At 40.6% G+C, this 138,650-nt stretch overlaps 2 protein-coding genes and 1 long non-coding RNA gene across 6 annotated transcripts; 1 reads left to right on the top strand and 2 right to left on the bottom strand.

Annotated features, from left to right (window-relative positions):
- Nucleotides 1-20,611: 20,611 nt before the first annotated feature.
- fam210b (family with sequence similarity 210 member B) lies at nucleotides 20,612-31,006 on the bottom strand. The gene is given in 4 exon segments (XM_080890715.1): nucleotides 20,612-21,431; nucleotides 24,283-24,476; nucleotides 30,671-30,814; nucleotides 30,816-31,006. Coding segments are annotated over 4 exon segments (609 nt in total). The 5' UTR covers nucleotides 30,870-31,006; the 3' UTR covers nucleotides 20,612-21,214.
- Nucleotides 31,007-39,493: 8,487 nt separating this feature from the next.
- On the bottom strand, nucleotides 39,494-137,206 carry ppp1r16b (protein phosphatase 1, regulatory subunit 16B). Of its 2 annotated transcripts, none has more exons than XM_080890668.1 (11): nucleotides 137,062-137,206; nucleotides 103,465-103,879; nucleotides 77,217-77,287; nucleotides 64,303-64,448; nucleotides 60,565-60,668; nucleotides 52,562-52,686; nucleotides 44,526-44,651; nucleotides 44,344-44,419; nucleotides 44,058-44,187; nucleotides 43,615-43,756; nucleotides 39,494-43,009 (listed from the first exon to the last, which is right to left on the bottom strand). In XM_080890668.1, exons 2-11 carry the CDS (start codon nucleotides 103,730-103,732, stop codon nucleotides 42,536-42,538), a joined length of 1,662 nt encoding a protein of 553 aa, XP_080746794.1. In that variant the 5' UTR covers nucleotides 103,733-103,879; nucleotides 137,062-137,206; the 3' UTR covers nucleotides 39,494-42,535. The 2 variants fall into 2 exon arrangements, with proteins under 2 accessions (XP_080746794.1, XP_080746793.1); XM_080890667.1 differs by having other exon boundaries at nucleotides 39,496-43,009; nucleotides 43,609-43,756.
- LOC308402080 lies at nucleotides 42,837-44,440 on the top strand. Of its 3 annotated transcripts, none has more exons than XR_013972688.1 (3): nucleotides 42,837-42,959; nucleotides 44,147-44,202; nucleotides 44,302-44,440. It is a non-coding gene; the product is annotated as an uncharacterized lncRNA (long non-coding RNA). The 3 variants fall into 3 exon arrangements; XR_013972689.1 differs by having other exon boundaries at nucleotides 42,842-42,963; XR_013972690.1 differs by having other exon boundaries at nucleotides 42,909-43,044.
- Nucleotides 137,207-138,650: the final 1,444 nt, after the last annotated feature.

Here is a 138,650-nt window from a genome sequence, read left to right as displayed (position 1 = left end):
GGTCAGGGTAACTGAGACCTCAAAGCCATCCTGATTTTCTTTCTTATTTATATTATGTTTGAGACAAACATCCACTTGGACCCAAGGCTGGCCTGATGATAATTTGGTGGTTAAAGGTCAAGAACACTGTAACACACTATTCAAAAACATTTTTCTGTTCATTATTCATTAACTCAAGAACAGAATGAGAGTTGGAACCTGGTTGGAGGAAGAATACAGATGTTGTTATTATAGTTTTAATTCGTCCTGAAATTCTGTATCAGTGCATCTAAAAGAAACAAGGATAACAGATCCTTCCATCCAAATCAAATCACTTTTTATTGTCACATCACATGTGCAGGCACACTGGCACAGCACATGCGAGTGAAATTCTTGTGTGCGAGCCCCACAAGCAACAGAGATGTGCAAACACAACAACACAAACGAGCAAAATACAAGAATGGCCAACCTGAAACTAATAAATATATGTACAATATATAATAGTGTATGCATTTCTGGATGTGTATACTAAATATTTTCCTACGTGTGTGTGTGTGTGTGTGTGTGTGTGTGTGTGTGTACACATTTTTACAAATTAAATAGTAAAAAAATAAAATAATAATAATAATAATAATAATAATAATAAAATATATAAAATATACAGAGTTGAATATGTGCAAAACAGTGGCATTTATATACAGTGTGGAGTGCATAATGTTGAAGTTCCAGTAGTGAAGCTGAGGTGTCTATGACGTGTTCAGCAGTCTGATGGCCTGATGGAAAAAGCTGTCTCTCAGTCTGCTGGTACGGGACCGGATGCTGCAGAACCTCCTTCCTGATGGAAGCAGTCTGAACAGTTTATGGCTGGGGTGACTGGAGTCCTTGATGATCCTCCCCGCTTTCCTCAGGCACCGCTTCCTGTAGATGTCTTGGAGGGAGGGAAGCTCACCTCCAATTATCCGTTCAGAGCACCGCACTACTCGCTGGAGAGCTTTGCAGTTGTAGGCGGTGCTGTTGCCATACCAGGTGTCACGGCTCGGCTTGGACGCTGCATAATTTGCCCCCATTTCCTGAACTTTTAACATGTTTACTGCATCAAAGTTGTGAAATATCTGGGATTGATTTATGCTCTTGTGCTTTCGTCCTGGAGTCTTGTGAGTCACCCTAAGTTGTTTTACCTGATGCTTGTCAGTGGAAAAGAATGCTATTTCTGTATACCACATGACAAAGGTAATGGGTGCAATTTTTCACCCAGCAAGGATAGAGAGATTGATGAAGGTTGATGGGGAAGGAAAGGTGTTGAACAAAAAGAGGTTGGGGGGGGAAATGAGATGCATTAAGACGAAAGAGGTGAGAGAAAAAGTCAATACATACTCCCCCTCCCTTATCAGTCTCTTCCATTGTTCCCCCTAACAGATTGCAAGCCGAGTGTTTATAATAAGAGGCAGACTGCAATATCCAAATGTTTCTCACTGGTGATATGTAGCTAAGAGAAAGGCTGGCTTTTAATGAGATTTTCTTTGTAAGAATGGATACAGTGGGATGGGTCTGACTCCAGTTTTGACCCTGCACAATGCTGGATGTGAATCTTGTGTCTGTATTTCTAGAAAAATGGCAAAAAGAAAAATTTATTTTTGTAGAGAAAAATACTGGCACATATCCATAAAGTTCTTCATAACATCTGCTGTCTATTTGTTGCAAAAATAAAAGGTTAAAGTCCCAGTCATAGAGGACTAGAGGTATGGGTAATCATGTGGCAACCAATCATCATGAGGGAAAAATATGTATTTCTTGACCAGTTGGCAAATGGTTGCTGAAAGACGATGGAAGCTCCTGTGTATTTTCCATGGAAGAGTCCAACTTTTCTGCAGCAACTGAGCTGTAGGGACTGTGAAAAGTGCAACACAAACTGGAAATGGAGAATTTTACCTTCAAAGCGAAAGTTGGAACTTTTTCTTTGAAAGCAAACGTTTTTTTGTTTGTTTGTTTTTTAAATGAGAAATCTCCAAGCGACCATAGCAAGGCGAACACAGTACGCTCTTTGCAACCTGGCAATGGACTGTGATCTCCAAGAATCTCATCCCTATCAGTCAGGGAATGTGCTTTTTTTTTTTTTTTCCTCATGATTGGCGGTTGCCAGATTGGTGCTGATTGTTCTTGCTCATGTGACTGAGGCCCGAGATGCAAATCTACAGGCTACCCACCCACTACACTCAAATCACAAGGTGCCACTCCTCCATGTGTGGTGAGATAGATGTTAGACTGTCTTTTGTGCAGTATGTGCAGTAGATATAGATATACACTGTCTGGCTGGCCACGACATTAAAAACACTGACAGGTTAAGTGAAAAACATGAATCATTTCCACAAACCGCCAAACTTCGGCATAGCTGCACACTGACAGTAACTGCAGATAATCCCCCAGCGAGATAATGCCTTGCACCGTATCGCACAATCAGCTTAGGTATGGTTGGAGGAACCCAAGCAAAAAGTCCAAGACACTGACCCAGCCTACAAACTCCCATGGCCTAAAGGATTAACCAAAAACACCACACTAAGCTTCTTTGGAGTAAAGGGGTCCTACTCAACATTAACCAGATGGTTATAATGTTGTCGTCGAGCCGTGTATGTATGTGAATCATGTATATTAAAACAAGTATATATGTGCAATCAGTCTGGTTAGATATGAACCTGGAGCAAAAATGAAGCCATGCATCTGTTCAAATTTGAAGTGGAACATCTACAATGTCAAAAACAAATAAAAAAGAAAGTTTGTCATGTAATAAATTGTCCCATCATTTTACACATGATTTAATACATTTGGAAACTCACTACTTTTCTCAGTGCTTTGCTCTCTCCACCTCTTCCTCTCACAAACAAACACACTTGGAGAAATACACACCATACTGCAGTAAGGTCATGTAACTTGACGCATGCTCGAAATCCACCTGGTGACCTGGCACACACTCAGAACCCCTATAAATTTTCAACATGTTTTCCTTTCATTTCTGAGTGTAGAGGGCAGTCATGAGTCACAAGTGTGACACGTTCAGGGAACGCGCGAGCCTTTTCCAAACTATAAGCCTGAACATGTACAAATAAGTGGCGACCCGTACATGTGATCCCTGCAGGATAGTGTCCGAATAATAGATGGCTGTGTTAGTGATTCCTTTCCTGTGATTGTAGCACATTATTGAACAGAGATTGACTGTGACACTGTTTATTTAAAAATTTGACCCATTTCTAGTACTGCAATGCCGCTATTGAATTTTACACATAGGAAAGTGAGGCAGACGCTCTTCTCTAATGCATATAATTTACATTGAATGTACTCTGTGATAATAATCTTAGCTTTCTAGTTTCATTTTGCAACTCTTTTCCCCTTAAAGCTCTCTCATGAATAATTGTAATTAACAGTGACTTTTTCCTGCTGTAATTTCTAAGGGTAAATATTCCTGACACTTTAGATTTTCAGCATGGTGCAGTGTCACATAGTTGTGTGAAACCCAAAAGAGAATTTCTGTTCTTTTCCACACTACAACAACACAAAGACATGGTGCACCGTAAGATGCTTTATGTTCCGGTGTCATATCTGGGGAAATTAAATTGGATATCAACCAAGAATGTTTGGCTGTCAGAATCATGCACCTAATCCTGTGTGCTTAGATAAAACATAATATGCACATCAAATATTACTTCTTATGGGGGCTAAGGATTACAGTTTCTTTGTCGGGGGGGAGGGGGGGTGTCTTTCAGAAAAACCTGTAAAATCTATATTTGTTGGCTTTGAGGATCTACTACGCTGAAAAAGTAGCTTGGTTATGTCAAACACAGGCAACTGAATATATTTTCTAAAAACACAAAACTGTTTTTGATTAACATTATTTTTGTTTGCTTTTTCTGTTTTATTCAGGTTCAGTAAGAAGTCACTGACATTCAGATCCTGACAGGTGCATCTGCAGCTCTGCATACTGCACACCAATGGATGTGTAAAGCTCCCCGTGGCAGATTAACATGTTGGAGTACTGTGAGTTTCTGCAGTGGGATTATCAAGAAAACAAAGGTAAACATAAAGAACAGAGCCAAACAGCTAAGACTTCCAACAGAGGTGGAGGGTGTGGTGATGGCGGCTTGAGTTCAACCTGGACGCATGTCTGCATTTTGTAGTTTTTCTTACTCTTCTTTGGTGCAGTGTTTAGGACTGTGTTTGGACTCTGCTGCTCTATAATTGTCTGGTACTCCTGTTTCTTTCCACTATCCAAATCCATCATTTCTCTTCTGCTTATCCAATTTGGGATCGGGGGTTGGGGGGCTGGAGCCTAGCTATGTTGTTAAGTTAGTTATTCAGTAATTCAAAATTAATCATATGTATAAATTTTAGAGTGAATTTGAGGGTTAATTAGTCTCTCTGTTTTAGTGCTGCAATGAACTACGGTGTTTCTAACTCCATGATAGTTTGAACAGGTGGCGGTCAGCAGTCATTTGGCATCCCGGGGAAAAATGTGCATTCTGCAACTGGTTTCAGAGTGGTTGTGGGAGGTTACAGGCAGCTGCTAGTATGACACTGGTCACAAAGAGGCATACAATGCTGCTCCAAAAAACTAGGTTACTGGGTTACCACAGTCACCTTTATTTGCATGTCGTCCATGCAAACTGTTTGGTGCAACACCTTTTTTTTTTTCACCTTGCCATTATCAAAACCTCTTTACAACCAGTCAGAGAAAACACAGTTTTCCCAAATGACCTGTGGTTGCCAGGCAATCGTTGACCAGTCTATAGGTCTTTGTGACTGAGGCTTAACCCAGTTCATATCACTGCTGTTTGTCTCAGGTTGGGATATTATACTTTTGGGATAGTATGTATCAGTAATTAAAATTTTGTTATGGACTTACTGGTCAGCAGTTAATAAAACGATTACAGTACAGGAATGTCAAAACATTCAGGACACAACAGGATTCTGTTAATTGACTTTGCATCTGAAATACGAGCAAATTTTGGATTAATTGAGGGGAAGTTAATCAGCAGCTCAGAGTTTTGACTGTTGGACAAATGACAGTCTGTTCTGGGGTGCTGGTTTAGTGCAGTGGGTGAGGCGGTGGCTGTGTGCTGTATGGCAAGAATGCACCGGTCCAGGCTCGAGCACCGACCCAGAGAGAGTGGATCTTCGACTTTCTCAACTCTCGAAATGCTTTCTTGTCCATCTACACTTATTGTCCAATAAAGCCAGAAGCAAAAAAAAATTCTTTTTTTTTTTTTGCATCTAAAAAAAAAATCATAATCTTTTGGGATAAACACCAGCATTGATAAGAAACCAGTGAGGCTTCAGTTCCAGTCACTTTAACATGTGACCTATCTCCACATGTTGACTGAAATCCAACTTATGACTTTTATGGAAGCTGTAACTATAACAGCATGATCTTTGCTTCTTTTTAACCATACAGAGAGATGAACTTATTTTTCTTTTTAGTCTTGGCCAAGAATTGCAAAGCAGAAGATAAGTGGGGAGTACGACATCTGCAGGGAATTATCCATCTGCGAGTGATCTCATTTCAATTTCTAACAGTCAGTGCACATGTAAGAAAGTCATAGTTAGACTGGGGCCATCGTTATTTGTGATTTCTCCGAGCAGAAGGTGGAAGAGAGAGTTCTTCTTAAAGCAGAAGGCATTTCGGCTAATAGCCATGTGTGAATGTAAGCATGAAAAACAACACAATCTGTTTCCAAGTTTTTCAGGAGGCATAAAATATACAAGCCACTGCCACTGACAAATTGTTTCAGTACACTGTATAGCACAGCAGGCATGTGCATGCACACACGTACACACATCTTGGAACTTAAGAGGCACATCCACAGAAATTACGGGAATTTGTGTTGCCATGGTATGGTGGAGAGCTCGTTTTTAATATTAAGCGGCAGGAATTTTAAACCCTCAACCATAAGCAGCACCCCTCTCCTCCTCCCCCCATCCTTACCACTGAGGTTTGGATGGTGGTCACGACTTTGTGTGCCCAAACTGAGTCCCTCGAGTTCTGCAATTGCTTTGATGCATTTTTCAAAAGGGCTGTGACATGAATGCCAAAAACACATAGCTTCCCATTCCTCCACACAGCACACAGTATCCTCACTGTTTCTCCTCTGTCACGTTTTCTTTGCTGTACCAAAATCCTTGTAATAATAATAGTTCTGCAGAGACCCCATACTGTACTATACTCTACCTCCCCACAGCCAGCTGACAGAATATTGGCAATGGTGAAGTCCTGTTTGGTACACTTTGGAATAACTTCCCCCCCCCCCCCCCCTCCCTTTTTCTTTGCTTTCTTACTCTTGATTTTAGATGTTTATCCAAATCCATCCAAAAAATGCATTTGAAATACCTGCATACTGTTCATTTTATTAACATTAATGTGTCTGATACTTCTAAGCAGTAGAATTTATTTAATATTGCCTTGATCATTAACTTATTATTTGCAGTTAATTAATTAGGAGACGAAACTGCTGCATAAAGCATATCTGAATTAATTATCTTTATGTAGCTTACAAATCCTGCTCTTAAAGCAATTTTTTTTTAAAAAATAAAAAAGACTAATTATTCTACCTGCACAGGACTGACCTGGCTCCAGACCTCTGAATGTCGGCTCATATCTCAGATTATAAAAGCTCTGGTGTGTGCACACCTCGTGATGCTGATTTTCTGCTCACTCAAAAAACAGATCAAGTGTTTAAGAATTTAAAAATATAACAAATAAATAAATCGCACATTTCTAATAGGGGGGGTTGCGTGTTATTTCTATTTAGATGACATAATAACATTTACAGCTTGTGTAAGAACAATCGACAGCCTTCTGGACCTTCTAAAAGAAAAGGGGGAGTTCACTGCCCCTTCCACACAATGCTACTGAGGCATGTCAAACAAAACAGCAACACAGCTTTCAGAGCTTTGGCAAAGGTGGGGCATCCACCCCAGGGGTCTTACCTTTTTTCTTTTAAACCACCTTTATCACTCTGCCACAGTGATAGGGCAGATAGGCAGGGTGTCAGAGAGTGTCACTGGGTTTCCCCCCTAACTATGTCTTCTGTGGAGGTCAGCAGCATTCACTCCCCACTTTATAGCGTGTGGGCAGGAAGGACTGCTCCTTATGAGTCACCTGACAGTTTGCCAAAATCACTTCAAGGCTAACTGAAAGCTGAACTCCACCTTTACCTGAGTCTTTGCTTCAATTACTGCCAGTACCTGGTAAGATTACTTCCTTAGCCTAATGGCTTCCTTCACATCTTGTGTCCATCATTTGGGTCTTGGGTTGCTGCCACAACAGGCACCTTATGGAAGCAGATTGGTGCCAGCAGAACAAGCGCGGGTAGATGAGGTACTTGTTTGTGCCCCAAACTACAGACACAGAGCAAGGGTGATACAAATATACCCATCTATTCCTTTTACTTAGGGTATCTACAATGTGGGATACACTCCAGCCTCTTTCCAGGAGAGTGGTTGAGCTGTATGTTAAGGTGAATCGGACTATATCTATGTATGCACTTGCTCTTCAGGCTCCTTCCCCAACAAAAAAGGTGACATTCAAAGCCTAAAGAACCAGTTTCGTCTGCCAGGATTGATCCAACAAAAGCCCTGAAATCAGACAGGTAACACAGCTCTTTGGTCTCTTCTTTACTGGAGTCTTCTGAATCCCACTTTGTCTAGCCCCTCACCAGGAAACACTTTGCAATGGGAGACCCTACCGGGGCTAATGCCCTGGACAACATAGCTGCTGGGATCACTCAGGCGTACAAACCCCTCCACCACAATAATGTGGCGATGAACGAAAGGAAGGAAAAAGTGTCAGATGTGTCCTCACTTCCCTTGTTCCATTTACACTTCCAAAGAGAAGATGTTTGTAACATTTATTTTGATAAATTTTGCTTTAGCTTGCAGTTTCATCAACAGCATGTGTTTAACTCTTATTTTGAGGGTGTTAAGGCAAAAACACCTGAATCAGAGGTGAACAAGGAGGAAAAAGCAAAAGAAATGATATGTGACTTTACTGCCAAATATTCTCAAAATGTTGAAAATATGCAGTACCAACAAATGCAGCAGTTTCTCTATTTCATGTGATTGATAAGACTTTAGTTTTTTTTCTTTTTTCCTCTACTGCAGATTCAACATAAAGCACTTTTAGTGTGTCTAGTTTTTGTCAGAGGGGAAAACTCTCCACTAGCATTATGGATTGACTGAAGCGTCATAAATTCTGCCAAATAGCCTAATATCATAATATTAGAGGCAACGTCATATATGAATATGAGAGGAATAATAGCTTTCCCTCCTTCTGTCTGCAGGTCTTGATGAAAACCTAATTTTATTGCCACAATCATAATGGAATTATCTCCAGGTGTGATGAGGGCATTTAATGAAATCATTACAAAGGATTACTTGCTCTTTTTCATGGGGCTTATTAAAAGTGCCTTTGTGATAGGAGGCTGGGTGAGAGAGAGGCTGGATTTTTTTTTTTCCTTCTCCACTCTGACTGATTGCATGTTTGTCAGTCTGGCAGTCACACCATTTGTGGCTGGCATAAAAGCCTGCAGGGAGCCACAAGATCTGATTGGGAATCTTGGGGAAAAGCAAAAGCGGGAAAAAAAAGGAAAAAGGGGGGGAAAATACATCGGCTTCTGCAGGGTTGTATTGATGTGTTTGAACCATAGGGCTCTCATTTTCATGCCCTCAAAGCACACATAAAAATGGTTTTTCAATAAACGCTACACTTTGATGCATAGTTTATCTGTTGAGGCTATAATAAAGGAGTTTCTTTCTCTCTCTTCCTCTCTGTCCTTGTATTTATGTGAATCCTCCTTTCTTTTCTCCCTTTCTGACTGTCCTACTTCCTCTTCCTTTCTCCCACTCTCTGTCTACCCAGTCATGTGACTTCACTTCTGAAGTATTGAACTGTATTTAACCTACCTAGTAAATCCTTTTCCTACATCCCCTGAAGGGAGACGTACACTATGGATGTTAAGTTTAATGAGCAGCACAGGAAAATCACAGTAGTATTGCCATCCATAATTCTCTTTGATTGAAGCTTGAATTGTAAAATCAATGTCTTCTTGTCCCGTGTTTACTTGTAGTTAATATTTCTTTGTATGACAAAGCAACTTTGTTTCTTTCCTCATCAACAACCGGTCACCCGGAGATCTGCCATACATCAGTGTTTGATGGAAAGCACACCTCAGATTATTTTTCTTTGTTGTTGTTATCAGCATTGCTTTTATGTCCATTCTTCTAAAGTGGCATCTAACGGTATTTTCTTTATATTGGTTCATCTTCTCTTCTTTGCTTAGGATAAATGCATGCAGGATAAATTAAAATGCAATTTTGAGTTACTTGTACTTGAGTGTATGAGAAATGTCCATGCCACTTAATATTTGCACCTCACACGTTTATCAAACACCAACCCTCTGATTAGCAGATGACCTGCTCTACCTCATGAGTTACAACCACCCCAAAAAGCGTAGTTGAGGTTAATTGAAAAAACAATTATTTTCAATACCATTAAAAATATACAACCCCTCGCCTTAGATCAAAGTACAGGAGCCAACAGAATTTGTCGTGCACAGCACTGCCACCAGAGGTCAGTCGTGGGATTGCCAAGCAGAGAAGCGTATAGAGCTATGGCTTGCAATCAAAGGTTCAAATCCCAATAACGATATGTATTATAATATAGATAAATCAAATGAATTAATAGTTTATATAATAGCCAAATGGAATGGACACTTTCTTATATGTTATTAGTTTTCTTCTTTTAATTTGGAACTTCTGGGGGAAAATTAGAAATGTAAAAATAAAAAATAGTAATTATAAATCATTAAACATTTTTAATGATTACAGGCCCAACACAAAACATTGCTACAAGGGGGAAAATAATTGACCCCCTGTAAATTTGTAAGTTTGTTCATTTCTTTGTAAGTGAGCAATGTCTCGTTTTTATGGTAGTTTCATTGTAATGTAGAGAGACAGAATATCAAACAAAAAACACATTACATAAAAGTTATACATTGATTTGCATGTTATTGATTGGTGAAGTTGTCCTGTTGACGCCTTTAAATTCCACAGTGAAATGCCAACTGTCCATGGGTCCACAAGTAGTAACAGCATATTTCAAAAGGCTGATTCTGTTCTGACTGCATGTTTTTTTTTTTCTTGGACATTAATTTCACGATCATTAAAAGAAAACTCACAGCTCATTGTTAGTCAGTGGTGCCATTTTCAGTCATTATAAAAGTATCCTGTTTATAAGGTTGGGGAAACCTGCAGTCAGCTAAGACTGAAGAAGTCACCTGACCTGAGCTGATGAGGGACGAAACATTTCTCCCAATCCCACATCCAGATGAACAGAATCGACATTCTGGGATTAATTTACCTGGAATATTGAGCATGCGTCAAGTATAGTAACATAGTGACAACATTTAAAAAATATAATATTTTATTCCTAATCAGCACTTTTACTTAATGTTTACAGGTGTGTGTGTGTGTGTGTGTGTGTGTGTGTGTGTGTGTGTGTGTGTGTGTGTGTGTGTGTGTGTGTGTGTGTGTGTGTGTCATATTCCGAAGTAAACAGTCATGACTGATGGATGTCATTGTAATTTGGTGCTTGTGCCGGGGTGTGGTCTGCGGCGTGGCTGCGGGGTAGGCGGATGCACCCAAGCGGCATCTGCACCTGAGTGGCATCCCCAATCACGCCTCACCAGCTTAAAACCAGTGAACTGGGTCATCGGGTCTTCGTGGTGGTGGTGCATGGGTGGCTGTGAGCTGGAAAGCTGCAGTCGTGAGTATTGTTGTGAACAGCAACCTTGATAAAGTAAAGTGTTAACGAGTCCTGAAAAGCGCTTAGATGTGGTCGGACCTAGTGTGCATCGTTTACAGTGCGTTTAATGATTTATATTTGAACTGTTATTTTTCCAGAGTTGAATGATTATACAGCATACATATTAAAGCCACACAAGGTTGTGGATATTTGACCGCTCTTCCTCGCAGAATTGATAAAGGTTATTTAAATTGCTTGGTTTCCTGGCAGACACCCAACCTTTAACCACTGTTCAAAAATTTTAAATAGAGTTGAGGTTTGCTGGGCTTTGTGAAAGTCTGGGTCTTCTTCCAGACGTTGGCAAAGAGGTAACACATCTGAAAACTTACACTAAAACTAAACTTACTTACAATAAAGATCCTGTTTAGAAATGGCTCTAAAAGACCTTCCCAACTTGTTCTGGGTATTGGATAAACCAGTATCATCAAACAAACCCATGTTATGCCGGTAAAGAAAAACTACCAGCTAGTCACTCAGGATCTCTGAGATGACCTTGTGAAGTTAAAATTAATTTAAACCATGTGTAGAATATTCACCTATTAAAAGTTTGAATATATTCAGCCTTCATGTACACTTTAGAGCCTGTGTGGATTAAGGAAGGTCCAAAATAAATTCAAACTTGTGCACCTAGATTTTTTGCACCCATAATGCAAAAATGTCTAAGTGTCAAGAACTGGACTTAGATATATTATCAGGAAATTCAGAGAGAGCCACAAAGACCAAGCCTGGCAGAGATAGGTACTGAAAAGAAAGCAATCAACGCAGCACAGGAATGGACTGTGAGGTTGCAGACCAAGAAAAACTCCACTTCTGCAGAAGAGACACCTTCAGGTCAGACTGAAGTATGCTAAGGGCAACCTAGAAAAAGATTATGCATTCTGGAACCTTTTTGATCACATGAGACAAAACTAGGGCTGTTTGGCCACAAAAATGCTGTGGCCAAAGAGGGAGAAGCCTATAAGGGAGAGAGGAGGGAGAAGCCTACAACCCAAAAAAATCAGTGTCCCCAAAATGAAACATGGTGGTGGGAGATGCTTCAGTGCATCTGGAACAGGGACACTCGTCAAGGGGGAAGGAATCATGATAAAAGGAGGATATGTAAATGTTCTGGCAGAATTCCTCAAGTAGTCAGCAGCAAAACTGTGTCTGGTCTTTGTCTTCCGACATGACAGTGACCCAAAACATACTTTGCTCTTAGTGAAGAACTACATCCACAAGACCAAAGTGAACATTATTGACTGGACTCCACAAAGCCTTGACTCCAACCTCCTTGAAAGTCTGTGAGGTTAACTGGAAACCAAGGTCCATGCTTGAGCGCTTGAGAGAGTCACCAAAGAAGAATGGGCTGGAACTTGTCAGGATGTTATTGTAGTAGTAGTAGTAATACTACTAATAATTATACATTTTATTTATAGGTGCCTTCCAAGACCCTCGAGGTCACCTTACATTGGTACAACAAAATAAAATCCTAAGGTAGATTATAAAATTTAAAAAACCCGCAAAAGCTAATGATTAGCTATGAGCTAATAAGGGAAAAATTAGACTAAGACCAAGTCATAATGAAGGGTATGGAGCTAAAAGGTTATATAATTGACTATTAGCATCAGCAGGCCTAATAACTTATAATTATTTCCTTATGTATATAATACAGAATATGAATATATCTCTTAAATAAACTGTCCCTTTCATCCGACAGAAAAATATATTTAACTACTCACAGCCCCAAGAAGATTTTCAATTTTAAGTGACTTGAGGGTAACTCGGCGGGCTGCTGAGTGTGTGCAACCACTTCAGCAAACGCCAAGGGTGAACGATGGGCACGTTCACAGCTGTTGTCAAGCTAAGATGAATGACTCCGCCTTACTACTCAGGAATAATACTTAAAACAGAAAATGAAACCAAGTCGTGAATAAATGAATTAAACATTTGTGTTTTGCCTGGTCCAGTTAGTTGAAGGAAGAAGGGAAGAAGAACAGTGAGCAGTAGTGCTGTAGTGGCAAGAAATCAAGCACTCAGCAGCTCCACAATACCCCATTAGTCTTCATTTTCAGCAGGACATGCAACAGGGCCCTTACGTCTTAAAGAACAAACTAAAATTTATTTGGCTGACCAGTTTGGGCTAATTGAAAGAAATTGTCTGTCTGCTTGCTTTCCATTAGGATTGTAGTGGGTGGTGGGTTGGGGCGGGGTGATGATTTGGGGGCCTGAGCTTGTTGCCCTCTGCTCGTCACCCCGGCCTGGTTTCCTGTTAATGGTTTGATCCATGAGCGCCCTCCACTGAGCAGACAGTCTGAGCTGTGGGAATCATTTAAGGAGGAATCATTTAGGGAGGATTTATGAGATGCATTCATTATGAAGTGTGTACAGGCAAACACACTTCGATCCGTAATGGCGGCTCAGTAATGGTTTACGACACTGTGCCTGCACTCGCTGAAGTTTTGCTTCGCTCCTCTCCCAGAGTGCAAACAAAAGTGATCATGACTGATTATCTCTGCTCTGTGAGTCTGAAATATTATTTTTGGTGATGCACAATTCTTCTCTCTTGATATCTGAAGGTCACATGTTTAGTTTCTATCATTTTTCAATGTGTTTTTGAGCAAAACATAAGCGTGTCTGATGATGCGGCTAGTTTGAATAATATTTGAATTAATCTCTTTAATAAAGGTGTTTACTGTCGCTCTGACAAGAGGACACCAGGATGACAGATGGAAGACAGAGTACATTACAGTCTATAATTTATCCTAAAACGTTCATCTTATTTTTATACTGTGGGATTATTCTGCTAAATTACGATTAACATTTTAATCTCCATCTCTCCTGCTTATTCCAATAGAGCGACACTCACCACATTTTGAAGCGCTGTAGTAGAACTGGACCTAATATAAACGCAGTTTTTTGCGAGAGTTTTTAAATCTAATAAATAATCTTATTAAACTAATCAATGCAATAATTTCTGCAGTTTTGCAATCCCGTAGCTAAATAGGAATATAATGAACTAGTATTAAGCACTATGCAGACTTTTAATTTATATTTTTTTATTTCACCCCAAATTTGCAAAAAACAAAAAGTCCATCCATCTTCTTCCGCTTATCCTGGACCGGGTCACAGGGGCAGCAGCCTAAGCAGAGAAGCCCAGGCCCCAGTCACCTCCTCCAGTTTATCAAGGTATTCCCAGACCAGCCGAGAGATATAATCTCCCGTGTGTCCTGGTCTGCCCTGGGGCCTCCTTCTGGTGAGACATGCCTGGAACACATCAACTAGAAGGCATCCAGGAGGCATCCTTGTCAGTAGCCTGAACCACCTCAACTGGCTCCTTTCGATGTGGAGGACCAGTGGCTCTGCTCTGAGCCCCTCCCGGATGCCCAAACTCCTAATCCTATCACTAAGGGAGAAGCCAGCCAACCTTCAGAGGAAGCTTATTTCCGCGACTTGTATTCGCAGTCTCGTTCTTTCAGTCACTACCCAAAGCTGTGGCCATAGGTGAGGGTAAAGACGTAGATTGACCGGTAAATTGAGAGCTTTGCTTTTACACTCAGCTCTCTCTTCACCACGACAGACGACTACAGCATCCGCATCACTGCAGCTGCAGCACCAATCCATCTGACGATCTTCTGCTCCCCTCTACACTCACCTCAAGATGCTTGAACTCCTCCACTTGGGGCATGAACTCGTCCCTGACCCAGAGGCCACCACCTGATGAAGCCAACAGAACCACATCATCTCTGAGACTACCGAAGTGGAAGGCTTCCGCAACTTGGCTATGCCTAGAAATTCTGTCCATAAATATGAACAGAACATTAACAAAGGGCAGCATTGGCAGAGTCCAGCAACCACCAGGAATAAGTCTGTGTTTTGCTGGCTATGTGGATCAAGTTCTTGTAATAAGGATCGAATGGTCTGTAGCAACGGGCCAGACACCCCAATACTCTCAAAAGCACCTCCCACAGAATAGTCAGAGGGACACAGTTGAGTGCCATTTTTCAAAGTCCAAAAAACACTTGTAGACTGGTTGGGCAAACTTCCATGCACCCTCAAGTATCTCAGCGAGGGTAAAGAGCTGGTCCAGTGTTCCGTGACGGGGACAAAAACCACATTGTTCCTCCTGAAGCCAAGATTCAAATAATGGACACACTCTCTTTTCCAGCACCCTGGCGTGGACTTTCCCAGGGAGGCTGAGGAGTGTGATCACCCTGATGTTGGAGCACACTCCTCCGGTCCCCACCACCCCGGTCTCCCAATCCAGAGGTATCGCATCTGATCTCCACGCCTGTCAGCACAAAAAGTCATCTATAAGAAAACAAAATATGTGATCACTGCAAAGACTTATTGCAGAAGGAGATGAGGAGGAAATATCTTACTCGTTTTATGTTCACATACAGCAACCTAAGGGACATGAAGTGAAATAATAAAAAGACACACAGCACATGCATTCATCCAAATGATATGCACTGAGACCTGCTGTGATTTGTTGGTTGGAAATGGTGACACTAACAAAAACACAGGACGCTGAGCTGGAAAATATTAAGAGTCTCCAGAATAGACGGGATTATAATCAGAGGAGCAGCTCAGGTTGAGCAGTTTGGAGACAAAGTTAGAGAGGGGAGGCCGAGACGGTTTGGACATGTGCAGAGGAGGGAGAGCGGATACACTGGATGCTGAAGATGGTGCTGCGAGGCAAGAAAAGAAAAGAGGAAGACCACAGAGTGAAGGAGGACATGCAGAGGGTTGGTGTGACAGAAGAGGATGTATAAGGATAGGGTGAGATGGAGGAAGAAGATCTGCTGGATTTACCCCTAAAGGGAAAAGAAGACTTACTCTACTGGATATAATTACTTTATATTTTCCAACAATTAGCACAAGTTGGAGCTTTTTTGGTGTGTTATTTACTGAAATGTACTTACTTTATGTCCCACTGACCTGAATTCATCAAGAGAAAGTCTTTAGTGAAAGTCTACAAAGACATAATTGTCCACTTCTCTGTTATCTTAGATTATCATAAGATTTTTGATGAAAAGGACATTAGCAGATGTAAAAGTTTATTCTGCCATCGAAGTTTTTCCCTGCAAAATAGGCGCATGCATTTTACTCCTTAGACTTCCACTACTCACAATATGTTTAATGTTATTTAATAAGGGGTTAAAATGGCAACAATTGTTGCCGATGGGATTAAATGGGTTTTAAGTCATAAGCTTCTGAGGCAACAAATCTTTTCAGAAAAAAATGAATGCATGGTAAATCTAAAGTATATTAAGTATTTAAAGTGTGGATAATACATGTTACATAGGGATATCTCTGGTATCACTATGGACTGGGACACACATGAAGTTGCATGCATTGAGATAATAGGACTCTTTTATTCAGATAAACGCAGCAGTGGACGGTGATCATCAATCGTACACTCCCACTAATCTCAGATGCACCCAAAGTCATCTTGTTCTGTCATTTTGTTCATTCGGTCTGTTGTGAATCCGCCACACACTTGCTGCAGCCCACGTTTTTATGGAAAAGGGAGCTGTGGTGTTAATTGGACCCGAGAAAGGATGAAGACTCATGGTGTCATTACGTGTCTCTGTAAACGGCATCTAGTACTCTGAAGTGTGCCATTAACACAGCTCAGACTGGCTGACCCTGCTGCCTGTTAGCACACTGCCTGTCACTTGTCTAAGTTACAGTTACCGACAGTCAAAAGCATAATCCACAGCTGCCAAAAATACTTTAACAACTTATGCCTGCTGCCCGCCTCCTCTCCCTCCTCCTCTCTGTCACAGGTTAGATAAACTGCCTCTCAGTCTCCATCCCCCTCTCTCTGCGCGTTCGATTATAATTGCTCGCATTTAGCAGCTGAGCTTCTGAATCCGGAGGAGCAACGAGAACGAGGGGGAGGCGGAGCGCACACACCAAATACATGTGCACATCTCTGGTGGAAACTGACTGGCACCGGTGTTTAAAATAATAAGATGCAGCTGTTGATAGTAGCAACTGTCTCCAGGTTTACTTCCCTGTGGCCTCTGTGGCAGCAGAGGAGCGGTGATGAAGGCAGACAGCTGACAGGTGCTCCAGGATGGTGCTGCCATCAGGTGCATCTGCTAAACTTAACTCCGAGACAGGAGAGGAGAGACGGAGAGAGGGGAGGGGGGAAAAAGAGGGCAAATGAAAAAGGGGAGCGTGAGGAGTGGGGAAGAAAGAGAGGAGTGGCCAAAAAAAGAAGGTTAAAGGAGGGAGAAGAAGAGCAGTGAGTAGGCGAGGAGAAAAGAATAAGTGTGTTTGTGTATGCAGTGTGTGTGTTTGTATGATTGCATGCTCCTTGAAACCTCATGCCAGCCCTCTCTGTAAAGAAATTCATAGGATGCCTTTGAACCTGTGAATCTGACAGAGCAGGTACCTCTCCGTCTAGACGCCAACACTGTGAAGGGGTAACGAGTACACTGAACAGGTCAGGAGTTGGGGAGACAGTGGAGGGAAGGTAATAAGGAGAGATAATGAGCAAGTGAAGAAAATGATGGAGAGGAAACTGTGAAATAAAAATAAGAATTAAATAAAAGATGCAAAAGGGAAGAAAAGTCAGCTTGTCAGAAAGTGAGTTTAAGAGCGTGCGTGTGTGTGCATTCATGAGACAGAGAATATGCACTTTGCCATATGTTTATATATAACTGCATGCATCAGCACTTTGCAGCTACTACACAAATGCAGGCACGCCTTCCAACTGTTGTCGAAGAGCAGCTCGGGTACACAAACGTAATGGATTCACTCTTTGTGCTGCTGTGACAGTGGCACTGACGGTGAATCTGACTTTAATAAAAGGTGCAGCGGGCACAAGTCAGGAGCCGAGGCAGGGATACGAACCCCCTTGAACCTCCCCTGCAGAGGGAGGGGGGCCCTTCATCAAAGCCGAGGCCAAGCACAGATGAAGTGTTCGCTCGTATCACGACTCAGTTCTGGGCCGAGCAAAAGGTGACACAGAGCGTAACCAAGGACCTAATCTTCAAGCTCCTCTTTCTCTCATACATGTCTTGTGTCCACACACACACACACATATATACAAATGCACAGGAGTGAGGAAGAAGAGGAAGCTGACAGAGCCCAGTGCCTCACAGGTAGCCAGACAGAGTGGCTGGAAGCGCTGTCACCAATTTGTTCCTAGCCATAGGGGACATGCAGGGGATGGAGAGGCGATGGCAGCTCCCTGTCCTCATCATGGCTAATGAGGCCTCGACTTCTCCTTCTTCCTCTGTGTGTATCTGTGTGTGTGAAATCAGTTTGTAGAAGTTTGTGTCAGAGTGCTGCCAAAGCTCCTATTCCTGAAAAACCGAGGTTGATATCTGGCACAGACCACTGTGCACTCTTAGTTCTCCTCATACAACTCTCCTGGCTGAATTATTTACCGGGCCAAGAAACACACACACACACGGAAAAGATGAGGTCTTGTTCAAGGCAGCTACCATTCAATACATTGCTGCTCTTCAGGGACACCGCACCAGCTGAGGCTTGCTTGCTGTGCTGGCTGACCCATCAAACCTTCAAGGAAGGCGAGTGGAGGGAGATGGGTCCAGACCCGCTGTGATAAAACAGAGCCGGGAATAACGAGTTCTTATCAGGAGAAAAATTGGTCAGTGTGTGATTGACCTAACCCCTTAAGAAACACGTAGCACACCGTAAAGACTGCTGCATTCAAAGATGTTGCAGTTATGAAACCATTTTTGACCTTTTTCTCACTGACTTTAGACACCAATGTGCAGCATTTTGTGGCATCTCATCTGCGATCAGCATGAGAGCGACGCTGCTTCATGGTGATATAGTGCTGGGAACTATGTTAAAGACTTTAAGAGTGCAAACTGAGAACAGTCGGGTGTAGCACTGTATTTGTAGTTCAGGAGCTCCCCAGTGTGGCTGAAACAAGAAGTGCAAAAATTGCAACATTTTCTCTTTCTCTTAGCTTTAAAAACAAATGCAGTTAAATAAGAGTTGACAGGTAAATATGAAAATGCTACTTTATATTTTCTGCACTCATCTATTTTCTGCAGCATACCTTATAATTTGTTTTAAATGTTTCCTTTTAGAAACTTTATCATTATGAAATACTTTGCTTCTACTGGAACCTTCAATAATCTCTATAAAGTCTCTAAATCTTTAAAAATAAACAGACTTTTTTTGCAGGTAATTTTCTGGTTTCTGTTTGAAGTCCTGCAGTAGTCCAGTCGTGTTTGAGCAAGTTCGTGCTGAATGGCAGATAAACAAGAGAGCGAAAGAGGGATTACATTCAAGAATGTAGTCTCAAAACAATCATTAGCAATACAACAAATATGTAATGACGCTCCTCTTCATTCATTAGATGATCAGGCTTCACACACTCATGCAAAGAGGTTTGTCATGTTTCAATGACTGAAGTTTTCTGTAGGCGTTTCCCTGTAAGTAGCTTTGTAGCTGGTTCTGCAGGAGGTCTGCTCTAGGAACACAAGTATAGATTAGTATGGAAAGTTTGGTTTGGCCAACAGAATACAATACTTTTAGCTTTTACCTGGGGAAATGTTTAGAAACATTAAAAGTGCAAGATTGTGTTTCTTACCTGTGTGTTGTCTCCCTGAGGCTGTTAGGCCAACAGAGCCCCCGGGCATGCTGACCATCTTTTAAAGGTTCCGAGTGTAAATGAGGATGTTTTGGAATAAGAACATCGTTTTATGTTAGATTGTTGACCATGTGAGGAGATATTTATTTAAAAGTCCTTGCTTTTTCTGTAGTATTTGTTTAATGTTAAAGCTTATTAGCCAAGCTGTGTGCTAACTTTACTAGTTTAGTTTAGTATTTAATATTTAACCATACAATGGTATGGCAAAGAGGGCCTGCCTCTTTTTCTCCTTCCATAGAGCACCGCTGAATTTTGAAGATTCTGACCTTGGTGTGTTGCCTAAGTACTCTTGAGACACTTGGTAGCAGTGTAGAAAAGCTGCAGCTGGAACTATGTCTCACCTGTGGACGTCATTGTTTTGGGGTTTTTTTGTGCTCTTCAATGTTGGTGAGTAATGGATCATCTGCACTTCATCTCTCTAACCATGAATTACTGCGTCAGTGTGGTGTGGCATGGAAGCGATCGGTGCTGAGGGGTTTTTGAAGCCCAAGTTTCTTCACAGGACCCTTCAGCTTCAGAGTGAGTTTTCCTTTGTTTGGGTTTACTACTCCCAAGAGTCTCTGTGGGGTTCAGGTCAGGTGAGTGGGCAGACACAACAATAGATGATCAGCAAACTATTTTGAAGACCATCAAGATCCCAGAATTCAAGGTGTTTTAAGTCCAGTGTCTTCATCTGTGATAATCTGGGCTTCCACGTCTTCTGATGGTGATTTCCAAATTACAAAACAGCTCTAATAAAATTAGTTATTAATCAAAAGTGTTCATAATTACAAAGGGATTAGATTTGAACATCAGCAAAGCCAGTGAGACACGCGAGACTCATCCGAGGGTAAAGGTGGTGTACAAGGAGCGGTCTCTGTTCATTTGGCAGATTGAGCTTAAACTTTGTTATTATTGTTATTACTTTTTACAATCGGTACTCTGGTTTTTGCATTGCACAGGAAGAAAACAACTTTCAGTGCTGGAAATTTCACATTAGGGCTCTAAATAAGAAAGCAACTGTAAATTAGAGGTTATATAATCAAACTGCACTCAGTAGCACTACAGTTCTTTCTGCTCATTGTTCTGTTTAAATATGAACAGAGCTGCCAAAGGATATGGTAAGATGATATGTGTGAAGGTGATGTGGTATTGTTCAACAGCAACACAAAACAACCCAAATATAAAAGAGAAATTCTCTTTAATTAAATACTCAAATCAGGAAACACAAATGATGCAATGAGCTTCACTTGTATTAGTGACGTTGCAGTTACTGCTTCTGTTCTTGTATTTGGGGGGAAACTGTAAGAAAGGAAAAAAAAGGAACAAAGCCTCCAGAAAGACTGAAGGGATCGGAAATGGATGCCAAGAGAGAGAGAAGGCAAACGGCAAAAAGGAGGACTAAAAAGTAAGGTGAGAAGGAAGGTAAAGATGAGCAGAGAGGGTTGCAAGCAAAACACCAGAACATGGCCGAGTCAGCTGCTGGAGAACGGTGCAGAAGAGATTAGCTTAATCTGACAGTTTAATTAAAAATAACACAATCCCTGTTCACTCTTCTGATTTCAAATAAATATTTGATACATTTAAGTCCTTATGTTTGATGAGCCAAAGACTTCAAACCACAGTAAAGCATTTGATCACTTCAATCTGTTATAGCGATAAATGACGAGGGAACCTGAATTCACAAATGTGAAGGTGTTTCAGTTTGAAGCCAGATGAATAAAGATTTACAGGCATTAGGCCATTAAAGAGGTTTGTTACTCAATGAGGCAGCAGAGGAGGGGCCATCAGGGTGCAGGTGTGGGAGGTTTGAAGAGTCCAGTCTTTCTGAAGTAGCGCACAATTAGAGGCACAGACACCAGAGTGATGCTGATGCGAACAGGAGCGAAGAGCTTGTGAATGGCGTAGGCCAGGACGAATGTGCTGGTTCCAGCGGCCATCTTGGACTGAACGAACGTCTCGCTGAAGCCCAGTTTGCACAATATGGCAGTCATGTCGATCCCACTGGGAACACAAATAACAGGAAATCTGTAAGTTGGGACCAGAAGGTGTTTGTGTGTATATACACAGTTAGGTCCACAGTACTCTTTATGTGTGCCTCTGCAAAACACTACAAATGGATTTTAAATCAGTCCCGTCTCCCTCCCTTCCCTCCCACCGTGTCGCAGCAGATGGCTGCCTCTCCCTGAGTCTGCTTCTGCCAGAGGTTTCTTCTTGTTAAAAGGGAGTTTTTCCCTTCCCACTGTCACCAAGAGCTTGCTTGTAGTTGTTGGGTTTTTTGCTGTTTCTCTGTGTTTTTGTTTTGTTTCTGTCTTTACCTTACAATATAAAGCGCCTTGATGCGACAGGTGCTGTTATTTGGCGCTATATAAATAAAATTGAAAATGATTGAACCAATTAGACTTTAAGCTTTAATATTGTGATTTTTACCAAATTATTGCATTAACTGTTTAAGTATTAAGCCATTTATTTATACAGTCCCACATTTTGGGGGTTCAAAAACTACTTTAACCTTGACTAACCTTTAATTCCAAAATCATCCACTTTAGTTGTCTTTTATGGTTGCAGGACTTCCAGCGTTGCTGGCCGTTGCATTGTTTCTATTTAAGAATGCACATGATTGCTGATTTGATCAATCTAACATTTTGGCTCTGTCTGAGAGGTTTACTTAGATTTTGATTATGTGAGTAGCTACCAAATGCAATTTAACAGTATTTAAATTAATAGCCTATATATTAGTTGATAGCTATCGAATAGTACACCATGGACAATGGAGGAACAAGCTCTCTATGAAAGCTGGCTATGAAACTGCTCGTCAGCAAACTGTCCGATTACTTTTGACCATTTCAAAATAAGAAGCAGTCCTACAATTAAAGCTGAGGGTTTGTACTTCAATCACACATCTTGATTGTTTGATTTGTGCACAGAGGCAAAGATACAGAGAAATGTGTCTTTGTCCAAATGCATCCAAAAACGTTTTAATCACATGAGTGAAAATAGTCCACCACACACACACACACACACACACACACACACACACACACACACACACACACCAATATATTGGGCCATGCAGCACATTTGCATTATCATCATAATCCTTTAAATAAAGAATGACGTGATGACCATGTTTGCTATATATACATTTTTCTTATGTTTTTTATGGTATGTTTACGTGTTACTGTAAGGTGACCTTGAGGGTCTGAAATAAATGAAATGTTGTATTATTATTATTATTATTATTATTATTATTATTATTATGTGATTGATTTTTCAATGTAAAAATGAATTAAAATATAATTAAATACATATATTAAAAATATTTTTAGGATTTTCTTCTGCAGCATTAATAGTGAATTAGCATAGACCAGAAATAATATGATGTAACATCTTTTTAAAACTGGTTTCCTCATTGCCTGTTGCATAAAGTTGTAATTCATCTTGATCTCCACTAGGGGGGACTGTTTACAATAGAGAATTTATTGTTTTTGTTTTTTTAACTTCACGTCTTCTTAACTTGAAGCTATTAGCACATGACTTCTGATCTGCCTTTAAAAGGCTACAGGCACCACTGCCTTCATGAGAAAAGTTTTGATATAGTTTTGCAATTTTGACCCGACCTACTTTGGGAAGCAAATATGCAAAGAATGTACCAACATGAGTCAGTCATTACAGCACACAGTCACACACAGTTTGAGTCAGCTATATAAAGCGATCTGTCTGCACTCTGGCTGCTGTGTGCTCAGCACACAGCCCTGTATTAGCACACCACATGCCTGAGCGCTGTGGCTGCACAGTGATAATGCACAACAGTTGCAGAGTCATTTTTCAGTTCAAGGGTCATTATCAGCTACAGAAGGAAATCTCCAAGCTCTCAGATTATATCTGTCAGGCCTCTCTGGTATTCGTGCCTCTGGCCAGACAGAAAATTGTTGAGCTGATAAAGTAGGGGTGTGTTGTGCTGTTTGACTTTTAACCGTCTATGACTGTCAACAGACAGAACGCAAGGACTTTATATTTTGCAAGTCACACAACAACAAATCCTTGAAAGATGAGTAAATTAAACTTGAGCATGAATTTGTCTGCATCCAGCGCCAATGTAATAAGGCTGACTGTCTATACTTTGCTATTGTCTCGTGAATTGGTCCCATTTACTGCCAATGTTCCTCATTGCAAAAGCACATAAAAAAAAAAAAAAAAAACTGTTTTCGCTTCAGTTAATGATTTCCTACATTGTCCCAAATGGCTGCGAGAGGATTTCAGAAAATGTGGTATTCAGCTGTGGATCAATGAGGACTGTTGTTTCACAGTCAATAGAAAGCAGAAAATCCTCTAGTATAAAGACTTCTCCATAAATCTGATTAGTGTTTGGTGCATCTACAAAGACTATTCTTTGAGGACCCATTACTGTCGAGCAATGAAACACGATGTTCATTTTTTTTGCACGACATCAGATTTTAGTGTCGCTACTACATGACATTGTTACATTTTTGTGATTAATTGTTGGGAATTGTTTTTTGGAGAAATGTCAAAACTGTCTCTGCCTTTTCTTTAGAATAGTAAATATCTTTTAGACTCTAAAAGGTGGCTGTAATGGGATACTTTCACCATAGATTGAAACATAGTAGCTTTAGTAGCTCCCTTTGCTTAGGCATCAGTAAGAAGGGAAAAACAGATCACTTTAAAAGTGTTGAGGTATTCTTTGTAGATTTTCTCTAAGGTGTAAAACTGTTTTAAGTATATGAGGTGACTTAAACTTCCACTTGTAAGTCAATTTTATCAGTCTTTAACCTCATCTCTGTAAATCTTAAATGTAAACGCCAATGCCTCGTGCAGTGACCGGACATTTTGTTACCTGGATACTAGCATGTAGAACATTCCCAGAGACATGAGAGAGATCCCGATGTGAAAGGAAACTCCCACTGCTCCATATTCCTTGAAGACTTTCTTAAGCTGCTGGGTTTTGTTGGGTTTCCCTCCCTCTGGCTCTCTGTCCTCCAGGCTCTTCTCCGATGACGTAGTAGAAGCCTCCTTTAAAGTCTGAACATCCTGTACAAAAACATGAGACGCACAACATGAAACAGGAGGATGGACTCTGATACCGTCTGTGTTGCTATAGGAAGCAACAACAAAGACGGTGGCTGCAAGGCAAAAAAGAGAAGACGCTTGCCATGAATTAAAATGAAGTTATTTCATTTTCCATTCAAATACAACTGCAGATCACTTTGATATGAGTATTATGACATCAAGCACAACAAAGCCAAAGAGCACAATCACTGGCAACACATGGAACTGTGGAATTGACTAGTGCTGTGGATCTATACACAGTATCTGCAGATAACTGAACTGCTTTACTAAACAGGTGTGTAAAAGTTTGGAAGCCGAATTCATAAAAACAAAAAGAAGAAAGAAGAACACAATACAACTACACAACATCACCTCCATCTTTCCACCATTGCTGTTGTGCTGTCAGCACGTTAGCTGGTTAGCTACTGGGAGCTGTGGTTGTAGTGCCTGGTTTTAACATGCTGGTCTTATTGCAACGTTCAAAGCATCTAGGTGAAAGGTTACTGTAAATACATCAAAATAACTTTCCTTAGTGAGCCTGAACTCTGCACAAACAGTCGTATCTTGGAAATGATGTTGACATGCCATATTTGTTTTGTTAGGACAGATATAGAAACGAAAGTACTATTATAATGTGGAGCAAGCTGGTCAAACAAAGACGATTTTTATGACCCTCCTATTCAAGGAGCAGCCGAGTCAGCTGATTAAACACAGGCTGCTGCGTCTGCGTTGTTTAAGTGAATCACATTATCACTCTCCCTCTCACACACTTAATGTCAGTCACTTTGTGCTACACAAAGAGCCTCTCACACACGTCGGGTTGCGTTTGTGAGCCCAGACACGCACCACTCCAAGATGAACAAGCACCAGACACAGTCCAGCTGCCCGACACGTAACAGGGAGCAGGCAGGTCACTCAGTGTGTGTGAAGCAGATTAGTAAACTGCAACACACAATAACGACATTCAGGCCACAGCGGACGGCAGACTGCAGCAGAGCAGCGACGGCGGACACTTGAGAACGCCTGCATTTGGAAACAGTATGTAAATAAACAACCCTCCATCTGGCCTTATGGCTAAGGCCGTAATGGTTTTATATCAGTAAGAGCTTCAACAGATGGTCAAAAAGAAACAATTTTCTTGTTGTGAAATAAGTTTTCAACCTTTATTTTGAATCAATGTTTAAGTACATCATTTGAATCTATAGGAAAAAAAAAAAGCTTTCTTTTAAAAAAAATATATATTAAAATAAATAAAGTCTGCGAGTAGTTTTCAGCTTTTAGTAAATGGATTGTGTGAATGTGTTTACTGAACACGAATGAACTCACTTACACACCTTAGAAATGGTTCAGTTTACTGAAATCTTAAGCCATCAAAGCACAAAAGCCCAGAATTTGCACAACACTGTCACCAGTGCTACCACCGAGGCCCGGCTGTTTGCAAGCATCTCTGGGCTGTTGCTGCAGCTTTGCATATCCATGAGAGCAGTGTTCTTGGTGGATATCTGATGGAGCAGAAATCCAGAGAATGCCTTAAACCGTATTTGTGCCATTCTTGTGGCAGCTCCCCAACCTGCAGTCGTTTCAGCAGGACTATGCCCGAGCCCACACTGCAAGAGTGGCCCGGGGCTTTCTAGATCAGGGGGTCTTTGATGAATAAATCAATAAATCTTTTTTTTTTTTGGTACCGGTTCTGGTTTTATTTTGTTGTATTTATCCGCGACAAAAGGCTGGTCCGTGCAAATATTGTCTGACAAACTGGTCCATAGCAAAAAAAGGTTGGGGACCGCTGGCTTAGAGTACTAATCGGGTGGAACCAGATAATCTTCCACGGCACACCTATGTGCCGCGGCACAGTGGTTGGAAAACACTGTTCTAGAGGAAGCCATACCTTGTATTAAACATCTTATATATGCGTATATTGCAGTATTGGTTTGTTTCATTTACAGCCGTCGTCATATCGAAACATCAGGACTCAAAACTGAAACCTGCATGAAATTAGAAATCAACGATCAAGTTGTTCATTTAATCAGAAACATAAAAAAAATCCTGAGCATGGCACGCTTTTTCCACTTTCGACTATTTGTTCAGACATGTAATGATACAGGTGTGTTTACACGGAGAATCTGTGTCAACCTACTTTTCTCTCCACACAGAAAACTCATGAGGCTTTTATAACACATTGATAGAACGGATTTGAGTAAAACTAAAATAATAAAAATAAGTGTCTTGTTTGCTGTAACAGTTACAAATAATTCCATGTAAAAGCATCTTGGTCTTTAGAACTACTTACTGCGTTACTATGAGCCCTGTACATTATTATACTGTAAGTTCAAGTAGTATACTAAAATTATCAATCATCTGAGTGACAGCACTGCTCCACAAAACAAAGACAAGAGTTGCATGAAGGCTGGGACTCCTTGTTGGAATAATAAAGAACAGCTGACTTTCACAGCTTTAGCGTTTTTAAAAAGGCACACCCCGAAGCCAAAAGCTGTCTAAGAAACTATTGTGAGTGTTGCACACCCTGTTATCATAATGCATACATTATTAAACATTTCTTCTAATTTAAAGTATTTTCTCCCTATTTATACTGGACTAAATGGGAGACTAAATGGAGCAGCTTAGTATTAGATGACTTGGGGCTATTGTGACCAGTGGTTACTCAAATATCTTCTCTGCTGAAGAGGAAACTTGATCTTCCTCTGGAGGAACACACACACACAACAGGAAATACCTCCCGGGTGCATTCAGCTATTTTTTCACCATGTTCAAAAAAGACTGCTTATTGTGCCACTAAGCTTGACGTGTTTATGTAGCTAGCTGTCCAGCTAGCAGCTAAGCAATAATCTAAAGTAAATCCTGCAGGGATGTGGATGTGTGTGCTTTTATATGGAGTTTGAATGGTCTTTGAGACATCTGCAAATGTGACATGTTTGGTTGTTTTTAAAAATTAGGACCGTTAGAGGCAACGGAAGGCCATTCATTGCTATGTGTGACATTTAGCCTTTACATACAGTAACTTCCATTCATGTCCCTTTCTGCTTTTTAGGCTGCATTGAGACTACGCTTGCAGACTCTCTTTGTGGGTTTTAGTCAGCCACTTAATCAAGAAAGCAGTAACAATGGTGAAGAAGGGAAGATGGGGGGGGAAAAACAGGCTTATCTTTTCTCTTGGCTACAATTTGTCTTGCTAAATTTTGGCCCAAGCTCCTGGATGAAGCCACACGCTTGGCAATACATTCACCGGGCTGCCAACAATGGACAATGGCAGAGTCCGGGGTGGGTGAGGGAGCAGGCCTTTGCTTTTCAGAGGCAAGAAAGGCCAAGCTAAAAGTAAAGGAAGGCAACGCTGTGGGAGGGTCATGTGAGCGAGCAGCTAAAGGGAGTTGTGCCAGGGAGGGTGTATAGGAGGGGAACAGTGGGACTGCTGTGTCTGATAACAGCTTTTCAGAGGCATGAAAACACATGTGACATGCAAGCAAGGACAAAGAGACACTCACATGCAATGCACAGGGCTGTCAGATTCTCACAGCACGATTATTGTGGCCATAAAAACTGACGAATACTACACTGCCACAATTTCTATGGAAATGTTTTAATACATACTGAAAATGCATCTTTAGCTTTTAATGCATCTCGTCTCACATTAGCAAGTGCGTCTGTGACCATAACTCTGCAAAACTTTGACTGTTTTGACCCAGCCAATCAATATATCACATCGGTTCCTTTAGGTAATTGATAGGCTATTTTATTACAACACTCTAAAGGGGTTCCGTCCCTGCTTTGTGACTCATTTTGGTGCTTACGAAGTAAATGAAGGAGGGTTAAAGAGAAAGGAAGCCACCTAAATCGCAGTCAAGGAGAGAAAACTCAAAGACAAAGTGGAAAAGCAAATCAGTGAGCTGGCTTTATACACTGTATTGCCAAAAATATTCACACCCATCCAAATCATTGAATCCAGGTGTTCCAATCAATTCCTTAGCCCCAGGTGTAGAAGACTCATGAAGCACCTACTCATACAAATGTTTGTAGAAGCAGTCTGCATAAAGATCTCACGATCTGGTGATGTTGTGCCATGGTACCGTGATAGCATACCACCTGTGCAAGTCCAGTTGTGAGAGTTCCTTACTATTAAATATTCCACAGTCAACTGTTAGTGGTATTATAACGGAGTGGAAATGATGGGGAATGTTGGGAACATTAGCAACTCGGCTGCAACGTGGTAAAAATCACAGAGCAGGGTCAGCAGGTGCTAAGGTGCACAGTGCACAGCGATCGCCAACTTTCTTCAGAGTCGATCGCTCCAGACTTCATTTGGCCTTCAGATTAGCTCAAGAACAGAGTGTAGAGAGCTACATGGTCGACCAGCTGCATCCAAGCCTTACATCACCAAGCATGGTGCAAAGCATTGGATAAAGCAGTGTAAAACACACCATCACCATGTTTTCTGGAGGTGACGAAACACACCTCTCCGTCTGGCAATCCAATGGACGAGTCTGGGTTTCATGGTTGCCAGGAGACCAGTACTTGTCTGAGTGCATTGTGCCAAGTGTAAAGTTTGGTGGAGGGGGGATAACATACTAACCTTGTTTCATCTTTTGGATGTGACACTTTAAAACACCACTAAAACCATACACACCATACAGCAGGAGAGAAACAGTAAAACAGGAACACTCTCTCTCATTAGAGACTGAAGTAGAACCCAGAAAGTGCCTGCTAGGTGTCCTTGAAACAAAGTTACACTCAAGCAGGTTCCTGTAGGTGTGTGTTTCATTTAGGGAACTACAGTTTATACAGCCGTTTACATGTCTTAGGGAGCGTTGCTTTAAATGTGAAATGACTTGACTCCACAGAGAGCTACATGAAAAATGATCATCGATGCAGGGTTCCCAAAGCCCTGTAGTCCATTCCTATTAGTCTGCTATCAGTTTTCCACCCATGAAAGCCTGTTTACTGTTGAGTTGCATTGTGGGTAATATAGGCATCAGATTTTGAAAAACATCAGGCTCTGAGAGCCTATTTCTGAGTTAAAGGGAAAACAGTATTAAACGCTGCATCAAATCTAATCACTTTCTCTCAACCTGAATCCAATTCTTCTGCTTCACAAAATAAAACAGTGTGGTGATTTACTTGTATTAGCTTCTTGCTAATAAAAGGTTCATATTTTATCGAGTTTTATGAGAATGTAAGTGCATACCAATCAGAAGATGACGTGTAAGTGAACAAAGATCTACACCATATGTCAAGTGGACACGACATCCTTTAAGGATTTTATTCTCTTTGTGTCCAGATCAAACTGAATGCCATTCCCATCCCATGTAAGGGTAACGTTGCAACCTGGTTATTTCCCTTATACATTTGTCAGCCTCAACTAACTGTTTAAGTTTTTAAACTAAAAAGTCAAAGAGAAGAAAAAGCATCATTTAAATCTGTCCAAAAACAAATTCTCATATATGAGAACCTTAAACTGATAAATGATTCTTTATCAGGACAGATCCTTGCATGCGTTTGTTTGCTGCTCTTCTAATAAACTAGTGAGATGTTGAACAAGGTAAAAAGCAAGGCAGCATGTTCTTGAGATCTTGGCATGCCCACTGTAGCACTGTAGGTGTGTCCATGTGCTACTGAGTCACCTAAAAATGATGGTAATGTAATCCAGCGTGACCTGTTACACAGCGCACGGTAATAACCTGCCCTGTGCCCACACACCTTCAGCTCTTTTAGCATCACGGATGCTGACTCGCACAACCACCCACGTGCAAGGCGAAGTTTAAAAGTGCTCAGATGTTTGGTGAGAGTGACTCAGCGCCACTCACACACCGTGGGAGCACGCTCGCTGTTGACACTGCAAAGTGTGATCCAACATGCTCTGAAAATGACACATGTGCTGCTTCGAGTACAGGTTTGTCGAAGTCATGTCAATTATACATGCACCACCGTGGATTCACTGCAAAGGCAGGCGGCCCACATATCTGTGCGCGTCGTGTAGTGTTGTATAACAAGCAGGCTCGCTCACATGAGGGCTGTTATGCAAAAAGAAAAGCAGCTCGTCTGCTATTTTGCATAATTCATAAACATGTTTTGAATCTGTTGCTTGTGGGTGATAGAGGCCAGGACGGTGTGCTCGCCGGTTGATCTCTAAAACGTGCTGTGCTCGTGTTAAAGGTTGAAATTACCCCTTTGTCGTCGTCAGTCTGCTCCTCGTTCTTCTTAGTGGCAGCCTGTGTGGATGAAGATCTGGTCTGCATGGTCCTAGTGGAGCAGCGGCGACTGGAAACGTCCCAGTTACCCGTAAACAAAACATTACCCGCCGGGTCCCCCCTGCTGTTTGGGCGCCGGTGTGTGAAAACCAGCGGCTGCCTGAGGATTGTACATTCAGCGCTTTCACGGCGCACAGCTACAGCGGCCACCCAGTCCAAATGCGCCCAGTCCGTGCTGGTTACAAACGTAGACGATGTGTCCCAGTTCTGGATGAGTTCCGGGTGCTGTTTACCCAGGTGCACGGAGGGCAGATAGACACGCCTGACGGATGCGCAGGAAAACCGGTGTCGCTGAAACGAGTGGTCCGTGCGCAGCGTCAAAGTAACATCCTTCAGCTTGCTTGCTTTGGCTCGCAGCAGAGACGAACCCGGTGACTTGAAAGCCAGATCCAGAGCCGCTGCTGTGCGACACAAAAGCATTATCGACGGCACTCACAAGAGCTCAGTGTCTCCAAAAAACCAAAGCAGCAAAAAAAAACTAAATTTTTTTTTAAATAACCTCATAAAGCGACTCGGTTGTGCCGGGCAACTAATTACGGGCATAAGCAGCTGTAAACATGCTGCCCTGTGCCCTCCTGTATCCCTCCGGTCCTCTTGTTGACCGATTATCAGCAACAGCCAATGAGGGCTTACGCGCAACCGCAGATAGTAAAGCCTGAAGTGAAGGGAGGGGGTACTTAAAGGTATAACCGTGCTCATTCATGTAATTGAGTCGTACGACTTCAAAGGCTGACGTGCGTGTGTGTTTTAAATTCAGATTACTGAAACTGAAACTTTAAATTATTTATAGAATTTAGTTCGGTTTTTTGCGAGGCCTGAAACTGTTTTAAATACATTGGTGAAATTAAAAAAAAAAAAAAAAAAAAAAAATATATATATATATATATATATATATATATATATATATATATATATATATATATATATATATATATATATATTATAACGAAACATTTATTTCGTTCTCTGGGACAACGTAAACACACACTGTTAATAGGAATGGGACTTACATACTCCCATAAAAAAACACCGTTCTCGTATAAAATCAAGTGGAAATTGAAAGATATCAATAAAAAATGTTTCACATTTTAATGGAATCCATCCATTAAACCAAACATGCTCAGCTCCAGGTGATGTGAATGCAATTGTGTGTACATATGGAGACAACATTATTTCTGAAAATATATTTGAAACATTCAGAAATAAAATAACCAGGAAGAAAAAAAATTTAAAAAAAATTAAAAATTATAATCCAATGTAATCTCATATTAAAACCATAAAGTCTTCCTTTATAAGATTACACACTTTGACACTCAAGTGTTTCTTGGAAGTCCTTACTATAAAAGTGTTCACTAAACTGTGTACTAGACCTCTGTGCAGAAAACTATCATGTTTTATGTCCTAATAACAGCAGCTATAGTGGCAGAACAGTTGGATTACAATTCAACTGTAACCCTCTCAGTGTGCTCTGTCAGATAACCCACCTAGCACAAACTGCACTCGTTATTATTATCTGAGATCAGTGGTGTCATGTTAGAGACAGATAAGGCTGTAGCCAAAGGGCAGCAGAATGAAGAGAGGACAGGAAATGTAAATGTTAAAGCTACAGCAGGTAGAAATCCAGAAAACAAAGCCTGAATTTGAAAATGGACTGTCCTTCTCCACCTCTGCACATATACTGTATATAAAATAGTCCGTTAGTTACTTAGACCTTCATTCTTATGAATGCCAGCAGGGGGTGAATCCTCTAGTTGCAAAGAGAAGTTAGACTCTACAGACGGCTGAGAAAATTACCTGACTTCTCACTTGATTTACAACCTCAGTAAACATTTTCCTGATGAGTCTAGGCTCCCAACAGTTACTTCAAAGTCCTCTTTTAGTTTTTAAAGTATACATTAAGTACATTAAGATTGTGAACATTAATAACATTAACTGGTATCACCACCAAATGGACACTCGGTAATAGTCAGGTCCACCCCTCACTTATGACGTCTGCTCCAAAACCCAAGGTGGACATGACCAAAATTGCCAGCAGTGAGTGGGTTTCTTTCTTCCCATGAGAGTCACGTTCATCTCTCCTTGTCGTGTTTAATCCATTGCGCTGCAGCATCTCACATCTTTCCTGTTTGTATCAGTCTTCATTGTACACTGCTCACCTCATCTGCTCTGCAAAGACCGAGATCTCCTGTCACTGCTTAGTTCTAAGTTCTAATGACATGTATTAGTCTACTTTCCTCTTAAACCACTTGAATTATAATATGCTGAAAGGATTACATACTTACATTATAAAACACAGTTATAAAAAAATGTTGTTTTTGTAATTTTCTTCTTCTCTGCTTTAAAATTGCACGTAAATTTCAACAACAGTGCAAAAACAGACGTCAATATAAGTATATCCTGAAGAAGGAAGTGGTGAAAACGACCAGATCAGAAACTAAAGCCGCTTTAGTTTTAAAATGTAAATCATACTTCCTTAAATATTCCAGTGTTATCAGAGAATGCTGATGTATGCACTCAATATTTAGTCATGTGCTGAATACTCTATGGTAATGAGGGGAATGTATTCTGCTGACTTTTCTAAAAGAAGTAAACTGTGTCGTTACACCTTCACACAGTGAACGGCAGATATAGACACGTGAGAGAGTGTGGGAGGAAAGATAAAGAGGGTGGGATGCTGGCAGGAAATCCTGAAAAAAAATGACAATGAAGCTGTGACGGCTCTGACCTTTTCTGAGCACAGCCACAAACTCGACACGTGGGCTGAGTTTAAAATGGCAATTAATGAATGAATATTCTTTATTGTCATTGTCACAGGTACAATGAAATTGAAAGATGTCTCTGGTCAGTGCAACATCACAAAAGATAAATACTTAAAAACTATAATTAAATACTTAAAAACTATAATGATAGGATATAAAAGATAGAAATACATATAAAATACAGTATACTCATACCGTAGATACACCCAAGCAATCCAGGCCTAAGGCCCCATACAGACACTCAACATACGACCTAGTTGATATATCACTCAAACAATCAATCACTCAGTCAATTTGTTAGCGCATCCAACAAAACATGTCTGAAAGCATTCCAACATCAAGGGCACAAATGACAACAGGGGCAATGAAAGTCATCTGCTTTTAGTATTTAGTAATTAAGTTTAAAATTGAAGTCACGGTTGTGTTTTTGGTCCTATATCCTTTTAGCACCTACGAATAAATAAGACAGTGCTGAATGTTTGCCTCCCACAGACAGCGTTAACTCAAGTTTCCTCTAGTTAAATGGAAAAAAACTGCCCTGAACTTCTATTAATACATGAATTTATGTATTTTTACATCCACGGAGCTCAAGTTGACGTGAAAATTTTGCTTTGTAGTTTTAGGTCAGAAGACATTCAAGTTTAATGCATGAGCACATTTTAAATGGTCGTTCATTAAGCTCTAACTGGTCCTTACATACAGATTAGTTGGAAACTAAATATTTATACTAATTAAGTGCAAGGTGTAACTGTGTAGCTAATTAAAAACATTAGCTTTAAATGATGTGCATCACACATTAAACAGAACATGGTCTACACAACCTGAAACCTGATAAATGTTGTTTAAGCCTAAATTTAACAGAACCTTTGAACACTGGTATTTACCTACTATCTACTGTTTGTGGTACAAGTGGCGAATTTGAAATTCTTCATTCTAATTGGAAGAAGGAAGTGGAAGATTTATTTGGCTGAATACATTATCTTGGATAAAATGGCCTTAAATATCTCAAAAAACCTAAGAAGGATAACTTAGTTTTGGGGTAAACTGTTCATGGCGGATTAATCCAGAATATAAAGCATAAGGGTAATCCATATATAAGTATACATATATATATAATATGTATGTATGTGTACAGGTTTACTATTTGGAGTAACCTGAAAAGTGAAAGTTGCACCTGACTTTCACTTTTAAATAAATTTAGCTGCTTTTTAATTTGGTGGTTTTCCTACTCTGAAAGTCAGTGGTTTGTTCAACTTTCTAGGTTATTCATCTCGTTTAAGGTCACAATGTTACAAGTGTGACCTCGATTCCAATACAAAGCACGCTTTGAGCTGTACTTGCATGCTGCTTGCACAGGATAAACAACACTGAAGTATTTGTAGGATGTATATTTGTGTGGATGCCGAAAGATGAGCATCCGTTCTCAGACTGGGAGGCCCGGGTTCAAATCCTGCTTATGGCAACATTTCTTTCAAATAACAGTTAAACTTTTTAAACTCTTTTCAGCAGAAATTCTGCTCATTCACCTCTTTTCAGCGCAATGTTCTGCTTTCCATCTTTTCTGCAGAAATTCTGCTCATTCAACTCTTTTCAGCAAAATTTTCAGCCTTTTCACCTCTTATCAGCACAAATCTCAGCTGTTTTCAGAAAAAAAAACTCTTTTCAGCAGAAATTCTGCTGATTCACCCCTTTTCTGCAAAATTTTTAGCCTTTTCACCTCTTATCAGCACAATTCTCAGCAGCTTCTGCTCATTTCAGCAGAATTGTCAGTCTCTCCACCTCATCTTTGTGAGAATGAGTTTGGCTCAGTGAGATGAGTAGCTGCCTTGAGACCAGAAGGGCCAGGTTCAAATCCTGCTCAGGGCAGCATTTTTTTTTCAATTTTTTCAGCTTTTTTCAACAGACATCTTCAGCGTTAAGGCATCCACACTGCATTTTCGCAGGAAATGCAAATTTTTCTAGTTACTTTGATTGTTGCATATAGTCACTGTTTTGCTTTTTTAGTAGACCAGTGTTCTCTTTTCCAATGAGTAAAAAAAGAGCTGTGGTTTAGTCATAGCTTCTAGGTTGGTGTGGCTTCTGCTTTTATACTATCTGTATGTTACCAAATACTCTCTGCTATTTCATAATCACTTATCTGCAGATGGATCTGACTGCTTTCATGACCGAGCCAACTGAAGCCGCAGCAAACACGTACCTTTACTCATCATTACATAGAGTGCTTTCCACTGTTTCAAATTATTTTGACTTTGAGTCGTTTATTTAACTGCAGATGAACGTGTTGCATGTTTTTTAAATTCTGGGCAACAGGACTGAGACTGAATCCAACATCAAAGGTTGGACATATCCACCAACGCCTGTCCAGCACTGGGTCATTGGCTCTCTGTTGGCAGACACTTTCAGTTAAAGGAAGGAAATGTTGCTGCACGTCGAAAGACTTTGGAAACCAGTAAGTCAGGTTTATTGAAACAAAGCGTGAGGTTTTGGACACTGCAGCATTTCCTCAAGTTAATGTTTAAATTATATGATGCCTTCTCTGCTGTTGGTGTGTTTCGTGACATGGAATCAATATTGATAGGATTTTATTGGTAAAATGCCATTATTCATTCTGCTTGTTTGATTCTTTATTAAATCCGTTAATGACACCTCACGCCAAAATAAAGAGGCTTCAAAGGTTTTCAGCATAATCAGCATAAATAGATATCTGCATGCGAAACTGCAGTATCTGTAGGCAGGGGATAAAAATTTGGTACCTGAAACTTTCTGGTTTCCATTTGTAGTGTGTGCTTTATGAAGTAGTCAGATTAGCATGCATGCAAAGTCTGTGTAAAGAGCAAAACAGCGGTTGCATAAGCCAAAAGTCAATCTCAAACCCACTGTTTATTCTCTTTGTTGACTATGCAAGAAAAGGAAAGTTTTGAGCGACACAAAGTGATATTCAGGGATTTATTCATTCACGGACTTGGTGAATTTGTGTGTGTTGACATGAAGATTGAGCTAAATGCTAATTCAATAGCTGGGACCGCGTCCTCGTTTAGGTTTGATAGTGTTTCTAGTAGATAATGGCAGACGGCTGGAGCGTGAATTGAGGCTGCGGTTTGTGGAAGGCCTCAGACATGGCAGCTCCCAGACCGGGCAGATCCCCATCTACTAATGAGAAGTGAATGAATTGCAAAAGGGAGGGAAGGTGGGGCATGACAACGAGGACAAACAGCTTGTAGTTGGGCGGGGGGGTTATATATAGGAAAGAACTGGAAGGGGCATGTATCGAGGAGGGATCCCACTCTGAAATTTCAGGTAAATTATCCTAAATATTGGCATTAAAATTCTTTCACATTCAGTTTTATTCTTATAAGCCAAAGCACCAGAGAAATAATAAAAACTAATGCAGTACAGCTACAGTATAATTTGTGGTTTGTTGCTTTCATAATGTTTTAAGTGAATAAAGACAACCTGATGGTATTCAATAACTTCAGGGCCTAAGATGTAACTGTGTGCCAAGCTTGTTTAGTTTGGTGAACTCTGATCGCGGAGGAGGAATTTGCTGTCAAAACAAACAAACGGAGATTTCATTACAGTCAGATGCCCTCAGAGTAAAATGAAAGTGTAAGATTTCATGGCAGCTCATCCAAAGGTTCACATGTCAGCACATGCCAGCATCCTTGGTGTGCCAGAAGAAAAGTCATCTGGAGTCCTTGAATATCACTTGATCATTTCAAGGCAGTCCATTTCACATGTGGTCAAGCATCTAAGTAATCAATAAGGTCTTATGTAGAGCCCAGTTTCATCACTCAGAACCGCTTTATATGATCATTAAAGTGATACTTCAGTACTGAAATGCTGCATCATGCTTGAAAATGAGTTGCTGCCTTCGATTGGACTGTGTGTAAATATCTCGGCCTGTTATCTATCAACATTGCTGAGACAGAATGGCATCCCCTTATTGACTTAGACATTTTAAATTCAGGTCAGATAACCCACTGAAGCCCTGTTAGGTCCAATGGACCCTGGGAATAAGAAGAGGTTCTGACCCAGTAAGCCGTCTGTCCGTCCATCCATTCTTTTTGTGCAGCTCTTCTATCAGTCTTGGCTGGACGCTCAGTAGCTATGGCGTCCTCCCAGTGGAGGCCCATTTTAAAGCTGTCATCCACCCTTCCTTTGCATACTTTTTCTCCTTTTAGTGCAAAAACCTCTTCATTGATCCCATGGACTATTCAGCTCCTGCCACTGGTTCATTTTCTTGCTTTATGGACCACATTCCTGCTTGGTTCCCAGTGCTTTTTATCAGCATCCTCCATTTATGTGGCCAGCCGAGTGGTCAGTATGTGTCTGTATGCTCTTTCTGGAACCGATCCACTTTGCCCTCCACAGTGAAGAGGACTGAAGGACCTGGACCACAGCCAGCTGGCCTCCAGTTAGTACAGCCAGGGCACAATAGCAAAGCCAGGCAACACAGAGGAGGCCAATGTTGTCCAAATCATGCGTTTTCCAGCACCATTGTCCTCGCCTCTGTTTATATGCCTTAGACATAGTGACTGTGCCCAAATCAAAGAATGATTTCTGCAAACATTTGCTTAGCACACTTAAAGGACTGTAAGATGACTTAAATGTTTGCACTGATTGGCCTTCTCAGCGGCTCATGGAGTGAAAAACAAACTATTAGTACAAACACTACATAATTTGCCTAGTTTAGGAGCATGTATATATGTTAATGTAATAGTTTACACACTCACCAGCCACTTTATTAGTTACACTGTGCTAGTACCTGCTTGGGCCCTCTTCACACAGCTGCTGCAGATTTGTCGGCTGCACATTAATGATGCGACTCATGTTCCATCACATCTCAAAGTGCTCTACTGGATTGAGATCCGGTGACAGCATCGTGTTCAAGAAGCTAGTTTGAGATGATGAGAGCTTTGTGACATGCCGTTCCATCTTGCTGGATGCAGTCATCAGCAGATGATGGATGTGCTATGGTCATAAAGGGATGGACACGGTCAACAATAATATTCAGACTGTGGCATTTTAAATATGCTCATTCGATACTAGGGGGACCAGACGCATCACACCACCATCAGCAGCCTGAGCTGCTGATACAAGGCAGGATGGATCCATCTGAATTTAAATCACTGTTGCATTCCCCTCTGACCTTTGACATCAACACAGCATTTTCACCCAGAAACCTCTTGCTTACTGGATATTTTTTCTTTTTCATATCCTTCACTGAAAAGCCTAGAGATGGTTGCGTGGGAACATCCTAGTAGATCAGCAGTTTCTGAAATTAGTCAGATCAGCCTGTCTGGCAACAAAAACCAAGTCACTTTCATAGTGACTTGTGTACTTCCCCATTCTGATGCTTGGTTTAAACTTCAGAAGGTCATCTTGACCATGTCTACATGCCTAAAGTCATTACTGTATGAGTAGCTGATTACATATGTGCTATAATGGCAATGTGTACATAATAAAGTGGCCGGTTGGAGTACTCATAACAGGAAGAATCTAGGCTAGGTAACAACTGCTGTTCTAAATAAACTGGTGAACCTAAAGCCAGTGAATGAGAGGAAGTGCAAAAACAAAGGAAAGAAAATCTTTGAAGGAGGGAGCAGAACTCAGGCCAAGACCCTGACAGCTGTGAGATGAAGGACGGCACAGTCTCTGCTGGTCTCAGAACAGAAAGTCGCTGCAGATGTCAAAATACAGCAGACATCCAGAGCCAACTGTAGGAACCAGATTTTAAAGAAAATAATGGAGGTTTTGGTGTTTAGTGACCAGTTCAACTGTACATTATACATCTCTATATGAACTATTTATTATAGCTTTTTTGACATCTATCCAAAACCTATTTACCCATTTTCAATGGTTGTGATTACAGTGATTAAAAACAGAAAACGAAAAATGTTTCTTCTCATGTCCACAGCCTGCAGGAAATCTGAACTCAAACTGTAACAGTATAAGAGCTAAACAGATTCAGATTCACCATGTAAAGTTCTCAAAATATACATTTTATTCAAAATATGTTAATGTAACCATCAATATATTCCAGTAATTACAAAATCAGTAGTTTTGTCTTCATAATTTGATCCTTAAACACAAGCCTGGATCTGTGTATGTGATCACAAGTAACTTTTGAAACAGGCTACTGTCCCTTTCTGCGTCATACTGAGCAGTCGGTACTTTTCTTGAACAAATTCCTGTTCAGTTGGATTGAATTTAATTAATAAGGAAACAGGGTTGAACTTTTTTTTTTTAAATCAACTTGTTTGCAGCTACCAGAAGTAAGCTGCCTCATAACAAGATGACATCGCTGTACCTAAAATAAGGGAAATGGCAAACTGTTTGACTTCATTTCTACTTCCTCAAGTTGAGGTGAAAAACAAACTGACCATTGCAGAAAAATCATGCACAAAAGTTCAGTCTTTCAGCTTTAAATGCACCACAGACACTGGTGTCTTAACACTCAGCGATATCTGGGTATGCGCTCGACTCTGCAGACATTTTGGACTCCTGGGACTACTTGAGGGTCTACTTAATCGCACAGTCCCCCCCCCCCCCTTTTGTACAACCAAAAGTCTGCTAACACTATTCACCCATATGGTTAACTGTAGTTTCCTATATGTTCATCAACAGTAACAACACAGACATGTAAATGCAAAAACATGGGAACATAACAGGGGGAGTACTGATAAAAACATATTTACAAACCTGTCCGTACAAATACTCGAACGCTGTACAGTTGATGTGGTGAGGAAGAAGGGTGATGGCGTGGCATTACAGGTAATCACATTTTCAAAGAAGTCGGCCATCAGAAAGCTTCCCGCCAAACTAAATTATTTTCAACTCATGGAAGACTCTTTGGCACAAACACATTTAAAGGAGCTGTTACATTTAAGGAATAGTTTCGAATTCCCGGGTGTAGTCTGACTGGCTTCTGCAGGTTTGATGACAAGGTTGGTACTAAACTCCTTCTTAGTCTCCACAAATAGAAACTACTTGGCTTAACTTACCATGAAGACTCGAAACAAAGAGAAACATCTTGCTCTGAGAAGAAAACAAAGTCTCACTAATGTTTTTCACTTTTTTCCTGCCATGTCAAGGCAGGAAAAGGACGCCTGCAGTGTTAATGGCTTTATTGCATTTAGGTAAGCCTGCTCACGACACACTGTGGTTAGCGGTTCTGCATGTGCTTGTTTTAAACTAAGACAAGTGTCACTGTGAGCGCACCAGCTATCATCTAATGGTGTGGCAATGACCAGTTTTTGAAGACAGTGTAGCTAGTAAAGATCCAGACAACATATCAGAGTCTAGATTTCCTATTACGGAAGTCTGTCATTTACAATCTGACAATCCTGCAGAGATTTAAAAGTCTTCAAACAATAGCTCATTGTTTTGCCACTGCATTCCCGTTAGTGCATTCCTGCTTTGCTCTCAGACCCTTTGCTTGCTGTGGTGCAAACTGCTCAATATTTCTCAGACTACAACAATGTCTGATAGCAAAAATCAGAGTCTGGGTGTTAATATGCTGACTGCTGGCTCTAGCTCCTCTCATCAACTGTTTCTAAAATGATGAAATATTCATTTAATTCAGCAGACAAACCACTACATGTAGTACTGGGGGTTTTTTTCCTTGGGGGGGGGGCATGACACATTACCTGATATAACAGCCTGGGCTCGCTACATACCAAAGATTCTTCTGAAAACTCATTTTTCATTTACAGTAATCATTACATAACATACAGTTTCAGTTTAGAAGACAAATACAGTGACTCAGGGGAAGTAAAGCCACACAATGGCCACCAGGAAAAAAACAAAAACGAAACATAAACAAATAACACTGTTATTTGTAGTGACATATTCATGAATCCATCCAGTATGATGGCTGTTTTTTTTTTTTTTTTAATTACACGTACATAACGCAGACAGTAACCCTCATTTCATTTGAACCGTTCTTCCATGTCAGAAGGTGCTCAGCTGGGGAGATTCGCCTCCCCCCCACTAACTCACACACACTCTCCACACGCCATCCAAATAATAAATACACTCGACTTTAGAAACCATGTTTTTTCTTTGTTTTTGTTTTTTTTTTAACAATTTACATTTCATAAATAAAACATGTACAGTAATTTTCAACCATGTTTGCTTAAATTATCTATACGAGTGAGCACAAAGTGAATAATGCATAAAACAAAGCACGACCTGTCAGTTTAGGTTCCACGTGAGAGGACGGTGAGGTGACGCATAGTTGACGGAATATAGTGACCGTTTCAAACACTAGTGCAGTACTTTTACTCTTTCCGGTTATCTCTCACTGTAGAAGTACACTTCATGAGTATTTTAACACTGTTTTATGGCATTCCTTTCCCTTACTTTTCCAGGCAGCATGTCAACACGGAAAGAGATGTCACAGATCTCCTTTTGCCATGTTTTGCATTTTCTCATGTGTTGTACTACAACAACACGGTGTATTACAAGATATCAGCACCCTTCCAGGATGACTGTCCTGCTTGTTTGAACATGACAAGAATGTGCCACATGTGGTTTGATAACAAGATTAGTTTATCCTGGAAGAAATGCTGTTCTAATGAAATAATACCAATCTGTTTGTGGGGTAACAGACAAAGTTTCTTCCATGTGTGAAAGTAGAGGATTCAGTACCTTGCGATCTTCTCTCCTAATTCTAAATTTCTGTCAAAAAACACTCCCCATCCTCTTTGATTTTTAACAGGGAGAGCGGGACCACTTCTTGTCTTTACATTTGTTGTGTAAAGAGACTCCATGTATGAAAGGAATTTCCTCCACTTCTCAGCTGCACTTTAAAGGAGTTACGAGACTGGGAGGTGAAAGGAAATGTTTTCATACTTTAATCGGGCCGCCTGTCTTGAAGACATTTTTGAATCGGGAGTGGTGAAGGATGTTCAAAGACTTTCCTTCTTTCTTCTCCTCCCTTCTACACAGCCTTCCTTGCTTCCCTCCTCTCAGTGCAAACACTTCCTGTTCTGGTAACAGTCACATGACCGCGCACCAACTATGACACGCAGCAGCAGGTCCGCACCTTCGGCTGCTCCTCCTCCATAGGCTGCTTGAATTTGAGCAGGGGTGGGTCGCCGCTGGCTGGGGTATAATATACGGCGTTGCCATTGGAGGAGACCAGCGGCATGCGAGGATCCTCAGTGGTGGTTTTGGCATCAGTGAAGGAGTCTGTGGAGCCGTTACCAAGGTGACCGTTGAACAAGGGGTGGTTCAAGAGCTTGGCAGCAGCTCGCTGCTTTTTCAGCTCTGACAGAGTCTGAGGGCGCTCTTTTGGCCAGGCTTCCTCCTGGGACGGCTGGGTGGTGACAACCCCACCCTTACTGGACGTCGGTGTGCTGCCATTGGAGGGAGGCTGAGGTGGCATGGATGTTGTCGTGGAGATTAGGCCATTCTGCTTGCTGTTGCCTTCTTTGAGGATGGTGGGTAGGTTGGACTTGTCGGGCAGCTCCACAGCGACAACAGGCTTGACCTGCAAGACATCAATAAGGATTACTTTAATCCTCTGTAAGACTTTCTTTTAGCTCATTAAATACACAAAGGCCTGACTGTGCAGGGCAGATCAGCAAACTTTGATCTGCTGCCGAGGCTTACAAAGTTCAAATGAAATCAGATGTAAAGCCAATTTATTTGCTTCATTATAGAGAAAATCTCCCAACTGTTCAGAGTTATTTTGTGCCAGAGCAACATTTCTCTGAATGTCATCTGATAATCTGCAGATAATGTGTGTAAAAAGTTGAGGTTACAATAAGCAGCGGCGGCGGCAACAGAGTCTACTGATAATGGAAGACAGTATTTCAGTTTTTTTCTGTTGTGGGTTTCCTTTTGTGCAATTGCTCCTGGGTGCTGGAGGAAGTCCTCTGTCTGATTCATCCAAATGTGACATTTCAGCTTCTGAGTGGGAAGAATCATCTTTCTACCTGTGCTTAAAAATATCTCTCACACACATTATCATCTGACAGCGTGTGTGTGAGGGGGCGGTAAATTCCACCAAGCCACCCCCCACCCACCCAAAAAACCAAAGTTAGAACTGCATAGAGCTATTTATGTAATCCTTAAAAATAGTCTCACACTAACTACTTGGCTATTCTCCTGATCAGACTCCTTTTCTTTCTCGTCCTCGTCTTCCTTTTCTTTCCTCCACACGATGGCCTCGGTCTCGTACTCTTTACGACACAGGTTGTGTCTGTCCGACAAACTGGCTCGCCGCACCACTTTTCTGTGAACACAAGTGGAATTCCCAGTAAGAAAAAGCAGCTAGAAAAATAACAGCTTACCATATATGGTACTTTTACACATGAAAGTTAAAGAGCAGAAGAACTTATACACACGCTAAACTGACAGCTTCATTATGTCAGACATTATGTCATTATATCAGCGGAGGCTTCTATCCACCATTCTCCTATTAAATGTAAATACAGCTGTAAGTATACAGAACAGATGTTTTGTCTGTTTTCTAATTTCTCCAAATAACAAAGCCTGTAGTAGCCATGCTACCACCAACAGATGTCAGCACATACCCACGACTGCCTGCACTGGACGTTCGCCTGCACAGCGAGGTCTTGTGCTTGAGCTGTGACTTCATGATAATGTCGTGTTTGTGTTTCAGGTCCAGCAGGATGGCTCTGAACTCCTCGTCCTCACACAGATCTTAAAGCAACATGGGTAAAAGGGACACTGTTAGTAATGCTTAACATAAAAGTGAACACTTGGAAATGAGACCCTGCTGAGACGATACTTTTTTTCCCCTGAACTCATTACCAGGTGCACCGGACAAGTGAGTGCTACAGTATACTGTAAACATACCAATTGGAGTCTCCTCCAGGAAGGTCTTGGCATTGAGACTGGCTCCGTGAGACACCAGCAGCTCTGCCACATGCATCTAAAGCAGCAACAACAACAACAGTGGAAGCAATTTGTATTAATGGTTCCAGAAACCTTTGTGTGCGCCTGAGGCTCTTATCTCTTTCCTGTTGTGTTTTCCTTACCTGACCCCAGCACGCTGCAGCATGAAGAGGCTGCCATCCATCTGAATCTCTGAGGTCCACACGAGCCCCCCCCTCCAGCAGCAGCTCTGCAGCCTGCGCGTAGCCATTTGCTGCTGCGATGTGTAGCTGCAACAACAGAGAAGGAAATAGATTGTTTTCCCCCAGTGCTCAGGATTTACTGTTTGCATGCAAAAAAAATAATGTGAAATGCATACTAAAGTGGCAATGAACATGCCAAAGAACGTTATATAGTGGTAACTTACAATTGCTTACTATGTGAGACATTACACCTGCAAAAATCTACAAATAAAGTATTTTTTTGCTTCTAAGTTTAAAGATGTCAGTTTATTGCTGTGCATCTTCTAATATTATGTTAAATTAGATGTAGATTATTGTGGTCAATTCAAGGTCCTGATCAAATTAGGCTGAGCCTGCCTCCATGAAACAACCTAATCTGTTAATGTTAAGATATTAATTCTTGTCCTAGCCTCATAAAACTAGCCTGGAACATGTCATCACTCAGAGGGAATTTGTAATCTTGCCCGAGAGACCTATCCAACATACTGTAAAGAAAAAAAACGAACTGAAACTAATTTACCATTTTCAGACAACGAAACCTAAACCTGAAACTAAACTGAAAACAAACATGATTAAAGTAACCCACGCAAACACGGGAACAACATGCACACACCACACAGAAAGGCTCTAACCAGTTGGTGGAGTCAAACTCCACTGAGCCAACAGTGCTAACCCCTGCACCACCGTGCTCCCCAATAATAAAAACAATGTTTAATAATAAAGTAAACAGGTAGTTTCAAAAGTTCTAATCAATAAAAGTCTCAACAGACTGAAGGGCTCTGTCCCAGAAGTCTTTTCATCTTCCAAGGAACAACTAACAAATTCAGAGCCTGTCATCGAAGATTGTGAGCCTCAGTGTGATTACTGTGAAGCTGGGATAAATAATTTGAAGCCTGGCTATTTACTGGGACCCGTGTAAAAATTAATGTGAGCTCGCCAACTAGAATATTTTAATAGCAACATTTTGTTAAAAATAACTTTTAATCAAATGGACCAATATGGCAAGGCCATGATGATCCACTTGGTAAAATAAATCCGCTTGGCATCTTTCTTGGCCTTAAGACAACAATTCTGACGGCTAAAGATCCAAACGGGACACAAAAAAACCCCAAAAAACCCCCCAACTTTTTTATTGCTTAGAGGCATAAAACAGATGATTTATCTATAAAAGGGCTTTACAGCAACCTAAGCACGATAACACACAAGCATCAACAATTTCCTCCAGTTCAGCAAAGGAGACCATATATCGTAATTTAGAAATCTTCTTTAAATAAAAGGTAACAGGAACAAGAAATACATTTTACAGGTGAATCAAAGCCCAGACTATAATCAGACATCCCAAACTCTGAACCTAAAGAAGCAAAAGGTTCAGGAGGAGCTATAATTGTGTTCTCAGTTGATGTTTAGAAGAAGGTAATGGCTAGACGGCCATTAATCTGGGTTAAACAGTGGTCCAGGGTTGACAGCCTGTTCAGCTGGTGAGGTTTAAAATACATATGCAGCTTAATGTCAATGGCATAGAAATGTCAGAAAAGGATGAATGATGGCAGATGAAGAAACAACATAGATAGAAAAATAATAAGGGACCCAGAACTGAACCTTGTGGAACTCCACAGGTTAAGGAAGCGATGTTAGAGTTCATCCTAACAGAGACGGTCCTATTAGATACATAAGTAGAAAACCAATCTAACAAAGAGCCAGAGATCAGATGAGAAAAGAGAAATAATGAAAAAATGCAAAGTATAATTACTCTGACAGAATCATCAAGTTTTTACACCAAGTCTTTTTCAGCATTTTGCTTATAAGAAATAGCAACTAAATAATGACCTAATTCAGCTCCACTTTATACATTTAAAAGAGAAGCAGCAGAATATTTGAGTGTCTCAAAGGTTCTCAGAGTAGAATATGCTTTCAACAACCTCAAAATGTTGTTTTAGGAGGAAATAAAAGCAAAAATCTTTTTTTCATTTTTTCATTTTGCTTTTTTAAATCACCAAACTGAAAATTGTTAATTTCAGTTTTTATTGGAACCTCCTTTGAATATTTTCCTTTCCTGGCCTTCAAATTACTGAATGCCTGAAAAAGAAAAATATAATATGATGGCAGCACTTGGCCTTTCATTCTGCCAATTTCTAAAGCCCCACACAAACTGTGGCTGTGAGGTTGAACAATAACAAACTGGTATAAAATATGTTTATTGCAACAGGGAAGTTGGCAAGTGGTGTGACATTCATGAAAGTCTGGTTTGCAGCTTCACGTGTCACTTACAGGAACTGTACTTAATGCTGTTTGCCTCTTTTGGTGAGACCGCAGAAGTAGGTTATGTTTGGGATAACAGAAAGCACCATCTATTCACCAGTCTATCTTTTGGAAAATGCCATCAGCATTCCAGAAGACCGAATATCGAATCCCAGCGTTCCTTTATAGGCATCTAAAGGCCGTGAGACATGCAGAATTAGCTAAAGGAAACAAGCTAAAGTTGTCTAACATGCCATAAAAATACAACTAAGGAACACATGAGTTTAACAGAAAACATCACTGTAATTGTAAACCAATGTACCGGTGCATCCCATCAAAGAGTGGTTACATTGATCAAAACTAAAAGACAGCCTCCTCATTAAGGACAAACTTCCTCATCTAAGTCAGTGTCAGATGAGGCTGAGGACGACAAGTAATAATAGGACAAACCTGAGGCAAATGAAAAGATCATTAGCATTAGCCAAATGACAAATCTGACCTTTTGGCGGGACTGGACAAAAAGCCGCTGAAAACATCTAAACTTGATCTAATAACAGTCTGTCCGGCTTACTGAGACGTTTCACTCAAAACCAGAAATGTCAACCTCATGCTGACAGTACAGGTTAAGCCGGGGGACCATCAGAGTCTTTGCTGAGATTTTCGTTCCGAAACAAACCGGTGGACCGACACTGGGCAACACTGCCTGTGTCACCGTGCCAAAAGTTTCATAATGTCAGCATACTGTGAGCACTCCAGTTCCTCCCACAGTGCCACCAGCAGCATGTCCTGATTTACCCTTCCACTGGTCAAACGCATGCCGGGACAAGTACTCTCTTGTCTTCCGTTTTCACCCACAATCTAACGACATGCAGCTAAATGTGTGATTAAAGGACTGAAATAACCTCCATCGCCATATCTTAACTTAACAATGCGTTTCACTTGTTATTTCCAGTCTGAAATGCTTTGTGTACATGTGAAACTTCACTCGCCTCACTCATTCTCCTTCACAAGGCTAAAACTATAGTTTTCTTAAAAATAAACAAAACCTGAGATGACAGTAATTGAAAAGAGAGGACTGCAATAATAGACCCATAAGTTAGGAGGCAGGCGCCAACGTGGTGCACTTAAGAAACTGCTCATCTACTGGGATTTTCCCTCACAACTGTCACTGGGGTTTACAGAGAATGATCTGTAAAAGTGAAAAGTGAGTTCTCTGGGTGAAAATGACTCATCGATGTGAGAGGTCAGAGGAGAATGGCTAGACTCCTTCGAGGTGATGAAGGCAAGAATAACTCAATTAAGCACTCATTACAACCAAGGTATGCAGAAGATCACCTCTGAACACTCTGGTCCAAAACTGGACAAAAGCAAATTGGGAAAAACATCCACTGGTCTGATGAGTCTCAATTTCTGCTGTAACATTGCGATGTTAGGGCCAGAATTTAAGCAACATGAACGCACGGATCCATCCTGGCTTCTATTATATAGTAGAACAGCATTATAGTATATAGTTCAGGCTGGTGGTGGTGATGTAATGATATGGGGGATATATTTTTTGGAACACTCTAGGCCACCCATTACTACCAATTAAGCATCATTTATATGCAGCAGCCTGCCCAAGTATTGCTGCTGACCATATCCATCTCTTTATGACCACAGCATACCCATCTTCTGATGGCTTCCCCCAGCAGGATACAAAGCTCAAACCATCTCAAACTGGTTTCTTAAGCATAACAATGAGCTCACTGTCTTCAAATGGCCTGCACAGTCACCAGACATCAATCCATCCACAACCAAACCACAGAGAAACATTTCCAGCTAAATCTACACAAGGAAGAATTAAGGCACTTCTAAAGATATAAGGAGGTGTGTCCAGTGAGTGTATTTTTATATATAAACTTTGTGTTTATGTGTCCTTCGTCAGGTTTATGGCACAGAGAACAACATGTGACACTTGTTACTTTTCCTTACTTTGTTTACACTTTTTTTTAATAAACTTCCAACAAAAATGAAAAATATTTCTCTTGCTTTGTGACTTCTGTCTGAAGTCACAAAGCATACAAATCATTGTGCCTGCACATCAAAACAGGATCATAAAAATGCATTTCACTGGAAAACAAAAGATTAACCTTACATAACTTCCTGTCAGTTCAGGGTCTCTTCCTCTCATCTGTGCCAGGGATTTTAATAAGGCATGCTCTAGTTTGCTTCATCGTGCTCGAATGAAGATTAACAGGATGTAGAAAGCAAAGGGACAAGCAGCTCAATCACACAATCTGTAGTAAGCCTTTAAAGCTTAACGGGGTTATTTTGGGATACTACTATCCCCTAGCTACTTCCATCCAGTGATCCGTCACTGTGTTTCCCCCGTGTAGCTAAATCCCTAATACATAATAAAGACTTCATTAAGGCATCTGACATTATATGCTCTACTCAGTAAATTATGTGCTAATGATTTTTTTTGTACCTTGCTTGACTTTTATTGCATCACTGTACTAAAGTGCTAAACAAAACAAATTTAGGGACTTATTAGGTACACACAATCCTCGCGTACCTTTGCACTATGCAGCAAAGCATAAAGACATGAGGGCCTTTATTAGTTTTCATTCTCTTGTCTACTTAAATCGCTCTAATCACACTTATGCATCAAACTTATAAACTTTAGGGGTTGGCATAAAACGCACACAAAAGGCCAACAGGAGCACACACGCTACTGAAAACCAAATATCCAATCTGACCATGTTTTCTTTGATGAAATGCTGCTTTTATGTTTCTTGTCATCTCTTCCCGCTCCTCTTAAATGCAATTTTATCATCACTACAGGTTTACTGTAATCTAACATTTGTTTAAATAATGACTGCAGGTATCCTGAGCATTCATAACTGGAGCACTCAGACCATTTAAAATCATACAGCTGATTTGTCTTTAAAAAATTATAATGAGGCTCTAAATGCCTGATTAGCTTTGGAGGTTTTACGGCCTCGCGAGACAGTGTTGCAGAGCACATGATCTTTAAAAGGTGAATCTGTAATAAAGACGGTCCACTGAATATTTACACACCATTTGCTTTTTTCCCCCTCTTTGTTCAGACCTGTGACGCCTGATATTAACGCGAGAGGTTTGTCTCTCTGCAGCACATCTGGAACCTGGTGGGTAGGAGGGTTCATTTCATGTTTAGCTCTCTTATCTTATTTTATTTCTAACTGCTTCCTTTTCAAATGCTTTTTCTTCATTTCCTATCATACGTAATATTAAAGAAGATCAAAGTTTCCAGTAATGAGGTCAGTATATATCCAAATAATCCCTATGAGCCAGCAGCTCAGGCTTCACGCAGACTGCTTTAAATGAGCCAATTCAGACAGCTTTTTTCTACTGGCTGTGATGTTAATAAAAACGCATATCCCCAACATGGTCATCTCCGCCACACAGGTCTATGTGTGAGCCAAGAAGCCCTAAGGGTAACTATGGGGGGACAGCAAGCTGTGTTGAGCTTAAAGTCAAGAGTTTTCCAGTGTCATGATGGTGGCTCTGCTCTCTCTGTCTAATATTTTATACATACAAACTGTTGAGCCACACCTTACTAACGCATGAAAGAAGCACTGCTGAAATTTGGCTACTTTCAGTTTGTGATGCAGAAAATGTGTTTATGTTCTTGGTGCTAATCTGCTGCTGAGCCTCTTTTATAGCTGCTGGAATTACAGCTACAAGAAAAATGAAAAACAAAATCCATTAATTACATACTGAATACTCATTCAGTCAATAAAAATAATTTCATTGCTGACTAAACTAAAATGATTTCCATGTCTCCTTTATTATCCTTTATTATCCTTTATTTATATATTTTATTATTATTATTATTATTATTATTATTATTATTATTATTATTATTATTTTATTTTTTTACTATTTAATTTGTAAAAATGTGTACACACACACACACACACACACAGGAAAATATTTAGTATACACATCCAGAAATGCATACACTATTATATATTGTACATATATTTATTAGTTTCAGGTTGGCCATTCTTGTATTTTGCTCGTTTGTGTTGTTGTGTTTGCACATCTCTGTTGCTTGTGGGGCTCGCACACAAGAATTTCACTCGCATGTGCTGTGCCAGTGTGCCTGCACATGTGATGTGACAATAAAAAGTGATTTGATTTGATTTGATTATTATGCTAAGGGAGAATCTCAGACCTGAACACAATGAATAATTTTCAGTATTTAAACGTGTAAAAGGTTTCCCAGCTCTAATGTACAGTTCATTTTAGAAACAAACAGCAGTATCAACACCGGGCCGAGCATTAAAATACATTATGTATATAATTTTCTCTCGTCTTCTTTGCAGCAACACGGTTGCATTTTACTGATATATTTTTTATGTTCTTTATAGCTCTCCATCTTCTGTTCATCTGATAATATTTCTGATTAGAGTAGATAATGCTCACTTGAGCCATTTAGCTCGGAAGAGTGAAATGATGTGTAAACACCAACTTTTCCGTGAGCCTGCACGGATTCTGAAGAAGGAAGCAGCTTGGGTTAACAGAGAAAGTTGATCCCGACTGAGGGTTTGGGTTTTGTCAAGCCAGCTTGGCATGTTGAACTTGCTTTGCAGTCTATTCATCTGCTCATTTGCTATGCAGATCTTCTGTTTATATGAGAAACAGAAGAAAGGAGGGGAAGATGAGAGGGAAGCAAACATCTGAACAGAAGAAAGTTGCTTTAAAGTGTGCTACAACATCGTTTTTCTTTCCTCAGACAGTGGATAAACTGAGGCGCTGCACCAAGTCCCAGTGTAAGATGAATCAGATGAATTTTATAAATGTGTATCATCCAAAACTACTCTTGCAGAATCCAAGGGTAGAAATATGGAGCCACAAATGAGCACAATAGGACCACTTTAACAAGCTTACATGGAAAAAATGGCTTCAGCCCAGGAAATAATATTAAAATCATTTCCTCTTTATTGCACCAAGATTTGTTTGCTTAGATAACCCAACAAAAATAGCAAGAAAAGGCTTAAACCCCAATATTAGAAACCTCCGGGTGATTCACCAATGGAAGAAGCCTCCAGAGCGTACAGACAATTAAAGCAGTGATATGGCAACACACTAACTGCATGGCTGCAATGCATGCATATGTCCACCCTGCTAAACTTTCCTAATCTTTGAATGTAGCAATCTTAATATCTGCTTTCCCTTTTTTAATAATATAAAAACATTTTGTCTGAAGAGCAAAAGCAGTGGCTGTCGTCCAGATGATATCACAGTGAAGATTTTAACCTCTCAAGACAATTTCTACCCTCATCTATGGCAGACTACTCTAACAAAAGCTACCCGCAGTAACAAAACACTTGTAGCTAATTTAAAGCCACAGTCAATTATATCTCAGACAATGTATTGTGGAGCAGCTACAGAAAGGCAGCTGCATTAGCTGCCTATTAACACCACACACAGAGCTTAGCTTTGCCAAATTAGTGCACCATCACTGAGTAACCTGAGCACATAAATCTGCCACTTTACATCACATTTTACATTAATCTAAGTGTATTTATGCAGTACATGCAACCAATTTTATCATTTTAAGCGAGCGCATTCTGTTCCACATAAAAGGAATTAAATGTTTACAATATTAAAGCAGCAAGAACTTCAGTGATGCCGTTTTAAACTGAGTTTAGTTGAGATTTTTAGAAGAAAATCAAAGCAGATAAACTTACCAGAGTAGCTCCCTGAGAGTCCTGCTGGTTGACCTTTTCTCCTTGACTCAGCAGTTCCTGAATGTCTCCTATCATCTTCCTCTCCGTCGACGCTCGCGTCTCGTTGATCATCTCCTGGGTGATGCCTGTCAGTCAAACATGCAGGCAGAGCAGCCAGAGTTAATCGCAGGGGAGTTTGGTCCTGACACTTTTAATATATAACTGCAGCCTGAAATGGACAGTTTTTGATGTGAGGCGAAACCCACTTGGGTATGATACCTCTGAGACACGTACCTGAAAATAAATGTAAAAAGTTAGTAAAGCCTTCTTTAAACTGTAACGTCTTCTTTTTATCTAAGGAGGATGTTTTCTGCCAGCAACAGTTTCCACAGTAGGTTGGAAGCAAAGCAGAAATAACTGCTTTTTGTTATCTTAGTTTGATAATATTTTAAATAAATGGTATTTGTAATAAAAAAAAAAACTAATGCTAGTGTTGAAGGTGAATTTAATCTTCACATAAAATTTTTTAAAATGCATTTATTTACTGAAAATCAGTGCAGAGCTGCAAACATTTGGACTTGAGCATCTGAAAGTATAAAGTGACCATTTTCTGCAGGTAGCAGAGTAGTTTATTCTCATGCTGGCTGTCCTTCCATGTCCTGGCAAAGAGGTTTGTTTGCAAAGACGGTTTGGCCCAGGTGTTTCTGGATGTCACTTCCCCTCTAAATTCCTCGTTTAATCCATCTTCCTGCTGCCAGGCAGGGCTAAATACTGAGACTGCCACACTTCAGCAAAGAAGTTATCCTCCTTCGGCTCAGTAACATTCAGCGTTAATTGAAAGAGGTGTCAGTCAAGACTGTCTCTTGTATTCTTGCAGTGTAACTATCAAAATATGTGAATTAACCTCAGAAGAGATCTGGAGCACAGGGTCAAAATATCTACACAACCAAAGTAAACACCCTGCCCTAATTTAACAAAAAATAAAAATAAAAAAAAATGGGAAATTGAATTCTCATTCATCCTTAAAATGCTGTTTACAGAGGACACTCCCCTGGATCTGATCATTCTAACTTGAAATAAATTGTAGAAGCAGTCAGGTCACATTTGACTGCACATTTTCCTTTGTTAGGATTTCAGCCCCGTGACCTTTCTCAGTAATAAATTTGTCACATAAAGCTGAAGGCAATGGCAGTCAGTCATCCACAACTCCTACTGCAATGTCACTCTTTTGTTTTAGCAGGTGTCCACGCATGTGAAGGTTAACAGTCGTGATGAAGGGAGTTAAAAGGGTGAATTGAATTTGCAATCAGAGTCACCTGGAGGGGTTTTAAAGGCTCACGGATCAAGGAAATGACAGCCCCTTTAGTCGATTTAATCCATGCCTCCAGCAAATGTTTTCTTCTGTGTTTTCTGTTGTTTCTCTCAGATACTCGTGTCACAAATTCTACCTCTTTCATATTTTGATTTTGCTGCAGTGATGCGCCACAGCCTGAAAAAAAAACTCCCAGAAGGATTAGAGGATGTCAAATCTAGAAAATATTCCTCACCCTCAAACAAAGGATTGTTCCCCCTGTTTTTAGCCTTTTCAGGAAACGTACATAACTGGCAGTAAATGTGACTACATTAGTTTCAGGTGCTTCAAATACCCTGTTGAGTTATAAAGTTGTATTTAACTAAGTAAACAATATAAATGAGAACAGACAAGAACATCGGGCGCAGTGAAAAACCTAACCAAACAGTTCATAGCGGTTGGACAAAAGATCTGGTCAAATATTCACCCAGAACCATTGATCAGGTGTTCAATGTTTGTATGTGTGTGTGTGTGGATGTAGCAGGCTTGTATAAACATACAGTACATGAGGACATGATGTCATTCAAGTATACACAAGCAGTTATATTTTTGCACATAAGGCAACAGAATGTCCTTTCTGTCTTAGGGGCTACTTGTTTAAACAGCTCCTAACTGCAGTGTTAAGCAGAAAGGAGCCTGTCTTAAACTGAAATGTCTGCAATTCCTAGTAAAGGGTAACCATGCTACCATGGCAGATATCTGGTATGGCAATCCTATAGCAGTTTCCTGCAATAGTACAGTAATAAAGACAGTGACTGCTGTGATGGCTGCACAGCTGGCTAAAGCTGTCTACACTGCACTTAAGGCCACTTGTATCTGTTTTTACTTACATTATGAAAATGTACTTATTCTTAATCTTGTGAAGAATTAATTACTTGGAAATAGGTTTTTAGAAATAAGCCACATAATGATTTTTTTTTAGCTCCAGTCTTTTTTCTTATTCACTGCTCTTTGTGGATTTGGCCAAATGAATTCCACATGATATAAGCAGATGTTATGCATGCTACATGGCTGATTTCCAACCCCTAGAAACTATAAAACTAGTATAAAATGAATAATTCAGTGAGTAAGTCTAATCAGCATCATTATCATAAATATAAATTCCTGCTAGGTTTGACGTCACCCAGTAACAGTACCCTAGTACCCACTCCAACAGTCCATCACTATAAATTTTTATCCCAATACTGCATAATTCAATTCAATTCAGTTTTATTTATACAGCGCCAAATCACAACATCAGTCGCCTCAAGGTGCTCTATATTGTAAGGTAGACCCTACAATAATACATACAGAGAAAAACCCAACAGTCATATGAACCCCTATGAGCAAGCACTTTGGCGACAGTGGGAAGGAAAAACTCCCTTTTAACAGGAAGAAACCTCCAGCAGAACCAGGCTCAGGGAGGGGCGGGGCCATCTGCTGTGACTGGTTGGGGTGAGAGAAGAAAGACGGGATAAAAGACATGCAAACTAACCAGCTGACCTGCACTAACGGCTTGGTATTTCCACACACCTTTTAATAACACAAAATTAGTATATTTACAGTATTACACTAATACTTATATGTATAATTAGTATACTAGGTATAATCAGATATAGTCTAAGTATACTTAGACTATATCTGATTTAAAAACTAAAAGAAATGAGGACGTATTCACTAAGGCTACGTTCACACTGCAGGCGAAAGCGCATCAAATCCGATTTTTTTTTGACCCTATACGACCCATATCCGATCATGGTATGACAGTGTAAACGTTACAAATCCGATATTTTCAAATCCAATCTGGGTCACTTTCCTATGTGGTACTGAATCTGATACATATCCGATGTTTTAGAAAGCGACTGCTGTTTTAATGCGACGGTCATGTCGCATTAAATCCGTCTTTTACGTCACTGACACAAGACAGACGCCAATTATCAGCGCCGGAGAAGACATCGTGAACGCTTCCTGGCCATCCAGTATAGATGTCAGTGAAACTGTTGGGAAGACAACGTTGGAGAAACGTGAACATTTTCTTTGTACTGCATAATCTGCAGATTCTGACAGAAATCTGCAACTATCCTTTGAAGCACCGCTCCTCTCTAAAACAGCAATAAGGATCATTATTAGGTTATTCACATTATTATGTAAATAACAAAATAACTTAAAGCAAAAATTGGGAAAGGTGAAGTCCGAAGTCTTTATATTAAGGGCCATCAGTCAAACAATATTGTTTGCTCTGGGTCTAAACAGAGCGCGTTGTGTGTGACGTCTTCTTTTGCGCATGCGGCCGCTTTGAGCGTTCACACTAGAGTGCGTTTGCTGTCGCATTTTATTTGTAGTGTGAACGAGCAGACAAAAAAATCGGATTTGAGCATTAAGACCTGCAGTGTGAACGTAGCCTTATTCAGCAATGCTTCTTTTAAACATAACAGTCTTCCTCTCCTTTCTCTCTTTTAGTGCTGCAATTAAAGTGGGGTTTTTTTCTCTCCTTGGGAAGGAGCAACTTTACATTTAGCTCAGATATATTTTGTGAACAGTCTGTATGTTTGGTGTTACGTTTTGAGCTGTATGAAAAGTTGTATTTGAAGTGGTCTGGAACTTTTGTCTCTTAAGTACTGCAACTGCACCTTTACGTATGCACCATGAACGCATCACAGGGATGAGAAGGGAAAAGGGACGTCTGGAAGGTGTAAGCAGGCTATGGGATGTCATTATCTTCTTATTACTGAGCAGGTACCTCCAGGCCCTCACCGGAAGCAGTGCCAGGCTTCAGCACATTGAATAGTAGTATGCATTAACCTGCCAATCAGATTTCATTACTCAATAACTGAAGGTGTTGGAACACTTTTCCGGATCATTTGAATTTAACACCTGAACAGAAGAAACAGAGCAGGGGCTTGTCCAACGATAGTCTAGCTCTACTATTATGTGGTATTTTTGTGTTTGTTACAGGGGAAGTGAACTGATTTCAGCATCAAAACACAACATCCATGTTCATCAATATTCCACAAACTTAAGCCATTAAGATTTATTGTATTGTTTTACTGGAAGCATGTTCATTTTTGGCTCTTAGAATGAAACTACTGTGCAGCAGAGTGATTTCATCATGTGCCACCGTAGAAGAGAGAAAAGGTAAGAAGCTATAATTTTGCTGTCTACACAGTACAACCTGAGGAACTATGACTGCTGCTGCACTGGAATCGTGAGACTTTTTCCTTTCAAATAGCGATGCAGAACAGGCCAACGATATTCAAAATATGCACAAAGTGTTACCATCTTCCCTTCTTTATTGCATGTGTGGATTTGACTGGGCATTAAAAAAAGGCATTAAAGGTGTCATGCCCCACTCTATTTTACCCAGATACACAGATCCGCTCCTTATCTCTGCAGCTCATCACAGATGAACTGGGCTCTCCGGGGAAGGATCAAGGAAGCACCGAATCCGTCGATGCTGCATATCAAGTGCTGTGCGTGTGTGTGTGTGTGTGTGGGGAGAGAGGCTGACTGTGTGTTCCCATCCCTGCAGTGTCTCAGGGGAGAGAAGTCTTATCCAGCAGTACAGTGCTGAGAACATTACGGGAGCAATTAGCAGCACCACGCTCCTTTTAATCAGCTTAATAATCATTCTTCTCACCTACTGTACCGCTATCTGCTTTCTGCAGCTTGAGAGATCCTATTGTAAGCTGAGAACCTCATTTTCAAGTGTCTGTTTTCCCTCTGAGAGCCCCCGCTCTCTGTCTCTGTGCATTTTCAATAATGCCTCGCATCCACACAATGTGGCTTCATGTGTCCTGTTTGTACTGTTAAAAAGATCAAAATTATTAACTGCAAACTTGTTTACGAGTGCAATAACCAGGCTTCTCGAGCTTTCGTTAACCAGGGAAATATGACTGAGCACCCCTGATGCTCGCCTTCAGTACCCTGCATCTACAGTCTCCTGCTTACTCACACCAGCTCCACACATGCATTTGGCATTTAGCAGTGTGCTGAAGGGCACCTTAACCAACTTAGGAAAGTTTCACCTTTTCTTTACTTTTTTGTTTTTGATACCACTTGTGAAGCACACCAACCAACAGCCTCGTACTGGTAAACAAAGAGGTGTGAGCATATGAATAAGCAATGACTTTTGTGAGGCAGCACGCTGCCCTGAAACACGTCGAATGTGTCTGTATGAGACTCGAAAAGAAGGATTAGATATGATTCATGTACTACTGAGTTTTTTGTCTTTTTTAAAGATGTTTGTTGAATCGCTAAAGTGGAGGTGACGTTAACAGTGTTAACAAAATGTTAGAAAGATTAATATGTGTGTACGATCTGGGAGGCAAAGAATACACTTTAATACTTAGAAGGAAACTGTGCTGCACACTCACTCATTTTAATAAAGTAAGTATGAAGCTACAGCCTGCTAGACTGCTTCTGTACAGGAAAAACAGAAAGTTTGTTCTGTCCAAAGCAAACAGCATCTTCCATAAAAACAAAATCAATGCAGAAGCAGAAAAAAAAACAGCAGTTCAGTCAACAGTCGTGTCATGCTGGCCCCAAAAATCACAGTTCAGTCTTTTCATTGGCTGAGTTTGGTTTTAACACAACCATAGTTAGTTAAGACTAGCCACACATACCTAGGGTCTGACTAAGACTGCCCATGACAAGCAGATGCTACGTGAAATTGCTTGCAAATAGGTAGGCTGCACTAATTGCTCTGGTCACTAAGATATTGCCATGGTGGCCTGTAGTTTGCATGGAAGACAAGTGACAGTGAAACTGTGAAAAGCGCAACGCAATCTAACTGGGGACTGTTCACCTTCAAAGTAAAAGTAGGACTTTTTGAAATATGTTTTGGATGCAAAGGTAAAGCACCAGTTTTACTTTGGAGGCAAAAAGTCTCTGTTTTGGTTTGCATCACACTTGTTTGCAGACAAGTGAAACTCTTCTATGCAAACCTTGTAATAAGCAACAGGAGCTTTTTGGTATGACAACATGTATCCACCAAACTGACACAACCACTTGCCACATTTTTCCCAGCAAACCAGGGGTTGCCAGGGGATGCTGACTGGCCTTGAAAGTGTATAATACTGGCACACCAGCTTTGCTAACCAGACATAAGTGGTTAGGACTTAGTAACACTAACCAAGCTAGAAAGCCATAACTAGGGTTAGCCAAAAACCCAACTGTACCCAGTTTCCTGGTTAATAACTACTAATACAACTGGAGGTCTGTGTGACGTCTTTGTTTTAGTCTATGGCCCAAAGGCAACACCATTAAACTATGTTGTAATCAGAAAGCAATTAATTAAATTTTTTTGCAATCTTTTTAATTGCATTTTGCAAAATGATATTTGAAATGAGCCACAGTTTAGCAGCCAGTTCTACAATAGTACAGTGAAAACCGCCTGCTGCTCGTTTTTGTTGTTTTGTTCCCAGCCGTGAGAACACATGCCAGCTTGAGGATGTAACCATTTACCAGAAAACAACAACAAAACACTGAGAGCAGCTCGTGTTAAGAGGCTTGATTTTACTCCAGTGTAAATAAATTTGTCTGTTGCTTCGACAGCTTTTGTACGCGTCTTTCTTCACACCGCACAAACAGACAAAAATGCAAACAGCACGAGTTTCCCCCTCCTTCATCACTGATGTGCAGTTATGTCAGCGCTGATCTCTTTGAACTCTCTTTCACTCATGTCGCAGAGACAAACTGTGGCGTCTGCAGCTGTTTACAGTGACACAGCATGAATATACAGTATCCTAATCTGCACCCCGCTGGCACAGAGAGAGAGAACTGTGAATACTTTCAGCTCCTCACAGTGTCAATCATAAAACTGTGCCTGACACTACGTGTGATATCAGGTCACAACTCCGATGCCATCTTCTTCAGCAATCTGTTCTTATGACCGTTAAGACTGCCAAAAGCTGCAAGCCGCAAAGGTTAAAATAAGATTTGCATCTTCCTTCCTTCTCATCTCTAATTTTTGCTAGACCTGGGCTCTTAAACGACTGCTTTTTATAGCAGTCACACTTAAAAAAGTAACAAAAAGTAACAACACAGTCCAAGTGTTAAAGTACAAGGAAGCTGATTAAACTGTGCCTGCCTGCTTTAAAGTCCACACATAACCTGTCACAGCTTTATTCAGACTAAAACAGCAGATCTATACAGCAATACATGAACTTTGCTGTCCAGACAATGATTTTTAGACTGGATACAACTTTTAACTTTTCTAACATAAGCTTTAAAGTAAGGTAGCGGTAGGCTGTGTTTTCAATAAGTCTAAGAAGCTGAGGCTGAGTTAGCAAGCTAGCCTCTTCTGGTAAGTCTCCTGGTGTTTTGGCAAAATACACAGTTGTCGACTAGGAATGAACAGATGTAACCAGGGAAGGAAATGAACGGGTTGAACTAAGTGAATGTTGTTTTTCCTGGAAATATCTTGTTCACTGGGAGTCTAAAAAGAAAAAGGAAATGTTTTACAAAAAAACTCACATGTGCTGGTAAAGTTAAAGTTACATTTAATTGGAATAATCCCAACATAAACGTACTTTGTGTAACATCATTACTCCTGCGCATAACTATGTAATCTTCTCTCAATTATCAGTCTGACAGTCTGCAGACAGACTGAATCTGATTCTAAACTTACTAAAAGATTTTATCATCTGTCTAACCTTCCTGTCAGTAACTTCCCCTTTAAGCATTTATTCTCTACCTCTGTTGGCCATGGCCGTCTCAATGATGTCCAGCGTGGGATCATCTTCACACAGGTCGTAGGGCATGTTCCCATCGGAGTTGACTGCCAGCAGATCTGCGCCACTGTGGGAAATGAGCGGATGAATATTTCAACAAATCCAATCAGAGTTAATAAATGCTCCGAATGTACAATATGCAGGGCTAACGACTCAATGAGAAAAAGTGTTCAATATATTACATTTCATAGCACCATCTGTGATCCTCAAAAGTTTAAAAATAACCAAAACAACTTGAGTCATCAGGGTAACGCCGCCCTATTTTCATGTCCCGACCTACTGTAACACACAAAGATGCTGAAAACTAACAATCTATAACTCAAAGTCTTGGATGGGGATGACAAAACAAATGTGCATTGCACAGCACTAACTGAAGAAGCTAATTAACGTCTTTCAGCCCAGAACAAATGACACTGCCTCATTCAGCAGTTTTTAACTTCATCCATGTCACAGCACGGTCGCTTTGACGAGTCCTGCACGTCAACAGATGGCAGCAGTGTGTTTGTGTGTGTGTAAGTCTCTGCATACAGGCTGCAGTTCAACCCGTCATGTTAACAAGCAGAAACAATACCAATGTGTACACGTGCAGTATGTTAATTTGCCTGTTTTGTCTCTTTGTGTGTACATGTGTCGCTGTTATTGCTTCATTAGGATGCAATTAAAGCCTAATAAACTCAGTCTAATTAAATCCTAATTAAACATGTCCACAATGTGTGAACTCATGAGTCATCTATACTTCTTACACGTATTTGCATCCAGTCAAAGACAGTAACAAGGACATTTTTCCCTATGGGAATTTGGGTCAGTGTTACTGAATTATTAACAACATCTGCATATCAAAGTTGGATAATAATTCAGTCTCTGTCATTATTAAACCACTACACATCCTGCGGCTGGAAATAATTCAGTATTATCCTTTACTGACCTTCAGTGGGTTTGCTTTATCTTCAAATATCATTATAACACTGATTTTTAGTAGAGGATAGTGTCATTTCCACGATGTTTTTCACTCTTTTTTTGTATAATTTGTCACAGCTGTTAGGTGCATTAGCATTAATTGTTGCTTCTGTTGATTTTGGAACAGAAAAACCTAATCTGTCTGGACAAGAAAAAATCAGGTTCCTCAAACTGCGTCTGTGGCTCATTGGGGACAGTAGCTGCAGTTATATCTGTATATTTGACAGCATGGCAACAACATGCCATGCTATTAAGTTTAGAGTATCATGTAAGCACATGTTTTTGCCTGGGAAACCATCACAGCCATTCATTATACTGCTGGTCAATTTAAACTTTCAACCTAAAGTGGATTCATTATGGTTTAAAATAACCATGATTTATCTTATACTGGCCCCTTAGCAAACTTTTTAGCTTGGGGCTCTTTAAGCCAGGTCTTCTGATTGGCTGTCCTTTACAAACAGAAGAGCTGAAAAGCAGGTGGGAGGGGCTTCCATATTAAAATCCTCTCTTTATAACATCATACAGATCCAGGAGCACCCAAAAAAAAGTTAGAAACAGCGTTTCAAGCCTCCTCGGGAAAATCTGTCCCTTAGTATGAGCCCACTATCACAACAAAATGAACAATAATATGGGAAACCATAACAGACCCACCACAAAATCAAATTGTATTGTTTATTCTGTGGCCTGTAGAGCTATTCATACATCTGATGTTCACAGAAATCTTTATATCTTGTCACTATATCATAACTGTAAGCCTCTTCTCATGAACTGCAATAATGCAAGTGAAGTTTAGTAGAAATGAAGCACGTCTTTTAAACTTTATGACTAATAGTTAACAAATTAACTACATTTTGGTGCATTCAGTCTCGAACTGCAACTGTTCGGTTTGTTTATTTTTGTTGTTTTAATGCTGTGACGTGCTGATCTCAATATTTACCCAGAACTGACATGTTGAGCTGAATCCAGCAAAAACCTGATGTCATATTGTTACAGAGCTACTACAGGGAGTGCAGAATTATTAGGCAAGTTGTATTTTTGAGGAATAATTTTATTATTGAACAACAACCATGTTCTCAATGAACCCAAAAAACTCATTAATATCAAAGCTGAATGTTTTTGGAAGTAGTTTTTAGTTTGTTTTTAGTTTTAGCTATTTTAGGGGGATATCTGTGTGTGCAGGTGACTATTACTGTGCATAATTATTAGGCAACTTAACAAAAAACAAATATATACCCATTTCAATTATTTATTTTTACCAGTGACACCAATATAACATCTCCACATTCACAAATATACATTTCTGACATTCAAAAACAAAACAAAAACAAATCAGCGACCAATATAGCCACCTTTCTTTGCAAGGACACTCAAAAGCCTGCCATCCATGGATCCTGTCAGTGTTTTGATCTGTTCACCATCAACATTGCGTGCAGCAGCAACCACAGCCTCCCAGACACTGTTCAGAGAGGTGTACTGTTTTCCCTCCTTGTAAATCTCACATTTGATGATGGACCACAGGTTCTCAATGGGGTTCAGATCAGGTGAACGAGGAGGCCATGTCATTAGTTTTTCTTCTTTTATACCCTTTCTTGCCAGCCACGCTGTGGAGTACTTGGACGCGTGTGATGGAGCATTGTCCTGCATGAAAATCATGTTTTTCTTGAAGGATGCAGACTTCTTCCTGTACCACTGCTTGAAGAAGGTGTCTTCCAGAAACTGGCAGTAGGACTGGGAGTTGAGCTTGACTCCATCCTCAACCCGAAAAGGCCCCACAAGCTCATCTTTGATGATACCAGCCCAAACCAGTACTCCACCTCCACCTTGCTGGCGTCTGAGTCGGACTGGAGCTCTCTGCCCTTTACCAATCCAGCCACGGGCCCATCCATCTGGCCCATCAAGACTCACTCTCATTTCATCAGTCCATAAAACCTTAGAAAAACCAGTCTTGAGATATTTCTTGGCCCAGTCTTGACGTTTCAGCTTGTGTGTCTTGTTCAGTGGTGGTCGTCTTTCAGCCTTTCTTACCTTGGCCATGTCTCTGAGTATTGCACACCTTGTGCTTTTGGGCACTCCAGTGATGTTGCAGCTCTGAAATATGGCCAAACTGGTGGCAAGTGGCATCTTGGCAGCTGCACGCTTGACTTTTCTCAGTTCATGGGCAGTTATTTTGCGCCTTGGTTTTTCCACACGCTTCTTGCTACCCTGTTGACTATTTTGAATGAAACGCTTGATTGTTCGATGATCACGCTTCAGAAGCTTTTCAATTTTGAGACTGCTGCATCCCTCTGCAAGATATCTCACTATTTTTGACTTTTCTGAGCCTGTCAAGTCCTTCTTTTGACCCATTTTTCCAAACGAAAGGACGTTGCCTAATAATTATGCACACCTGATATAGGGTGTTGATGTCATTAGACCACATTACAGAGATGCATATCACCTAATATGCTTAATTGGTAGTAGGCTTTCGAGCCTATACAGCTTGGAGTAAGACAACATGCATGAAGAGGATGATGTGGACAAAATACTCATTTGCCTAATAATTCTGCACTCCCTGTATTCCTCACTGCATACATGACCTTTTACAGCCTAAGGCAGTGCCATTACTCAATTTTCCTGAAGCATAATGAGTTAAATATTAGATTTCATAAGAACATATTTAGACTTTCGTGGTGCTGGTCTTTATCTCAGACAAGATAAGGGCTGTGCTGCAGGAAATCATGATGTATCATATCTTTATGACTTACTGTGCGATGAGTATCTTAACAAGTCCTGCGTGGCCACAGGTAGCAGCAGCATGCAGCGGCGTCCACAGTTCGTTGTCCTGAGCGTTAACACTGGCTCCTCGGTCCAACAAGAGCTTCACCATCTCCTCATAGTTGTCTATGCAACACTGTATGGAGAGAGAGAGACAGAGGAAAAGGGAGGGAAGGAAAGGAGGAGTAGGACAAGATTAGATTTGGTTCAGGTTTTAGGAAATATTCAATAGCCCAGTATTTTCAGGATTTGAATTTCAGTGTGGGATTGTGGGTACTGCACATAGAGGAAGAGAATGAATGGATGGACCGATGGAAGACACAACAACAGAACAATAAAATATGTGCAGCTCACCACTATCCCCTCCTTACCCAAACAAGTGGTCACCCTTGTGGAAAACAGTTAACCCCCAATTTTGAAATATGACTTTAAAGGCCTGATCTAAAACCTTGGGGGGGAAAAAGTAGTAAGGAAAATACAAAAAAATATGATGGTTTGTAAAATAACATTTCAGCATCTTAATCATTCAAGAATGACAACAAAACCATAAATAAGTAAGTACCCATTTGTGAAATCTATATAGTATTTTGTTAGGCTATCCTAGAGTACAAATCTAAGCAACTTCATACACATTCATCCTGACTTCTCAGCCATTGTGTGGGTTTGTTTCCTGGACAAAGGCAGAGGGTCACAAAGTATTTTGCTTGTAAAGCTGGGTGTGATTACAGGGTGGAGAGGAAAGAGAATTTTCCATGAAAACCATTCTCCAATCAGACGGCTGTCAGCAGCTGCAGTTTGCTCCATCAGAGCTAATTAGTGAGTGTGTCAGTAACAACAAGTTACTGCCACAGATAACAAAAAACAAGAGAGAAAGAGGCAGGAAAGTGCTGAAGAAAAGGATGGAATTACTTTGTCACAGTGGGAGGGTCAGATATTATCAGAAAATCAAGACGTTCAGGGAGAACAGTTTGTTTCCAAAGTCTGAAAAGGGCATGTCAGCTAATGCCTCTGTTATTGTTTGCGGTGGTGAATCTGGTCCATGACATTTTTAATCAAACCTTCCAAACCAATTTTTATTTTTCTGCTTTGTTTTGTTTGTTCATTTTATACCAAAGAACCCTTGGACACCTTTATATCAAAGGAAATGAGACATCTGTCACACAAAAAAAACAAAACAAACAAATGCAAAATCACCTTTAGCAAATTGTTTGCTGACAATCCTGCTAAAAAACCCAAAAGTGCTTCAATGAAGAAAAAAAGGGGGGGAAAGAAAATAAAAGAAAGAGGACTGGCAGCAAATACAAAAAAAAATAAAGATAACAAGCAACAAAAGAAAGAAAACAAAATACATCCACTCAGTAATCCGCTTATACTGTGAGGCTTTGGCGAGCAGCAGCCATCTCAGCATGTATTGGAAACCACGATGTTAACACACAAGTCTCAAATTGTTTCCACTTTCTAAATCCCCGATTGCAATCCATCAAATCACAAGCTCCTCTGTTCAACTCCTATGTGATTATATTCTGACTTCAATTCTGCAATTTGGGTAAAAATTAGTCAAAGTTTGTGAACTACAATTTTCTGTTAGCTCACCATCCCATGTCTTCAGATTATTGATAGACTCTACTTTTCTGCAGTTTAACACTTTCTAAAGTGACATTTTTTTGCACCGTCTTCTCAAACGTGAGGGTTTTTCGGCTCTTCTTTATTTCATCTGATTGCGAATTGTTTACTTGAGAATATAATCTACAAGGAAACATTTTGTTGCATGCACAGGTTAAACCTATGCGCTAGTTATACGATGCTAATCACTTCTGAGCAGAAAAAAAATAGACATTTTCTGTTAAACCAACTGTATGCTTATTTTTAAGCGGCTATAGGTCGTTTTACTTGTATATAAGCAGTTTAATTAGAGTGAACCTGCTGTGCTCCATATTACTTTTCCTTAGTAAAGCCTGTCAGCCTCACTCTCTCATACAAAGCTCCCTTTCCTTAAAGGCCAACATCCCTTTAAGCCATTTTTCTTCATATTGGCTTCCAGTCCCCTGGCTTCTAAACAGAACTCATGACTTTTGAACACCATCCACTCCACATGCCACTGTGAAGGTTCTGAAACAAACAAAAAAACGAAAACAAAAAAAACATAATTTCTTGATGTGATTTGATTGATTAGCATTCAAATATCTCAGTGAAGACAGAACAAAGATCTACCACAAAGCAAGAAAGCATGAGACAACAACAATAATTTCTCATTCTTAATAAGAAATGATAGTTTCTGGCATCTGTCTGTGCAGGTAATTATTCAATCTGGAATAAGAGAATGGACTGTTGGTAATAATTTACTCATTAACTGCTTAATATGGCATTTAAGGTGGATTTGATGTTTAATCCGCAGACAATATAGAAGCTAAGTACAGGGTGGGCCATTTATATGGATACACCGTAATAACATGGGAATGGTTGGTGATATTAAAGTCCTGTTTGTGGCACATTAGTATATGTGAGGGGACAAACTCCTCAAGATGGATTTACAACTCACAATGTTTAAACAGGACTTTAATATCACCAACCATTCCCATGTTATTACGGTGTATCCATATAAATGGCCCACCCTGTACTGTAACATCATCCATGGGTTTCTGGAGGCTTGTTGTGAAGCAATTATACTTTCGCCATCTTGGTTTTAAAGAACTAGATGTGACTACGAGGGTCAAATGTCACTATGAAACCACTCACTCATTAACTAACAACTTAAATCTGCCGTCTATGGTTTAATCACAAGCATAATGGCGTAGTATAACAACAGGGATGGTAGGAATAATATCAGTAAATTTTTCTGTGACATACAACTGTCATATCATAATATCAATGGCACAGTGCAGAACAGTGTTTAAAGCCCAGGCATGCCCAACAACGAGAGCAGCGTGTCAGCCTCCAATGATGATTTAGTAAATAGTGAACATTAACAACCTCCAACAAAAGAGCAAATGTTTGATGGGTTAGGGTTAGAGGTTACAGGTTAGGGATTTTCCATTTCAATTTTATTATGTGCAAGCATAGTGCAGGGTCCTGAAGAGTTACAAGGTTAAATTACTTGAGTTATTGTTACTGTTGAAATGTTGAGCATTTCAGTGGAAAAGACTACCTGGGATACTTTTGTGCTTATGCTTTGTATGTATACCTGTATCTCTAATATTGCACTATATTACTGCTGCTGGCACCTTGTGGCAACAGATTCCAATTTTGAATCAGGGCGTCTATGATCCATGAGCTCACTGGAGAACAGAAGGATGGAAAATGCGTTCATTTTGTTTGCACTAATAAATGCTGCTGTCTGCAAGCTGCAGTCACTGATGTTCAGTATTTTTTTTTCCTGAACTGTCAGAAATGCTGCAAATTTTATTGAAATATTCTGTTAAATTTTCACCTCTAATATTACATTTGGTACCTATCAAGATGGTCGAGGACAACTTACGAGCAATGAACAAAACCACAGTATGGATAAAATAACAGCTGCAAGACAGCATAGAATTAAAATTCACAACACACCAAAATCAAACAGCATAGACATGTTTTCAGAGATGTTTTCAGGCTGGCTTTAAAGACAGGGACAGGATCAATGTTGCAAATGTGGTGCAGGAGAGAGCTCGAAAGAAGGCGGAAAGCTTTTTGGTAGAAAGCTCAAAAGCCCAAGGTGGACAGCCAGGCAGCTGGTATAATAAGAGTAACAGAGGAGAGTACAGGAAGGAATGGCAATGTGCAGAAAGTGAGAGAAAAATGAAGGTGCGAGATTGTGGAGAGAGTTGAAAGTAAGAAGCAAAAATCTTAAAATTAATGCAGCTGCTGAAGGAAATGAGTAATACGTTCTATGGAAGGAGTTCTGGCTATGAACAGCTGAACCCTATAGAGAAGTTTAAGATTTTTACTTTAATAAATATGATATATAACCAGAGCACGTCCAAGAAAATCAGTACTGATGTACAGGATGTATGAAGCCGACCAATATCACATTGGTAGAAATATGCAGGCTGAGTGATATTATTGATGTGCGTTTCAAAATTTAAGGCATTATGGAAAACAGCAACTAAGCTCTTGATCTGGGAAGGAGGAACGATTTGAGAAGTGGCAACGCACAGAGCGAGCTTAGCACATTTGTTCAAAAAAAGTTTTAGTTGCCCAGTTGTTACACCACTAACAACTGGGCAAGGTTGTGAATTGAAAAGTTTTCACTATACATGCTTTACAGACTTACAACAGACTTGACCAGACTTTAATCTCTTTAAAAGAATATCATGAGAGATTGTATCAAAAGGCAGAACTCAGATCAAGAAGCAACCCAGAGTCGGCTGCCATCAGAAGATCATTTGTGATCTTGACCAGGGGTGCCTCTGTACTGTGAACTGGCCGAAAACCAGACTGAAATTGTGAGATGATTGTTAGTAGGGTATGAATAACTCTGCAGAGCAACATTCTTTTTTGTTTGTTTGTTTTTGAAAGAAGAGTAATGTATGGTAATTATTTTGGTTGAAAGGGTCTTCTTAAGAGTCGAACTTATCAAAGCTGTTTTAAGAGGTAGGGGGGGAAAAGGACAAGATTTGGGAAAAGTAAATTATGTCAGTTATAAAAGGAGCGAGAGAGAATCAACAGGACTTGGCCCCCTAGTTGACAGTGGCTCTGAGGTGTAGTGGTTAACACAGTTGTTTTAATGCATGAAACATCCCCAGCTGGAGGCCAGGAGGAGACCTAAACCCAGCTGTGTTGATCCCTTGGGAAATAAGGGAGCAGCTGAAAGCAGCTAAAAGCACCCGTGCAACAGTGGTGACAGAGCTTAAGTAATTAAGCTAAAATGTCAAATTAAGTATAAAAAAGTTTTAATGTCAGGGGTGTAAAGTAGTTAGTAAAATGTTTTTCTCCATCTCTCTCTAATGTCTCTGTTACACCCGCGAAGCAGTTTTCACTTTTTCCACTTAATAACTATACCCAGTAATGCCAGTGGCTCCCTTTTTACACTCTGCATCGTCTTTTAGCAGCGGTTAGAATGAACGTCAGGACTTCTCAAATTTCCCCCTCATCTTTGAATTTCCACCATAATCATCATATAAACGTTGGGAGGTCGAGGTGCAGAGAGATTTTTTCTTTTTGTGGATTTGCATAAAAGATGAGCTAAAGTGCAATCTCCAGAGATTTCTAGTATCTCAGAGTAGGAGTGAACGAAGGGAAGGCAATAATACAGAGCGAGGCAAAAACATAACTATAAGCCAACTGGAGAGAAATGCCAAGAAGAAGAAGCATGAGGGGCAGATTAGAAGACAGAAGAAAGTCACTTTGGGATATGTAAACAACAACCGCAGACTCCATTCTTCAGCATCATTTACATAGAGTCCCTGCTTTCAAGTAATTTTAGAAGAATTAGCAGCCTACTCTACTCAAACTCAGAGACCAGAAACCTGTGTTACATTTGACCATAAAGAAAATCCCTTTAGGATCATTTATCTATGTCATGAAACCAACTATAGCTCAGCTGTGTCTGTGAGATGATGTGACAGCTCAGACTGTTACCTTCTGTACCCCATACAGTACATCCCCTCTGGCTCTAAAACAAACCCTCAATCTCCATTCTTTCCATTACTTGCACTCCCTCTCTGACGCTGCCCTCCAGCTCTCTGATAAAACTTTAATCTTAATGCTCGAACAACAATAAAAAAAAAAAAAGACTTAAACCACACTGACGTAAGAGAAACTGATTTGTGTACATTCTTTGGAGTTTTGTAGTGTTGACTTACAAGGCTGCTCAGATAAGGCACATCTGACACGAGCGTGTGATGGTGGGGGAGTACGTGAATTAATATACAGCACAAGAGAGGAAATGAAATTACAGCACAGATGCCGAGGACAGGCAGCAGGAAGACAGATAAGAGGTAAAATGGATGCAAAGAAGAAAAAAAAGAATGCTGACTGGAAACATGTCGAACTGACAAACACATCCTTTCAGAAACGTTTTAGTGCAGGGGAAGATTTTCATTCTGAAGATTATCGATGAGAAGTTACGAAATGAGGTTTTGCACCTGATCTGCAGAAAACCTTACAGGCTGTCTGTTTAGTTAATGATCATTTTGGATGGATTGATCATCATCAACATAAAAACATAATCAACAATTAAGACAGAGATATGGTTTGAAAGAACCAAATACAAGTTTAAAGCAACGGGGTTTCTTCTGATGGTAAAGTTAGCAAACTTAGTAAATGTATGATTCTTGTGCTGCTACCCCAAAATAAAAATATCAGTGGTTTTAACCAGGAAGTGAAACAAGAAGTCTGGTAAGTCAATGTTGGACTAAATATGAAGTGAAACAATCCAAACTTATTATTGGCCTTGGACTAATAATAAGTCCATATACACACACACACACACAAAATGGCTATAGCCTGGAGATCCAGGACCCAGTCGCAGAGCGCCGGAGGAGGTGCGCTCAGACGTTTCTCTTTTTCTCATGATGCAATTTTTCCTTTACTATCAATGATGCAAATAGCGAGGCGTCAGACAAAATTAGCAGGAAGGAACAAAGTATCTTTATGACCTCCTTCTGATGCTGCCAAAAGCAGAAGTGGTATTCTGTGAAGGCTGCTCTATGTATGTCAATGACTTCCGGTGTTAATGTTAGAAAAGAAACCAAATTCAAAGGAAAAGACAGAAGTGCATGAGTCACACATCTTTTTTTTTTTTTAAACGTGCGCGTGTCAGTTGATGCATGTGTGAGCATATATGGTGATAAATTGATAAACTGGTAATTCAGTGAACAACTTATGGGTTTCATTTTCCATCCGAGTCTGGTAATTGGCAAGCTGCAAGAGATAATTTAAAAAAAAAGTGAACACAAGCTTGTCAAAGACATTCAGTACACTGTGTTGGCTTATTCCAGCCGGCGGCAACGTCCTGACAGATGTCATCAGAATCAGAAGAACAGGCTGCAACCTACACACAGCAGCTAACATCTAGGCTAATCTCTCCAGCCTTCTGAATACACCCACATGCTTAAGCCCACCTGCTAGCTAACTGCTTGGCTAATCTCATTTCCTGTGACAAACAAAAAACACACACTTTCACCCACGAGCTACGAAAGTAAAGACAATGAAGCAAACAGGAAAATAATGTGCCATTCATGCAAAGCACTGAGAATGGGAGCATGGTTCAAACAAAGGCCCAGATTATTTCTGTGTGCCTGGAAAACAACGGCAACAGTCTTACCGTGGGCTGAGAGGACCACAGCTCGGGTCGAGGAGCGAAACGATGAGGAAATAAGACCAAGTATTTGAATAGGGGCAGAGAGGGCAGACGGTGACGGGCCTCGTACTTAAATCAAAATACCGAGGGGTTAAGTGAGCAAGAGCAGGGCCAGCCCGCTGAGACTACAGCTGATATAGCAGGAGACTAGAGGCTGAAGGGGGTTTATATTTTACTATAGCTAGAGGAACTAATCCAAATAATAAAGAGTACATTAATATGAATGAATAAAAATAGAGATGCCTTGTTGATGAACTGCAGAGAATTAAATGAAATGGATTAAGAAGTGGGGCATCAATGGATCACCATATACAGCCTGAAAAGCCACACAGGAATGCCGACTCACAATTTTACAGCTCAGCCTGATCAAACCCTGCAAATGATTATACGGCACGAGCATCAGTCATATCGCTACCAGTCGGTCTCCCTGCATAAATATCTGCCTGAACACAGCTAATGTTTTTTTAATGCAACTCCAGCAGTCTGTTGCTGTTCGGGGTCATCGTGCCCACTCGACAACATGGAGGCCCCCACCGAGCAAAACACTCAGAGCCGGAAAACAGCTGTGGCTCGCCCAAATATGGGACAACACAAGGCAGGTGTGTTTAGGAAAAAAGAAAAATAGAAAAAACGCTGCCTTCCTCTACCTCAGAATAGCTTCAAATCAAAAATATCCTTGTTTACCTCCATTAACTGCAGATTTCAGATACTGTAAAGCACTCCAAAGGTTATAACATCACCTTAACAAAAGAAACGGATACGATTTATGGTACATAACACATGTATGTAGATAATATTCCAATAGGGCAGCAGCGTTCACTCAGGGCGTCAGGAAGACAAACAGTGTCTGTTTCTGAAAAAAGCTAAGACAAATTCAGAAGGGTTGGATGAGGTGATTCATTTGTTGCATCATACAGAAAAACAAAGTGCTCATTTTACACAGAGCCATGAATGTGGTTTCCCCCGATTTCAGTCTTTATGCTAAACTAAACCGCTGCTCATATTTACCACAGAGGCATGAAAGTTTTATCTTTTATCTAACTCTCAGCAAGAAAACAAAACGTCAAACGGTAAATAACTAAGGATTTATGCTTGAAGCTAACAAGGGCCTACAACAGTGTGCTAGGTGTCTGATATTAATGTTTTGACTCACTCTAACCCTTTACATAGAGTACGGCGCTCAGCAGGGAGATTTTGATGTAAAAATCCCAATAACTATGAGCGATTACGTAACCATTAAACGCAGACTTACTATGAGCTACAGCTCTGTGAAACAATGGTGTGAGCGCCCCCTCGTTTCAACATAAACGTGTTTTATTCACGAAAAGAAATAAAGCCACAATCCTAAATTGAAACAGCGATGTCTTTGATTAGTGGAGGTCAACGTCTATGCCTTTGTGGCCCACAGATACAATCAATCGATCAATCAAACTCGAATGTGTTTGGAGAAAGAGAAACTGAGTATTACCCAAAGAACATCATCCTCACAGTCAAGCATGGAGGCGGAAACATGCTTTGGACTATTTTTCTGCTAGTGGTACAGGGCAACTTTTCCACATGGAGGGACCAGTGTGAATGGGACAAGGTCTTCCAGCATGACAATGACCTAAAACATATCACAAAGGCAACAAAGGAGTGGCTGAAGCAGTGGCTTAGCCAGTCTTCAGACCTGAAGCTTCCTAAAACAACGGTCCCCAACCTTTTTTGCACCACGGACCGGTTTATGTCTGACAATATTTTCCTTTAAAGGCAGCTAAATTGAATTGAATTATAGGTCTTTAAGGTGTCGCAGATAAATACAACAAAATAAAACCAGTAGCGGTACCAAAAAAAGGAAGATTTATTCATAACACACGGGAAAAGACCGAGGGAAACAGAGTTAATAATAAAAACCATTTAAAAAAAAAATAACGCTAAAAACCAATTAAAACCCTGAAAGCCATAGATTTTAACCCGGGCCTCAACTCTCGCGGCCCGGTACCAAACGTCTTATGGCCCGGGGGTCGGGGACTGCTGTCCTAAAAGATTTAGAGAATTTAGAGAAGAGCAGTGGGCCAAACTCCCAGCTGAGATGAGACAAGAAATGTCTTACCACTTGCCAACAAGGCTTTCTCCAACTACTAGGCCATGTTTGGTTGGGATTAAATTTTAACTTTAAAAAGAAAAAGAAAAAAGCTGAAATTGTGTTTTTTCTGGAGTTTTGGTTGATATTCTATCTCTGTCCCTTAAAATGAAACCACCATAAAACCTTTCATGTCTTTGTAAGTGAGCAAACATACAAATTCAGCAGGGGATCAAATAATGATTTTCCCCCAGTGTATGCTTTACTATTGTACTCGACAAGCTTCCTCATCAAACTTGTCACACTTGACCCCCTATAGCAGGGTGCTTGAAAATGACACCAGAACACATTAGAGGCTCTCACCGCTGTGTTTTATTACATGATTATTTTGGCACGAACATTTACCCACCAGAGTGGAAGCTACACCCCTGAGGCTCATCCACTAAATGGAACATTTACCCACATTTGGCAGTTTGCTGGGTGCTAATTTGAACTCTGGATGTCAGAACTTATGAAATAAAAGAGCAGTAAACATGTTTAAATGCTGCAAATCACTGTAGAGTAAAACTGTTATTGCCTGTATGGCAGTACTGTAATACTGTGCATGTGCATATACTTAACAGACAGAAACAGTGAAAGCAAGTTTTTCCCCCTCAGATATTTTCAGGGTGAGCCCTCTGAACTGGCAGGCTACTACTTCCAATACAGCAGTTTTCCTTAAAATGAAGGACTGAGGCTGTGTTTCGTGTCCACGCTCCACTCACATTTACGCAAACAGACAAATGCATGTACGCTGATTTTAGACATCCCAGCTAAAGGAATCTGGATGCATTCATCGAAAAAACTGTAGTAAATACTGCAGTGTGTGTAGTTGTGTTATTGTACATACAGTGACCCCCTGCAGGACGCCTCCTGATTAATGTCTCGAGTCAGTGAAGCGAGACCAGTCCAGGACAGGTATGACACTTCATTTAGAGAACATCACTGCTACCTTCCTTCATTTATCTCACCTTCTGTCGGGTGTCTGTGTGTGTCTGTATGTGTGTGTATGTGTGTGTTCTCACACTCATTTCTTTCCCCAACATCCATTTCAGTATCTAGTTTACTGTCTCTGCTTAATCTAGCTTCTGAAAAACAAGATGACAAAATGAACACAGAAGAGCATTTGTGTGAATTTCCTTTGTGTGACTGTAATTTTTTACAGTGTGAGCGCATGCATGTGTGCGCGTGTGTGTCTGTATGTGTGTTGCTATTCATAGTCACGAAAAGGTCTCATCTTGAAGACACTGGCTGACCCATCCAAAATAGCAGATTACCAGGTACACACACATTCAAAGCTGAAAAGTCAATCTGATCTCTTGGCAGCCCACCACTTTTAAAAACAGCATTCACACTGTTGGTGACTGATGGACTTCAATTTTCTCTTCCCCTGTTCATTTCACCGCCTCTCAGCAGGAGCCTGGATATTAGGCTGTGAACAACCAGGAGAGAGAGAAAAGGACGGCTGTTCGAGCTGAAGCAGACTGAGAAGCTAAAGAAGGAGAGAGGACATAAACTGTCAGGGGTACACTGAAATTGCACAAGGAGACAAACGAGAAGAGCGGGGGACGAGGAGCTAAAGAGCAGAGGGGAAGCCAAAGTCATAAATAAGCATCGGGCCTTCTGAAATGTTTAAATGTCATCACTCAGGAAGTCAGATTTGTTTTTATTTTACATTAAAATGTGACCCCACTTGGGGAAGGTTGAGAAAGTTTGATGACTTCCACATTGTAAACAACTGCTTTTTCACCCATAAAGTTGCCATCCAGACCTAAATAAAATCTAGAGTTTACTCTACGAGCTGCTTCAGCAATTGACATTTCAGCTCAGGAGGGACAAACAAACCGATGCAGTGAGCTATACCAGCAAGTTTATGGCCATCCTGCTCCTTCAATAATCCAGCTTTCTGCAAAATAAAATGTTCTCTCCTGCTCCCATGTTTCCAGGAATCTTTCAGCTCAGCGATGGACGCTGGGACTGAATAATGGCGATGTCAGAAAACCTACAACTGGGGTACAAAAAAGTTTATTTTTTAAATTCAAAGGCTGACTTTGTTTACTGAGAAGTTTAAAATGAAAAGTGACACGCAGAATTGATTTGGTTGAGGGGGAAGCTTTGATTATCATGTCAGTAATAGCTTTCATTAGCAAGTGAAAACAGGCCTCACATCCTCTATGAATATCCGACGGCAAAAAATGATTCATTTCCCCAAAACTGAACTCATTTCCGGACTATTAAAAATCATTTTTTCAATGTCAGAAAACCTCAAACATTAATTCCCACCCAGGCAAACCTCTCTGGAAATTTTTTCATTACATTAGGGGCGATCGTGGCTCAAGAGTTGGGAGTTCGCCTTGTAATCGGAAGGTTGCCGGTTCGAGCCCCGGCTTGGACAGTCTTGGTTGTTGTGTCCTTGGGCAAGACACTTCACCCGTTGCCTACTGGTGGTGGTCAGAGGGCCCGGTGGCGCCAGTGTCCGGCAGCCTCGCCTCTGTCAGTGCGCCCCAGGGTGGCTGTGGCTACAATGTAGCTGCCATCGCCAGTGTGTGAATGTGTGTGTGAATGGGTGGATGACTGGATATGTAAAGCGCTTTGGGGTCCTTAGGGACTAGTAAAGCGCTATATAAATACAGGCCATTTTACCATTTACATTTCAACAAAGAGATGGTGATGGTGGAGGTAGAAAAAGCCTTGATGTTACAGCGTTCAATGAAAAACACATAATCAAAACAAAGAGATTAAAAAACGTTTTACACATATTATGTGTCTAACAATAGTAAATGTCAGCGCTGCCCCAATTAAAATGATTAACGGTGCATTTTTCTGAACATTTCCTCTACCTAATTATTATTTTCACCTCCCCAGTTGGTGCCTTTTTTTGCTTCTTGAAGCTCAGTGGTAGAGGTAAGAGACTGTCACAAAATACAGGAATACTCCACTGAGGTGCATATTTTTAAAAGGGCTGCATATAAACCGAATTCCAAACATGTTTGGATTTCACATGAAAAATAAATATAACCAGACTTTAATGACTGGCAAATCTCATAAATCCATATTGTATTCACAATAGAACCTGTTGGATCCGTTACCAAATAACCAGTAATCAGTTGAAAAATGTTTGTCCAGCTGTTTCTTTTAACTTTTCCAGCCTTTTGTTGCACCCTTACAGCTTTTGTTTGATTTATCGCCACCATCAAATTCAATATGAGGTAATATTTGTCTTAATATTTGTCGATTATGTTCAATCGTGAATAAAATATAGCTTTATTTTTCACAGCATCCCAACTTTTTTAGAGCTGGGGGTGTATATGACTAAAAAATGCTCGTAAAATACTGACATATTCTGCATGTCTTAATCAGGAAATTCAACAATCAGTATAAAAAAAACTGGATTAAAAAAATGAGACTCAAATTATACATCAAGTTCTTAATCTTCTTTAAAAAAAACAGGCAGAGTTAAAACGCATCAGAAAAGTCAAAGATGGACATAAAGAAGGACAGGTGGAGACAGATAATCTTACCTGATGCAGAGCTGTAAGGCCGTCTTCATTGCAGAGGTCTGGACTCACATTGTTCCTCAGCAGGTAACGAACTGTTGGCAAAGTGAAGAAAAGGAATATCAATAAAGCTGAACGTTGCACATACACTTCCAGGATGTCTTCGAGTGCTTTGAAAAACTGCACTTCCTTTTATAAATTTATCCCCTTGCTTTCGCATAATTAAAGTCCATTTTGTGGCTGAGAATTGAAAGATCTTTTCGTTTCTTTCGCCGCTTGTGAGGCACGTGTGTTGCGTGGTTATTCGGCTGTTTGGAGAATAAACAAATTAACAGATCCAGGTTAAAAGCACGACAACACCCTATATACCTTAATTCCTTTTAATTGCTGAAGAGGCTGCAGGTGCACTTCAACTTAACCTTTTAGTTAAAGGGACATCACCAATCAATCTACAATCCATTAATCCTGCAGTATAATCGTGATGCATCTCTGCAGGGACAATCTCTCAAATTATCAGCCCAGCCAGGATGTTACTCAACTGACCTTGGAAATACAGAGGAATGGGCGAAGGGTGAGGTGGGGATTGTTGTGACGGAAGATGGTGATGATGTAACAATGCCTGGGATTACACAGTTAGTCTTCCCAGACAGATAAAACTGCCACAATTCACAACATATCAAGTGCCAGCTGTCTGATTGCTAAACCTGCCGGCCTGAACAGGAAGTGGCACGTAGGGCTCCTCTGAGTGTCATAATCACTCCTGCTTTTTTTTTTTTTTTTTTTTTTTGGGGGGGGGGGGGGGGGTTATGGCTGTCATCTTCCCAGACAAAAGACACCTCGTGAGTGGTTGAATCAGATTATGATGCTGAACGCTGAGAGAGACATGAGATGGTAATTATCACATCATGGCTCTGTACACACTGACATCACACAGCATGTGCACGTTTCACAATAATCTTTGTACAGCTGTCTACCTAAATCAGGCTTCACTTTCTCTATAAAGACTATTTTAAAATCACATTTTCCTTTTTCTCATTTGACAAATTTTGATGTGAATGCTCAGATGTGCATTTTTGTTCTGTAACAACTGATCTTGGCCACTAAAAATGTAACAACAATTTCCACAGATGTTTAAAAAATAAATAATGTGTCATGAATTCAAGCACTTTACACAACAAGATGCCAATCACTCATATTCAGGAATGCAATTATCCTTTTAAACATCAAAGTAATTACACCGATTGGCAGAATTATCCGTCTCACACGGTAACATTTATCTGCCATGCTGACAACTGTAACATTGTTTGCTCCACATCTGGTCATCTAATGGGGAGAGATACCCAGTATCTTACCACAGAAAATGTCAATCAATACTGAGCAGGTCCATTGTCCTTTACTATATAACCTCTGATTTAGATTCAACTCTAGTAAAGTAATTAATAAAGAACAGTCTGTGTGTTCTGTGAGAGGAGAAGAAAAAACTTAATCAATCAACCAACCAACCAATCAATAAACCCGTCATCTCAAACTGTAAAGTGTATTGTTGGGGGTACAGAGTACTAATTGAAACCTGCCTAGCTGAATGTATCGACATTTTGTCAATATTTCACTTCTCTGCTCATTATAACATCAATATGCGGTTTAGATTGCGCCATCTTTTCTTTATTTTGAGCACGAGTATATTTCAGCTCCTTTCAAGAACCTTTTGCATGAAAAAAACGAGCAGCAGATGAAAAGCAGGGTCTTCGGGAGGAGCTGTGCCTGGCATCTTTTGGCAGAAATCTTCTGAAAGTTAAGAACAGCTCGAGCTCCCAGGCGAACGCCCATGATATGACCTGCATTTTTTTGTGACAGCTAATAAAGAGCAGGGAGGCAGAGTGCGCTACAGAGGGAGGTCACGATAAGAAGCTGAATACAAATGGAAGTGGAAGGTTCAGTATTTAAGCACACTGGCTGAGTTGTTTCCTCTATGTGGGGGTTTAATTGAAGCACTGCTTAAAAATAATGGCAGATTGTCATAATGGAAGAACACTGTGCTCTGAGTAAAATGTGGCTCAGGGAGTCCTTTTTCCATAATAAAATAGAATGATAATGGCTGCACTTTAATCATTCTATTTCTATTACACAGCTTCCTAAAACCTGCATTGATTAGACCTCAGTTAAGCTTTTGATATTCACCCACACCACAGCAGTATAACTGTTATATGTTACTTTGAACACTTTTGGCATCGTCACAGTACGTCTACAACTTGAGTTGCTCTTAAAACCCAAAGACGCTGAACCAAACCAGAGAAAATGAGCTACTGCAGCATCACGCACTTGTGCAAAATCTAAGAGAGGAAATAATGATGAGTGCTCAGAGAACTGAACCAAGGTTATACAGTGCAAGCTCAGTCCGACTGCATCCCATAAACGCCATAAACACTTCCCTCGTTTTCTTCCATTTTCCTCCCCAGTGACATGGGTGGGAAAATATAATTGCTCTGCATTAATATTTTATTGGGTGGCCACAAGTTAGTAATGCATTAGGAGAAGATAAGTGAGTGTTGGCTAGACATTACAGTAGCAACTGACAAAGAGATGCACATGTATGACTATCAAATGTAATAAAGCTAAGACTGTGTGGTTGATGGTGAGTGAAGTACTTCTGCTTTTATCTCCAAGTCCTTAATTTAGCACTTGTAAAAAATAAATAACTAAATAACAATAATAATTTGCATATATTGGAAATTTCTGGGGGTGACCATGAGTGCTTAGAAAAACTTGGCAGATCTACGAATCCATGCTAACAACAGCTCACAGGGAAATGAAATCATTATCCAGCTTCCCAGTTTTGGTTCTCCAATCCAGGCTTTTTAGGAGGTTCTATATATAGTCTAACAACATGTGTTATTATACACGCATAACATTTACTTCACAATGAGTTAAAGCAAAAACCTGCTTATTGCCTTTTAATAAGGCTCAGGAAACTCACAAGTAAATGGTGACCACAAGATGTAGAATGTTATTTACTGACCGCGCTAAACATTGCTCAGCAATAAATTTGAAAAATGTTGTGAGGTGGAATCGACAGCTTTGTTCATAAATACAGTTTTGTTTACTCTGAAAGTCTGTGCCTAGAGACTGAAGGCTAATATATATGTCAGACTAAAGCTTTATGGAGATTAGCACATTAGCGATAAGGTGAGTGGTGCAATCGTCTGGCAACAAGCGTGACAAACACTGCGGGATATTATGATGCGTCGCAAAAATAAGATCAATCCAAATCAAATGTATCTATGCTTCATGCATGGAGCTCGTCCAGTGTGCAGTAAACAACAGATTCAGTGTCATGTAGCCACAATTGAGTTATCATGTGCCCACACCTTACCAGCTTGTGGCCATGAGTTATTGATCTTTTCCCACCTATGTTGCCATGGGGGCTCTGTAATTTGCAGCCCTGTGTTGTTACAGTGTACAACCGGATTGTAAACACGAAGCCTCAGAGGAACTATGGGACTAACATCACTTTGCAGCTGCATCCTCTGTTATTTTCTTATAATGAGAGAGGGATTGTGTTTTCCTGGATTTCAAAATATAAAGGTCCTTCATTTGGCTAGGTGCGCAGACTATAGCTGAATATAAATTGCATCCATCAAGCACACAAAGTTAAAAAAAATGGCCCCCGTTCCAGGCAATTTCTTTATATTAAGGAGATGAAATGTCTGATGTCAAATGGAGTACCTCAATATGTGTCTAGTCATATTAGAGTCCCTGAGGATTCAGTGTGATCGACCACAGCAGAGAATAACAGCCCCCTCGTAGCTAAATATTTCTGCTAAGTAACAAATCAAGCACCGACTGAATGCCGACACATGCCACTGTCTCTTCTAATTTCAGACTGAGTTTAAATTGCCACTAAGGCAATCAAAGACAAAAACTATCTATTAAAATAATTCGATTATTTGAGAATCTTACGACGAACTCACTTTAATATCTCTATTTTGGTCATAGGACGTCTGAAAGAAAGCAAAATATAAAGACAGATGAAGATATAAACGCATTCAGGATAGAACCCTCATCCACTTTATTTACACTTTCCTGATTCTTATTTTACAAATTAAATTGTCTGTATGGGGAAGAGAGGGCTGCCTACACAACACCCACCTCCTCCTGTCTGCATGCCAAAGGGCCCTTGAGCAAGAAAGTGAACCCAAAGTTGTTCGGGATGGTAGACGAGTACCTTGCATGAAAGCTCAGTTGCCAGTGCTATGTGAGAGTATGTGTGAGCCAAAATGTGTAAAGCACTTTGTGAACGACTAAAAGGGGAAAAAAGGCACAATACAAGTCCATTTCCCTTTTTCACTACACCCACGAGTTACCGACCGAGTGTGATGAGTGCAAAGCTGTAATGAGAGGACTTCAGGAGGTCATGAAAGAATATTGATTTTTTTTTTCCCAAAGTAGCTATTCCCCTTCTCTTACATGCAGGGATGCTAGAGTTCAGCTGCAATCTAGTCCCAAAGTACAGCTGGGAGGTGCTCAGCATTTTCTACAAGGAAATACTCACAGATTTGGTATAACCAGCCTTCTGGTTGAATATGGCCATTACATGTTTAGGCAAGAGGTGTGACCCAATACTTTTGTTCATATAGTACATTTCATATTCATAAGGTAAAAAGGTTTCATTTCACAGAATATTTGTTGGAGCCACGTGCCTCTCATGCAGCTTTGCATCACAGACGAACACACTAACCAGATCACAGGCTTAAGGTCCCACGGTACCACTGTTTGCACACACATTAATGGCATGTGTGTAAGCCAATAAATCAGCCCCGTCTTTACAAACTACATTAACTGGCCGTTCATTTCCTATTAATGGAAATCAGAATACATTTACCTCCTCAGGCAAGTCTCAAATATGTTATTCTACCGATATGTTGAGCAACAACTATCACTCTTCACCGACCCCGCTATTAATCTCCCTCAATCTCATTCTGCTGTAAATACTACTTCACCAGATACTTGTTGAATTCATGCCGTGGCGTGCTGAAGTTGTCCTGGCAGCCCCACATCTTTTTAATCTTTAATTTCTTTAATAAGTTAATTAAACATTTGTCCACCTATACCTCCATCTATAGGTGTGTAAAAACAATTACACCTTACCGATGCCCATGAGAAATGATTGTGAGCATGTCATTTCTCCTTCACTTTTTTATTTGCAGGTTATCCTCTGCATTAACATACTGTCGACACACACATTGTCTTTCTCATTGTCTAAGTCTGGAAAAGCAATCAGAAGGTGCCAGTTTTATAATAGTGTTTGTCGGCAGCAGAAGTCTGATAGCTGTGGAAATTATACATTTTATAAATATGTGAAAATCCACAAATGCGCATGCAGACAGCGCAGACACACTCAGACACATCAGACAGCGTAATGTGCCATCGATGCAAAATTACTCTGTCTGTGACAGGGTGAATATGCTTTGGAGTTATGATGTGCGACGATAAGAGAGGTGTGAAAAATAAAACGTCAGACAACAATGGATGCAATCCACTAGAGGAGTGTTGTCACTTAATATTTATGAACCATGCTATTGGTATTTTATTTCAGCTATCATTTAATGTGTATTTTATATTGTTGTGTCTGGCCTGTCTGACTCGATTTGTGTTAGAATTCATTAAATTGCTCATGAAATTCAGATTCTTTACAATTTATGCAAACTGTAGTTTTAATAAAGCATATAAAGGGCAGAGAGTGTATAAAGTATAGGACCATAGACCTTCTAAAAATCAGAGAGAAAGACACAACAACAAACAGAAATGTCTCAACAAACAGGAGCATATTTTATTTTCTCGTTGAGCGTGTCCACACTTTAGGTAGCACAACATGCAGCTGTAGTTTAAAAGAAATGAATCAAATTTTCTACATTTTATTTGCATCAATATTGTTTTGTGTATATGTGACTTAGTGATGCTGTTGTGACTGACTCGTCTCATTTCAAATAAAATTCCACTGAGGTCAAATCTCCGTGACGTGATTTGCAATAACGAGAGACTTCAAAATAAACCCCCTACCAGCTGAAAGATCGATCGCTGAAACACTTTTAAAATAAAAAACCACAGAAAGCAAACATTATCATCAAAAAACCCACAACAAATAACACCCTTTTAGCAACATAAACTAATTACCATACTGTAATTAACAGATAACTTTGTGAGCATTTTAGCTGTCACAGGGGACTAAAAACGAATAACACCAAAACCTCATAACTTTATCTCTATAATTAAAATTATAAGCTCTGTTAAAAAGTCAATTAGCAGCTTTAGTAAGCTTCAACAAAAACCAACAGGTTTTTAACTGAACTGCTTGACTTACTTTCCAAGTTCACTTTTTAGTTAACTTGCGTCTCCTGTGTCTAATTGTCAGAAAACATTGTAGCAGTTTAAAGGACCTGAATGTTACTGAATGTATCCATTTTCTTAACCACTTATCCAGCCAGTGTCGTGACCCCTGAACAGATCACCAGTCGATCACAGATTTAACAGAGACAGATTAACCCTCGTGCAAATACTCAAAGACGTGAGTCGACTGTGCTTGAAAAAAGAAAGTTCAGCAGTTAGGTCACGTCTCTCCTGAAAAAAAGATCTCAATCACAATAAGACTTTTACCTGGATAAATGAAGGAAAGCTGGCTTTTATTCAAAAATCTCACACTCGGATCGACGTTTTCTGTCTGAAAGAAGTTGCAATAATCTAACTATACAGGCAGATCTTTCTCTTATTTCTAGAAAGAACCACATCATCATTTCCATATACCAATCAGCTGGCCTTATAATGCTGAACATACAAGAGCACGAGTGATAAAAACTGGAACACTGAGATGGCTGCTCTACTTTTGATCAGCAGCACATGGACTTATCTCACTGATGGCACAGCCGTTTTATGACAAAGGGAAAGGGGAATTTCAGAAGATACCTGACATATAAACCGTAGAGTGAGGGCATAAGGGGTAAAATGCAGTCATAAGTTATACAGACAGATTCTGGAGTACCAAAAGATTCACAGGAGGGAAAGAAAAGCGCAGAAAGTAAAATTGAGTTGGCGACAACCCATGAATGTGATTCCTATCAGTCTGTACCAGTACCCTGTGGGACGGAGCAAACACACAAACAGAAAAATCTTTAAAAAGCAATCCATTACATGCAGGAATCACCATGGCAATTATCTGCATACCGCACAATCCACTAACACAAATCCCATGCACGTCTTCCTGGGTGGGTCCCATAAATTCCCACTGAGGGAGTAGACGGAGTTGGACGAGATGCTTCCCCAAAGATAAAAGATACATCAACAAATAACGGTGCAGGAACAGAAACCCACCCTTCCTTCCGGTTATCATCAAGTACAGTGTGTGTGTGTGTGTGTGTGTGTGTGTGTGTGTGTGTGTGTGTGTGTGTGTGTGTGTGTGTGTGTATGCATGAGTTGGAGATGGAAGAAAATCCTACACCAGTTATTTAGGTCCCAACTTTCCTGAACACAGATTATTGATAAGAAGATATTTCCACACAAAGACGCGTGCTCTGAATTAAACTATGAGATATCTACAGGACCAAAAAGGACTCTACAGCTTTCCAAGTCTTCTCTTATTAGAGCTATAACTCCTCTTTACTGCCTAAAGCTAGCAAAATAACATTTTGAAGGAGTAGTTCCAGTAGGTGATTTCGGGATGATAATAATGCACTGATAATAATACACAGCAAGTCAGCAAAGATCACAAGGCTCACTGGTCTACAGGAGATGGAATAAATGAGCCGGCTACGCCTGAACTAAAGCCCTAAGTACTCCACTGTGCATAATACACATACATATTACCGCCGTGCCTGTTCAAAAACACCGGCCAACACCTTCTGATGATAAAGGCTCACGCAGGACTTCAACATTAGCATACCATTGCAAAGGGTGAGCGCAAACCATCATATGAGGACTGCTCATGCAAACAAATTCTCACTCAATGCTCGAATTCCTTCCACAGCAATACACCCACTAAGTGTAAGGTGGCCACACACATAGAACCAGACTCCTTCCTTTAGAGGAGGGCTTTCATGATATGAAAATAGCACAGTGGTGTAAACAAACTGGTAAGCAGTGGTAAGTAACCAGTTCACTTACCACTGCTACTATCTGCAATGATATGTGAATTAACAACATAACATCTATATTTATTTTTTATGTATCATGGTTATTATAAATACATGGTAGTCACCCTTAGTTTATAGTTAAAAATCGACTTTATAGACAAAACTATTGGGCCACACCTCTTCAGTTATTTTTTCATTCCCATCGTCACAGGTGTATAAAGCCAAGCACCTGGCCATGCACTTCGGCTTTACAAACATTTGTGAAAGCTAAAGCTTGTTTTTCGCTGAGCTCACTGACTTCAAGTGTGATGCTGTAAAAGGACGTCACCATTGCAACAAGTCAGCTTGGATAAGCTGTACATGTGGAAACAATTAAGAACCATGGCAACAGAGAGGGGTCTCACAGAGTGGGTGCACAGTGCATATAAGTGGCAACACTCTGCTGGACTCAATGACAGCAGCACTCCAAAACCTCATCTGGAATTAACATCAGCACAAAATCTGTGCACCAGGAGCTTCGTAGCATGGGTTTCAATGTCAGAGCAGTTCCTGTAGGTGTAGAGTATAGTGTGCAATACGTTATACTGTATGTGACATTACATGATACTGATATTTAATTGTTTAAAATCAAAGTTATTATCAATAAACAGTTACTTTTTGAGGCGTTTCTTCAATTATTCTTTTCAAACAAAGAACATATTTCACAGATCAGAGTCTTGGGCGGATATCTGTGAAATTGGGGTTATCACTAAAGAATACCTCTCAAGGACCTTTCACTTTAACATCATCATAAGATCCACATTTGTGGTTTTCTTAAGAAGTCTTAGGTGGATTTCCATGACGTTCAGACCTGGCAGGTGTGCCACAGGATGGACTGTATGGTAAATTTGGTGCAAGACATTTTGAACAAATAAAGCAAAACTAGTAAGTGTGCAATTTTTTTTATGGCTGGTTAGCGAATCAACGTGCTAAAATGTGTTTGCACTGTTATTGTGAACATTTCACTAAGGTGATTAAAGCATTTAGCAACAGGTCTACCACGGGGTGCTTTCACAGAGCTGCCAACAGAGCGGACAGTTGGTGCTGTTTCAATAATAGTCAAAGTAATGCAGAAAGTCGACTGACAGAAAAACAACTGTTAACATTTAACAAATATCAGAAAAAGACTGGTGCACGGGTTTCCCTTAGTCATATATAATTTGAAAACTGAAACATTTTGAACCGTTGATCAGATAAAAGAAGAGATTTTCGATGACAACTTGAGCTCTGAAACTTTATTTGCCACTTTTAAAAGTCATGTTTCACAACTGATAGACCAGTAATTCATAAAATACTTGGAAAAAATGTCCAGTTCATTCTTCTTCTTCGTCAATTATCCTGTAGAAAACCTCTTTTTCAACACAGACCTATTTAAAACTGCACAGTTTACAGCACCAACTGTACAGTTTTCCAATACAGCAGCATATTTCAGTTTTACATTTGCAGCTGTATTGAAATTTTTTGTGTTTGTTAAAGCAATAAATGGCTACCTTTAAACATTCATGCAAAAACAAGCAGTCATTTCTAAACACTGTGTGGAGTTTTGAGATTAAATTTTAAATACATGTCTCTACACCAGGTTTGTGCACTTTCATCTGAATATACAGAGTTCTCATTGATCATTTCATTGCATGCTGAATCTACTGAACAGCCTTCCCCCTTAATGCAGCTATACAGATGTAGATCATTCTGGGTTCATTTTAAGACCCTACTTGTTTCAGTTCACAAAACTCTGTAGATCACTGCTAAGTTAACGGATGCACAGATGCTCTTATCTTTTATTTTAATGTCTTTCAAAGAACAAAAGAAGAACAGTTATTAGAATGGATATTCTTACTTTAAGGGTTTATCTGATGATCCTGACTGCCACCAATCCAGTCAGTCTGGTCATATCTCACACCCATTGCTCACTGATAAGAGGGAATCACCAGTAAAGTGAGGATCGAGTAAAGACTGTGGTATGAGAGAGCCTGCTTGAGGTTCAGGTCTGAGATTATTCCTCATGGACAATTGATTTTCTTTCCAGTGTGTCCCTTTTTATATTAAAGAGACAAATATTTGTTGTGCTGCAATAATAGCTGCCACAGTATCTCTTAAACCACACTGATACCTATTAGAGTGCTTTATCCAATATACCCACCATCTCACAGCCCTTTATAAACCCTCTAAAACTGTGATATGAGGGGAAGCCGGTTCTAATATATAAAATGCTAGGCTGGTATTCCTGTAAAACATTATAAAATGATTCAGATTAAATACCATGAGGGGGTTCTTGAAGCTCCATTAACAAAAAATGCCATTTTTCCAAAAAAATTTAAAATGAACAAAATGTATTTTTTGCTATTTCCTTAAAAAAAATAATGGATGGGAAACTTCTCAGATTTTTTTAAGGAAATAGCATCCAGTAATGCGGGCCACTTCCCCATTTCCACTTCACATTTCCCGTGCAAAATAAGCATATCCCCTGCCCCCTCCCAAAAAAGCTTAACTTTGACATTTTTTGCCTCTTCCTGCACTGATTTAGACGAGTAATCCTAATCAAACACATAGCCAAACCAAATATGTAAGCACTTATGCCCAGCTTGATTTTCTTTTAAATAAAAAAATAACAAAATAAATCAAATGAAATAAATAAATTACAACCATCCATCTGAATAACCAACCACCAAAACAACCATCTTCAGTTATCTTAACATATGTATACAAACAACTTAGAATCGATACACTCGCTATAAACAATTTATGATTTCACTACTTGTATGTGAAACATCGCTTCTAGTGATGAACCCAGAGAATTGTGAAATGTTACAGCTGCCTCGAGTTTCACTCTACTCTCTGTAAACATCTTGGAGCTAGGCTTTAAGTTTTCATCTCAGCGGTTTATTTCATCCCGTCGTTGTTGAAATCACTCACAATCTCCAAACTTTCATATGTAACACAAACGTACATTTCTTTACGTGGGTCTGCCACCAGTTTCAGGATGCAGTTCAAAGTTCATCATCACATTGAGAGCTTTTCATTTTTTTAGGCAGTAGCCATGACAAAAAAAGAATCAGAAGAAGAAAAAATAAATACTGCAGCCCTTTATCACGGGCCAAAATCTGATGTCGGGTCTGTTTTTTGTTCTTCACTCCAGGCTCAAGTCAAAAGGAGATTATCTTTTGAAGGATGTAGCTGCTAAACTTTGGAACTTTCTCTCCCTGGACTAAGATATGTGGGCGCCTTAAAAAGCGGCCGAATGATTAGACTGGATTTTGTTTGATACAATGTTTTCTATACTTTTGCATTTCGGCCCTTTATTCGTTTGCAAATGTGTTTTAACTTAAATGTAAAAGGTGAAATATAAATACACATTCAGGCGTGCTTTACATTCCATTCATCTGACAACTTTAAGTGATTATTTTAAAACATTGGAAAACGTTTCACTATGTTTTAAGACAACTGAGACTGAATAGTACATTATGAGACAAACACCAATATCATGGCTGTGCATGTCACTGTGGCCCGGGTCTGAATGGCGTTATTTAAAAAGATCAATAAAGTTAGTTATAGCATGTATCATGCATCACGCCTGAAAGGGGCTTTACTTAGTAAGTTGTGTAGTTTTTTTCAGATCTTCAGTTTACTGTTTTGATTCGCTCACCTCAGCTGTGCTGCTGCATTTCAGTGAAAAGGCTCAAAGAACCCATTTATAAGCCGAGCTGCAAATTATGGATACAAAAAGTCAGGACATATCAGATGAACGTAGTGGAGCATTCATCGGCTAATGTGACTACGGCTTCTCAGCTAATGTGCATCTTGATGAATCATTTTCAGTTGAATTAACAGAAAACATGAAAACATTTCAAGTCATGATAAACATTAGCTAACTGCTAAAAAGCTGCAATTACGCGGTGTCTTTTGGAGAATTTTAGAGATCGGCTGATAAGCTACGTTAGGCTTTTGCAACCACCCCATTTCAATCATTTCTTTGCTGCATTAAAATGAGAATGGAAAAAGGGGCTGATGCATTGCACATGCTCACCAGAGTGAATCATTTCTTACAAATTAGATATTTTTTATCTTAATGCAACCAAATAGCCCCAAACGATGTCAGTGCAGCAAATGAACAGTTACTTTCCAAACACAGGCATTCAGGCAGCCAGGTAGCCGTTTCTGTCTTCCTGTCAGCTGTGCAGAAAAGTAGGCCACTCTGCACGTCCATAAGTAGCAGCTAAATGACATTGGTTTTACTAGGACGTTAGGAAAGAAGATCATTAATATAATTAGCATTCCGCTGTGTGTTATAATTATCCTCCACATGATGAGCTATAAAGCGACTTTAATTGTATGTTACGCTCCCTTAACAGATGTAGTTAGATAGCACCGCGGGGAAAGCAACAGAAAGACCAAACAAACTGTGGATTGGGATGCAGAAGGTCCTCGCAGGGTCTCGGTGAGCAAACTAAAGCTGGAGCAGAATAAACAGATCATTCTCCACTGACCTCAAGTTTTGGTTTTGGAAACACTGCACTGAATGCACTCAAAAGCTGAACAAACACAGGCATGCGATAATGTGATTAACAGACAAATCCTTCAGGTGGTCCACTAACATGATGAACCCAGAATTTAATCCCACTCCCATCCTGTGGTTAGCAAATGTTAGCTGGAGCTATAAAAAATTGCTAACATCAGCAGACAATCACAGCACTGATGTTTAAACAGTGTAACATCTTCACCTTCTTATTTTGAAGAATTAGCATGCTCTTTGAGTTACATTTTGGAAATGAAAGCACCAAATGACAAGTTAATGGTTTCGCCAAAACCAGTGGTATACGTCGATGTATACGTCAAGTATTGCTGTTCTCTATCACACACTTCCTGTCTTTTTCTCCACCATCCTTGTCAGGAATAAAGGCCTTAAAAATTTTTAAAAAGCTGGAGGAGGGGAAGCTGTGTTATTCTATAACAGATCTACAGGTATGTGGGCCAAAGTAGAGGATTAAACTACGATAATCATAATAATCGCTTTCTCCGTGAGAGCTCATATGATGTACCGAGAAAACCAACCAAACGAGGCTTCATCGTGAGTCACATCACATCCAGTGCAGAGACAGATGGGAGAGAGGCACAATCATTTAAAAAGCTTCCAGAACATTTCAACTGATCCCCCTCTCCAGATAGATCCCCAACCTCAAGCCAAGCTGCCCTAAACCACCACGTTGGTAGCAACTGCTACTCAGTTCTACTCAACCATTCCTGCAAACACACTGACATAACTGAGAAAAATTCTACACGTGGAGGTCACAAATTCATATGATAAACATGCGACGGTCTGATGACTTTATGACACACACAAGAAAAGAAAAAAATCTACACGCACTAATTGTAATTGTCACTCGCTCTGTTTTTTATCCATAGCTGCTGTGCTTTCCCTAGACATTGTTTAAAGTTTATTCATAACACTTCACATGTGCCATTCCTTAAACTGACACTTCCCAGCTCCACTTTCTCTCGAGCAGGAGAGGATGGATGACCTACAAAGACGTTCACTCCCTCGTGCACTCGTCTAAACATTTTCTTAGCCTACACAAGATTGTCCAAAATGAGATACGGTCTCATTACTGGTTTCATTTTAACACAGACTTCAGTCATGCAGATGAGTTATCAATAACTTAACGGCTTCCCAGCCTTATGGATGAGACTTAATTATCGGTTTGCATCATCAACCTTTTAATTTCTCATTCCTCCACCTCTTTTCATAAGGGTGGCGCCCACAAACATCTAACTAGCCTGGAAATGAACTGAGTGGTTCAAATGCCAACTTTTTACTACAAGAAAAGAATTAGTCAATTCTCAAGAGTTGATTTTACTTCCAATGTTACACTTGGCACTTGCCGATTATTGTTCCACTGAGGATATCTGAGGCTTCTTCTCTGTATTGATTGGCACATCCTCAGGCTGTAAACAGCTGCAGCGGTTGCCATTTACTCATCGCAGCTCAGCTCCATTTCTCCTGTTTGGATTTATGGCTTCGGTAATACCTCATATAGACGGCATGACGGTGGGCTGTGTTCCTTGAAACCTTTCAAAATGTATTTAGCTTAATTTTTAAAAACGTGAAATACTGTCTAGATTCAAAAACACATCAGGCTTTACCTTCTGCATGGATAACATCCTCTGACTTTCAGCACGTGCAATTAAGAAGTTACTCAAGATGTTTCTGGGATTTAACATTATCGGTTAGGGCTGAACGATTATGGAAAATAATATAATTGCGATTTTTTGCCCCAATATTGCAATTGCGATGCGATATGCGATTATTTTTTAAGGTCTTTGTCTTCTGTATTATTAAACAAAGACAAGCAATACATCATATAGTATGGCCAATACTATATTACATTAATTTTAAACTGTTCTTTCCTGGAAGACAGACCTCTGTTATGATGACATGAGGTGATGCATGAATTGATGACTGACATTTTTATTTAACTTCTTCAATCACAACAGTATATTTGAACATACACAATAGTTTATTTTTAGCTTACAAACATCTGAGCATAAAGTGCTGACAAGGAACCCTGGTGTAAACATTAAAATGAAAGTCAGTACAATGTGCAGATTGCAGAAATATACATAAACAAAATCAGTGGCTTTACCACACTCAGTTTTTCGACATCTGTGAACTACTAGACAGTCATTCAATTAAAAAATAATATTAAATAAATAAAACTAATAAATAAAAAATACACACATCTTACTGATCTCTGCAGTCAGTAACATTACACATAAAGTGCAAACATAATAGCAATTGTATAAACACACACACAAACACGCCTTTAAAATTTAAAGGCGTGAAATTGGACGGTCTAGTTCTGATTAGCGTCACCGCTGTCTCGGTGGAGTTTAATAAACTCGGCCGTCTGCTTCTTGCTATCTAAAATATAACCAGACACTGGCGTAAATTCTCGACTGTCTCATACTTCTGTTTAATAAGTTTTCTGTTTGACGTTTAGTCAGCTGTGTGAAAACCAAGGAGGAACCCACCCGGGGGATTAATAAAGTTTTATTTTATCTAATCTAATAACTTTAATCTCAGCCAAACCGATTTACTCACGAACAAACAAAACACTGAAAAAAGCCCAACAATAACATTTTTAGGTTGTCTAAGTGACTTATATATTACGTTTAACCCGAGCAGCGAAACTCCGCGGTGATCTGAAAATGATGTGCCGGGAGTTGTGCCGTTCTCGGCCGCATCAGTAACCCTCGAGCTCCCGGCTAGCTGTCGAGCTGGTGGGTAGCAGACGCCTCTGAAAACGTCGAAGCACTTTTGCAAATATGGGATATCTTGATAAACCGAGCAGATATTTGATGTTTACACAACTACTTTCTCGCCTGAAAATATTTTAAAAGTTTATTTTGTGACCCAGAAAGATTAGTATGAGTAATTTTAAAACTTAGTAGCGGCCGCCATTGTTGGAAACTGGAGTTTGGCTGGGCCGCGCTATGAATTCTGGGATATGGTAGTAATTTGGACAGCCTTCGGCGCGTCGCTGTGACGTAATCGATCTACAAATGCGGCCTCAGGAGGATGCAGCCCATGAATTTGGACATGTCCAGAGTATAATCGCAGCCTTTGCGGTTAGAAAATTGCACTTGATCATGTCGCGATATTATCGCAAATGCGATATATCGTTCAGCCCTATTATCGGTCTAAGTGTTGTTAATGTGGCTGCCCCTTTTTGATTTGTTGCGGTCTAATCCTTGTTGGATAATCCAGAATCCTATTGAAGGATTTATGGTGGGGGCCTGTTTACTCACTGTGAAGGTGGGCATGTGGAGAGACAACCTAAGATATTATGAGGTGGCTTAGAAGAAGCAAGGGAGCAGCGGGATGCTGAACAAGCACTCGGGGGATTGGCAACGGTGGATCAACCTCGATCCACATTGATGCTTAAACGCCTTCAGCGAGCCACCGTGCAGGCAGGTGGGCTTCAATCACAGCCACTGATAAGATGCAATCCTGCTGCTGGATTTATTTGGAGCTCTGTTCCAATTTCACCATTTAGGATCCTAAAATGTTTATTTTCCCTATTTTTCTTCCAGCTGTGCTTCCTGTTATCTCCTGGTATATTTCCATTAAGATGGCTTCAGCAAATACAATACCAGCAGTGCTATTCCAACTCTTTAATATCAGACTAAAATATTCTGATCTGACAACACTATCACTCAACAGCACGTGTGCACTTTCCAAACCTGTAACACCGTGGCTATGATGAAACAGCAGTTCATCTGATCATTAACACAAATATCTAATCAGCCAAGTCAATGCCTGCAGGCTTGCAGACGTGGTCAAGACGACCTGCTGAAGACCAAACCGAGCATCCGAATATGACAGGAAGGTAATTTAAGTGACTTTGAACGTGGCGTGATTGCTGATGCCAAACAGGCTGGTCTGAGAATTTCCAAAACTGCTGATCTACTGGGATTTTGCACACACCCATCTGTGTGTTTACAGAGAAAAGGTCTGAAAAAAAGAGAAAATATCCAGTGAACAGCAGTCGTGGAAATGCTTTGTTGATGTCAGACGAGAGGAGAATTGTTCAGAGGAGAGCGCTTTGAGCTAAGAGGAAAGCAACAGCAATTCTAATCACCGGTTGTTACAACCAAGGCAGAAGAGCAAAAAGTTGAAGCAGGTGGGCGACGGCAGCAAAAGACCACACCAGCTTAACAACAGGAAACTGGGGGCACAATTTGCACAGGCTCACAACGATTGGACAAAAGAAGAATAGAAAACATCTCCTGGTGTGACGAGTCTCAATTTCTGCTGCGACATTCAGATGGTACCATCAGAATTTTGTGTAAACAACATGAAACCATCCAGCCCGTCTTCTATCAGCAGTTCAGCCTGGTGCCGGTGGTGTGATGGGGTGGGAGATATTTTCTTGGCACACCTTGTGCCCCTTAGCATCGTTTAAATGCCACAGCCGAGCTGAGTATTGTTGCTGACCATGTCCATCGCTCTATGAACACAGTGTGCACATCTTTTGATGGCTGCATCCGGCAGCATAACATACTATGTCAAAAAAAAAAAAGAAAAAAAAACTCTCATCACATCAAAGTAGTTTCTTGAACATGACAAGTACTACACTCAAATGGCCAAAGTGGCAGAGGAGATTGATGTACAGCTGACAAATCTACAGCAACTGTGTGATGCCATCATGTCAATGTGAACCAAAATCTCTGAGGAATGTTTTCCAGCACATTGATGGATCTATGCCGCAAAGAATTACAGCAGTTCTGAAGCCAAAACTAGGTATTAGCCAGGTGTACCTAAAAAAGTGGCCTGTGAGCTTTTCCTTTCAATAAATCTCAAACGTGTGTTGTCTACGGTTTAGTCCACCCACGCCAGATGTACTTAAGGTCAAGTTAACCTAGTTGCCACAACCACATCCGACGGCCTCTTGCATGCTATGCCACGGAGCTGCAGCAGTGATGATGCAAAATTTGTGCCTTTGCAGCTGAGTAGCTTGGGGCCAAGGCTGCGTGGCCCTCTCTGCCTGCCTCAGTTACCATGGAAATAAGAGTTAACTTGAGAGTTGGGGATCTCCCGAGAGAATTGACTGATGTGAAAGAGGGAAGAGGAGGGAGATCTTAGCGAGCCCATTGGCAGCCTACCGCTTAATAACCACGGTTCAGTTAAGATGTGCCTAAAATAGGAAAGAACAATGATGTAATATGTAATTCCACGTATAATAATTTAATTTTGCATGCAAGTTTGCAAAAAGGTGCACACATGAGAAAGAAATCCAAGTGAACAGAAGAGAAGCGTGCTGTAGTGAAAGTAACAGGCACAATGTAGCAGAGGTACTCAGTGGTCAGTTCCAATCAATAACCCTTTGTTGTTGTGCAGCAGTTACACAGTGTCCGAACACGAGACCAAACAAGCCAAAATTCAGATAATTCCTCGCTCCAGTGCATCCTTCCCTTCTGACTGGACCAATTCCTGACACCATATCACAGACGTTCATCCTCAGCACAGCCTCATTGATGTGTCCAGCACCATAATGTTGTTCCTACTTCTGCATCAAGCATTGTGAATTCCAAATTATGTCACATGACCAAGATGATTCAGCCCCCCCTGCCCGAAAGCTTCGCCCAGGCTGAGGCACATGAACAGAGAGGAGACAGCAGTGCCACTGTTGCTGCTCTCCCTAGCACACAATGCCCGAGGAGCTCCGTCTGACGAGTCGAAGAAGACAAATCCAAGGGAAAGAGAAAGACAAGGGCAGCAAAAGATAATGACAACGATAAGAGAAAGATCAGAGTTTTGTTAACCTGCAGGTAGCCTGAGAAACCACCCTAACCACAAAAGGCCAACCAGGAAAGAAAAGGAGGAGGAAAATACATCCAAAATTTCAACACTCCTGCAGTTCAGATGTTAAAAAAAGAAAAAAGAAATTCAGCTTTTTAGAATCCACTGAAGTCAGGCGAATGAAACTAGTCCTCCTAATCACAGGAGCATTTGATAGATGCCACCCTCGCAAGGCTACGCCTCATTGTCGCAGCTCTGCTCGTAGCAATGAAATGCCAGATCCCACTTGAGTAATCAACCACTCCAATGTCACATAAAATCAACGATTATGAGGATGAAGAGGCAAAAAGGAAGGGGGTGGGGGGGGATGCAAAGAGCCAATGGTGAAAGAGCCTTGATTTAGCCTCGAGTAAAGTAGCATATTTTCAAAGATGCAGGGATAGTTTAAAAAAAAAACACAAAAAAAAAACCTCGTCTCAGTCAATGAATAAATGAACAAAGCATAAAAGTGCCATATGGACCTTTATGATGCAGATTAGATGAAGTGAATGCAGAAGTTTTGCTTGACAGATTTAACCGTGTGATGACTAATTAAAAGTCTCACAGCGTAGCCAACACCGTTCTATTGCATCAAGATGAATTATTATCCTTTAGGACTGTAACTTTAAAGCAAACACAAAGTGACTGTTTCATAATAAGGCTTCCAATCTACCAAACTGATCAAAGAGTCCACCTAATATAAAATCATAAAACAGAAAATAGACAGAAGTTAGCAGTAATTATTTTTCTGTCCACTAAATAAGCAAATATTAGACACAAATATCGCACAACAGAGACACTTATTCACAGATTTTCACATTATTGGTTACAATGAAGCAACTCAAGCATATCAAACAGACGTCAGGACAGAGCAGTAACTGTTGAGGGATACATGCAACGCCCGTGTCCTAACAGACCGCTCACCCTTTTAGTGACCTGTGTTTCAGCACATGATGCACGACACCGGCTGACCGGCTTACTCCACAGATGTCACAGGTCATCCCCGGCTTAACTGAACATGTGAGTAAACAACCTCATGTTCTGGGTTAGTAGTTAGTCCTGAGTAGAAAAACAAAAGAGCCAAAATTTTCCTTTTTCTTTTTTAAGTAGAGTTTGTGTTTAACATCAAATATCACAGATCCTTACTATTAAATAAAAAGAAATCCAGGGGGGAAAAAGAACAAGCAAATCCAGGACACATTAAAGTCTACATGCCTCTAATGGACGGCTAAATCGCTTGTCATATCACTGGTCTTATATCACACCTAGTGGTTTATAAAGCATTTGAAAGCAGGGATAGGTAATAAGCCTCGGGCAGCTTTTAGTGGCTGGTAAAAAAGTTCATCCTTTTATGTCTGTGAGAGCAAATCATCAAAGTTTACCAATTCTCTTTCGTCTTGGCCCGACATTATCACAGCAATCTAACACAGAGCAGTGACATTAATCTCACAGAGTGACCTACATCATCACTGCACATTTATTTTTTCATGGCACGACCTGTGAGCAGTTCCCCTTCATCTGCTCAGCTCATTACCCTTTCATCTTGACGAAAATACACGTTAATGACACCATCTGTTGATCAGAGTTAGTCTGGCTAGTCTGGAGGTTATTTTTATTCCCTCGCACTATAATAACTTTTTTGATTGTTTTTTTTTTCTTTCTAAAGAAAGTGACACGAAGTAGATTCATCCACTGTGTGTGATCATGAGCATCCATGCAGTGAGGCAACAAAAGGCAAAACAGTCAGTCCATTTAACCCACAAGACACCGAGCTGCTTTCAAGAGTAGAGTTATTTATGGTAAATAGTGGCAGGAGACTGAAATTAATGCGACCATGTGCAATCAGGTTTTCTTTAAAAGAGTTGCGTCATAGACAGCGACCAGGTTTGTGATCATTTGCAGTCCATTACCATCTTCAAGCAACTTTGTCGCATCAAGATGGTGACAGAAATGCAATAAGACGAGTCAGTCTGTTATCAGTCTTCTATCGAATGTGGTCCAGTCTAGCTGCTTGGTAACCTGTGTGTGTGATTATATAGGAATATAACCAGAATACAACCAGTATTGACTGGCAACCAGTCAAGTCTATTGAATAATTTCACAGCATATTACAATAAATCTGTATTAGTCTGTCTTAGGAATCTGTGTGCGTTTATAAAAACATATGACAATCATTTACGAACCTTCGTCCAGCTGTCTGACCACATCCGGTTGAAGTTGGACTGCAACCGTTTGGAGACAGGCTGCTAAAGTGGTCAACCGGTGGTTGAGGATCTTACACTCTTAACCTCTAAGCAATCACTAGGCACCAAGCCATCCTATTAACATCAGATATTTTTAGATCCATTTCTACTCTAGTGTCACTGAGTCATATGGCAGATATTCTTAATTAAATGTGACTAATTATGGTTTTCAATCATTTTCATGGCAAAAGAGTTTACAAAAACCCAAACTGTATCATATAAGTTGTGCAGAAACACTCGAGGCTTCTGCAGCGGTAAATCCCACTACATAAAATCTGTTTAGCCACGGTTCACTCCAAGACAATGCAGTGATTAGAAGAGGAAAAATGCAAATACAATCAAAGCCTATAATAAAAACTAAAGAGCCACGCTGGCCATTTGCTCCTGCTGTCTGAAATGCCTTTACATTGCGATGTGTTCATCTAATATTTTGAATCCAAGCACTGTGCTGCCAAAAGTCATTCAACCACCTTAAATCATTTAGAACAGATTTATTTTCTAAAAGCAGAAGTTCACTGGATGTGAAAATCCAACACAAAGCTTCTTTTAACCATCTGGGCTCTTCAATTTCTTATGTGCTCCGATAGAAAGAGTTGGTTGGTGTGTGAAACCAGATGTAGAGATGAACCAGTGTGTAGTTTGTTTCTCCTATAGATAAAAAATAAAGAATGAGAGAAAGCTGGAAACAGTGAACTGAGGAGTGTGATAGAAAGAGACTGAACAGATATTACTGTTAAAGGTCACTCTTCTCTTGACAAGCGGTGACATCTGATGTGAAGCATTTATGTGTGTGCTGCCTTCTTTTTTTTTTTTTAATGGCACTCTATTGCTGCCATATGCCTGGGAGCAGCTAAGCCTGGCCGAGGCCTCTGAGGGGAAGGCCTTATGAGTCTAATAAGACAGCAGAAGAAGACAAAAGCTCCTCTGAGACCTAATTTGCAAACAAATAAATACGAAGAGAAAAGAGACGAGGGAAAAGCCACATGTGAATTCTCCTGCAGGAGTATTTTTCTATCCCGAAATCCACATTTATTCCTCCTCTTTGTTTTTATGGTGATATGGCAGAAGAAGAAAAAAAGGTTGTGAACCAAGAGCAAAAGCCGCATCGCTAAAAATGGAACGTGGATTTTAAGTGTGGCTTTTCAAACTCTGAGTTACAAGTTATGATTTTCAGTAGGGAATAAGTGGTAATTAGCGTGCTGGGTGTTGCCACGTGAGTGGGTGTATAAATAAATAGAGCTCAGGGGTGGGAAAGGCAAAGAAGCTGCAAAACACAACCTGGGTTCAAGGGAACACCACTGCTTCTGTCACTGCTGCCGTTCACATGATCAGAAAAGCCGAAGCCCTCTCATAGAGCGAAGAAGAGGCACAAATTTAGAAGTAGAACAAGTTGATTATTTCTCCCCACAGATGTTTGTGCATTTTACACATTCACAAGACTTTCCTCCCCTTTTTAGATCCGTTTTACAGCTTCCTTCTTGGCATGTATGATAGCTTGGTGAGGGAGATGTTGCACCAAAATATCTAAAAGTTTGTACTGCGATTGAGCAGCAGCACAGATAAAAGATAAGGAGGGGTTTGAAGCCCTAAGCTGTCTTTGTCCTATTTGATTTACAACTATCGGTGGCAACAATTCTGTCCCTGTGTTTGACAGGCTGCTTTTCAACCCGCCTTCAGCTGTTGCTTCTGGGAACGACTGTAAACCACCCCCAAAGACAAAGTCAGACAGCATGTTGTTTGAATGATCCGGGGGGGGGGGGGGGGGGGGTTCCAAAAAAGCAGCTCTTACAAACAGACATTGAAAACAAAAAGACGGCACAAGATACTGAAAAGCAGTTACTGAATGTCCTGTTCATTCACACTACTTTTCACCCACTTACACTCTCGCTTATTATAGTTGGTTTTCTCCAAATGCCTCCATTGTTTTCTCAGATTTTGCTTTCTGATGGTGTTTAAAGGCTTTAAGTCAGACATTTTTCCCCCCTCTACAGTTCTACTCTTACTTTTTTCCCCTCTTTCCATTAATACTGTTGACTCCCGGGCCATCTCATCAGATTACCCAGCGGTTTTAGGAGGAAATGTCAGGTCATACCACGCTGACTGTCTTTGAGTTTTGTTGACAGTTCCTTCTGACCCCACTAGCTGCTCCTCTGCAGGACGGCAGTTCTCTGGAGAAGAGAAATCCCATCCATCTCAGTTGCCGAAGAGGCGCGCATAAAAGACACCAAAGTGCTTCACAGTAATTTCACAGCCATCAGCCTTCATCACTATGAGAGGGCAGTGGGTTCAGGATGGTGCGAACCACGGGGCGAAGAAATGGACTCACACTCGGGATCCAGCACTTTCCTACTCACTGCTGCTTTCACACATCTTGAGACAGACACCCAAAATTTGCATTTACGTAAGCTCAAATATTCTTCCTTCTCTCTCTGTCACAACCACACAAAAACTTTTTGCATACACACACGCGCACACACACACACAAACATTCTTAAACATAAATGTACAATATACCCTCTGCAGTTTCACCATACCCGTCCCGTGTCTCTCACAGTCTGGTGAGTCTGCTTCCTCTCTCAGCAGACAGGAAGTTATAATGACAAGAATACGCACGGATGCACACACACACACACACACACACACACACACACACACACACACACACACTTAAATGCAAGCATAACACCTGTACACCTGCATCTACATAGATTTTAATAACAGTCAATATAATAAAGCTTGAAAATACACAAAAAACGTCATTTATAAAGCATGCATAGGAGTTATCACACATAATATTGGTTATGTCCTCACACAATCACAGGCTGCCTCCAGCCAACGCGCTCTGAAGCTCTGACCCAAACCACAGGGAGAGAAAAAAAGAGCAGGCAAAGAATCGCAGGAAGCAGCTCGCCTACTCCAACCAATCAGGGATTAAACATGACTCAGCCCAGCCTCTCATCTTATTGTGGCCTTGAGGCTGTTAGAGCAACTCCTGGGTCAAAGTTAGTCTCTCTGTATTTACTTCTCTCCCTTCCGTCCTGTTCATGAAAAAGAGGTGATGATGGCTACTTTTGTTCCCAGCCTCATCGTCAACTCGCTGCTGCTAGCGCCGCCTTTGTAGTCATTCTTTAGGCCGACCAGGGGTTTAACTTCTGTCCAATAAACAGTCCTGATTTCTAATATATATATATATATATATATATATATATATATATATATATATATATATATATATATATATATATATATATATATATATATACATACATACATACATACATACATGCCTTTTTGAAATGACACTGTCATGTAACATTTCTTTAAAAAGGGTGCTGTGTGCTGGAGCAGCACAGTGTGTGGACTCATGACGCCTGATCGAGCATTTGGGGACCAGAGGGAATGAGAGAGGAGATTATCAAGCTCCTAAGCTAGCCAGCTGCCACTGGAGCTGTGTGGGCAACACTACATCCTGTCTCCCTTTTTTTTTTATCCTCCCTGCCTCTTTCATGGTCACTCTCATTAGACAGTAGTGATAGCAGACATCTCTATACGGAAGTACTGCAGGACATAAGGAGAAGGAAAGGGAATCAAAAGCAGAGAACCATCAAAAATCATGCACACTAAATTTGGAAAATTCCTTTTCTCTCTGCTGGCATGTTATTCTGACAGTCATGATGGTGGAGCTTTTGTACACCTGAACCACCTGCAAGCCCTCTTATTAATTTTAAACAGTCTTCAGACTCCGATAATAAATTTGTGCTTAGAGGTGGTAATCGTAGCTCGTTGTATAGCACAGTCACGACACAACTGTGTCACAGAAGAACATGAAGTCTTTTCACTTTTGCTAACTTCATCCTAATCCATTTGCAACCACAAGGAGTCACATTATAGCAGCTCCTGCAAGTCAAAGCATTAACGCTCAATTAATTAGTCAGTTTATCGATAACTGCATCAGAAGGAGAAGGGACACAGTGTACAGTCAAAGCAATAATGTATCCCCCGTCTAGCTGTATTGAAATTAAAAACCTCCTTTTTCTACTCTTGAAAAATTGATCAGGAATTTTTGTATGTGTGCATCCTTAACATGGAGGACACAGCTGAAGAGTTCAAAAAGAAATCTATCAGTGGTGTACAAATACTCATTCGTTCTGACACGAGTAAGTGTGTGACAGCAGACAAATGTTTGTTGCTGTTAAACCATCCCTGAAAGGGACCTGTCAATATTGATGAGTAGACATTGTGTGTTCCTTGCTTCCTCGTGTGGTTTCTCAAAACCAATCTAAAGACTCACACGATCAGCCCCAACATCCTGGTGCAGTCTAAGTGCCTCAGCAGACCTTCTGGGAAATACACACAGCGCAGCAGTTTGCAATAAAAGCCCCGAAATGATGCTCAAACCATTTCTCACATCACGCACAACAATGAAACCAGCAACAAAAACATCAAAGATTTTCTTTTTCAGTTTTACCCAATTAAGTAACTTCCTTTTGCTTACACCAAAGTTTAATTTCGGCTACACGCCGTGATAAAATCCAGCAGACCCCTGTAGACATCACAAGACTTCTAGTGTCTCACACTCCAGCTGGAGCTTAGACGTGCCAGTGAACAGTCCACGTGTGTGTACAGGCACAGCAGAGTAGCTTCAGCCTTGTAAAAATTATTGTGAAAATACATCAGCCTTGAGAGGGATGTCCTATCTGTGAAGACAGCTTGCATGAGCAAAGAATATACAGTAGCACTGCTGTGGGCTGCATTTGTGACGATTAAAAAAAACAAATAAATAAAACAAACTTCAATCCAATTTCAAGTTACAGTGACGTTAAATTAGACGCAAAATCTAAGCGATAGCAGCCTGTTATCATCCCTGCATCGCCGACACACTGTTAGCACAGCCACAGCAACACGGGGCTGCCGGTACTGGAGGAAAACAATTATTATCTCCAAATAGGGGGGCCCCATCCGTAGAAATTTTAATTAAAAGACTGGCAGAGTTTCATCTCAGTGTGACAACTCCATTATTTCTCAATGATAAAACAGTCTCCTAGCAGAACAAATTCAATTGGAATGGAGTGACTTCCACTGGCGGTTTAAGTGGGCAGGCCAAGCTAATCGTTTTCCTGACCTTGGCATTTTGATATCCAGGGGAAGTAGTGTGGTGAGGCCGAAATTAGCGTCATTATTCAAACGCGGTGTCGAGGGTAAGTCTGAGCTCAGTTGAGCAAAACTTTATTTAAACTATTTATTTTTGAAACAAGGAATACTAAAGTTCAACAAATAAATTAAAAGGGCAACGCCGGCCTCTGTGCAGCCTGTTCATCCTCCTGTCGTCTCGCAAGCAACAAAGAAATAACCCCAGCTCTACTCACCCTGCCCCACATCCATAAATAATACCTTTATTTCATCGCTAAATCAAAATATTTAGGATACTTGATGTAATGAATCCAAACTAGTTGTAATTAGGCAAGCAGAAATAAATAAGCCACCCTTTTATTTTCTGATCTGCACGTATCATTAATATGCTGTACTGGTCTTACCTTCATCTGGATCATTCCTGGCCGAAGCCTCCAGGAGCGCCACGCTGGCGGCAAACGACACATGTTTCTTGGGCTCTGATTGCTGGAGGCTGTTAGCAATGCGTCCCTTCTTGTCGGCCTTTCGCTTCTTGTTTTGCATCTCCTTCTCATACACAGCCCATCTCTTCAGCTGCTGGGTACGCCGCTTCTGGGCCGCCCGCAGTCTCTCCAGACTGGGCACCTTGTCCAGCTGCTGCAGCTCTTGGATCAGCTCCAGGTGGTTGGCCATGGTGCCAGGTTGGGGTGGGGTGGACAGCAACACTGGGCGATGGTAAAGGGGTGAACTGGAAGAGAAGTAGGATTCTAGCGAGGGCTGCACCTCCGGCCGTGGCCTCCTCCCACGATCGTTATCATCCTTTCAGCGGCAGTGAACGACCTGGAAGAAGAGACGGAGGGAAAAGCTGAGCCACAAAATGCCAGCTATAAACTATTATCACTTTAATACACCAGTAAATAAAACGTGAAAGTTGTTTGATGCTTGTTATTCAAGCCGACTCTGGACTTTAAAGTTGTAAAAGCTCTACATTGCAGAGTCTATTGGGACACACTGACATTTAAAAGAAGTGCTGGTCTGACACACCACAGCAAAGTGCACAGAGCTGCATTCTGGTGTCCTAGTTAAACAGACCCCAGAACAAGCTACCAGTTAACAAGGCACCGAACCACCGTTTGAGTCTACTTTCTTTTGTCTGTTGTGAACAAATATGAAATCAATATTTTGTTCATGACCGCTTCACTTCTTTCACCAACTTGCATATTTTCACTTAAGAGAGAATCAAGAGCAAGAATGAGAGGTCACGGTTTCAATGTTTAACTGAACTGCATGGGTCATAGTCTTGGTGATCCACTTGCTTTGTGAGCTGTTAACGGGTTTTTCTACCATCCTCCATCAAGGCAAACCGCTTCCTGAACACTACAAGCAAGCGCCAGCACAATGAGAGAGAAAAAAAGCACCGGAGCAGCGAGTTGACGTGGGGACTTTTCATGTCAGCGCTGCATTTGTGTAAACATGAATAAAATGCATCTCTCCTTTTCTCTCTGACAATTGACAGCAGCACCGTGAGTGAATCAGCAAAAGCCCATTTTTCAGTTTCTCGTAATTTTTGTGGACATGCAGAAAAAACAGCTAACTGTGTGGTGAAACCTAAAGAGGAGACAACTTACTTTGGTCATTGTATAAAGATCAGCAGCTGCAAAAAGTTAAGCTGAGTAAATAAAGAATAAACATGCAGGAACAGTAAGTGGAAAGTGCAGTGATTGAGTTTTGTCAGGCTACTTCCTTTGAACAGCACTCACAACAATGTACGGACGTTTTAACGCCACGGCCAGAAAAACTTCTCATCAAGTCCGGCAGGATTATCACGCGATCGTTGATCATTTGTCACACAAACACACGCACACCAAAAACAAACAACACTAAGTAAATAGCTTGAAACGTCAACATCTGCATGCTGGATGCATGACACATGCTGGCTTCTTTTCAGTTACTTACCATCACGTAACCACTGATAAGCATTTCCCTGTGCCCGCAGCTGTTCACCAGTGAAACCTGTGCAGTCTGGCTGCATCCCCTGATGAAAGGCTCCACAATGCAAATCGCTGCTTTATGTATTCAGCCTCCACCAACCTCGTTCTACATTTCCTCTGCAGCACCAAAGTGCTAAAAACACGGACAGGAAGCAAGGAGCACAATCACTTCCTACAGCATCACTTTCAGTCGCCAGCTTACCAGCACAGCGCGTCTGTCTCCGCTTGGCTCAACAGAAGTTTTCCGTTAACATTCTCAAGTGGCAGCCAAGTGAGCGGTGCAAAAATGTCATCACAGCACACAAATGAAACGAAACCTTGACACACCGTTGACTCTTAGGTGCATAAGAGTTTCCAGCACAAAGATGTGAGCGGGTTCTCACAGCTTCTCACTCAAAACCGACGAGATGGAGACAACGGGCCGTGATAGTAAATACTTAGTAAAGAATGTGTCATCACTCAAAGGTCGATGCAGGAGGATTAGCTGCAGGGTCTCAGATTATTCTGCAGGAATTTAAAATCGAAGCTGTCGGCAGTTCTTGCACCAGAGGTCGTTTAGGAAACTGACAGTGAACGCAGAATTCCTGTCTCAGTTTCACTTGTTGGTTTTTAAGATGGTCTGTATACTGTTAAGTATACATTAGTGCTACACAGATATGCAATGCACAAATACATGAAAAAACTACACACTTCATTAGAAGAATTATTAATGTTTTGCCTGTGAGCATACTCTGACAGACTACTACTTACTCCCACCGTACTGTGATAGTATCAACTCGGTGCATAAATACTGTGTGATATTGTTTGTTCTGTCAGAAGCATCTGTTCCTGCTCCTCCTCAAGGAGGCCCATGCATTCAAGTAAGGACATGAAACACACCGTGAAGCTCATCCCAAGGCCTATCACTGCTAACACAGGAAATGCACCATGCTGGGTAATAAGGACACCGCTTGGATGATGTGGAAGGTTACAGACAAGGGTTATAAACAATGTCACACACAGCAGCGCGCCTACACAACTTCATCTGCGATGAGTTTTATTTTTATATGTAGAAAGTGTAAACGACCTGCAGACTTGACTGTTTTGCTCGTATTATACTTTATATATTTAGCAAAGAGCATTAAAGTTTTTACTGTCCTATTTTATCGGCGAAATGAAAGTTTGCACAGCTGAACTGCAGCCAGAGAGACAGCCGCCCGTTTCTGGTTTATAGGGGCTGATTTTAGCGAACGAGCTGATGAGATAATAAACTCACACACGCACACGCCCTCGCAACACTGCTGCTCGGTTACAAAAGGAGCAAAAGATTTCTGATCATCCGCGAAAGTGGATATTGCACCTGCAATCGTGCCACGTCCAAAGTCACTTAAATTGCCTCTCTTCCCCGTTCCGATGCTCGGCTTGAACTCCAACAGCTCGTCTCTACTGTTTCTAAACGTACTGAGGTGTTGGCCTGTGCTGGACGGTGATTCGATATCTGCATTAGAAAGCACTTCAACAGATGTACCTAATAAAGTGGCCAGTTAATGCACAAATCATGGGAAATGAGTGTGAGATTTGGGATTTAACTCTAAAACCACGAGTTTTCAAATGAAGATGAAGGAAATGTCGATTAATAAACTGGGCCTAAAACCTCTTTAAAAAAAAAAATGTATGAAGCCGTTTTATTTTACAACATATTGGATTTTACAATGTTAAAGTTTCCTCTGAGGTACAGTGAATGAGCCCATCCAGATCAAAATGGGCTTTATTAGCCTGAGAGTACAGTATTGCAGTATCATACAGATTCCTAGATGTAGTGCTGGGCGATATGGAAAAAATATTTATCACGATACGAATTATTTTATATCACAATAATGATATGTATCACGATATACCACCTGACCTGTGGTCATCTAGAAAGTATGCAGTCTGTAAACAGCAAGTGCCGAGGGTGCAGTCTTTGTTTTGAGTTACCGTAAAGTATGTCGCAAATCCGGGTGCACGTACAGCAGCACCAGGTCGCAAACCACAAGACGGAATTTCTTTGTGAAAAATATAATTTTTTATACTTTATTTTCTCTTGCATAAAGTTAAGAGCATGTACAGTGATAAGACAACACTAATATATTTGCCACAGGCTATTTAACCCTTTAAGACCTACCATAGAACCAAGGCCGCCAGAGCTTATCTTTATGCTTTTACATGCTGTAGTGCCATTTGTGGGAGCATTTCAAGTTTCCATATATCAATACAACCGTTATAGCCGAAATTTTAATAATATGTATGCATTAAGTCCATAGTAACTACATAAATTGCAAAAAATTGTAGTGCAATAAACTACAAAAAAATTGAAAATAGTTTGTTTTTTGCATATATTTCTAGTTAGAAAAATTTAAGAGGCTTATCCCTCAAAACTGTAAATACAAAAAGGTTGCACAAAATAATTTCCAACCACGAGAAATTTATTTTGAGTGTCTTCATAGTTTTATTTTTGAGATACACTAATTTTTATATAATACAGGAAAAATGAAAATAAATATTATAATGCATCAAAATAAACTATTTCCAACAGTGTAATTTGAGTTCTAAGCATCCCAGAAACGATACAGAAAAGCATAAAGTCAAACATGACTTTTAAAAACACCAACATAGGCTTATAAGGCCCTTTCGCGAAAATGACGTCACTTCCGGCTTCGGGCAGGTAATGGCGGACATGCGATAGTTCGCGCTGACGTATATGTCAACGTAGGAAGTGTTATTGAACATAGGCAAAGCGTGTTTCTGGAATATTCTCTTTTAGTTGCTGCAAGTGCTTCTTAAGCAATTTTTGCAAAGCTATATGTGGAAGGAAACCGTGACCTAGGGCATTCAGGGCTAATGGCATTAGATGTAAGTACAACTCCTCCGGTTTCACATGCAAAAAAAAAAAAAAATGATTGCGCTACCTTACGTGGTTCCAGTTCTACAAGGATTTAAAAATAGTTAGGTAAAACGGAGTGTGCCTGCTCCGACCGGTTGTAAAGGGTTAATTATATATTTTATGTAATAATTTATATAATTTGGGTTAGAAACGATAGAAGACAAATGGCACGATAGACACTTTTCTATCGTCCATACGATATATATCATCATATCGCCCAGCACTACCTGGATGCATTTATTTGCTATATTGCATTTTGTATCTAGAAAGTAAATAATATTTAAATCGAGCCTGAGTTCCTTATACAGGAAGGAACAGCTCAACCCTGTCTTCAGAGTGAGGAATACAGCATCTCAAACACCTCCACCACCGAAGTTGGGTTTTTGGTAGCATTTGCCTGTTTGCATTTCATTCAGCAATTTGAATACATGTTCAGTGTTCCTGAATAAGTATATATTTCTTTTGGTGGAGACTTGTGCTCTCAGAGTGCTTCTTGTTTAAAACTGGTAACGGATCAGTGCTCCGTATCTGCAAATATTTAGAGCTAAGGTATCTGTATCGGAACAGGATCTGTTAGCGTAGATAAATGCATGTGTCACTCAGGTTAATGCATATTTGTGCATGCTAAGCAGCATCATCTTGTCAGCTTCTCAAAGGCGTAAATTTAACTTTAAGAATTCATTAAATTTGAAATATGAATTTGAAATACACTTTTCTGTTAAAGAGAACAGTTTGTCTGCAGTCTGCAGGAGGAAAATGAAACCTTTTCCAGGAAACAGGCAAACAGCTCTAAAAATCAACACCTCCAAAACCAAGGTGTTGTGCACCCATCAGTTAAAAGTGGTCCTCTGTGCTATGTCAAGGCCCTGCCTACCTTCACAGCCTTGTCAGCGAGAACAATTCAGCACAAAATGACAGCAGTGCAAGCCCTGGCAAGGCATGCAGAGCATTTGCAACACTCCAGCCCACTAGTGATGGGTCGTTCGCGAACGAAATGGCTCTTAGAGCCGACTCTTTGACGTGAACGACGCGAGCCGGCTCCTTATCGCGAGCCGGCACGTTTTTTTTTGTTTTTTTTTTCTCTCAGCCTCTCTCTCGCACTTTTTTTCTGCTTCACTCAGCATGCGAGCCTTGTGCTTTACGCTGGGCAGAGGGGGGAGGGGCAGTAGTTAAACTCAGTAGCACAGGAACAGATCCAGAGGGGGAGAGAGAGAAAGAGAGCCAGGGACAACAACGTCACATTAGAAAGGTATAGTAATCATCCACAACTATTTTCAGTTGCAGATGATAAAGGATTCAGAAAGTTTATTCATGCAGGTCCATTTGACAGAGAATGTGCATGTTTCTTTTTGTTTTCATATTTTAATTTATATTTAATTGTGTTGTGGTTTGCAGTGTTTTGTGTTGTTTCACTTTAAATTTGTAAAAGGAAAAAGCTGAAAATTTAAATAGTTAAAAGTTGAAATGTGAATAGTTGATTTTTGTATTATATGATTTATTTATTACATTTTATGTGGAGTGAATAAATAAAAGTATTTTTACGGTGGCCCCTAGAGATAAAGCACATACAAACTTCAAATCACGTACAAACTCGGAAGCATGTACAAACTCGGAAGCATGTACAAACTCGGAAGCATGTACAAACTCCAAAACACGTAAAAACTCTAAAACACGTAAAAACACGTACAAACTCCAAAACACGTAAAAACTCCAAAACACGTAAAAACACATACAAACTCCAAAACACGTAAAAACTCAGAAGCACATAAAAACTCAAAACACGTACAAAAGACAACAGAAGTGCTCCAGGATGCTGGGGGCAGTGTTGAACTTTTGTTACCGAGTGGCTACACAAGCCAGCAAGTACCAATGACTGGATTTGTTGTGTGGTAGTAACAGGTAAATGAACATTTTTTTTTTAAATTATTTGAATATATATGAGTGCCTGTGTATAAATACACAAACAATACACACATGCTTTCAATTGTGTAATTTAAGTGATCTAGTAGCTCTGCTTTGGAAGTTCAGTTCATGCTAGAAATGTGTTTTGGAGTTTGTACGTGTTTTGTCTCTAGGGGCCACCGCATATATTTATATATAAACATATATAAATAAAACCACTTTTTTTACGTTAGTAATTCCTTTTGTGCATAATTTTATAATACTGTTAATAATAAATAAATTAAAGCAACAAAACAACCTGAAGAGCCGGTTCGGAGCCGAAAGAGCCGGCTCTTTTTAGTGAGCCGAACCGAAAGAGCCGGTTCTCTAAAAAGAGCCGGAAATCCCATCACTACAGCCCACACAGCTGCTGAACACAGGTCAGACTTTATAACAGCTTTGTCAAACCGGATATCCTTTACGGCTCAGAATACCGACACCCGGTAAAAGGTAAACTGCTCTAAGATGGACACCACCTGGAAAAATGCTAGCAAAACCACCCCAAAACAACATGGCAGTTTGTGGTCACTGAGCAAGTCTCTGCTTTTTATGTTCTACAGTAGACAATTTATTTTCTTTTTAGGACCTGGGGGCAAAAATCTAATCTACTTTAACTTTTAATTTCTTCTTTCAACAGTTCCAAACAGGTTTCCACTGTCTAATAATTGACTTTCTTTGATTGGTGTTCAGACAGCAGTGTTTCTGTGGGAGTGGATATTTAGTCTCAGCTCCAACTGACCCCATGCTCTCTCCCTTTCGCTGCGATTTGTCAGGGCAGCAGCCAAAGTGAATTAACTTCAGAAGGGATGTGTGACAAACACAGAGCGTCCACTGTTTTCCTTAGCCGTCTTTGATGCTCAATGGCATTAGTGCAGGAAATATGAAACCCAGGAGCTACTGTTGATCAAGTTAGAGGAATCAGAGCAGAGGTAATGATGTTACACGCGCACACAGACACACACACCAAGTGACAGAAAAGACAGGAAGATAGAAACCTACCCAACTGTTGATGAGAGATATGTTAAACTTTATGTTACTTCACATGTAGTTTAACACATATGTATATATATCTGTTGTAAAGTTTTAGTTCTTCCTCTTGTTTAACAGAACCGATTTGTCCAGATTGTGCCACAGAATAAACACGTATATGGCTCACAATCAAAGTTTCTGACTAAAATCCAACTGTGCAGCTGTCACAATCCCAGGGAAAATCCCTGACAGAAGTTTTGAGTTGATCAAAATGTTCACATGCTTAACCAGGCTGTCCTTTTACGTTACTGTGCATCAGCAGTGATTAACTTTACAAGCAGCAAAATGTGAACTTTTTCATTTGCCTCTCAGGCAGCCATATGGTGCAGCTTTTGGGGGAACTCTTGTGAAAAATGTCTGCCAGCTCCTCTGTATGTTTCTCAAGTTATGGCTCCAGTATGGCAGTGTGCTGGTTGTGCACTGGTTTCTGGGCTACAGAATGTACAGACTTGCTGCTATTTTGATGTCAAAGTGGAACAACTTGCAACAGAAGCTTCGCTTGCTTGTGTTTGTGACCCTGCTGTCATGTGCAGTATAAAGTCAATGCGAGACACTTTATACTATAATGTAAAGAACCAATGAGCAGCACTTGACAACAGAGGGATTGAAGAACTCCCTAAGAGGATGACTGAGAGGGATAGCAGTCTACTGCAACCAGTTTGGAGGTAAGAGGAAAAAGAAGGTGAATATAGGGATACAGCACAAAACACACTATGCTATTTAATAACATGCAAAAGCAGGAAATGTGAGGAATGAAGGAGTGAATTTTTCCCTTGTTAGATGGTAAAAGTCAGTGCTTAAACCATGCAGCACTCTCATTGTTCATGAAGGTGTTGCACTGGTCTACAGCCAAAATAAATGTCATTGGATTTTGCTCATTTTGGGTCCCTGAAAATGAAAATGATGCTTAAAACTGTCATTTGGCTCTGGTTTTCATGATATGTTAGTAAATCAAAAAGTTCTTGGCAGGAACCAGAAATGACTAAAATACATTTTGACCCTTGAAAACACAAATGGCAGTAGTATAAGTGGGTGGTGATTTTCAGATCGGGCTCTATATGACGTGTAAATCCTAATTGTCAGATTTAAACTTTTGATTTCTGCTCTGTAATTCCTTGTAGTAGTAAATCACTTCAACTTTTTACTTTTCTTTCACAATATGCGTTTGATTGTACTGCGACTCATCAAAGTTGCACCAGTGACACATCTGTAACCTTTGCATTTCCTCTATTGGCACCATACATTATTAAATAAATAAATTAGTTTGGTTAGGAAACATAAAGGCTGATATGCAAGTGGTGAAATGAACATTTGTGGATGTCATAATATTCTGGGTAACTGACGAAACCGACGTTCCTCCGTGTCACAACATCCTAGCATGCTAACACACTGGTCATTGAGTTTTTCTGTGAACTGTGGAAAAACCCCGGCGTGTAGTCTAATATAATCTTTCAAATAAAGTCTTCTCTAGACCTTTTTCTGATTTTTAAATTGTTCCGTAATGAATAAAGATGAAATATTATTATATAAAGTGACCATAACCAGATGAGAATGGTGTAACATGTAAAAAGACATGAAATAAAAATGGTAGCCAATCAGCTTGTTTTACATTTGAAATTTGCACATCAAAATCCATAAAAAGCACAGTTTATCTCTGAAGTCGACAGCTTCTGAAAGACTGCTGACAGCATGCTCTTTATCATGCTGTATTCTGGGAGCAGTGACACAGAGCATATAAAGGCATTTTCTCTGGATGATTTCACTCAGTCTCTAAAGCTTAAAGATGCCCACACGCTGATACGCCGACTTGTTTTTGTAAGATGAAACCAGCCGAAGAGTAAAATTGACATCAGCATAGTCATTGGTGTTTATTAAACAGTTTCTGATAGCAGAGAATAAATCATTCGCAGCCTTAAGGGGAGACCGTCTGGCCCACAAGGTGCTTCATCAGGACCTAAATATCAGACAAGGCAAACAGTTGTACCTGATACGATGGCCTCACAGGAGGCAAAGACAAACCATGTGAAGATATGTAAAACACAGGGTGTTCTGGTGACTGTAAAGCCTCTGGTGATATCACAGCTGGCGCCCGGGGCCAAGGCTGCAAATCACAGATTGACCTCAATCGGCTCCCTGGCTGCAGATACGAACGTTATACTACGCTCACGCATTCTGCGAAAAAGACACAGCATACATTTGATAACAATTAAGGCAAAAAGCAGGACAGACACCGAACGTGAAGCACAAACACTTTACTAGCAGCAGCAGCTGCTTCACGTTCGGTGTCTGACCTGGTTTTTCAAATTCCCAAAACAGAGCAATTATACACAGTTTTTCAAACTGTTTTGCAATAAACAGTCTGAATTTATTCAGGCTAGGTTGTTGTCTTCATAAATTGGCAGCTGCTACAACAAAAGCCCTGTTTTGCTGTGATTGCAATGTCACAGAACTGCAGGCGAGGTCACTACAAAACATAAGCAGCCTGGATTTTAGGAACACACTCTTTCCTCATAAAGTAATAGACAGGAAATCCTTCTGAAGTAGACTTTCCATTTAACCTTTTAGTCTCAACCCATAATTGACTTTCCTGTTTCAAGTCTAAGAAGAAAAGGTATAACATGAAAGGCAAAGGCAGGGCCTCAAAAAGCAATATGTCCTAACAAATGAAGTTTGGGGTTTTTTCTAGCTTTAAGCTGTTTACTACTGCTCGCGCAGGACGAGCTTCAAAAAGAAACGGAGACGTACTTTCTTTCACTGATCACTCGCATCTCTATGATCCAGGTCAGGTAAAGTGGGTGTTCGTAAGTTTGCTCATTTATTGGGATTGTGTTAAAATGCTTAAGCAAGGAATAAATGCTTCCAACGAAGGCCTCATCCATTGGTGTGTGTGTGTGTGTGTGTGTGTGTGTGTGTGTGTGTGTGTGTGTGTGTGTGTGTGTGTGTGTGTGTGTGTGTGTGTGTGTGTGTGTGTGTGTGTGTGTGTGTGCAGCAGCACTGACATCAGCTTTAAGCCACCAGCATCTCCAGAAACCAGCTGAACTGAGGTCATTTAGGACTTTCCATCATCATTATGAAGGTGAATGGGCACTAATGGTTATAGACATATAGATAATGGCAGCGTGAGTGTGTAACACCACCGTACAGGACATAATACTCCATTGGCAGGATTTCATCTAAACCTCTTAAATGGCTGGCAGGATTTTTGTCTCCATATAATGCCGGATAATGTTTGAATCGTGTTCGTCAGCAGCAGAGAGGAATATACTTTATTTCGCAAGAAAACCCTACTTAAGGTCGACTGATTTCAAGGTCGACAGCAAACTCACACTTCACACTCTTCCATTTGGTGATAAAGACTGCAACAAAATAGACTAAAAATGATTCAATCCAAGATTGAGACGGAAAGTTTTTTAAATCTTAAACTAACAAAATTATATTTTTGTCACACAAGAATGAGAATTTGTGTGCAAGAGGCGAGCATGAGTGCATAACTCTGCTAAGCCCACACTGTGCAAAAACCTCTTATATCCAACATATCCAGATTGGTTTGTGATGTTTTTTTCCTTGAGAACATCAAGCTGTTTTTGAGAAGATATGGCGTGAAATGTCAGTGCAAAGATAAAAAAAAACAATTCAATTTAAAAAATTCCCCAAACTAGATCCTTATCATCTACTCCAAAGTCTTTGATATAACTCTAATGAATATCTGTGTGCATCCCAAGAGACAGACAGACTCACAGAACTTCCTTGGTGGTAATGATAGAAAGGCTCTTTAAATCAATTGTGTCAGTTTGATACAGCTAATGACTAGGGATGGGTACCGGTATCCGGTGTCATTATGGCACCGGTTCTGACATAAACGGTGGTAACCAGACCGAAAAGCAGCGCACATTTCGGTGCTTTCTTTCGGTGCTTTTTTCCCTTGAGATGTAATACACTTTGAATTCTAGCCAATCATTTTACCTTTGCAAGCATAGTAGGCGGGCCCGGGTACGTACGTGCTTTTAGAGCAGAGCTACAGATTAAAAACGCCCAAGGCGAAACGGTCAAAGTCTGGCTGTACTTCACAGCAAAAGATGCAAACTCAGCAGCCTGCAACAAGTGCTTTAAGCTGATACTGTGCAAAGGAGGTAACACCTCGAATCTGATGAAACACCTGGCGACGCATAAGGCTTTTTTTAAAGCCGAGAAATGCGCCGTATTTGATAGCTTGCTGCGAGACCTCACACCGGGCACATCTACTGCGGGTGTGGTGCCTGTTATCGGACCCGGAGTTAGCAACATCCCCCAAGAACCCGAAGAGGAGCGTCCTGGCCCCTAGCCCTGCCAGTGTAGCAGAAATGATGACGGATGATGATGGCAGCAGCAGCCGTTCTTCTCTGCGTGAGTAGCTTAACGTTGTTCGTGTGTAATTTACGTTGAGTAGGCTAACCAAGTTATTACATTAATGCATGTAAGGTGAACCAGCAAACACCGTCGTAGTTACATGCGGCTGTCTTCTTGTTTGATGGGAGATACTCCCTTCACCCTGGCCAAAAAGGCTAAAATGCCCAAAGAAAAAGTGGAAAACAGCTAAACATGAGAGGTTTTTGGACCAATTTTGTGTTCTCCATTCTTTAAGCACCAGTTTGAGCACCGGCACCGTTTCAAAAGTACCGGTTTGGTACTGGTATCGGATAAAACCTAAACGATACCCATCCCTACTAATGACTAGCATTTGTCTGCAACACAGCCTGGATTATGCTACTGCTAATGCACGCTAAATGCTTCGTATTAAAAAGTGTGTGACGGGTTAAACACCTTTTATGAAAGATTAAAGACTTTTTATGCTGCGCACGCCTCTACTTTCTCCACAAAGTAACCCACCCCTGCTTTTAGATGTTTATAATAAAACAAACATTAGCTTTGTTGGGTTGCTGTGAACTGATGCATCAGCTGCTGAGGTATCTGCACAGGAATCAGTTACTGCAGACTTGAACTCTACTTGCTGTTTTCACTGGACACCATGATCGACCAGGACAGACATTTTTACGATAATACAAACTTGCACTGAACACAGAGCCCAGCTGGAACCGACTGAGCATTTTATCTGTAATTAGAAGACTTCCTCTAATTGTAAGAAAATGCAAGACCTTCTCTTCCACCCACGTAGATACACCCAGTGTAGTCTGTAAGAAAGGGTTTATGAGGAGCAGCACAAATGAACACAAAGTTAATCCCCCATGCACTGAGGCAATGCAAGGTAGGCACGATTTTCTATTCACTGCTTCAAAATGACATTTCATCTATTAGAATTTCCAAGTCAGTCACTCATTTTGAATGTTTTTCTCTGAGCACCATCATCAGTGTCCTTAAGCACATTTGCTCACAAAAAAAAAATAGAATAAATAAACAGGTCTGAAGTTGAAAACGAAGCCCAGTGGTCCCACACCTAAAGGCCGTTTCCCCCTCATATCACCCTTTTGTCCCACTCAGCCGCTCATTAAAATGTTTTTGACGAAGAAAGTTTTTAACACAATGAATAGAGATAAGCGTTCAGCTTAAATGGATGCTGGCTGACTACAAAAGCAGTGTCAGTATTCGAGTAGAATCAGTGCTGACTAAAAACAGCATAGAGGTCATTTTTTTCCCACTGAAAACACAAGTTTTTTTAATATGCCAAGTATGCACACCTCTCTATTTAACAGCTTATAAAAGACTTTAATAATATCTCAAATGAAGCCACTATCTTTTTAATGACTTCACATTCAGTCACTTATTCCATCGTGAATGCCTAATATCATCATAAAATGCCCTCATAATGCATTACAAATACACTTCTTGTAACTCCAATGAGAGTTTTCTTCAAGTAGTGAATAGATCACCTTAACAAGCACTTACTTCACCAGATGGCAATTAAACGGTATAAAGTTTCACAGCTGCCCTCTAAGCCTGAAAGCACCGTTGCCAAAATAAGAAGGCTCCGCCCACAACGGCCGTGACCCTGTCAATCAGCAACTCACTCGATGCATGTGTCCGCTTTCTCTCAATGTGGATGCTTCTGTACATGATGTGCTGCAATGCTCTGATCTGTCTCTGCCTGTCACGAGCAGATGTAAAGCCAGAAAGGTCAAAAGACACAAATCGCGCAACCAGACGGCAAAACATCAACAACAAAGCCTTTCATCAAAGGACGGAAACATTAACGCACAGCAGTTTCCATCGGAATTTTGGACTGTTTCCAAAAATAAAGCACAACGAATCGCAAAGGTGCTCCGTTTGCAATGATTCAAAATTAGGGCAGGCTGAAGATAACCCAAGTTACAAAGTTATCTTGTATCAAAAAGTGACTCAAATGATTATCAAACACGTTATCTTGTTTATTTGTCCAACCCTGGAGCATTCACATCACGTAACTGTCACCGTGAGAATACACACTTGGCCCACTTTGATACACTAATCATGTCAGTAACTTCACATGACATTTAGCAGCGAGAGGGCGTGTGCTGTGTCAGGACGTACTGCGTGGAGACACAGTAGTGGTAGTGTCACACATACAACACCCCATTGTGTTTGACAGAGCGCGTGTCTGTGTGTTTTCTATACGTGTGCACGCATTCATGCAAGTTGTACAAACCCCTCTATGTCATGATAAACTGTGTGTGCAGAAAGAGCCAGCGCCCTCCCCGATCACCACCACAGCTCCCTCAATCCCTCACACCCCGAGTTCCAGCCCAGTGCTAATGTCTCCGGGTCAGGCTAATTCATTTAATCACCTGCTAATGCCATCGACAGGCCAAGCAGATTAAAAAGACCACCGAAACCGTTCAGCAAGACGGCAGAGGGAGTTACAGCTGTCGCACAAGTGACACACACCATCATTCACTGCAGAGATACGAAGATTTAACTCCCCGCAGAAAGCCTGTCAGGACTGAGAGGCAGAGGAGACAATTTCACTATTAATTACAGTAAAAAAATGGGAAATTTATTACAGGATTTCTCTGAGCTTCTGTGTGAAATGGAGGATTGAGCGCTGCACAGCGCCTCTTTCAATCTATGTCAACTTTTTATGCCACTTCTGGAAAAGTACAATGAGATTATTTTGTGCAGTAAGAGCTCAATCCAATTTCATGTCCACAATGAGAAATATAGCTTCTTGGTTAAAAAAAAGAAAAGAAATGAAATGACTCCCTGCTTATTTCATAGTTTAGCTGAACGGCAAAGACTTTTACAAAGCGAATGCCAGCTCTGGGTTCATTACTGAGCCCTACAAAAGTGTTGATGGCATCAGAGAGAGAAAAAATAAATCCATACCATTAGGACTCCACAGTAATTGTCAGCATACTGTGCCTTTCACTGGCACTGCTGAAGGTGATGGCCTCAAATAACATATTGCACTCAAGGAGAGCAAAGCGGACATTTTGCATAACAGAACACTTGGTATTAAGTATGCGGTATATATTAATGGATTAATCTGGAAGGAAGTGCTAATGAGGACTGATAAGGATATATATAGTCCTGGTAAGGAGAAAGCTCTCCTTCAGTTATAAGGCTTTATATATCAGAATGAAAGTAGCCTGGTCCCTAGTGGGCCTTAAAATCAGTTACGCACAAACATGACATACACCAACTATTTATTTATTTAACAACCATTAACCCAACATTTAGAATCAGCGAGTGAAAAACCAAAAACACCATTACTGCTTAGAGGGTAAGTTAAAGCCGAGTGCTGCTAATCACATGCATTTGATTTCCTGATCATGAGCAAGTGTTGAGCAATGATCTTATTGTTACTGTCCATCAGTCCGGTAAGGCTTATAACAATTAGAAATTCGGCATTCTTCAGTGAGGCCGATTATTCACAAATGGAAAACATTCAAAGCAGTCGCTAATTTTCCCAGGAGTGGAAATCCCAGCAAATTCCTCCCAAGGTCAGATCACGCACTGCTCAGAAAACCTCTACACTACTCAGTTAGCACATTAGATATTAAAATTCATAAGAGTACAATTAGAAAAAGACTGAACAATTTTGGCCTGTTGGGAATGATTGCCAGGGGAAATATTACCAAAAAGTGAATGGATGATCAACTTCAAAGGCCATGCTCTTCACCCTCAGATGTGCCCGACATTTGAATTTTGTTGCTCTGTGTTTCAGCGTAGTGTTACTCATCCACACTAGCCTAGGACACTTCAAGCTGCACACTGCAGAAACAGCAGGGATTGGCCTATGCAGGCATGTGGTCACCCGTACAAAACCAGAACGTGCCTCACATAAAATAAAACCTATGAGATTTTTTTTAAAAGCTGTAATAATAATAATACAAAAAAAAGCTGAATGATTTTGACAGCACTTGATTGGCTTTTGGTTTTGGAATGTTCGCTCAATCATGTTTGTTATTCAGATTAAAAGTCGATTTACTGTGCAGCCCTTGCACCAACCGTCAATCACAGTGATGATTTGGACCTGGGAACTCTGCAGAAATTGAGTTGACCATGAAAGCCTCTGTATACCAAAGTTTTCTAGACTCAAATGTGCCGCTGCGTCTCCGACAGCTAAAACTTGCCCCAAATTATGTCATGCAACAAGACAATGATCCAACACACAGCAGCAAATCTGTAACAAAAAGAAAAAGAATCAAAGCTTTGCAATGGCCCAGTAAAAAACAAAAAAAAAAAACAACACACCTCAATCTGACTGTAATGCTGTGGCGGGACCTTGAGAAAGCTGTGCACAAACAAATGCCCCCAAATCTCAATGAACTGAAGCAACGCTAACGAAAGCTAGGGCAAAATTCCTCCACAGTGATGTGAGAGGCTGATAAAGTTATAAAGAAAACAACATGGAGCCTACTAAGGGTACACAGCAGAACAAGGGCTATCAATCTGCTCTCCATGACAAGATGGAGCATGTCAGCCCTATCATGGAGAGGGAAATTTGTGACACTATGAGGTCATGTCAGAGGTATCTACGGTATGGGGAAATGACAGAAAGGCGGTATAAACAGACCTAGATCACAACAGAAGTGCAGGCCCACTCTAAAACTGCATTAGCTGACTTGTTGTGTGATGAATTTCAAACTGCTGGCCTATTAACTTCTTGGTCTGAAGAACCATATTTTAAAAATCATACAAAGTAATTTCTGAGAATGGTAGCTTAGTGTATAAAGGCAGAAAACAGAAGATTATACTGGCTGGTACATCATCAGTTTTAGATAAATCCAAAAATAAACACAACTAACATCTTTTATTTAAATTGTGAGGCCACACAATTACAGCAAGTACACTCAGTTAAACTTAAACCGGGAAGTTGGTCCTCGCAGACTTTGGAATTCACGTGCTCTCCATCATTATGTTGTGTTTGAAAGGCTGGGAGGCTAGAAGATTCCATAAGCCTGTCACAGAGCAGTCCCTGGACTGTACAGTCTCTTTTTAATAGAATTACTTTCTACTTCTAACAGTATACTGTCACTTTTCCTAAGCAGGTAAAACTGCTAGCCTGTAACAGCAATACTTCAATAAGTAATTCATAGCTGACTGGGTCCTTCAATGTCTGATAAAGTCTGGAGAAAGTCGAGCTGTGATATCTTGCAGCCATTAATTGCTGATTTGGACAGCGCTGGTTTGTTAGCGCTGTGCAGCTGAGACACCTGCGTGCAGCCAGGGAGGTTTATAGAGGTGCACGACACCTCGTGTTTCCGACCTCTTCAGCAGTGTTGTTTCTCTGATTGTTCTCTGCAAGTTAAGTACTGCAGTGTTATCATTAATGATGGAAAGGGATAGCCAAAAACTATTAAATGAAAAAGGTGGCATCATCTGATAATTATAAGACAGTGACACCAGCTTTTTAACTCATCTGACAGCATTTTAAAGAGATTTAAGCTTTACCCCAGAGGCCTCATTATCACACACTACCAATTATTCTGAGCCCTTACCTAGTGTTGAAGAAACACGGCGCAAACGTCTAATGACACAGCACACGGCAATTAAAACAGGAAGCCGTTAGTTTTGACTGTAACACCAAGATTCGACACCTGACCTTTCTGACAAAACACATTCATTAACCGAAACACGACCCCTGGATGTGTCAAACTAGTCTATGTGGTCAAACTGACAAAAGGCAGGTCTGCATTTTGACAGAGCCAGGAACACACGCACACAATCACACCTTCAGTGCAGTGTCAGGCACTGTATCGTACTGCAGTTGTTCAATTAACCGTGCAAGTACGAATATGATACGTCTATAATGTGCTGTCGTTCTACTTCCCCACAGATGTAGAAATAAAGACCAAGGCTTTTTGGAAATTTTGTTTTTATGGGCTCTGATGCAACGAACCGATCTGTCCGTGTTTTATGTTGTGTTATGTTCTGGGCGCCAGTCTCCACTCGCTCAGTAGCAACAGCAGCAGTTTCCTTTTTTCGCTGAAAACAGAGTAAAGAGGAAACCTTGTTACTCAGCAGCAGAAGAGAGCAGAGGAGCAGCAGCTGCTGCTGTACGTAAACAGATAAACAGAAAACCGAACAGGCACTGGTGAGATGCACACACGCGCTCAAACACACGCACGCACGCACGCACGCACACGTGTGGTTGAAGACGCTGATGTTAATGGATATTTGAAGTCAAATACTGAAAACAGGTAGTCTCTCGGTTATAGTGGTGAGCTGCAACACCACAAAGAGACAACTAAAAGCTGAGACAGCTTTGATAAAGTTTTATCTGAGAAATGCATGAATACAAAAACACACAAAAGACATTTTGTATAAGTAGACCTGGGTAATTTCATATTTTTCAACATAAATGTGAATAATTTACTAAAATGTCTCTTGTTTGATGCCCTAATTGGATGAATATTAAAGTCTTTCAGTACAAAACATCAAAAACCCTTAACCCTTTAAGACCTACCATAGAACCAAGTCCGCCAGAGCTTATATTATATTTTTACATGCTGTGGAGCCATTTTTGGGAGCATTTCAAGTTGCTATACATCAATACAACCATTATAGCCCAAACTTTAATAATATGTCTGCATTAGGTGCATAGTAATTACATAAATTGCAAAAAAGTGCAATAAACTACAAAAAAATTGAAAATCGTTTTTGTTTTTTTAACATATATTTCTAGTTAGAGAAATTTAAGAGGCTCATCCCTCAAAACTGTAAATACAAAAAAGTTGCACAAACTAGTTTCCCACCACAGGAAATTTATTTTGAGTGTCTTCATAGTTTTATTTTTGAAATACACCAATTTTTATACACTGCAGGAAAAACGAAAATAAATATTATAGTGCAAATTTGCAAAATAACAGCATATGCATCAAAATAAACTATTTCCAGCAGTGCAATATGAGTCCTAAGCATCCCAGAAACGACACAGAAAGTCATAAACTCAAACATAACTTTTTAAAACACAAGTATAGGCTCATAAGGCCCCGATCGTAAAAAAACTACATTTCCGCAAAATGACGTCACTTCCGGTTTCGGGCAGGTCATGCGGTCATGTGATAGTTCGCGCTGATGGACGTAGGAAGTGTTACAAACAGCTGATCGGATCGGCGAAGCGTGTTTCTGGAATATCATGTTTTTGTTGCTGCAAGTGATTTTTATGCAGTTTTTGCAAAGCTATATGTGGAAGGAAACTGTGACCTAGGACAAGCTGATGGCATAAGATGTAAGTACAACTCCTCCAGTTTCATATGCAAAAAAAATTATTGCGCTAGCTTACGTGGTTGCAGAGCTACCGGGATTTAAAAATAGTTACGCAAAATGGAGCGTGCCCGCTCCGATCGGCTGTAAAGGGTTAATTTTAATAGTGTTGTTTACTTTTTTTTAAAACTGCCGTCAGCAGTTTGATGAGATGCCATTTATATTACATTAAACTAGCAGCTGGTTGCTTAGCCTATCACAGACTCCAAAACAGGTAGTCTAGGTTTGTCTAAAACAGGGGTGGGGGAACTCCAGACCTCAAGGGCCAGCGTCCTGCAGGTTTTAGATGTGTCCTTGATCCAACACAGCTGATTTATAAGGCTAAATTACATCCTCAACATGTCTCGAAGTTCTCCAGAGGCCTGATAATGAATTCATCTTTTGATTCAGGTGTGTTGCCACAGGGTGAGATCTAAAACCTGCAGGACACCGGCCATCGAGGCCTGGAGGGAACAACTTCAACAGAGTACTCTTCAAAATATTCAAGAAAAAACATTCCTGTTGAAGGTGGAAAGTAGAAACTTGTTTCAATGGATGTGGCACAAACACACAATCAACCACCAGGATATGATGGCACGCGAGGAGGAGATAACCAGCAGCCGGTGATGAGGGGCCCAACAGTAAACAAATGAGTCAACGGAGCATCGCTGGAGCTCTCACGTCCTGCACTCCATATGATAGAAAGAGCGGTGCCGATGTAGTTAAATGGTACGACTACCTGATTGTGTTAAAAGAAGTAGCGAATAATACTATTTTTAGCTTCTTTTTTTTTTTTTTAAATACCTAAGGCTGGAGAGGATTTGACATCAAAAGCAATAGACAGCAAATCAACAACATGCCTTACCACCTAAATGCCTGTGTAGTTTCAGATCTGCACCACTAGGTGACTGGATCCTAGTGGCGACTTTAGAGACCTACCAGATATATTTTCATTTATGTGACAATATTGTGCATCCTCCTGATAAGTTACAAGTTATTTTAGTGACTGTTAAACTGAAATGTTAAGCAGTTCTATTATACTTTTACTTAAAACTTCCAAGGCTATTTTTGCACTTACATATGACTTATACTGTTTAACTACTATTCACTTTAATGCAGCTGCTGGTGGCGCCTCGTGGCAATAGATTAACACTTTGAATTAAGCATTCTGTCATCAGTGACAGTAGCTCATTGGGAAAGACAGATAGAAAATGCCCTTCACTTCCATCACACAATTCATCCTAAAAATCATTACAGTAAATTTCCTTGAAATATCCCATCATAGAATTTTGAGGGTATTTTTCGCTCCATCTCTCCTACAAGCACCTCTAAAGCCCATTAATTCACACACCATGCTTGGCTACAAGAACATTTTTTTATTTACATATCATCTAAAACTGGTGATGTAAACTACGAACTATCAAAGTAAGCAAACAAGTCTGCTAATCCCATCAGACATGCTTGCAAACATTCTAATGGTCGGTCTTTTAGATAATTTAACTAAAGTCAATTGTATTCATGTAGTGTCAAATCACAACAGCCATCGCTTCAACCCTACAGTAATATTACAATCAGACGAACCCCTATGAGCAAGCATTTGACGAGAGTGGGAAGAAAAAACTCCCTTTTAACAGGAAGAAACATCTGCCAAAACCAGGCTCTTGGAGAGAGGACTAGAGACACACTTAAAAAGCTTAAAAACTAACATTCAATACAAAATCTAAATATGGAAAACAAATTGTAGAGAGGTGAAGAAGACAAAGCTCAAATGTTTATTTATTTTAGTTTCTGTGGGACTGCTCTGACTGGTTTCCCATGTGATACCTCTCCATCCTTTTTCTTTTTCTCTTCCTTTCTTGCCAATTGTGTCTTCCTTCATCCCTCTCTCCCTCAGCGCCCTCTAAAAGGACGATTTTATTCTGTCTGGATTACTTGTCCTAGTTGGCGCTGGGCGTGCTGCTGGGGAGAGAATTTATTTCCTCTGGTGAAGCCTTGATTTAAAGCACTCAGGTCAACTTGATTCTGGGTCATTGTCTCCCTTGCCGTAATGAACCAGGGCAGAGGTAGAAAGCCCGCTGCATATCGACAAAAGCAAGGAGTTGATGTGCCACAGGATACCTCAACTGACCGTCTGCACCCAGAAGTAGATTAAAACCTCTCTCGTGCCTGTGGTTTTAATGCTCAAAAGCAATTCGATTACCCACTTCAAAAAAAAAATGTGACGCAATAAGCTCAAGTCAACTCATAAGCACACCAGTTACATTAGCTTACGTCAACATAAGCTGTTTACTTTATGTTTGTAAGTACCGAGCCAGCAATCTTGCAGTAAATCTGTGTTTCTCTGGCAGAGCTGATCCTGCAGGGACCTACTGACCAACATATTTATGGCTGCATCAAAACACTGCTGGCCCTACAGTCGTGCAGGGTATAAGTCCTGTTAATTTAATTCATGGTCCTGCCTGAAAAAACTAGCTCAACACTGCATCAACAGTCCCACGGTTATAGCATCTTCAATTCTGCATTTCAGCAGCTGGGACGTGCCTCACATCACTTCGCATCATTTTCAAGGAGAACAATAAATAATTTTGCTTTTGCATTTTAAAATGTAATGTACGGACAGTGTACAGTCTCAGTGCAACAGAGTTCCAACCCCTTGTAGCATGTAGATTTGATAGATTTTTAGAACATTATACATATTTAAAAACTAAATAATTGTTTCCTTAAACTTCTTTTACATTGGTTGCTTCTTTGTAGTCTAATGGTTTTTTTCTTGGTTTGAGTGAAGGGAGAAGACGCTCTTTATTCATCCCAACATTTAAAGAAGTTTAAAAAGGACAAGACACGTTACACTCCATACTGCCTGTGAAGGTTTGACAGCCTTCTCTAAGGAAGCACGCAGATGTCACCAGTCATTGTTCAGACAGGCATCCAAATAGTGCACCTAAACTTCAAAAAGAAACAACTGAAATGTACAACAAAATCTGCATGGGCATGAAGTCTCTCGAAACTTCAGCCAGGCTGAGTTGTACCATTCGTTTTCTTTCCTTTTTGTGATGTGAATAAAAAGTGGAAGGAAAGAAGAGCTAGAAAAACACTTTGTTTGCTCTTCACGGGTTTCTTGTGGTTGGTATCGAGAATGAGTTTTCTCACTTCTAACTCATTTGTTTTCCTCTCTAAATTGTGTATTTACCCAAAATAGAAGATGGGCAATGATATAAATAAACAGGTAAACTAAAAGCAGGTGTACTACGAACACATGGAAAGAATAACCAACGCAAAGTTATGTTGAAGTTGTGCAAAAATGCTGACGTGTTTAACCAATGAGCCAAATTGCACAATGTGCGATGTGTTGTTTGTTTTTTAGTCATAAATCCAGCCCTTCTTGTTTACTTCACAATATAAAGCAAGCTTGATACATGTTGGGGAAAGATGGAGTCAAACCTTTTGTTCATTTGAAGTATTCATACATACAAAAAAAAAAAAAAAAAAAAAAAAAAAAAGAGTTTAGTTTTGGTTTATGCACAATCTTCTGCCGTGCACAGCAGCTATACTGGTTTACATTTGAGGTTGGACTGCCACTCAGAGACATGCTTCCAGGATCTGTCCGTCTTCCCGACTTCTGATCACTTCACTGGGAAACACATACAATCTGACTAAAGTGGATCTGACTATTCTAGGTGTCCAGTGTGTCAGCATAGCACATATTTAGCAAGAAGACCATTTTTAAAACTTTTTGAAGGAGGGACGCCACAAAATTCCTCCATGCAGGAGAAATCCCACATTTCCAAAAGCCATCTTTGCCCACTTTAATCTGGTAGTATGTGCTTTAGTTTGTTATCTGCTTTACTTAGAGGCAGGGGTTCATCAGAACACAAGGTTGAAGGTATATTAAGATTAGCAGCAATCTTCCTCCATGGCTTTAATGAGGACAAAAGCAGTGACGGTTCCAGTCATAGGATAGAGAAGGGCAGATTTTATGTACACAGACAAACTTCTGTTCACCTTGGACTGATATCATTTTCACTTCTCTTCTTAAAGCATTTGGTCTATGAAATTAGTACTAAAAAAAAGCTAATTTGTTTGACTTACCATAAAGCACAGAACTATTTAAAACACAGGGAAAAAAACTCCACATTCAAGAGGCTGCATACAAAAACAGTTTGATATATTTTTGGCTTGAAAATACCATTAATCAATTATCAAAAATCATCCTGAGTCTTCTGCTAATCAACACAAACTGAAGATACTAATCAATAAATGGAGCGAGCCTTTCATGTCTAAATGCATTTCCTTCCTCATAAAATATTTGTAAAGCCAGTTTTGAAAATTGTCCTGTACTCATTACATCCAAAGTGCACAAGCTTGGGGTCTTTTACTGGGTCGGCCATTGAAGGTCCATTTGCATCAGCAGTCAATTAGCGCAATAGCATGAATTTCCATTGCCTCATTCACAAGAGACAAACAGAGAACATAAATGTCAGGAGGGCTACGAGTGGTCCAAAACTTCACAGGATGCGATTTCACTTTGTCATTATTGTCAGACGAGACATATGGCAAAAATATCTTAATATATTTAACACAGCTGTCATTTCTATATACACTGGGGGACCTACGGTTTTTGCAGCTAATTTAACAGATTTTTTGCAAGTTCCCTGCGTATAAGAGGCTTAAGTCCTCTGATCTAGTGTGAGTCATCTGTATTCCTGTCTTATAGTCCATTAAGCAAACTTTGAAGAAGTATAACTCACCTCCTCTCACCGGCGGGCACTTTGCAGTAAAGATTCATGTCCCTGCCACGTCCAAAAAAACACTTTAATTATTCTCCTTACTCTGCTTTGTTGTTATGTGCATCTGTAGGCTGCATTTGCTTGTCATCTTCGTTAATGCGTGACGGCCCTTTTCATTCTTTGAGACGCTCCTTTAGTACAAATGTACAGCTTTTATTTCACCTGCCCACACGAGCCCATTGCTTTCTGTTACATCAGTATAAAAGCATGCAGGTTTAGAGCTTTAAAAAAAAAAAAAAAAAAAAAAGAGCGCAAGAGACCCACAGCATACACCTTTTTAACTTTCCTTTAGAAAACATCACACTGCTCCTCTTTCCCTCAAGTTCTGAGTTGGGCGTGTATCTGAAACGGGTGCTTTCTGTAGGACCACATTTTTCTAGTGTGGGGGCGTCTCACAAAAGGCCTGACGCCAAAGCAAAGGAAAGCTTGACCTGCACACGACAGCAGCTCATGTTTAGCGCCCGCTGTCCGCTCCGGATCCTGGGTGGAGTTACTCGTCAATCCGCTGCACACTAACACGAGCAATTTGTGTTTATTTTAGAAGCATCTTTTTGTTTATTTATATAAGGGTTTGACCACGACACGCCCTGGCCTCGAGGGTCTATAACCCACCCTGCTGCAGTCAGTGTGCTCTATCTCCAGGCAGATTCAGGAAATATCTTCTGCTCTTTAGGTTTTTGTCCCTGCTAGATTTTCCCTCCTATTCTTTCTTTCCTCTCTGCCTTACATTCGATTCATTTCACTGCTTAATAACGGTTTGAGTCCCCGGCTAAAACCCAGCCAGAGTAAACAAGGGTTAGAGTCAGCCAGCCTGCAGTAAGTGTCACTTCTAATCCACTACTAAACCAAGATGAGTACGCAGTGAGCCTGCACCGTGCCAGTAACCGCGGGCAGAGCGAGAGTCAGAGATTACGTGCCGATTTCTCATTTTACTTTTCTACAAAGCAAATATTCGTCTGTATTTGTTAGATTCAGAAAAGCAGAAAAAGAGAAGAGCGCCACAATCTGTTCTTCCTGCTGGGCAATTTGATGCTCCTCCGTGAGTGAAAGGTGAATGAGCATATGCGTCATTTGGGGGTTTCTTAAAGGATAATTCCACTTTATTTCCACCCGGTGTACTTCCTGTTCATGTGGATGTTTCAGCCTAATGGTTCACGCCAACTTTGCCCCCCTACTCTGGAGATTTGCAGAAATGTGAAGGCAAATAGCACATCTGACCAGCAAAATGTAACATTGATAACAATATTATTATTTATGGCAATAACAATATGGCTTTTGATAAATAGAAAAATACCAACATATGAATATTAAATGTGTTTCTTAGAGATAGGGGCTAAGGTTGTATTTGGTGAGAGAACCTCTGCAGTGTCTGCTCTGTAGTAATCGTGGTAAAGAGAAACTTGAGCACACAAGGGAGGCTTCCAATGTACTGGGCAGTTCACTCCCACAGTGATCATCTCGATGAGCTGTTAATCATGGCCAGATGAATACGCAAATACAAGCAGAAGAAGTACACTTCCCTCGACCGGTGTCTGGGCTCATCGTTAGAGACAGGGTGAGGAGTTTGGTCATTCAGGAGAGCAGAGCTAGTCCTAAATGCTGAAAGGAGCCACTGAGTGGGTTCAGGCATTTCAAGAACATGTCCCCTGGATGCCTCCTAGGTGAAGTGTTTCCCACAATTACTACCAAGAGGAGACCCCAAGGTAGATCCAGGACACGCTAGAGAGATTAAATCTCTCTGTCGGCTGGCTTGGAAACACCTTGGTATTCCCCAAAAGACCCAGAGGATGTGGCTGGAGGAGAGGAAGGCCTGAGCATCTCTGCTTAGATCACTGCCCCAAATACCAACCAACCAACCAATACTGAGGGTTGGTATATACTTCAGTTGCTTATATTCATAGCACATGACGAAAGGAAAGATAGAAATTGTTATTACATTATGATAAATAAGAAAGGTAAAAACCTTTATGAAAGAGTAAATGATACCACAGACTGGAACAAAAGCAAATAAGTAGGAAGGCAGATCATCAGAAGCAATTCAGCTGAACAACCAGACACGGAGTTTTTGGGGTTTTTTTTAGAAAAAACAATTATAACACTAGCAGTCTAAATTTGTCACGTTAATGTTAGAAAATGTTGTGTTTTCTTAATCACGCTCACTTGTCTGTATGGAATTATTGCAATTGGTTTTTACTTGTGTTGTATTTGTTTTAATCTCAATGAAACTTGCCCCACATAATTATGGAATAAGCATGCCACTCTTTGCATTAAAGTAGATGAGAATGAACGAAGAATTGTAATAAAATCACCGTTTGCAACATCAAAAAAATCATTTTAAAAGAAACACAAATCAAAGACACTTTGAGACAACTTCAAGATAAGGCAGGAAAACATAAAAACATCCTTAGAGGAGGTACCGTATTTCCCGGACTACAAAGCGCACCTGAATATTAGCCGCACAAGCTAAAATCAGGGGAAAATCCTGTTTTGTACATACATTAGCCGCACCTGACCAAAAGCCGCAGGTGTTTCAATGTTGACTTATCATATGTAAGAGAATATGCACAAAGCGAATTGTCAGGAAAGAGATGGCTGTTTGGAGACACACCCCTTTTATTAATATTTTGAAAATCAAGTTATGGGTACATATTTGCACATGTGCTGTGCTTCATAAATGAGTAACAAATGTAGTACATAACAGTAACCTACAGCACACCAGAAAAATAGATTCGGACTACCTTTTAGGCTCAGGTGCAGTGACACATCTTTAACAAGAAGAAAAGTCAGTCATTCACCACCATCTTCCTGCGCACTAAAACCACCAAAGTCCTCTTCTCCAGTGTCGGATACGAACAGGCTCAGGATGGCTTCGTCATCCACTCTCAGCTTCTTTCCTTCGTTGTCACTTTCAAAACCAAAGATAATCCTCATTGTCATTGTCAGTGTCGGAGTCGAACACCCTGTGAAGGGCCGTGGCGGTGTCCTCCTCTCCATCATGCAGCAGTCCAGCCCTTCGAAATCCGTTGGTGATCGTGGATGTTTTCACACTTTTCCACGCTGTCAGAATCCACCGGTAGAGTTGAGCACAACTTGCTTTTCGCAAGTTTATCGCAGCTGGTCATCCACGCCTCCCGCTGAACGCATAGCGCTACTTTGAAGTTTGTTTTTCGCGCTACTTGTACGGCACTATGTTGCCTGGCGGATGGACATGTGACCAACACACCACTCTTGAACCCCGATCCTTCCGCCAGGCAACGTAGTGCCGTACAACAGCGGAACAAACAAAACAAATCGTCTTACGATATCACAAAAATCATGGACAATCTATAGAAAAGCCGCACCTGACTAAAAGCCGCAGGGTTCAAAGCTTGTGCAAAAAGTAGCGGCTTATAGCCCGACAATTACGGTAATTAGATAGCTGGAGGACTACAGCCCTGCAGCGACTGTGAACCACAGCAGAAGAGAAATGACCACATCCCTGTAACTGTGGTACCGCTCTACTCCCTGTCCTTTCTGTAGATTAATGCTGGAAGTGTTGTGTATCAGCAAGGACATGTAGATCATCATCATGTCTAGACACTGATGCACTTTTAAAACATTTGGTCTCTTGTGAGGTTTACTAAAAGGAAGCTTTCAGATAAACTTGTGCTCACTCATCAATTTTTAAAGAGATACAGATGCAAACATTTTGAAGAGATCCTACAGTTAAGGAATCAAAGCTACAGAGAATCAGTTAGCACTATTTTTAAGCTCACAGAACACCAACAGGCAAAATATATATGTGTGTGTGTGTGTGTGTGTGTGTGATTTGAGCAAAGTTGCTCATAAAAATAAAGGAAAAAGAAAAAGGGGACAAACTTGGAGATGCATCTACGGTCATGCAAGCTCAATGCAGAAGAAACCACGCAAGAGTTCAAACCACAACTCACTCACACACACACACACACACAATTACTGTGCAACTGCAGCCTTGGCACGACCAGGCACGACCAAGCACCAGAGCATGCGGTCAATTTTAGACCAATGGGTGCAGGGCACAGACAGAGAAGCAAGACAGAGCAAAGCAGACATTAAAGGGACCATCTCCAACAATGCAGGGAGAATTCATAAAAACAAGCCATCAAAAAGCAGGGATGCACACACACACACACACACACACACACACACAGACCCAAGGATGGTTTCAACAACACTTTCAATGTTGGCTGAATTTTCCCTTTGAAGTGCAACAGCTGTGGTCGTCTAATCTAAGAGCCATTTTGTTCATCAGGAGAGCAGAATAAAAGCACGACACTCTGTGAACAGCGACTATTTTGCAGCCTTCACCTGAGAGCCCTTTTACTACTGCCTGGTATCTGTAGGTTATAGATACAATACCATCAATACAGCACAAAACAATCCAAGAATTTCATGTGTATACAAAGAGGCATATGTTGAACTCAAAGAAAACCAGAGAGGCTCAGTGTGCTTCACACAACAATGTGAGGAAAAAACCTTTACAATCCCCCCTCAGTCAAATGCCTTCCTGAGCACAGTGCAAGCCTCAAACTCTATGAGCTCACTTCCTGTTCACTAGCTTGCTTGACTGACTACTCTGGCAGGTCTGTCTCTGCAGAAAAAAAGCACATAGAGAAATAGGCTGAAAGGTGTATATTTATAGCAGGGGGTTATAAAAAAAAAAAAAAAAAAAGCCAAAACCCTAAATCCTTACAGACACTCTATAAGCATGAAAACCTATAAAGATGTGTTGTTTTTGCTTTAACGGCAACAGCAGAAAAGTCAAAATAGAACCTTTAGCTCTGCTATAAGAACATCAATGACGAGTGTTAAGGGCATCTACCTCTTCAAAGTCATGCAGGTCCCCCTCCATGATATTCAGAAAATACAGCAGGGGAGCGAGACCAACAAGTGTAGGAGATGAGGCCCTGTGGTTAGTATGTGACAGAGGGAGGGTCAGGGGATACAATGTAGCCTGGGCAGAGACGTAGAGCTGCTAGTCAGAGCTAACCAGCCATGAGAAGCTGTCAGACTCGCTGTGAGGGGACTCTGGTTGAGCTTTGACAGTCACTAGAAACACAATTATGGCCTTTTCAAAAGCTCACTATGCGGGAGCAGCACTGTCCCGAAAGCCATTTTGCCGGCCTTTGGACTTTCAGTAGTGGATATTTGAAGCTTCGTGCAAGTGCCGGGGACTCAAAATCACCTTACACAACAAAACAAGTTAACGACCATGGCTGCAGACGTACAATGTTAACTGAGAGAGAAACTTAGACACCAAAGAATGTGTCATACTTTCTCTTCCATTCAGCTGTGAACTCTGTCAGAGGTAAAAGCTCGCTGTTCGCTCACTTGCTGGAAAGAGCAGAGTCAGAGGGAGAGCTGTACCTGCGCCGGGAGAGCAAGACCTCGTTGAGAAAAGAAAAAAAAAAAAAAGGTAATGTCAGTACAAAGGAGTACATGTTTCTTTGAAGCTTTTTCTGAGAGAGAGAGCGAGAGAAGAAGAAAAAAAAGTTGCTAAATGCAGCGAGAAGGTGGCGGTACAACTGCCATTTGAGTTCTCAGTAAAGATGGAAAAGTGGTGTATAAATACAAATCCATTTACACCGCTGTCCCCATGCTGGGACATTAAGCGGTGTGCAACTGTCTTATTGATCAGCAGCTTAGAGGCACATCGCAGCTCTCTGCACCTGAACTGTCGACTTTATCGTTTCCAAAATGAAATGAAAAAGCAGGTTCAATTCAGGTGGCATCTTTAAAAAAAAAAATCACATTGGAGTTGCTGGTTTTTAAGTGGACAGTGACCATTTGCAGATTAAATGCTCTGCAGCTAAACCTCCACCCACCGAGCAGACTGATTAGGGCTGCGTGGTGCTAAAGAAGCTAACGCACATCTCTGCAAAGCACTGATGTTTGTGGTTTTATCCTCTCAGTGAGGGGTCGCATGGGGGGCTGGGGGGGTTAAGATATCCTAGCATCAGTCAGCAGGGGATCCGCCATTACTCCCACTGATCACTTAAGTATTTACTCAGCTGAAGCCCACCACTTCACAGACGGTCCAGAGGAGAGTATAAATTAGATGAATACATGCAGAAACGCCACACAAGTGAAAATGTGTGATGATGAAAGACAGATGAAGGATTATTAAATCATACTGAACACAATTAGCAATCATGCAGTTTTTTTAAAGCCAACCTGTTTGAATGATTGCCTGTTTTCTTAGATTGGAAAATAAGAATCTGAATTCTGGCCTGTTGGTTGGACGAAACCAAACATTTTACTACATTATGTCAGAATTTGGAAAATTGTGACGGGCATTTTTTATTCTTGCATGATCAATCAAAATAGGTCATGTGTAAGCTCAAAGCAGATAATAAACCGAGGTCTCACTATGAACGCGGGACCTTCTGCTTCACATCTTACTCTGCTCTTCTGACCAGTGAGCATAGTGTTTGCATTGGTATATTTTGGCTTGTTGGATTTTCCCTGCCTTACAAGAAACCATAGCAAAGTTTACAAAATCACCTACAGATTTAGAGCAGAGCAAACAAATTAGAGGTCTGAAAGTGCACTTAAAGCAAATTTACCTGACCAGCATTCCTTCCCTGGTGATTTATACCCAACCGCAAAATAAAAGCATTCACACTCAAGCCCACTTTCAAGTCAACCTGAAGACAGCAACAAAAATCAACAAATCTACACCTTAGGAGACGGCTGTGGACTTTGAGGACCTCTAAGTAGGCTTGATAGCTGCCCTGCGATTTGCCTGTCTTAGTATTAAGACCACAGATTAGCAGTCAGTGCCTGCTCCTAGCTGTAATCAGAGCGCTGATCTACTATAATCGCTTATCCATAGTAAGAAAGCGCACTGGTTTGGGGTGCAGCTCAGATAAGACCTGTTTAGCAGCAAGCAGCTGAGAAACAGATTTCCAATTTATACAAAGAAACACAAGTTTTATTTCACGCTTCTGCTGACCCGCTTTGATGCCCCGTTTCACTGCAGGCCCTATTTAAGTATCAAGCGAGGCCAGTGTTTCAGCATCCCTCCAGGGCTGTTTCTGTTTCAATATTTTATGAGCAACAGTCAAATCACCGTGTTGGAATAATTAAACATCAGTTAGGGCACAAAGCTGCAGAGAATATATGGAGGCAGCTCTTCAGTGAGGAGGGAGTAGTGAAGCATAGCAATGGGGCTCCTTAGAGATCAGAGACGACTCACTCAGACACTCACAGGAATATAATTTTGCCATTACTCTGTATAACTGCTGTTGGTAATGTGGACGAGTGCCATGTTAATGTGCCTGTGTGGGTTTGTGTGTGAGCTAAACAATAACGGCAGGCAGACGTCGCAATATTACGCTTGAATGTGGCATCTGTTACCGCGCATAACTTCACAGAGAGAAATTCATTATCAGCACAGTTTCGATTTCGATCTAATCCAACATAGAGGCAGTTTGCAGTTACAGTACATTTACAAGGCTTCAACATTTTCTGGGGATTTCACTGTATTTTCCAGTTTATTTTATCCCTAATAGTTGTCAGTTGCTTGTTTTTCACAGCTAAAGTTTAACTTTTACACTAAAATCAGTTCACAGCCACATCTTACATGTTTCAAAGATATAGACTTTACATCTTAGCGCTTCGTTTAACCTTTGACCTTGTTAATGTGTGATCTATTAATCAGCAGCTGATGGGATGACAGTCGCTGTTACCTGAAATAACAACAGCTGGGGGTTGAATTTATCTGTTCGATTGATTATCGGCATTATTACTCAAAACAGTGTGGCCAAATTTGCATTAAAGGCACAGCTTGCCCCCAATTTAGAAGTGATAAACTTTTGGAGTCGCCTCATATATTCACAAATACAAACTTTTTTCTTCATGAAAATTTTGCAAACTAATCTGGATCCAGATATCCTTTCGAATCCAGCAACAAAACTTTGCAGAGGAATGCCGTCTAACTGCTCTTTATTTCTGATCCCTCCTGGGGCCTCCCTGCTACCTGTCACACAAGGGTTGCACCCTCAAGTTTATTATATTTCTATCTGCATCGCAGAGTGAGCTCAGCTGGTACAGTTGACCTCTGGTAGTCAGTGGTTATCTAGTTAAGCACCAACTTGCACAGTATATTTAGCAGCAGCACAATCCGGACTCCTGTTTGTGATGCACACCTGCAGGAGTCCAAGATTTGGGTGTTGATGTTTCGCGTGTACAGACACGCTTCGTCGCTCTTGTGTTGTCGCATGCATGTACAGCAGACATGCACGCAGTACAGCAGAGTGAACCGTCACTCCCCAACATAAGCCAACAGCCAGTGCAGATGCTGAGAGGAACAGCAGGCGGAAAGCGTTCAGGATGTCTCCACACATCAAAGATTTAAAGGTAACACAGCCAGGCAAGAAGCCCACCTGTCTTAGCAACGGGTACACCTGGCACAAAACGAGATGAATGCTGCTGATGATGTTTGGTGCACATCTCTGGAAGCAGCACATTAGGACACTACTGATGTCATCACAGCACTGGGAGGGTCAAACAGATGTTTAATGTGGCCTGATGTGCATTGTAGCCAGCACAGAACGGGTTGTGGTCATGAAATAAAAATAGCAGACATTTTCAAACGTTTTAGTCACTTATGTTAGAAAAAAAAAAGCCAACATATTTGCCAGTTAAAGCTGCTTACATGAGAATTTCAAGCTCTTTTCTGTCTGAGGTCATTGTGAAGTGAATCTCTTTAGACTGTTGGACTGTTGGATGAATTTAGGGATTTGGGGGTGTGGGCGGGTGTATTATGACATGATAAAGGCAGTATTTAGGGGAGTATAAGCTAATGCTTAAACCCTGGTTGAATATATTTGACCAAATCCTTTAATGGATAAAGTGATTATCAAACAAATCAGCAATGAAAAGTACTGTTAGTGATTTTAATGGCTGATTTTGGCATTTGCTGGTTATTCTGCAGGATTTTGCACTGGTGATGGACAAAAAGGGGCAGTTTGCACATTTAATATAACATTTAGGGTCATTTTTAAGTACATCTTTATTATACTCATACATATAAGGGTTACATATTAGACTAATCATTTCAAATCACATAAAGGGGAGGAATAAGTGAGCATGCTACAGTAACAATAAAGCGGAAACTGTATGAGTGCACATACGAAAATGTCCTATATAAAAGTTAAGACGAAGACTCTGCTCGTCGGCACGTAAAGCCTGAACATCGGTCCTTTCAGCCTGGATTGTGGGAGTCTCAAACTCACAAAGTAAATGCAAAATAAACATCTGCAGCTTCGCCCGCTGCAAACAGTCCCGGTGTCCCAGCAGCAGGCAGCCAGCACTCCCGGACTAAAGGAGGGGGAAGACCCATGTGTGTCACCGCAGCGCTGTTATACCAACATCCATGAGGAGATGTTAAAGCCGCTCAACCCGTGTTGTTGTGTTTACTGGCGCCAGCAGCGGAAACGACGCTTTTCACCGGTTTAATTACAGCTCAGTAAGGCGTCTGGTGACCCGCTAAAGGCGGTAAAGTGCGCTAGCTCGGAGTGCTCCAACAGTAGCCGGACATGCCTCTCCTCCTGCCTGTCTACTGCCCCCTTTTCCTCCACGGGGGAAAAAAAATTCCCTTCTTCCATCTTCTGGTTTAGTCTCAAGCGGTCCACGGCAAACACACCCGAAATAGAAAGAGAGCTGGCAACATGTGTGGATGTTTGCACTCACCTCAGTCCGGGGTGTTCACACTGAGCAGAGGGTCCACTGTGGTATCCAGGAGGTTTAAAGTTGTCCCGTTAGTAAAGAGACAGCAGCTGGTGTGAGGAGCTCAGAGTGTGTGTGTCTCTGTTTGTGTGTGTGTGAGTCTGCAGAGTGCCTCTCTCTCTCTCTCTGTGCTTCAACACCAAGTCACTCCTTGAGGGCGGCGCTAAGAAGGAGGCGGAGACTGATGGAGCCACGGTGGATGGCAGTGGTGCACAGAGTGGTGGCCCGCGGAGGCACCCTTTCACATACATTACGGGTTTTCTCCATTGCTTTGGTGCAAATGTCACTGCAGGACCAGTTAAAGGGTTTTTCACATGTGTGCAACTATGCAAGGGCAGTCAATCAGGGGCGTTTTCAGGATTTTCTAAATGGGGTGGCACAGGAGGGGACCATGAAGACAGCTGAAAGGGGGGGAAGGGCGCATGAAACCAAAATGTTGGGTCAGTAATATTTGATAAGTGTAGATAACTGCTGTAAAAACCACAAATTCTCAAGATCTTCCACAGCCCAGCGTCCTATAGCAGATTTATTATGTGAAAAGTGGAGCTGTAAAAGAATTTAAACATAACCTTGTGATGAACAGTTTTATAAATAATAGATTTATTTACTTCTTTAAAGGTTATAATCCTATTTAAATAGCTTAATAGTTCACAGATTGTATATTCAAATATATTTAAAGTACATAAAGTAAATGTATACATGTGAAAGTCAACTTTAGGATCCTATACATCAGCGGTCACCAACCTTTTTTGCGCCTTTGTCGGTCCGACAATATTTTCACGGACTGGCCTTTAAGGTGTCGCGGATAAATATAACAAAATAAGACCAGTACCGGTACCAAAAAAAGAAGATTTTTTCATAAGACACGGGAAAAGACCCAGGGAAACCGAGTTAACGATAAAAACAATTAAAAAAAAATAACGCTAAAAACAAATAAAAACCCTGAAAACCACAAATTTCACACCCGAGCCTCAACTCTCACAGCCCGGTACCAAACGACTCGGGGGTTGGGGACCGCTGCTATACACAATATTAGTAAGTTATAATTATTGAATTGCTGAGATATATATATATGTCTGTAATGTTCATGACCTTAAATATTTGCAGTATTTGTAGACCTTAAATATTTGGATCAAGTTTCTAAGTAACTTGGTCCATAATAATGCAATCCAGAAATAATAAGTAACTAAAGCTTTAAAATAAATAGTATAGAGTACAAAATGAAGTAATTGTATTCAGAATACAGTGGAGAAAAATCAGATGGCAGTGTAGTACTACTTCAAGTACTTGATTGAATGTACTCAGCTACATTCCTACTCATCCAATCAGTGCTTTCATCCAATGGTGTTGTTAGGCATTGTAAGATTAACGGTACTCTAGTGCAACGGTTTTGGTGGGGAGGCACGAGGAGGGGACCAATCATATTTCTAAGGGGAAGTGATACCACCCCTTGTCCCTTCCTAGACACACCCCTGCAGTTAATCAATCCAAATCTGTGATCAGTAAATAAAAACTAAGACCATTATTTCAAGATTTAGACACCAAATGGTTTT

This window comes from Rhamphochromis sp. 'chilingali', assembly GCF_963969265.1.
Source record: "Rhamphochromis sp. 'chilingali' genome assembly, chromosome: 9".
Lineage (NCBI taxonomy): Eukaryota > Metazoa > Chordata > Actinopteri > Cichliformes > Cichlidae > Rhamphochromis > Rhamphochromis sp. 'chilingali'.
Note: the sequence above shows the minus strand (reverse complement) of the source record. Positions and strands in the feature narration are given on the sequence as shown.

Bases quoted from the DNA above. Each gene is read 5' to 3' on its own strand.
- ppp1r16b (XM_080890667.1), bottom strand. From the start codon at position 103,732: ATGGCCAACCACCTGGAGCTGATCCAAGAGCTGCAGCAGCTGGACAAG. The intron at 77,288-103,464 runs GTAAGACCAGTA...CTTTGCCAACAG, and splicing joins CAGGAATGATCCAGATGAAG to TTCGTTACCTGCTGAGGAAC. The intron at 64,449-77,216 runs GTAAGATTATCT...CTCTCCATACAG, and splicing joins GCCTTACAGCTCTGCATCAG to TGTTGCATAGACAACTATGA.